This window comes from Abrus precatorius, unplaced genomic scaffold (assembly GCF_003935025.1).
Source record: "Abrus precatorius isolate BTA unplaced genomic scaffold, Abrus_2018 Scaffold9, whole genome shotgun sequence".
Taxonomy (NCBI): Eukaryota; Viridiplantae; Streptophyta; class Magnoliopsida; order Fabales; family Fabaceae; genus Abrus; species Abrus precatorius.
The window spans coordinates 23013547-23140977 of record NW_020874439.1 but is presented as its reverse complement, the minus strand read 5'-3'; the positions used below and the strand labels follow the sequence as shown (position 1 = coordinate 23140977).

Below are 127431 nucleotides of genomic sequence, written 5' to 3'. Positions count from 1 at the left end.
TTGTATTTTTAATATTAATCAATTACTCGAACTCACACCATAATCGAATGAAAATTTATGTATCATGTTAAAGAGTATAACAAAAATGGTGGTTAATACATTCATAAATTTAAATGTCTTCAAATTTTTATAAAAACATATTAATATTGTTGAATATTATATTTTCATAAAAAAAAATTATTTTCCTTTTTTAACCAATACTTATGACCACTAGTTGACATTCTTTAATTTTTTTTTTTTATTCTTAGACAAGTTTAAAACTTTGTTTGACTACTTTTAAATATTTTTAAATAGTTACTTTTTTGTTTGAAATATATTATTGAATGAAGAATGTAAAATTATAAATAAATATTTTGTATGATAGCAAAAATCACTGTTTAAAGATATTTAAATTTAGTCTAATTTTTTTGAATAAAATACTTAATATGTTAAAAAAATCCAAAAAGTTTGCAATGCGTACCTTTTAAACAATTTAAAACATTTAATAATTAATATTTAATATTTTCAAATCACACGTTCACGATAATATAAAAGATATTTTTTTAAAAAACTAGTTATAACTCTTTCGGTGTCATATAATTTCTCTTTTAAAATAATATACATATTTAGAAAAAATGTCATGAAAAATAATTAATCTCAAAAGTTAATATTTTCTGTTGTGATTTTTATTCGTCTAATCACTTTTATTTTTTTAATTTAAATATTAAGGTTTGATGAAACATTAAAATGCGGCGGGGGTGTTGAAAATCTTAAATGCACAGTTGATGTTCCCGATACAACCAAGGGGACCCTTTATTTCCATTTCAACTCTCTTTCTTTTATTTTTCTCACTTAATTATCTTTCTTTAATTTTAATCTTTTAATTTTTAATTATGCAATTTTAGTCTTTTTATCTTCTTAATAAACTAACAAAATTAGTCATTTTTAAAATTACTATTCAATTTTAAAACTAAAACTATGTTGTCTTCTTTCTCTTCTCTTCCTTAGTTGCTTCCATTGCCCCTCCTTCTCCTGCTACTCCTCAAAGACTCAAAAGTCTAAACCAACCATGAAAGATGAATATGAAGCCATAAGAGACACAGAGGTGAAAGCAAGTCACTTCTCGACAGACTTAAAATAGTCTGCACCTTTAAGAATTATGATATATAGGATTTGAGCTAAAAGAAGGTCATAAATTATAAACTATTAGAGAAAATATTTATTTTTAATAAAAAATATTATATATTACACCTAAACTTCATCCTAAAAAATATATATTCTTTTAAAAAATTTAATTCAATACTTAGTTTATTGTCATTCTCTCCATCCTATATATTTATATATTCTTCTTTTTATTTTAAATTTTTTTAACAAAACTTTGAATTAAAATTTATTAAATTTTATGAATTAATATACTTAACAGTTTGAAATATTTTAATGTATTTACTTTTTCGATTATTCCTTTTTTAACAAAATATTAAGAAGACGATGTAATAAGAGATATCACAATACTATTTCCCTAATTATAGCCTCGTAGACTCGTTTCTAGGAACTAAGCTTTTTATAAATTATGCCTTTTTTTTTCCCTATTAACAATATTTAAATACGTGACATTATTTAAAGAAAATTAAATTCTTTACTGCCTGAATTCTTTAATCTATATAATGCATTATGTTAACGTCTAATTATAATAATAAAATTTTTATTAAAAGGATAAGTATTTATTATATTTTTACAAATTTCATATAATAAATGTGTATTTTTTATATAAAAATATTATATTTATTTATGAATGCTAAATTCTTATTAACAAATCTTTATTATTATTACTATTATACGGGTAGAAAATATTATTATTATTATTGGTCCGGAAAGCATTATTTAAATTCTTAAAATGTGAAGAACTAAGAAATGGTTGGGGTTGCCCACTTAGGATAAGGGGAAAAAATGAAGCCCATTATCAATTTTTTTTTTTATTTCAATCAATTATCTAACAGTTAGCACCATTCATTTCAATTGTAGCATTTTACTGGACCCAATGACCCACTTTGTGGGCCCAAAACTCGAAAGTGATACTTTATTAGCATATTGAAATTGAAAGCCATTGGGCCAAAAAAATTAATTTGGAAGCCTCATCCGTTAGACCCAAAAAGAAAAGAAAAACAAACGAAACTTCAAGTTGACAATAAAAAAAAAACGTTAATTAGGAAATTTGATAATGTTCTGTTAATTTTAAATCTTAAAATTTAGTTGAAGCATGTATTTATTTTTATTAAAAATGAAGATATTTATTATATTAAAATATAATTTCTTAAATTTAATTTTAAAAATTAATGTAAACATTTTCTTTTATTATATTTCTGTCAAGCGAAAACTAAGAAACAACAGAAGTAGAAGATAAATAGTTTGCATTATATAATTGATTGAGAATCTAAGATATAAATTTACAAATATCAAATTACAGAAAAATTAATAATCGTCATATACTGTACACAACATAAGTTTTTTTAGGGTGTTGATAAGAGAGTTTTGTTTTATTTATTTTATTTTTTATCTGTCAAAATCTCTACATCTTCACTTAATACAATCTTAGATTGTAAATTATGAGAAATTAACTAATAATACATGTCCAGGGAAATTGAGACTAAAAACATGGCGTTATCTTTTACCTTTTGTATACAACTTATCACCCTAATTAACATTTAAATTATTTTATTAAAAAAAAGTAAAAACAAGTGCACATCGTTTCCAAATCTGAAAGTTTTTTTTTTCCTTGAAATTAATGCTATTTCAGAAATTGATTTAGGCGCAAGCAGATTTCATAATAATTTTTATATGGTGAGTAGCAAAATAAATAAATAAATAATAAAGAACATGTGATACTTTGAGAATGCAATCATAAGAATAAGTGTTAGCTGTTGGTCATATGAAATGCATTCTCAAAGTTTTAATCAGTCTTTTTTGAGTGACGACACCCATGAATGATGGATCTCATTTTTCGATTCAAAAGATCTGATATAGTCTTTTTAAATGTTTTATTAGACCTAAAACTTATTCAAAAGCCTGTTACGCAGTGAATACGTTTTAAAATAACTATTTGGTTTAAACTTGTTTATAATTTTTTAAAAAGAATAATTATTAACCTGCCTTATTAAATAAATGTTTTTAACTTCACTAAAATAAATTATACCAAAATAATATTTATATACCTACTTAGTACTTTTATTTATTTATTTATATTACATCACTTATTATATTTTTACTTTTTTCACTAAATATATGTCGAGTAAGTTATAACTTATAAACAAGGGATGAGAACCCATTTCTACCTCTCAAGCACAACAGTCATACAATAAAATATAGACATTATTAACTAACATAACATAACTATGTTATACATAACATTTATTAAATAAAATTTTACCATAAATAATTATAAAAACCCATCAATTAAATTATATATACGATTGCTTCTTTTTTTATAACATAAGAAAATGAAAATTGGTACACATATTCCCTCATCCCCCATTATACTATTCATCATGTATTTTTTAATGGTCATGTAAGACATGTGCATAAAATCGTTAGTGGCCACTTCTAATTGTCATCATTACTATTTTGCCAATGGCTATGGCCACATATAATTTTGGAAAGAAATAGTTTTTAACTATAAATTCAATAATATTTATTGTAAGACATATACAAACGTGCACATATATATAAAGATTAATTTTTTACTAATTGAGGTTCGTGGTAAATGGTTCAATATTATTTAAGTAAAATTTTAAGTTTGAATTTTTGTGTATAAAAAAATCTCCTATAGTAAACTCATTCACTACATCCAGTTGTGCGACTTAGATCGAAATCCAATTAAACTAAATAGAAAAAAAATATATTAATTTTTTAGTACACAATTTTCACGCATTAGAAAATGAACTTGTAACTTGGAAACATTTTTATTTATGCCTGAAAGACTTGGAACATGGAAATGACAATGACCTCATAGATGCTTCTTCTGGCCGTGACTCACATTTTCTTGGGTGAAAAATGTTTTGCATCTTTGGAATATAACATACCCTTAATAATTGAATTTGATATATACTCGTAGGTTATATTTTCGTCTTCGTTTCGTCCCTTTTCCTTGTTACTTTCAATCTTGTAATCAACATCCTGTTAGTGCTTTTTCCCCCCCTTAAAAGAGAGATAGAGAGGAAAAACAATTGTTTAATTGTACATTAAAGGAAATAATGAGAAATCTGAGTATACATTATACAACACTGTCGAATATCGATGTAATTATTGAAGCCAAAATTATGGGAAAAGAAATTTCAGAAAATAAACCAAACACCTCAGTTTAATTTAACTTCTTTAATGTTTTATTGTAAATTTTACTATTTTGTTGCTTTCATTTATATTATAAATAAGCATTAATCGTTTATGAAACTTTTAGTAATTAATTAAGGTCAATATATTAATCATAGAAATATATTTTAATTATATTTGTTATATTACTTGTCCTCTCAAAGAAAAGGCTACCTCTCTCTACCCGTCTCTATAGACTATGGGGATCTAATTATATGCATGGCAAAAAAAAGGTACAATCCTTCAACCCCCCAATTTCGTTGTACAATTCATAAATAGTCATTTCACATGAAAATTTTACAAAATTGGATGAAGTTACTGAAACAAAAATGTGGGGCAATCTTCAATGTCCATATTAGGCAGGTTCAATTTTTATTTTTTATTTTTTATTTCATATTTAATATATTACATGGGAACCACTGAAGCAAATTTTAAACAGTAAGTAGATAAATAAACACTTTTGGAGATCTCTCAGATAGTACATTAGACAGTCCACTTTATAAAAAATTGTAAGGGCATTAATTTTATAATAAATATATTTCATTATTTTTAATAAGAAAAATACAATGAGTGCAAATTATATGAAGATATCCAAATATTTATAAATACATCAACGCTAGCCTATTTGTTAATTTTAAATTTACCAAATATAAATAAAAATGGACAAATTTTTAAAATCTCGTTTAGTGTTATCGAAGTTAAAATATGCAACCTGCCAAAATAAATAGTAGGTAAGTTTAATAGAAAATTAACTTATTAAGACTATAAGTTGATATAATTTACCTTATGTAGCCTACGAATTATTTGAATTTGAACTAATTTTTTAAAAAATAAATCCAAGTTTATGAATAGAAAATTTTAGGACCTCCCTATCATGTTTTTTTTTTTTTTAATTTATCCAAAAATCATTTTAAAAATAGAGTTAAAAAACAAACATTTTTAGATACCATAATATTTTTTTCTCTCCCCTCAAATGATATGCCACTTTATTTATTGTTATTTGTCTCCCTTAAAAGAATTCTCTTACTTTTTTCCTTTGGAGACTGAGGTGATTGATGGGATTATAGAGAAAATTGAAGTATAAGACAGCATTCTAAATTGAAAGGCTTTTGATATTATGTAGAAATTTCATGTATTCTATTTCTCATTCACTCGATTGTAAAAAATAAAATAAAATATACGTATTTAAAAGTAACACCTGTCTTGATTGTTAGGCTTTTTAAGTGCTTTGTTTTTGTTAGTGGATTGGGAAAGAGAACACTAACCAATACTAGTGATTTGAATTTATTTATTTTTATATTGTATTGTTTTAAATAAAAAGTTTAGATATAAAGCGGTAGGGTATACCAAACCTATCAATATGATGTGATTTCCATCTCATGAGGAAAATGTGAAAAGGGGAGGGATTAAATTGATTTTTATTGAATGTTCAACTTTTAGTTTTTAATAATATACGAGGAAAAACAGTGTTTTAATTTATATAATATTTTTTGAAGTAGATATATATTGTAGACATATTGAGAAACTAGGCTTAGGAGCCAAAAGAATGGTCCCCACTACTTTACAATTAATTCTCCACATGAAATGCAATTGTTTTGTACCAAAGTGACCCATCGATGATGCTAACAGATAGAGGAATCAGCCACGGGAATTAAAAGGTCTTGTGTGCATTTTACACTTGTGGAAAGGCTTCATGGGACTTTTCTGGTTATCAATCCCTCAATGTGGCTTATAACTAAGTCACATAATGTAATTTAACAATTACTTTAATTGCATCTTTAAAAATTTTATTAAAATATTTTTAAATATAATTTTGTGTTTTCAGTCCTTTAAAATATTTTTCTTAATTTTAGTTATTATCAATTTCACTTTTTTAAATATCTAACATTATTCAGTGACAACATCACATGAAAATAGTTACACCGTATAAGTCATCATTGATTCATTGTGAAGTAACATGAATAGCTGCATGTTATATCACACTTAACGGCATCAAGAATTACTTTTATAAATTTAAAATTTCACGAGACAAAGTTAATCATTTTTCAAAAATTAAATAAAGTAAATTGATATTTATGTTAAATTAATTAATTAATTATATAAAATGGAATTTGTTTTTTCGTGATAGAATCACCAACCAATGAATAATGAATAACATGTGGTTTAATAGCGAGGGGGCTAGGGCGGTGGCACAACCAAGGGACTGTAGTAAGGGAGACAATTTACTAAATTGAGCCCTTTATTTAAAGTTTGGTGAACCACAAATAATATTTCTACTTTTTTATTTTATTAAATTATTACATCAGTATTGATATAAAATACATATTTCAATATTTATTATTTATTTTGGATTTTAAAAAAAAGTATAAAATCATGGAACGCATGGATCAACGTTGAGTTTGGGTATCCCTGTGCTCTTAAAAAATGGTAAAGAAAAATATGAAAACAATGCACAAACATTATTTTCTTGTAATCTGTAAAGAAAAAAAATAAAACGTCATTATTCATTAGATTGATTATAGATTTTGGGTATCCGTACGCTCGTCACGCTGCTATCTCGTGGCCGGTGACTGTTAACGCCTTTTATCAAGATTTTGTCTTTGACTTGAAAGTTTAGGTGATGTTTATTCAGAATTTGTTAAATGTCTGTGTACTGTAATCAATTATAATGTTTTACAAATATATTTTTATATTAATTATTATAAAAGTAATCATTTTTATTAATTTGACAATTTATGACTACATAACAGTGTAAAATATTTATACTAGTATATTTAAATTAATTTTTAATTTTAATTAACTAAGAATTATATATCTAAATATTAATATAAAAGGCTTAATTATATTTTTTTTCTAATAAATATTATATATTTTGTAATAAGTTCTTATAAATTTTTTTTAGAACTTAGTCTTTATAAAATTGAAAAATTAAAATTTAGTATTTATTGTCAATTTTCTCAACTCTTTTTATTCTATCAGTAAAGTAATAAGCTAGCTAACAAATATTAGATCCTCTTACATGTTATATAATTTAATTTAATAATATTTTATTATTTAAAATTAATATTTATAAATAAATTACTATTTATTTATTTTTTTCAGATAAGTCTACTTCTTATTTCTCTTTTTTACTCTCTCACCTCTCCTTTTTTTCTTTTTCTTTATACTAACACACCATTTCAACTTTTTCCCTTCCTCCTCCCCACACCCTCTCCTTCCCCTCTTCTCATCTTCACCCTCATTCAAAAATCTCACATTCTTCTCCACCTTATTCCCAATCTCACACCTTCTTTCATTTGTAGATTTTAAGCTTTTTCTCCTTCCACATAAAATTTATATAATAAAATAATTATACATTATTGCTAATAAGCAATAATACATTATTGAGTAAATTCTTTCATTTTCTTTTTTAATGTAAATAAATATTTAATTAGATGTAAAAAAAGAAAAAGTAATAAAGTAAATTTTATTTTTCTTCTCTATTGTTTATTGTTGTTAAACCCTTTTTTTTTTGTGACATCCAAGAAGAAAAAACTAAATCATATAAAGGAGTAATGAAAAAGAAAAGAAGATAAAGTGTGCACTGAGCAGTGAAAAAGGGTAAGGTGAGTAATAAAAAAAGGAAAATGGTAAAAAAATAAATTTTATGTAAATATAGAAAATATAAATATAAATTTATTTATAATTATTAAATTTAAATAATAAAATATTATTAAACTATATGATAGTAGGATTAAGTTTATTTTCTATTAATCAATTTAGCACTTAAGAGAAGAGAGTTGATGATAGGATTAAATCATAACTTTTTAAAATTTTAAGAATTTAATTATAATAAAAATTTTTAAAAATACTTATAGTAAAATGCTTAATATTTATTGAAAATAAAAATATAATTAAACTATTTTTTATTATTTAATACAATTACATTTTTTAATTTAAAATCATAAATTAAGATAAAATAATTTTTTTTACCGGTGAATCTAAATATTTAATGATATTTATAAACATTTTATTCATAAATATTTTATATTTAAAGTCATAAATATATTTTACTAACACACACTAAAACGAGATGATTAAAAATCAGTTTAATCTTTCCTCGTTATAATTAATTACAAAAAAATTTATTGGTTATGTTATTAGCACAAGTGTACTATCTACCTTATTTTCAAATTAATTTTTAGTTTTCAAGTTAGCTTGCATATATCATATTGTTTTTGCTTGTATATACTTGGATTGTAAAATGAGATAACCACCACAAAAAGAAATCTTTAAGCAATTTCGAAGTCAGAAAAATATAATGTTTGGCTATAAGTTCAATGTATCAGTTACATATATAACACGGCATTGCATTGTCATTCACATAAATTATATTATACTAAAATAATTCACTCGTGTTTAGGTATGGAATATAAAAATGTTATATTAATATAATCGTTCAACTATTTTTAAAATACATACTAAATTAAATATTTATTTTCTTAAAAATATTAAAAGAATAAAAAGTATAAATATAAAAATAAGAGCAATTAAAATTATTTAACTATAAAAGAATAAACGTTATGATATAAATCCAACCGTCCAAGAAGAGACTGGCAAAGGTGGCGAATATTCTAGAAGCGGGGTCTTTAGGTTGTCGCTGCGGATGCAGACTACACGCGCCGATTGGACTTGGACCCATCAGAATTGGAGTCTCGATCATGCTTTTTTCTTTTTTAATAAATATAAATTTTAACAATTTATCCATCATTGGTTAATAAATATATTTTTAGAAATTAAAGTACTTACATATTTTTTAAAATAGTTATTAGACATAAGATTGAGTAAATATAAGAAATCAAATAAAAAACCAACAAGAAGAATAACTTCTTTCTAGTCACAAGGATTTATTCATTCTTAACGGATGAAATGATGTACTGTCCTTTAAAAAAAAAAAAACTTAGAGATAACTTTTCTGATGTAGAATTTGCAGCTTCGTGTATATTTTCTTTTAAAAGAGTTTTTTTTTGTCTCACTTTGAATTATTGGCACAACAAAAGGTTTGTCATTTATTAATAAATAAAAATTATTAAGTGTTATAATACCTTTTATTTGTATTATTTTTGTTTAACAAAAATTGAATCAATAATGAATATTTGAAGGTTTATATTAAAAAACAATACAAATGTTTAACAAAAGGTTTGTCATGAATATTTTTGTTTATATTAATATTTTCGCATTGATAATATATGTATTGATATTTTATATGAATAGAATTATTTATTAGTATAATATATTATATCATCAGAATAGACTTAAAATTAGCCAAAAAATTAATTAAATTAAAAGTGTTTAACAAAATTAACTAATCATCTCCTTAATATAAATAGCATAACATAATACTAATGTAATTGTGTATGTATACATATAACAATTTTAAATCAAATAAATTTATACATTGTTATTATTATTAGGTAAAGGATACTTCATATACAATTGAAAGGTAAAATGAGTAAGTATTCACATATAATTTATTAAGAATATAGATATTAATTAGGAGAGTAAAAGATTATAATTTTTATAATTTAGCAAGGGCAAAATCGAAGAAAATAACATAAGTGTTTTTTTTTCAAATGATACATTACTTCTGTAAATTTATTTAATCTAGCAGTGTTTGTTTTCATAGCATCCTAACTAAACACCTCTTACAATTTTATTTTATTTTTGTCAAATAACTAGTTTGCTTGATCAAGTGTCTTTGCCTACGCACACATAGCCTTGGTTGGTGTGGTTACTTTACGGCTCTTCATCTCAAAGACCCACGAGGAAAATATTTTCTCTTGTGTTACGAGGGTAACAGTACGTACACATGCTTACTGTTAATATGATATTTTAAGAAAATGTTTACTATTAACTTGTTTATATTTCACGTAGGCTAAAGTTTTGCATGTTAACAAATTCCTCAGCCAGATTTTACTTTCTTTCGCTGACTTTGATTTATTCGTTTCAGTGGAGCTAGAAATTTATATCCCAACATGCAATGTGAAACAAACCAATTTCACTTTCTCAATTCCCGTACTCTCAAGACTCTCTTGCGTTGAAATTTCAAACTAAGTTAGCGATAGCCATCTTCATCACTATATAGAAAGTAATAGTCAAGATCAAGCTAATTATAAAAAAGTATATGGAACATGGTTTCGTATTTTGTTAGCATTCAATGGTCATAATAAACAAATGGACCTTGACCAAAAAAATAAAATAAAAAATTGCACCAGGCATTTTGACATTCCTCTGTTGTCTGTTCTTTATTCTAGTATTTTCTTCCCAAATAATGCTCTTCTTGCACAAACTTGCATACTAAAATGTTGAATTTCTTTTTATTACGGTTGGGTTTTATGCCAATATTATATTCTGTCAGAAAATTCTCTATTATATATTAACCCAATTGATCATCCATATTAGATTAATAGAAAGATAAATGACAAACCTTATTATTAGATATTCATTAGAGTACAAAGTACATACCCGGATCCATTACGCTTTTGCTGCGGTTAAATGACAGCAAAAGCTTTAGTCTAGGTAATGGACTCCACTATGAGTGATTACCGTTCCTATTACAAGTTGATTCAAAAATAGTGGTGTTATGGTCTTCTTCAACCAAATCGCCGTAATCCCAATTACAGGGACTTGAGAGCCAAACTCCTGATGGGAAGAAGTATAGAGGCAATATTTTTTTTTGATTTGGTTTATTGGGGACCAGCACCGCTAGACGGGTTTATTTTTATATTCACCTATTAGAGTTCCCACTATACCGAAATAGGCCAAGCCCGGTATCCACTCATATGGACTCACATTACTTCCTACGGTAATCCAAATGGGTTCACCCGATACAGATCACTTGCAATTAGTCCAATTAGTGTAAATAGCTTAATATAAATGTATTATTATATTTAATATGTAGCCCACACATTATTTATTGGAATAAAATAAATCCAACATATTCAACTTAATATTATTGATAATATTTTCAAGGTACGTAGCACTGCCGTATTAGGTCCAACATCATATGTTCAAAGATATATATAAACGATAGTTTGATCCTGCTTAGTTCCTGATCATTAATTTGTGGCTAGAATAGTGCGGGACAATTGACTTCAATTATAATTAATTTAGTATTAAAGTTATGTGTTTTTTTTATTCACTTTGTTGGTGTTTGAATCCTACTTCTGTTCAAGAGCTTTAACCATCGTGTCTCCTGTGATCTTCAAAAGCTCACTGAAGATTGACCCAAGCTAACTATAGTTCAACCTCGATCGAAATCAAGTTAATAATTAGCAGCTAGGTGCTAATCAGGCATAAAAACATGGAGAATGATAAATCAAATCATGTCAATGATTAACTATTGAACCGGATCCTACAAGGAAAGAGACTTGTACTAACCATTAATGTATATTTGTCTATGAATGTGTTTGATCAAATTATGTTTGGAAGTTTATGACAACTTACGAATTTTTTTTTTGCTAATAAATATTATTATTATTATTATTATTTTATATATTTTAATAACCTTTTTTTTAAAGTTATTTTAATAATTTTAATAAATTGTAATTAAATTAGGACATAAATTGTTATGTAATAAGAGTTCATTGAATAAATGTTCCATCAAAGTATATATCCAAATGTACTAGCATGATAGCTTCTGACTTAAATTAAAATATAGAACTAATTAGAATAAATTAAAAAAAACCTATAAAAAATGTAAATTATCTACATTAACTTTTTATAAACTCTTTTAAACATTCTTCAAATAATTCTAAATAAAAATAAACAAATAAATAAGAGGAGAGAGAGAGCTTAGTTTGTGTCTTCTTAAAGAGGTGTATCTAGTTCGATCAACTTAAATCAATAGGAAACTAAAGTATTTTTCACATATATGAGGATCTATATGAGTATTTTGCGCACCTAAGTTATATAGATTATATCAATTATATAATAATAAATGTTAAATTCAACTTTTTAGGATTGAATTTAAACAACTAATAAAAAGAATGTCATCATTATATATACTTTAATAATTTTAATAAAGTAATTATATATATTTTTTAATAAAACCTTTCTAATTTTAATACTCAATCTTAACAAAAATTTTGAATAATACATCATCATTTAAATATAAAACATTTTTTCATAACAGGGATGTAATTAATCATAATACATATTCATATAATGATGTATAGCTAACTAGTGGATCAATTATTTAGTATGAATAAGATACAAGAGTTTGAATCTTCTTGTTTTCATTCTTCTATTGAAAAATTAAATTTCAATGAATGTTAAGCGTCCTGTTAAATACAAAATCATTATCGATGGATCTTTTCTTTATAGTTATCCACTAAACAGCTAAGAATTCAACAAAGCACTTGCGTGTTTAAGATTCCATGCAATGCAAATGCTAAAAGAGCACTTTAATTTCCAATGGACCAATGCACGGAAAGTATAACAAAATAAAGAACTCCTCTATATTCCTTTTAATTATCAATGGCTTGGGGGTGTTTTGTTTGCATCAAATAAAAAGACTATCTTAACTCCATACGTGCTTAACTGATTAAAAATGTAAAGCAATATTAATGGTTCAATAATGGAAATATCCTCCATGGTTGCCATGAGCACAAAGAATCAAGAAAGAAAAAGATGGGATCTCTGGAAGCTTGTTAAACTCCTGATACCCATATTTGAATGGAAGCTGAAAAAGAATGGAATATATTACGAGAAAATTGGTTTAAAATTGAGTAAAATTATTTTTGAGTTATTGAATAGAATAATAATAATATTTAATACAAAAACTTTTACACAAAAAGCTGACGAAGACGTTTATAATCAATGGTGTAATGGAAATTATCTGTATATTTTTTCACTGTGATTAATTATGCAGCACTTTGATGGGTTGATTTTAAATTCATTAAATTTTCGTACTAAATAGCAATGGGTTGAAACATGTATTTTTTTTGTTAGAAATTAAGTACAAAAATTATCTTTTTTAGCTCTAAAACAAACATGCCTTGTAGCATTATCTTAACTCTTCAATTTTTATTTCTTAATATCACAAAATATTATTTATTTTATTTTATTATTGTAAAAAAGGTACAGATTAATTAAAGTGATTAATTTAAAAATTAAAATAAAAGATATTTCTAATCTCAAAAATTAATTTAAGAGTTTACTACGTATGCTAATCTATGAACTGAGTCTAAGAGCAGTATCTCAGCCATCAGATTTAACCTTATCAAATAACCAAATATATTAAACAATTCCGCTTACTGCATGTACCTAACAAGGTTGAAAAAGTACCTTAGTATTCGGAACAATTCACGTTACAAATTCAGTATCATTCCAAAAAGCTGACCCAAATGGGTTTCTTAAAAACTAGAGTTTGGAAAATTTTAGTCTTTAAGCGTGATTCTTTGGCTGCTGTTGACTGCTCAAAAGATATTGTTCTCATTATCCACGCAAGTTCTTATTTCATGGAAGAGTACCTTAGGAGATAAAAGAAGGCCAATAAAGAGAAAAGTAGGAAATTTCATATAGGGAAAAAACTTCGTTTAGCTGCTCATAAACATCAACTATATTAGAGTTATATTGAAAGGAAAAAAAAAGTGCTTTCATTCAATTAGATTTGGAATTCATGCTATCGAATAAACCCTCAATTCTTCATATTTATTGAGATGATATTATGATTTGAAATTTCCATGTTTTATCGCTTATCTTGCCTTAGTTCTTACCTACTTTTTCTTATTTTATAGCATAATTGATAAGATTAAGAGCTTGCATTTGGAATAAAATGGAAACAAACATTTTTGGAGTATTTCTGACTCTTTAAGCTTTATTTTCAACTCTTAGATCTTTAATTTGTAGGACCATGCTACCATCAACATAACCAAACATGATAGTTGGCGTGCTCAACAAAAATTTTAGCATGATCATACCCATATAGACATAGTTTTTGGTCAGGCATCCCACATAAAGTTTGAAATGCACAAATTTTCGACTTGTATTGAACCATCTTTTAAGCCCACTTGTAACTTAAGGAAACACTTTCTTACGCTAAGAAACACTAGACGTGAATTCCATTTTCATCTCTCCCATTCTTCCACTTATCTTCTACCTATATTCTTTGAAGTTCTGGGAGTATCTCACTCTCTCTTGGACATTTTCAAAAATTTTCTTCAGGTGTATGCCATTTGAAAAACATGAAAATTGGGAATTAGCTTTGGAATACACGACCAATATTAATTTTTAATATAATCAGTATAGATGATTGTGCTAAGAATTTATTTAATTTTATGAAAATTGAAATAATTAATAGCAAATGAAGCCTAAGCCCTATATTCAATCATAATCGATTTCTTACTCACTCGAGCCTGCTATTTGTTTTGTATTCATCGCCCTTACCAATTTGTGATTTTCTTTTATTCTTATATCCAAATCTTGCTTTTGTTCTCATTTGAATGCATTGATTTGTAATAAAATATAAGCCAAAAACTTTATTCCATTCTATACCCCGTATTTTAAAAAGAAACAAAAAATTATTAAATAGAGATTTTTAAACACTTCCTCTTCTCTTATTTATATGTTTGAAATGGTGATGTGATTGCAGTGGGAGGCAGGGAGCATCCGATCACATACAAGGTAGTGCGTTAAGGACTCTACTAAAGTAATAAGCACCATAATGTACCCATAATCATTTTCAAAGAGTGATGACGCCACCAAACCCAAAAAATTCAATTATTTAGCATGTGTATTAACTGATAACAATTACTTTAGCTTAATATATAATTTTAATAAATGCAATTTTATTAAATATATTTTAAAAAATTATAACTTATAATAGAATTTTATCTGCTATGAGCTCTTTGCATTGGGATTTCTGATTAATTATTCAGTAGGAAGAACGTTTCATTTGGGTCCATATATTTTAGTTTTTGTTACAATAAAATTGAAATTGACTGAATGCAAATTATTTTCATTAGCTAAAAAGTCCTAATGAAAATAGTTAAGAATGATGGATGGATGAGATCCCTATTCCTAGCTGCTACATATGTACTGATGAAACAGTTGAATATGCTAAGGTTCCCACAATCCCTATATTATGTATAATTAAGAAGAAATGATCGTCATGCTCCAAAAATGTTATCTTTTATCAATAATCAAATGTGATAACTACTAAACCAGAAAATAATATTATAAAATTGTTATCAAGTATTAATTAAATAATAATATACAAATATATTTACACTGTAATTACATTTCAATTAAATTCTATAAAATATGCCCCAATGGAAAAGGCTTTCAATTTTAGCAAAAGAGATGTTTGAACTATTTTATTATATATTAACTATAATTTTATTTATGTTATTCTAATGTTTAATGTTTTAAATTTCCTGTTGTTCAGTCAATTGTGACAATTTAATTAAGAATGAAAAATTATTTGTATTTATAGATATTAGCTTTCTAATATATATTAAAAAACATATAATAAATATTTTATTGAAATATAAAATCAAATATATTGATAACATTAAATATTATTGTGTATATACACATATTAAATAAACCATAAATATAATTCAACTTGAAAAATATTTAAAGCCGAGCATCTATTTTTCCAACGAGTCAAAGACGGGGTTTTCTTTCTATCGTTGTTTACTATATAGCTCTTTCAATCAAATAATTAATTCATCAACGACAAAATAGTTATATATAATAAATTTATATCATATTTTAAAAATACCTACAATAAACAAAACTATAAAAATAATCAACATTTAATAATCTAATTTTTTTTTTTTGTGAAATCAAAGATAAATTATTTTAAGAGTTGATCACTTAATAATATTCTACAAATTTTAATTTTTATTAATTAAATTATTAAATTAATTTTTTATAAAATAATTTTAAAAATATAAAAATTAACGGTGGATTATAAAATTATATAATCAAATAAATTTATTTTAATTTTTAAAATATAAATAAATATATATTTTAAATGTCTAATTCATTTAAGATTTGACATATACGATCAACATAAACATATTATCTTATTTAACGGTTATATTAATGTTTTTTAAAAAATTATTAAATATAATAACTTCTGTCAAATTTTTTCTTAAAGTAATTATATGATAATATTAATATTTTTATAAAAAATAAAAATAAAACACGTCGGACAAAAGTTAATACTAAACTGTACATACTTATAAAACCTTAATATGTGGAATTACCGAAAGTATCGTAACTATTCAAATAAAAATTTAGTTTAATCAAACATTTATTATCTGATTTTTTTTTTTTGTTTATTTCGATTCTAAAGTTTTTTTTAATAATTAAATTTATAACTTTGAATTCTCATTAATATTCATAAACACATGTTAAATCTATGGATGCGTCAAAAAGTAAGACTAATTTTTTTTTTTCGTTACAAATAAATAGTCCACTTTATTAGTGAACGAAATTTAGCTTCTTTTATTTTATTTTCTCTAGTAACAAAGAATGAAATTTAGCACCCTTCGCCAAGTTTAAAATGTGAGATCAAACTCCAATTTTTTTTTTTATTAAAAAAATAAGGAAAATTAATAGAAATGAATAGAGTAAAAGAGATCAAAAAATTATACGTAAAATAAAATATAAAGATTAAAAATGGTAAACACATTCAAATTTCTTTACCAAGTAAAATAAAAAATGCCACATCATAAGCTCCACGCTTGGATTAATAAATGAAAGATATCTTGAATTAAATATTCAATTAATCCAAGTAGAATCAAAATAAATAAAAAATTATTAACTTATTAAAATTGAACATGAACATGATATCATATATTAAAATTTTATATTTAATTTTGTGGTGAAGAAAAAGAAAAAATATAAAATGGGTCTTCGTCGTTGAGCGTACCGGCCATGATCACTGCGGTGTTTTGTTCTTCTCTCTCCATTGGTCAGTGAGATCTGCAGAACTGAACTTGGGGGAGTCAACAGAGGAACAGGGATATCATTGTCATTTCACATACAAGAGAAGGAAAAGCACTTCCACAACGTGAAATATAAAGCCCCTTTCCATGTTGCTTCTCCAACACCGCGTTTTTCACTAACTCAGTTTTCAGTTTGACTCATCGGCCCAATTTTTTTGAAGTGAAGAATAATAACGACAACAACGGAATCCATAAAATGTTTCCCCCAACCAAATCAATAGCCCAGTAAACAAACAAACTTCTATTAACGTAGTACCGTAACACATTAGTTAAAAATTTAATACAAAATTTTAAGTTTATATATTTTTACTTTTTTAACCGATGGTTTAAGAGTACTTGTTAGAATTTTTTAATAAATAATAAATTATGTTATTAAGTAGTACTATTTCAAGGATAAAAATTATATTTTAATAATTCAAAATGTTTTTAATTTTCTAATTTTCATACCAACTAAATGAAATTATATACATTTACTTTTCATTTTATGTTTTTTACACCGTTGATCATTTTAAATATGCTGTTGGTATTACTTTTTTATTCATTATTAAAATCTATTATTAAAGAAGGCTTGATAAAAACATAATATTTAAAATATTCAATTTTTTTTTAATTTTTATACTTTAATGAATACTTTGAGAATACTGGACAATATTGTAAAAAGTTAAGACTATCAAAGACAAATTTAAAGGAACAAATGTGGGTTCTTATTCTTTTCTTCATGTTTTTTAAATTTTATTTATTTTATATTTTCAATATTTTTTGAATAATTAATTTTGAGGATGAAATTATATCTTATATTTTTTTACATACGATTTCATCATTTTATTTATATTTATCGATTTAAAACGTAAAATTTACACAACAAATGAATTTTTTATTTAATAATATTAATATTTTATTACTATCACTATCAATATATAAGAGCTTATATTTTTATTAAAAATTCATGTATATAATTTTCTTATTGTATAATTTTTAACAAACGCAGTAAAGAACTGTTTTAAATAAAAAATTATGCAGAAAATGAGACAAGTCAACTGTAAATACGTAATTAGTGAAAAGAAAGAGAAAATATGTGGACGGTGTCACGATGGAGTGAGATTCATGTTTGCCAAATTGCCACCTTTATTTAATCATTTTATTTTTGGTCTCTTCTCTGTATAAAAAGAAATCCGATCCAGCTAATGCCATTTCAACCGACACGCCTCTGCCATAGCCATCTCCACACTCATCTCTTTTCATTCTTGTGAATTTGCAAATACAACAAAATCATTGTTCTAAACACACATATTTTTATACATAGAGAGAGAGAGGAGTTAATTTCCAAAAAGAAACTCATAGAAGGTGAAGATTGAGAACAAGTGATGGCGCTTACAAAACCAATTATGGGTTGTTCTTCATTGGTAGAGAGGTCCTTGTTTGTTCCTTCTTCCCCTCCATCGCTTACACGCCATGCTTTTCAACTCAAACAAACACGGTTCTCTGTTCCTTTTGAGAACACAAGAGTGGGGAGGTTGAGAAGGCCTTCGAAGTTTCCTGTGGCAGCTATAAGTGAAGATTTGATGAAGGGTTCTTCTTCTTCTTCTTCTTCTTCTTCATCATCATCTTCTTCTTCAGTGTCTGTAGAGAAACCGGTGAAATTCAAGGTTAGAGCTGTGATCACAGTAAGGAACAAGATCAAGGAGGATTTGAAAGAGACCATTGTGAAGCATATTGATGCTTTAACTGACAGGATTGGAAGGAATGTTGTGCTTGAACTTGTTAGCACCGAGATTGATCCAAGTAAGATTTTATGGGTGTGTTCCCAAATCATCATTTCAAGCCACCCTTTACTTTTTCTCTTAATGGGTGTGCTATAAATTTTGGCAATTTCTTAAAAAAAGTAACTTTTTCCCTCACCTTCTAAAAAAGGTTCATTTTATCTTCTGTATATTATAAGATCACTTCAATAACTCTTATTCTCTTTTCCAAATAAATAAATAAATTTATTGTCTAATTTTTATATTTTAACTGGAATGAATTTAAAATTACTTGTTGATCGATGAGTATAACTTAACTGATTTTTTCAAAAATTTATAGAAACCAAAGCTGCAAAGAAGAGTAATGAAGCAGTGCTGAAGGATTGGTCAAAGAAGTCCAATGTTAAAGCAGAGAGAGTTAATTACACAGCTGAATTCATAGTTGATTCCAACTTTGGAGAGCCAGGAGCTATTACTGTGACAAACAAACATCAGAAAGAGTTCTTCTTGGAAAGTATAACCATTGAAGGATTTGCCAGTGGACCAGTTCATTTCCCCTGCAACTCATGGGTACAAGCCAGAAAAGATCATCCTGGAAAGAGGATATTCTTTTCTAACAAGGTAATCTTCACAACTAAACCTTTAATTTAGTCTTCAAAATTATGTAAGTCAAGTATTTCAAATTTTTTTTTTTTGTTCGTATTTGATTATTCAAAAGCAAATTATTTTTTTCTATTAGTTTTGTGAAAAAAAAAGAAAGTTCATTTATTACAAATCTTGAAAGTTCATTTAATAATTTTTTTATTAAAAATCACGGGTAAGATGAATTGATTTCAATAAAAATTTCCTTGCCTTGATTACAGTCCTTGTCATGATTTATTTTATGACATATGCTGACCAGTATGCCATGACCCCCTAGCTTATTTACCTGTCTTAATAACAGGCCCCGGAAAAAAAAAAAAAAAAAAAAAAAAACACAACCAGGGTGCAGCCAATAAGGCAACAATATTTTTGTTGTTTTATTATTTATTCTCGAGCTTGGGAAATAAAGTCAAAGCAGCTTTAATTTTTCTTTTGAAGAATCTTGAAAAGGCCAACAAAATCGAAATTTCATTTTACCTTAAAATAAAAAAGAAAGTTCATTTATTATTTCAATGCCAATTAGTGCGTGATATTAAATTTTCCTCAATAAACAACAAAAGCTGCTCCATTAACATCAAAGTGGGAAAACCATCGAGTCATGCCAGGGTTTGGCCCAAGCACCTTTGAATTGACCCATCAATAACTATGCCGCCAACTGAATACACCCACTTAGTATGACTTTTATGATAGTATTATCTTTATGATTTTTTAATATATTTTTTCCTAATAATTTACAGGAAAGAAATTAATATATAAAACTTTTATTAACATTATGGAATTTAATATTAAATAATGTGATATTTTGTAAATTATAATACAAACTTATTACACTAAAGTTCTTATTATACTGTACTGTTATTATTTTTAACAAATTTGCTATAACAATATGATATTTCACACAAAATAAAATTTTAAAATTTGTTTATTTGTTGTGTAATTTATTGGAACAGCCATGTTTACCGGGCGATACACCTGCTGGGCTTAGATTATTGAGGGAGAAAGAGCTGAGAAATCTCAGAGGTGATGGCAAAGGAGTTAGAAATTTATCTGATAGAATATACGACTATGACATATACAACGATTTGGGAAATCCAGATAAAGGAGTTGAACTTGCTAGACCAAATCTTGGGGGATCAGAAATGTATCCATACCCAAGACGGTGTCGTACTGGCCGTGAACCATCCGACACAGGTAATGAATAAAGAAAGGCAAAAAGGTTTTAATTTTAATACTACCAAAGTTTGGACTTTGTTCTAAAATAAGTTATTATCCTTAGAATTATACTATTTATACACTTTAGTTTTGTGTACAAATTATTATTATTATTTTTTTGCATGTGGTCATGCATAATTAGAAAATTAATAAAGGGGTTTATTAATTTGGGTGAAAATTGAACTAAATGTTTAATTGGGTGGTGCAGATATGTACGCAGAGAGTCGTGTGGAGAAGCCACAGCCTATGTATGTGCCTAGAGATGAACGTTTTGAGGAGTCTAAGCAGAACACATTCTCTGTGAAGAGGCTCAAAGCAGTGTTGCATAACTTGATTCCTGGCCTTAAGGCCAGCCTTTCTGCTAACAATCAAGATTTCAATGAATTCTCAGATGTTGATGGCCTTTATAGTGAAGGACTCCTCATAAAATTGGGGTTGCAAGATGAAGTTTTGAAGAAAATTCCATTTGTCAGCAAGATTCAAGAATCCAGCCAGGGTCTTCTTAAGTATGACACACCTAAGATTATTTCCAGTGAGTATATTTTTGCTATTTAATTTCAATTTATTGTCTTTTTCTTTTTATTAAAAATTTGGTTACAAAGTTTGAGTATACTATATACTTTTTTGTTGAGTAAATCTTTTTTATTATTCTCTTTCTAGGAAGATTCCCGAGTTTTAGATTTTAAATTTAAAATACTTTAAAGTATTTGGCATGTCTATTTTAACTTTTACCTATACGGGAAATGTGTCTGAAACTGATGTTAATTAGCAAGTGGACCACAAGAACATGCCGTTTAGCCTTTAATGTTTGTCAGTTCAAAGCCAGATCGGATGTTCATATTAATTTTATATGTGCTCTAACTTGTTATTATATGAAATAAACTATACCCAAATTGTTAATTAATTAAAATGCTTCACATGTGGGTATAGTATTGTATAATTGTTATTATGTTAAGATCAACTTGATATCTTTATATATTATTAAACTAACGATTTCACATGTGCAACAGAGGACAAATTTGCCTGGCTGCGAGATGACGAATTTGCCCGCCAAGCAATAGCAGGAGTTAATCCTGTTAATATTGAAAGCCTTAAAGTTTTCCCACCTGTAAGCCAGCTAGACCCTGAAATTTATGGTCCACAAGAGTCTGCTCTTAAGGAAGAACACATTTTGAGTCAACTCAATGGCATGACTGTTCAACAGGTACATCAAAGCTTTTCATAAATTTAATTACCTTTTGTTCATTTAATACTCTACCCACTTGTATTAAACTCATTTATTTTTTTAATTGTGCAGGCAATCGAGGAAAATAAGCTTTTTATCATAGATTATCATGATATCTACCTTCCTTTCCTTGAAGGGATCAATGCTCTTGATGGTAGAAAATCGTATGCTACACGTACCATCTTTTTCTTGACACCCCTTGGTACTCTCAAGCCTGTGGCCATAGAACTTAGCCTGCCTCCTGCTGGTCCTTGTTCGCGATTGAAACGCGTGGTTACACCTCCAATTGATGCAACTACTAATTGGGTATGGCAACTTGCCAAGGCCCATGTTTGCTCCAATGATGCTGGGGTGCACCAACTTGTTAACCATTGGTAAGCCTAGACCACAATCTTCATTTAATATATAAGTTTAGAATTTTTGTTTAGCTAGTGAACTAACAAATTTTTCATCTTTGCTTAATTGTATAAAGGTTACGCACACATGCTTGCGTGGAACCATTTATATTGGCGGCTCATAGGCAATTGAGTGCTATGCATCCAATTTTCAAGTTATTGGACCCACACATGAGGTACACTTTGGAGATCAATGCCTTAGCTCGCCAAAGCTTGATCCATGCTGATGGAATCATTGAAAGTTGTTTCACTCCTGGTCGCTATGCCATGGAGCTTAGTTCTGCTGCTTACAAAAATTTTTGGCGCTTTGACATGGATAGCCTCCCTGCAGATCTCATCCGCAGGTAATTAAATTTCTTAGATTCTTTGTGACTATTACCAACTTGACTTTTAAAAGAAAGAGACCTGAATTATTAAATATCTTAGATTCTTAGTAACTTTTACCAATTTGGCCTTTACTGAAAAGAGTGCCAACTTTTTTTCTTTACGTGTTATTGATGTTTGCTTTCTTTTGTGTATGCAATTTTCAAACAAATCTAACAAAGATTTTCTCTTTGGACATTGTAGGGGAATGGCAGTACCTGACCCAACACAGCCACATGGTCTAAAGCTAGTATTGGAAGATTACCCTTATGCAGCTGATGGGATACTAATTTGGTCTGCAATAGAAGATTGGGTTCGCACCTATGTGAACCATTACTATCCACATTCAAGCCTTATATGCAATGACAAAGAGCTACAATCTTGGTACTCTGAGTCAATCAATGTGGGTCATGCTGATCTTAGGCATGAAAGTTGGTGGCCCACGTTGAGCAATAGTGAAGATCTTGTCTCCATCCTTTCCATAATAATTTGGAATGCATCTGCACAACATGCTGCTCTTAATTTTGGGCAGTATCCTTATGGTGGCTACGTGCCAAATCGTCCACCGTTGATGCGAAGATTAATACCCGAAGAGAGTGATCCAGAGTATGCAAGTTTCCTTGCTGACCCACAAAAGTATTTTCTTAATGCATTACCTAGCTTGTTGCAAGCTACAAAATTTATGGCTGTGGTTGACACACTCTCCACTCACTCACCTGATGAGGAGTACTTGGGAGAGAGGCAACAACCTTCCATTTGGTCTGGTGATGCTGAGATCATTGAGGCATTCTATGATTTCTCTGCAAAGATTAGGCAGATAGAGAAGGTGATTGATAGCAGGAACCTTGATAGGACTCTAAGGAACCGTTGTGGTGCTGGTGTGTTGCCTTATGAGTTACTTGCTCCTAGCTCTGAACCTGGTGTTACTTGCAGAGGAGTACCCAATAGTGTGTCCACATAAATATCCCAAACTAATAAATAAGGGCGTCACATCTCACATTTTGATAAGCATTAATATGTGATTGCCTTAATAGTTACTACTGTGGACAGTGACTTAGTGGATAATCATTTTGTACTTAGATTTGATAAGATTTAGTATATATATTGGTAACCTAAGGCTGTATAGACTATATCAAAGTGAGTTCGGTGTGATGGAGGTGGTGTGAATGTTTATATCATTATTATTATTATCACATTGACTTATTTTCAGTTGCACTATTATGTTGTTTTTTATTGCAAATATTGCGGGTTTTATTAAGTTTTTCAATTAGAGAAAATCATCCTAAGCAAGGCATTCAGCGATGGATTTTACTAAATTGTATAATTTTATAGTATCACAATTTTTTTTAAACTTGGATTCCGATTGCCTCAAATTAGATATAGCTAAGAGCATATTTACGTTAAAATAGTAAATACAATTAGTGCAGCATGGGAATCAACATTGATCTTGTCGAGAAATCCAACTTGCTTTAGTCGAGCTAAATATTAATGATACTGTTACTGTAAGCTTACTGTGAAGCTTCTTCAAAGGGACGAATGTACCTGGTTTATGTCTCTTCTATTTTTAGAAAAATCATGCCATATAAAGACACAAATAATTGGCATGCATCTGTCAACAAAAATAGTAATGATACTCTCGCATTTACGTCTCCTCAAACTTTCAGAAAACCCATTGAGCTTCACTCTAATTTTCCATTTAATTAATTTTGTGCCCGTATCTCACAAAGTATGCTAAATTATCAATTTCTCTCAACAAAAATATATTTATTAGAAATTAAAATAACCAGTGTTTGCCCATGAAGAAAACGAATCGGTGCATGTAATAAAGGTGATAGTTTGCATGAAATTAAAATAGTAATCGGTGCATGAAATTAAAAATATATTTGGATGATAGTTTGCACCACCTAAACTTTAATGTGGAGAATGAAAATTGAGTTTCACCCACAAAGAACTCGCTGAGCAAAACTATGCATGGTTGAGTTTTTGAGCTTTGTTTAAACATGATTTTATAATCTTAGTATGAGTAGAAGCGATAAAACGTTATTTTTCCATTGAGACAAACCGTAGTTTGCAACTTGTAATCCATATACACCCATAATTTGCTGAACTAACATGATCAGACCAAAACAGAGAAATAAACTGTAATCTTATCCAACCATAAATAAAATGAAAAAAAGTTAACAAACTAGTAATAGATTTTATTGAGGAAAAAAATATTTATCACACTTTTTTAACTTCAACGTAATAATGGTGTTTTGTTAGTAATAAATATACTACTTTTAGACGTTTAAATTTAGTTCTAAGGATGAAATTAACAAAACTAAAAAAAATTATAAGATCTTGAAGCTTGGGCTTTAAAAAATGTTAAGGAAGGGGGACCGAGCCCGTCTTGTTATGGGGTTAATTAAGATCTCAAGAAACATCATCCAATAACAAAAGATCGAGTGACGAGGGTGGATGCGATTCGAAGGATTTTAGGTTCAATCTCTTACAGTCATGTCAACGAGTAATTCTTAGGAGATAACTTCCTACCTTAGGCATGCAAGTCAATAGGTGTAAATTTGTGTAAACCATGTCCAAAAAAATTGAACATCTCTGTTGATTCAATCTTAAGCATGTCAAAGGTTGATTTACATGCTAGGAAATTGCCACCCAAGAATTTCTAATTCTGTATGCCCTTAAATGCAACGGAATCTGACATCTTTGGAAAACAACAAAACTTCTGAATTGTTCAGTATAACCACAGGACAAGTTCTACTAGATCAAAGCCAAATACTTCATTGTCAGCTTTAAATCATCCTACCTAAAGCAACTGAGCTATGTATATATAATAATGGGCTTACGTGTGCAATACTGAAAATCTAGGCAAAAAGATACCCCTAACCAAATTTAGAAATGAAGGGTTTAACAACAATAAGCTGTCAGCATCTATTTAGTGATTCGAAGTTCAAACTTAGAGTGGTATTAAGAAAAGTTTCCATTTTTGTGATAGGATAAATGTTCCCAGTGCTAGGCGCTTTAAATTGTAACTGGGGCAAAAAGTACACGAACATGGAATGAAAAGAAACAAATCTTGGGACGAATATGACAGGACGAGGGAAGTTTTGTTTTGCGGTATTTTGTAGTTAGATTTCCTCAATTCAAAATCATAAACCTCATTTATAGGAATTGTCACTTGATATTGCAAGTTGCAAATATTTATGAATATTTTTGCAAAATCCTTTAGCATTCCAGATACAGTGAAGTTGTATGCATAGCTCATATTCATCCTTCCTTGATTCAATACGGGGCATTCATGTACGTAGTCTTCCACTTTATGAACCAGTCTTTTATGTTTGACTCTCATCATTTATGTAAGGTTGTGTTATAGAAACGGGCCACTTAGAGGAAAAAGGATTAGAGTGAAAGCTACTTTAAGTCCCTTCATTATTTTGTACATGGTAGACCATGGAATTCTGACAAATCACGTTGTGTGTATGGACGTTATAATTTACAAAAAATAAAAAATTTAGCATGTGTCATGGAGTAAATGATTGGGACCATGTGATCTCAGACCATTCAAATTTTTTTCTTGCTTAAACCTTAACAACTTCACTTCAAGTTTAAAAAAGAAGTGAACACCCATAATTAATATAACTTTTACTCTAACAACATGCACAAAATTAGACCCACTTCTTTTAATTGGCAACTTCATTTAATGACAAGCATCAGCACTGAATATATCAACAAAAACAAGTGAGAAATGGCATGACATTTACTACAAAAACAGACCATGCAGTCAATTTTTCAAGCATTGACAATCACGAGAAATCAACTCTCGCGAAACTACAAGGAACTCAGCTAGAAAAACAGTGTGGTAAATATCAGCAACAACCCTTTCCAAATGATACTGAACATTAAACTACCACAAAAACAAACATGACATGGATGTAAGTCAAGTTCAACTGATCTAAATCAAATTGCATAGATTATGGCTCAAGAAAACCAAAAATAAAGTGCATTTCACAGTACCCACTACAATACCAGAGGAAAGAGATTTCACATGCATGAGTTCAGAATGTGACAGGCCAAAACTCAAATGAATCAGCAAAATAATGATGCAGTTCAACACGTTAGAAAAATATATACCATAGTACATACTATGTTTGTGGGGGTAACAAAAGGCTTTATAAGCCCAACAACTATCTCGGTTTCTGTTAAATCATAGATCCAAAGGCCGAAAGATCCAAATAACCACCAAAACCAATAGTCACACGCACTGTTATTTGTGGGATGGACTATTAAAATATAACCAAATGTTAGGAGGAAACTTAGGTAGCAGAAATTACACTCTCCTGGGCAATCAAGTACAAGTAAAGAGTAAAAAAAAACACTCTTATTTAACATCCCAAATAACTAATACCAATAGGATACGTGGATCTTTAAAAAAAAGAACAAATTCTGCATTATACAAATGAAATGGAAACTAGATTACCAAATGGAAGTTCTTGAGTATAGTAGTTAGTCAATCTCAGTGTACCAATATAGCAGCCCAAATCCTCTCAGACAAGGACATACATAAGGGCAGAAAAGATGGGCCTCGTACTGCTTTCCCAATAATTTTTCAAAAAACTATATAATATATATATATATATATATATATATATATATATATATATATGAAGCTTGTTATTATGTTAAATTTTAAGTTTAATTACACTTTTCATCCATTTAATTTAAATTATATATGATATTAATCAATTAAGTTCCTCTATTTGTTAAAATTAAGCAAATTTTGTCTCCTTATCAATTTTCTTGTACATAAATTTTTTAAGTTCTCAGTTTCTACTTAAAGTCTTTATAAATTGAATAAACTAAATTGCTTCTTTTTGTTTAACGAAGTTAAACAAACTACTAAATTTCACTCCAAATAAAAAATGTTATTTTTTCTCTTTCCAAACTCCAATATCACATATTTTAACATTCTTTTAATTTTATCAAGTTTCAACTAAATAAATAATTTTTAGACTTTTTATAATTTTTTTATGTCCCAATTCCATCATAATCTCTCAGATATTCTTATAAAAAAATACAATTTAAGGATTTTAAATTTAAAAAATTAGGAAAACCAAATTTATCAATCTTTATATAAATTTTGTAAATATGATTTCTTAAACGAGAACGTTTTTTATTTTAAAACTTTCTCAAACAAAAGTACTTGTAAGAGTTAGTTCTCTTTTTCATTATATGTTTCTTTACAATAAATATTTTTAATTAAATATTTATGTATATTTTTTTTATATATTTGAAATTATTTTTTGTTTAATATAATATAATATATATTATCAATAATACAATATTTACTCTTTTTTAAATTATTAAAATTTAAAATACTCGTATAATATATTTTTAATTAATTATTTTTAAAAAATATGTATATTTAATGATGCCTATACAATGCAAAGGAGAATTACCAGTTTAATTTTAAATATAGAGAACCATTATTAGCTCAGGAAAAAAGTTGAACGGACTAAAATTACAAATAATCCAAACAGAAAATTAGAAGGATAATAAAGTATAAAATTTATAACTTTTTTAAAAGTTTTTCTATATTTACTTTATAGACCATTGAACTTTGGAAAACACTCTTTGTCTACCCCTTCCTTCATTGTTTTCAACTTTTTATAAGTTGATATCAACATGCCCTTAAAATTAATTTTAAGTAATTAAAAGATAATAAAAATTTATTAAAGAGAAATTAAAAATTAGTGGAAAACTGAAAATTTAGGTAAATTAACTTTTCATACAACAGTTGTAGGTGCAAAGTAAGCTCAATAAATACATTTTATTTACTGTTTATTACTAATTTTTCATAAAAAAATAATATTAAAATAAAATGCGTATTTATCTGTTTTAACTTAAAACTAAAAAAGGGGAAACTTTGCACGAAAGACGACGGAACGGGGTTGGAGCAGCAGGAGACCTTGACCTTGTTAGGAGTCCTTTCAAGTCAATTTACTATGAAATTTCACAGAAACTGTGATCGTCAATTCGTTTGATGTAAGAGAAATAGAAAAAAGTTAACTTGGCAACATTTCTTCCATTAAGAACAAAGTTAGCAAGTACTCGCTCATTAATTAAGGCTACTAATCTTTCTAGTCAATTATGTCCAATTCTTACTTCTTTTAAAAGCCCAATCATTCAATGCCCGTCCTTTGTTTAACAACCATGCCTTTATCGCTTTCCTAAGAACCAACCAGCTTCTAAAACGACAAAACCATTCTACTTTCAGAGCAATAAATTTACCATCTAATAAAATAAAATAAAGATTTTATTGATCAGCATTTCAAAGTGATATTTATCAAACAATATATTATTCATAAATGACATCGTTGCCAAATGTTGACTCCCCAGCAGTCAAACTCCCATGTTGCACCTTCTGCAGACTCATTAAGAAACTGGAGGAGACACAATCGACTTATTAAGTATACCAATAAATTATAATTTAACGAAAAATCAATAATCATTAACAAGTAGAGGTTTATTTAAAAGATTTAAAAATAAGAATTCGTCAATTTTTAAAAAAAGTAAAATCTCATTTAGTTAACATTTAAAATAAATTATAAAAGCTAACCAAATAATTTCATCTATATTAAATCTCATTCAAAGTTGTACTATTTGTGAGCATCCCCTTCGTCCTTAATAATTGGCGATCAAATATTATTATATTTCACTCTTAAATTTAAAATGAAAATGTTGATTCACGCCATTTTTTAATACTGGGTCAGATATTGCGAGCACATGTTTCTCACGAGGTGGGAGAGTTCGAGACCATAAAATATGTAACCAGAATATTTGTTGAAATACTTTAAAATCTTTGTATTTAATATATATATATATATAATTGAAAGAGATTATTTAGTCATCTTAAATAGATTTTAATTCACGATAAATAAAAAAACATTTAAAAGCATATAATAAACATGTCTTGCTAATATTCCTATTTTATCATACAAGGACAGCGGTGCCGAGATAATTGCATAGTTTATAAGTTGTTGATTAATTAATTAATTTGATACAACTAAACAAATCAATTAACATTAAAAGGCATATAATAAACATCCTGTGAGTATACTTCAATAAAAGACTGCTGGCTTGTGAATTTCATGTCATGCTGTGAGTATACTTCAATAATTTATATATGAAAGCAGCACAGCAGAGATTGTTTGTACCTGAAAATGTTATCTGTTGTCTTTTCATTGTATTAATCCTCACTGTTCTCTCTCCTCATCAGAAATAATTTATGGTGATGAATGTGCATAATGGCCCGTTTGTCCACGTTGTTTTGGAATTTATTGAAGAAAAAGGGATTACCATAGTGATTAATTTTAATTTTAATTAATAGAAATAAGTTTAAAATGTAAAATAAGTCGGTGAACCGCAAACCCCTATAAGAAAAAACAAAAGGAATGGCAAATAAAAGATAATTAGTTATAATTAAAATGATAAATAGTGTGATTAAAAAAAGCAGAGTGAGTTTTCACGTGTGAGTACAAAAATTAAGGTTAGGCAGTGGCTTTACACCTAAAATCATCGCCTTGAAGCTGATAATAATCGTTTGGAGAATATTTGAATCTACCCCCTTGACTTGATAGTCAGTTGCCCAATCATTGCTGATAATCAAATCGAAATAAAGTTTTGAAGCTATTCCTTGTGATTTGCATCACCAACAACCGGGTTCATGTAGATTAAAAATAGGGATCAAAATTAAAAAGAAGAAGAAGAAGAAGAAGAAAATTAATGGAGACAGGGAACATGAAAAGGTACGAAAGAGAAAATAATCATGTCAAGTTTAAATAAACGTTTCTTTACATGGAATTAAAAAGCAAGAAACTTAATAAAATGATTAATTTATTTAGTTAACTATCATTATAATAAATTTTTAACATATTTTCAAAGATACATAATAAAAATGTAAATACAATATTTTTTTATTAAAAAAATGAAATTTATTTATTAATTTTTATTTTATATTTTTAAATACACATAAAAAATGGTTGTGTAAAAATATCAATTTTATTATCAAATAAATGGAAGTATTTTGTTTCCTTTTTATTTATCAAAATAATGAAAAAATGTAACATTTTTTTTTATCTTCATTCCAACTTTTTTTTATTTACCTTTCCACGTGAAAAAGTATAAGTAAAAAGAAAAAAAGAAAAAAGAGCCACATGCATGCTTGAGAAATAGTTATATATTTAAAAACCAGGGTTCACGGAAAGTTAGTAGAACCGAGGTAGGGCCTCAACTTTTGCTTTGTCTGCCATTGTAATGCGTGTTGCTTGCTCCGTATGTATATATATATCCCTTAAACCCTCACACACTTCCCTCACAAACAAACATATCCCCTTCAACTCTTTAACTGAAGAAAACTCAAACCCAAAACCCACTATGGCGATAGAGTTGGAAGGTTGGGTTTCAACCGCAGCCGCATGGTTTGCAACCTTCGCCGTGCTCCTCCTCCTCAGCCGCCGCGTCATCCGCCGCCGATACAAACTCCCACCTGGCCCAAAACCATGGCCCATCATAGGAAACCTCAACCTCATTGGATCCCTCCCACACCGGTCCATCCATTCTCTCTGCCAAAAATACGGGCCTATCATGCATGTCTGGTTCGGGTCCCACCCCGTTGTTGTGGGCTCCTCCGTGGAAATGGCCAGAGCCTTTCTCAAAACCCACGACGCCGTCCTCGCCGGCAGGCCCAAATTCTCGGCGGGTAAATACACAACCTACAACTATTCAGACATAACTTGGTCCCAGTACGGGCCATACTGGCGCCAGGCTCGTAGAATGTGCCTAATGGAATTGTTCAGTGCGAAGAGGCTCGAAGAATATGAGTACATTAGAAAGCAAGAGCTACGTGCTCTTCTCAACGAACTCTTCCATTCAACAAACAAAACCATTTTGTTGAAAGACCATCTTTCAACACTAAGTCTCAACGTTATAAGCCGCATGGTGTTGGGGAAAAAGTATTTAGAAGAAACTGAAAACGCGTTTATTTCCCCCGACGAGTTCAAGAAAATGCTTGATGAGTTGTTTTTGCTTAATGGGGTCCTCAACATTGGGGACTTCATTCCTTGGATTCACTTCTTGGACTTGCAAGGTTACGTGAAAAGAATGAAGGCTCTGAGCAAAAAATTTGATAGGTTTATGGAACACGTGTTGGATGAACACATTGAGAGAAAAGAAAGGGTGAAAGATTATGTGGCTAAGGATATGGTTGATGTGCTCTTGCAGCTTGCCGAGGATCCTTCTCTTGAGGTCAAGCTTGAGAGGCATGGAGTCAAAGCGTTCACTCAGGTACGTGTCTAATCATTAATCACTCTATTTTTTAGAAAAATTTTAATCACTGGCTGAGTATTTTTAAGATTTTAACCACCTAATATATACTCTTGGGTATAGTATTTAATTTTAAAGATGAATGATGTGAAATGGTGGAGTATAATAGTAACTTTGACAGTATTAGTTTAAATTATCTTCTTAGCAGATGGTCCAATCGAACAACCATGACATAACGTGCTCGCAATTTCGCGGAAATGGTCTTGTATTGTTTATCCTTTCATAATGAGAATTTAACGTGCATATGTATTTTCGTGGAAATGGTCATAAGAATAAATTTGTAAAATATTTTAAAGAACATAAGCAACGTGTAAGAATTTCGAAATCGTTAATAATTTAAGAATATTAGAAAAAGTAAAAATACAAACATTAATTTTAATTAAAAAAATATAAATAATTTTTGTTAAGTTTTGTATTAAATTAAAATCAACCTCTTTTAGTATTATTGGTTATTTTGCAAATCGTATTGTGGATTTTAATGTTGGTACTTCTTGACTATTACGAACTAACGACTTAGAGATGTGAATTTGGAAGTCTATACAGCGACCTTTTTCTTTTTTTATTTTGAAGTAAGGGAAATTGATTACTCGTCAATGTCAAGAGACAATAGACTATGTAAACAGAGTGGCGGTAGGCCCGGGTGGTATATAATAATAATTTATATTTTATTTTAATAATTTAAATAATAAAATTATTGAAAGAAAAAGCCAGTCTTGCTTGCTAAATCGAAACATGAATTATGATATAAATATCTCCTCTTTTGTGGGGCCAGGCCAACTCTTCTCGGTCTGATTTGTCAGTTTCTTAATTTTTTTGCTAATTAATTTTATCAGTTGGGCCAAATTTTACACAACAACAATAATATTTATATTCTAAATAGCTATAAACTAATAATATTGTCCAATTCCCTTATTACATATTCTAAATAGCTATAAACTATATGGTTTATTTAGAGTTATTTGACCTTTGCAAAATTATTTTCAAATTTCAAACATAAATGTTTGGCTCACATTTTGATCTCTTGTGGCATCTTTCATTATTCATTGGTCAGAAATATTTATATTATTATCCTAGTTTACATTAGTTGATTTTCTAAAGATTATAGCAGATTATGAAAATCTCGGAGATTGATTATGATCCTTATTAATTATTATTAATTTTCTTTTCCACTTGGGTGTTCCTCAGGACCTAATAGCAGGTGGGACAGAGAGCTCAGCTGTAACTGTAGAATGGACAATCACTGAGCTATTGAGAAGGCCAGAGTTATTCAAGAAGGCAACAGAGGAGTTAGACAGGGTAATAGGGAGAGAAAGATGGGTTGAAGAGAAGGACATTGTGAACTTACCTTATATTAATGCAATTGCTAAGGAAGCAATGAGGCTACACCCTGTCGCACCATTGTTAGTGCCAAGGTTGGCTCGTGAGGATTGCCATATTGATGGCTATGATATCCCAAAAGGGACTCAAGTGCTTGTCAATATTTGGACTATTGGTAGAGATCCTTCAATTTGGGACGAACCAAATGAATTTCGACCAGAGAGGTTTATAGGTAAGGAGATAGATGTTAAAGGGCATGACTATGAGCTATTGCCATTTGGTGCTGGTAGAAGGATGTGTCCTGGGTACCCTCTTGGTCTTAAGGTCATTCAGGCAAGTTTGGCTAACCTATTGCATGGCTTTAATTGGAGACTCCCCAATGGCATAAAGAATAAGGACATAAATATGGATGAGATCTTTGGGTTGTCTACACCTAAGAAAATACCTCTAGAAGCAGTTGTTGAGCCTAGACTTCCACACCATCTTTATTCCCTTTGAACAGTGCCTCTATCCAAAGGGTTTCTCTCTCTCAAGTTATGGGAATGGCTTAATTTTAAGCCTAAGAAATAAGAAAGTTTCCTTTTTCTTTTGTAACAATAATGAAAAGAGTTATGAAGTTGGAGTCATGTAATAAATGGTAGCATATCATTTGTGAAGCGTAAGCGTTTGCCAAATTGGACTGTGTACTTCTTTAGATGTTTTTCTTTCTCTATATATGGATGCAATAAAATTCTCAACTTGAATGTGAATTGAAGAAAGTTAAATTATAACAAATTGGACTAAAATACATTTACGATTATTGATATAAAGCAAAAAGTAATAAAGTAGAAATGCCCCGTACTTGAGACAAAACAAAAGAAAGAAACTATTTCAAGAAGACAGGCGTTTGGTCTTATCCTATCAGACAAAAAGAGGTTTGGTAAACATGTCTTCTATGCCCCATGAGACTGGTGGGATGGGTGTCACAGGCCTAGCTTTTCAGACAGAGCACTCATTAGGAAATACGAAAATTTTCAATACTCAGATTCGAACCTAGTCTCATGATGTTCTTATCACTATAGCCCATATTTATTCCCCACCAGGCCCAAAATTATGGCCCATCATTGGATCCAAATTCAATGAAATTTTTATATTGGTTGAAATATATTTATATATATAATTTTTTTTAATGAGGTGTAAAGAGCTAAAAAAGGGTGCAAAAGTAAAACCCCAAAACCAATGATGGTATTACATCGTCCTCTTATGGCCCACACTGGCTACAGGGCCGTAGAATGTGCAAAGTGAAACTCTTGTTCACTTTTTTTTTTTTTTTCCCAGTGCTAAACGCTTTGAATAATTATGTTATGTTGCCAAAGATGTACGTGATCCTACCAATATGTTGCATGCCTTTAATTGGAGACTACCTGATAACATCAAGAATGAGGACTTGAATGTGGATGAAATTTGGGGCCTATATACACCTAAGAAAATACCTCTGCAAGCAATTGCTATGATGATTATTTAAAGAATTCTCAATGATGCATTATTTTTCATAATAGCATTCTAGAAATATGCACCTATCTACAGCTCTGGTCCGTTTTCTTCTGGATCGTTGTGTGGTTTTACTTTCGTACAGATAGGCCCATCTAGAGCCTGGCCCGCTCTAGACTTTTATAATGGGCTTAGCGGCCTCAATGAAATCCTATAGACTTTGTATATCAGATTCATAATAGCAATCAGACAAAGAAAAAACATTCATAATAGCAGAGAAGTAGTAAATTTTAAAGATTATAAAATACAATACGATTATAATATAAAACCTAAAATTCATATTAAATTTGGGATGTAGCTCCTCCATTGGACCAAAAGAAAAAACTTTTGAATATATATATATATATATATACATATATATACACAACAGATTTTATGTTTTAAAAGGTAATGAGACCTTGTTATGGACGTAATAAAACAATATCATTTATTTATCATAGTTTTCTTGTCAATATTAATATAAAAGTTTAAAAATAAAATAAATAAATTGTGAAATACAATTAGATAGATATAATAAAGAATTTGTGAAGTGACTGTTACAAAATAAAGTTGCACATCAGTGACATAGTAAAACATTAAAATTTCTATAAGCAGGAAATCTACGAGCTTAAATTGCCAAAATTTTTTAGATAAGCAATTTATGTATTCAACCTCATTACCTCAAGCCCACTCTCCTGTGCTTTTAGATCAAGTTTGTACTCAAATTTTAATATGTCCAACAAAAATATGTATAATGAATAATTTTATTATTTGAATAACTAAAAGATAATATATATATATATATACACACACGTAAGTGTTTTAAAAATGTAATTCAAATATAAAGAAAATACTTAAATAGAATGATACAAAATTCATTGGCTATGTAATGAATAGCACATGGATAGAGATGTTATTTAAGTACATGTAAGATACGTCATGGTCTGCTGGTTATAGACTTGTAGTCGTGCAATTGAATATTGACAAAACCATAACCTATTGTTGCTCTTGTTGATCCTACGCTTCTACTTCAAATTTGGAAGCTATAAATTCTTACACTAAAATTTTAAGCTTTTTAAATATAAGTATTTTATTATTTTTTATGACATGTGATTTTACCATTATTTATAATTTTAAGTTTTCTTTGATCTTTTATTTAAATAAAAAGAATCATATGATGCATAAAATATTATTGGCTTTTAGTATTACACTTTGTACTAAATTTAAGATGCTAAACAAAAATTTAAAATCAAAACTCGATCATTTCACGTTTGTCTGCTGTGAGGAGTACTTTGGTGCTTTGATTTGAAAAAATATGATGATGTCGTGTTAGAGCATGAGATGGTGTGCGAACGCAATTTGAAATTGTTTAGTGTATCGCTGTCCTGTTTTATTTTAACATTAAAATGTGTTAAAATTAGCATTAGTTTCTAATGTTGAAAACTAACACGAAGAATATTAATTATACATAATTTGCAGACGACATTGACGTGTTAACTACTTAATTATGTAAGATAATTGAAAATGTTGTGAGCAATTAATGCAGTATATAATATATTTTCTTATTATAATACGGGGTATAGTTTTCTAGGTGTGAAAAATGTAAAACTTGTTATTCAACACATGAAAATGATTTCGCAGTGAGATAATCATGAACAAGTTCCAAATTCAGATTCAGTAATACATTCTGTCACGCTAACGTAAAATATGATTTTATCTATTGACAAAATGCACAATCTTCATAAAGTTTCAAGTATTTTTTGTTACACATACTATACTATTAGAATTACTTTTGACCAAGAGTGAGTTGGTATTTATGTTCCTTCATTTTAACAGTCACATTTAAAACTTCAACCTCTCAGGAATGGTCGTTCAGCACTTGATTAGTTCTCATCATTCATTTATTTTTTAGTCGAAATTATTTTGTACTAAAGAGCGTTACTCGATTATTAAAAAATGTGAACGTTTCTTAGGGTAATTAGAGTCGCATATGATAAACGAGTATTACATGCCGACATGGATCAGAATCATTAGTGGGATGAAGAAATGTAAACCTGATTTTTAAAGAGGTAAAGCAGCTTAATAGTAAAACTGCTAGTTTTTTTAATTTTTTTATTAAATTTTGAATTTGTTTTAATAGATTTTATAATTAAATTTATGATATAAACTATCGTATAATAAGAATTTATTGAATTAGCACTTATTTAAACTATCTATCTAAATGCACAGTAAATTATAATGAATTGAGAAACCAGTCTTCCCCAAATGTTTCACGGGCTATGCCATATGAATGGATTATGTATATAATTGTGGGCTCTACCTAACACATACACTATCCTTCTGACAAAATACCCAATTAATGTGAATTGTACTTCAAATGGAAGAAAAGCTTTGTGTTGCAATCATAACACGCCATGCACTGCTGGGTTTGTTCCCGATGTGAATGTGCTCAGCATTCAGCTACCACCATAGAGAAAGACGAAAATATGGAAAAATGAAGGAAAAAAATTGATTAGTATTTAGAACACACAAGTTTAGTGGATTCGTGAATTGAACTCATTCCAGTCCAACTTTTAGGCAACAAATATTCAAGTCACAGTATCATTTTCTATCCATTAGCTATGGGTACCAGTTAGACGAAATCTTTCATTCCCATGTTGAATCCTATATATGTGGCCTTCCTTTGCAAATTTTCAATAGAATACACGCAGTCTAGACTAGATCATTAAATATGAAGAATTTTGAATGTTCCAAGTGGCATGATGCCTAACTTTGTTATGATTCGTTGAACAATGTAGCTTCAAGATATTGATATTATAGCACACCCCATTTCCCTGTACTAATTTCCACACAAATTTGGCTCACAAACAAACTAAGACGAAAAAGATTGTGTCATTCCACATGACTCCAGATTTTTGTATATTATGTGATCAATATTTGCTTTTAGGAAAGTTAGGGTTTGAAAAAGACTTATTTCATGATCTCATTGATGTTAGTGGAGATTGATTTTTATAAATAATCCAAAAATGTGTTTAATTTTCAAACTTGCTTTATTTTTAGCTAGACATGTGTGACCGCTGGACCACAAAGTTAGTGTCCGCTTGTAGATCCTTGTGTCCTACAGTTTCGTTCTACAATGTGTTTTATCAGCAATTATTTTGAGCAAATAAATAATTTCTTATATTTTAAACGGTGTCATTAGGAAATTGTAAATGACATCATTCCAAATTTATGCCATGAATTTGTTGAATATGTGAGCCAATTCTTTCTCTAGTGGCGATCGATTGATTAGTATAGTCTTCATTTTGATTGTTGACATGTCACCAGAAGACAGTTGGAGATTCTTAATTTGTGATTTTAGCCTTACCGCAAGTGATTTTCATTAACCCCACTAATGGCTGGTTGGGGTTGGTAAAGGAGGTTGATATGAAATTAGCCCAAATGAAAGAGTAAGTCTGATTGATTGGTGTGAAATTGTTGTCATGTTTTCTTGCAATTTTATAACTTTGAATTGGGTAAGAAAATTACCCAATTGAAATTATTAAAGCTAACAATTGACACCTTAATTCTTATATCAAATAAGAGGGAAAGAAAAAGATAAATTGGAGGAATTTGTTGTGCTAAAGACAACTTGATCCTTTTCTTGTTTGTAATTTTTTTTCTTTATTTATTTAACTTTTTTGAGAATTGATCTTGAATGACCAAGTAGTTTCAAGCACCTAAACTTGAAATCTATTCGCCCTCATAGTTTAAAGTGAAAAGAAAAACTCTTAATCATGCCCTTTTGGCTATTATTTTCTTTACTTTATTCTCCACATGCAAGGTGGGAGTGGTTTAAAAAATTGCAAGAAATACAAAACCATATACAAAATCAAATGAATCTATATCTGCTAGAACATGGCTGCCACAGTTTTGGAAAATCTAATCCACAAAATCTCAAAAACAACCATTTGTCAACACGCTGCAGAAGTCAACGGCACCAGTCTATGAATCATTTGGCCCATTTCACTTCGCTTTCAAAATAATAATTTTTCAAATTAACGTTTATGACTTTGTAGGGTGAGAAGAAGGAAAGAAATGCCAAGAACAGAGAATAGAGGGTTCGATTACGCTCTTTAATCTTCTTTTGCTTCCTACATAAGGCACCATGAGAACGGCAACATTTGTCAAAAACAAAGTGGAAAAATCCGAACATACAATTGAAAATTAACTTGCTTAAGACACAGAGCTTAACGTGAAAGACCACTTTGTTACGATAAGGTAGAAAATTTTGATAAATCTTAACTTCACAATGTTAAACTATACTCACATTTTGTGAATGTGAAATATGTGTTAAATTAAAAAACCATTAAGCTTTTAGGTTATGTGCGTGTAATTAGGATTAATTTAAAGAAGGACATTGTATAATGAAAAAAAAAAAAAAACATGTTGAAAATTCTGAAAAGAAAATATCAAAATCAAAGTAGACAAAAACAAAAAAACCTTTAGTTGCATGACGTACAATACATTTCCCTTTCTTCCCGAGTTATTGTTGTTACTATAACAAAACTTCCCTCAAGTTCCTTGTATTCTTATCATCAAGTTCTCAAATTAAACAATGTCACAAGAATTATTTTAAAATTCCATAACATATTTTCAATGGAACTATATAATATTGAAAAAAATATTTACGAGTCATTGTTTGATCTGAGAACTCAATGGTAAAATACAAGGAATTTGACCTATATATATTTTTTCTCCTATCTTTAGCTATGATTACGTCATGAAGAATTGAAGATCAATCTAGTGCATCTCCTTGTGGTGCTTGTTTGGGAGAATAGAGACTGGTACCAAGAGTCTTATACAGAGCAGTGTCAGAGTAAACAGCACGAGACCTTAATGGCTTAACCCTACGTCTATTGCTACGACTTTTGCGTTGCCTGTGGTGACCCTTCTCCTTTTTCTTTTCCTCTTCTTTAGTTTTTACATCAACTTCATTGATCTCAATCTCATCATGGCCATTTTCTGTTCCTTTTGCATTATTCACTTTGAGTGAATCTTCATTGGGTACAACATAAACAAAATGGCCAATTGGGATATCTTTCAATTCCATGAGAGGCTCTAAGGTCTTAACCACGGTTCGCATAGTGGGTCTACTCTTTGCATGATAGCTTAGACATTGATAAGCCAAGGCTGCAAATTTTTTAGCCCCTTCAATTGAGTATTGATCATCAAGTCTTGGGTCAATTATTCTTTCAAGTTTGTGGGAGTCCTTCAATTGAGGCCTTGCCCATTCTACCAAATCTTGCTCTCTAGTGGGTCTTTTCTTGTCCACTGATTTCTTTCCTGTGAGAAGCTCTAAGAGAACAACTCCAAAGCTATATACATCGCTCATTGTTGTCAAATGGCCTAAGGAAGAAATAAAAGGCATGATGAGTTAATAAAATGAAATTTTGGTGAATGAAATTAAAGGGGTTGGTTTAAATTTGGTTTTGAATGGAATACCTGTCATTATATACTCAGGAGCAGCATAACCACGGGTACCCATCACACGAGTTGTAACATGTGTTTGGTCTTTTTCTGGTCCATCTATTGCTAAACCAAAATCTGAGAGCTTGGCATTGTAATCCTGAAAAATAAAATGGCTTGTACATGTCAGTTTGTGTTGCTTCTAATGAACTAAAACATAGTGATCACTTGAATAGTATTGATAGATTGAATGCAAAAAAGGCTAATGAGAACTTACAGCATCCAATAGAATGTTTGAGGCCTTAACATCTCTATATATGACTGGTTTTTCTTCTTCATGAAGAAAAGCAAGTCCCTTTGCAGCTCCAATTGCGATTTTGATTCTTGTTAGCCAAGGCAAGGTTGCTAAATAACCTGCATTTTAGAAGGATAACTGTTTTGTAAGAAATCATTGAAAAACCGCAATTGTATAGTTGAAAGTTATTTTAACTGTTCCAAACCATCTTTTGTTTCACTTTTTTTTTTCCCTTTTTCTTTCATAATGAGAGCCAATTATAGAAAGACATGCATGTACCTTTGAAAAGCTTCTCCTCTAGATTGCCCCGCTCCATGTATTCATACACAAGAAGCCTGTGCTCATCTTCACAGCAATATCCAATTAAGTTAACCAGATGGCGATGCTTCAACTGCCCCAGAAAGATTACTTCAGCCTATATAGTACAAAAAAAATTGGTCAATTTCACCACTTGAAACGAAGAAGAATATCGATAGTAAAATTGAGATGTTAAGCCAATTCTTACCAACCACTCCCTGTGGCCTTGTTTTCCATCCAAGTTCAAGGCCTTAACTGCAACAGCCTGTGCTTCCAATCTAGGCCTAAGATTGTCATCTATAAACCCTTTATATACCTTCCCAAACCCCCCTTCCCCTAGAAAGTTTGATTTGCTGAAGTTGTGTGTGATCTCTTTGAGCTCTTGACAAGTGAAAATATGAAGATTTGATCCCACAAGAGAATTGGACAAATCACTCATGATAGAGAGTGATGAGTAATTGCTTAAATCAGAGAGGGAGATTCTACTTGAAGATGTTTTTTTGGAAACTATATTTGGAGCTTCCAAAGAAGGGTTCTTAGCTTGAAAACAGCCAAGTACTAAGGATTTCCATTGAAGCCTCTTTGAAGGCATTTTCTGTTAAGCTCTATGTGCCGGCTCAAGTGTGTTTGATAGCTTTATCAACAACTGCTAAATTAAGTTTAGATGGCTCACCTTTTATAGGTTATAATACCAAGGCTTTGAGGTTTCGGGGTAATTTTTAAAAAGACTTTGATAAAGAAGCCGAAAACTTTATTTTATTTCATTTTATCCTTGTTTTTTTTCCTCCCGTGTAGGCCAGTGTGATCGATGAAATCTACCTAAATTATGTCACTTGATCCATGACTTTGCCTATATTATAAAATTCTAAATGCCCACCATTTTAAAGTAATGTAAACGGTATTAACTTGGTTTTGGTTTCTGTTTCGGTTTCAATCCTATTATTTTTATCCTTGTGCTAAAATGTATTTATTAAGTGAATTCATTTGACGGAAATTAGAAATAATTAATTGACTTAATTCCATGGATGAAAATAACATCATCAAAGAAGCTTCTTTGATTAGAATCATGTGGCCAGTTTCTTCATCCAATAAAATTCCAGATACAGTGGAAACAAGTGGTTCCAAAGATGCCAAGCTCGTCAACCTTGATTCCTCGCCGGTTGCATTATACTGCTCCCTGTCGCAGGCTCATAGGTTCCCTGTTTTTCAATGTCTTACTATACTACTCGACTATTATTAACATGTACTGGTATAAGGTATCACAAATGTACCCTTAACATTCAGGAAATTTGTATTAATTAAGATGTCTCACGTTATGTAAAAATATAAACAAAATATTTTTTATAAAATTTGGATAATTTTCTTTACTTTTTTAAGTCTGTTTTTGGGGTTGGGTTGAGTTTTATCTAATTTATAAAAAAAAAAATACTAGTGTCTTATGAAAAACATATTGTGATTTTTTTAAATTAAGATGAGAGATCTTAACAGTACACACTTCTAGCTAGCATGAGTGGAGAATGATGTTTAAAAATAAGCATGAGTAATAATAAATATACTAAAATGTTATAATTTATCTAATTATATGAATTTTTTTTGTTGTGTTGGCATAAAAATTAGAAGATAAAAGTAAAAATTGTAAAATACAGTTATTCAAATTGTTAATAAATGGTCCAACATGTATATTTGTCCAATAGGGTATGACATGACATATGCAAAGATGACGGAAATATTTGCACCCGTAAACTACTATACGAATTATCCACAACGGGAAGAAAGATGGATACCATTGAGTAATGCTGGCATTATTATATACTAATATAAGCCTCTTAACATTTATTTAAAAAATGTTTATAATATTTAATAAAAAATTAAAAAAATTAAATAAAATGAAAATTTTGATAATAAATTCCCTGTTAAAAATATTTATTAACTAAATTTTTTATTTATAATAAATAAAAATAGATAAAAATATAAATATTAAACATTTAAATTCATGATAAATTTGTCTAAATTCAAATAAATAAACACATAAAATAATAATATATCACATTCATACTTGTAGATAATAATTTGTTTATATTTTTAAATATATTGTATGTGTTATATACTTTTTATCATTTTATAATGAGATAAAAAAATTTAAATGATTTTGTAGTAAATAAACATGTAAAGATACATACACACTCTAATTTGAATTTAGCTCACTCTTAAAATTAATTTTTAAGAAGAGAATTAGCTCAGTCTTATAAGTATTATTCTGACCCTATTCTTAGTTTATGCGAATATTTTAACAATTTAAATAAAATAAATAAATTATTTTTAATTTATAAAAAAATTATTCGTTTATTATATTCGTTTTTTTAACTCAAAATGTATCCAAACTTATCTGTATTTATTTAAGTATTACCCGAACTAGGTGATTGGAATGGAAATAAACAACTCAGCGGAGCGATCTTAAAGTATTGAGAAACCATGGTTACTACTCGGATGGCGGAACATGGTATTTCAAAGAAGGTATATCCAAATATATACATAGGCCACTTGGTACGAGATAAATTGGACATATTTAGTTTAGAAAAAAAAAAAGTTGACCATATATAAAATAATAAAAATTAATTTGAGTGTTAATCGATTTAGTACCACTTAAGTAAAATTTTAAATTTAAATTTTTATATATATAAAAAAAATTAATAATAAATTTATTTATCTCATTCGGATGTATAACTCGAATTAAGTTTAAATTAAATTCAAAGAGAAAAAAAAATTGGACATATTTAGACAACAATTTGGGAAGCAGGCAACAGCAAGCTGGAAGCAGCAAGATTCGATAACAAAAATAATGGAAATCACGTAGCACTTGTTCTAGGTATGAAGTGCGTTAGTGTCTTCTGATTAAAAGTTAAAAGATAATTTCAATTGGTCGTATGGAAAAATGGGGTCCCACCCTAATTGACTTTGAATATTGACACCACAAATTCCTTTGGACGTTCAGACCATTGAATGGAGTTGTTGGAAGCTATGTCACTCGCTTGTCTTGTTGCTATTTATCACATTCTAATAAGCTATTTCTTTGCAATTTCATCCTCTCCTGCTCTTTTCGGGATAAAGCGATTCCCTCGTGTTTCGCTTCTTCCCAATTTCCCAGGTTATATCCTACGTGTGCTCGTTTTCTGCGGCACATACATATGAACGTAGGGAATATGCAGTGTCTAAGAAGAACCTTTTCTTTTTGGGTCAGATGAAGAGAGGTTCATGAAATATGAACAACGTGAAACTTTTATAAAGTAGTATCCACCGAATAGGTTATCTATTTAGCTTTAATGATTAGGGGACATGTCTCAGAATTTGTTATCATTGTAAGTTATCTATAATATTAATTAAGAAAACTATACATACACTACTAATTATGTTTAGTTATAATCTTTATACTGAAATTTTTCTCTTAAAGCCGGTAACATTATATAGATCGATAGATAGATACCAGTTATGTGTCTTAAAGCTCATTAATTTTGAGTGATGGTTAGTATAATACTCCCTGAATTTAAGTGAAATTACACTTAATATCTTTCTTGTTTTTCACTATTCAAATTTCCCTCAATTAATAAATTAAAAAAAATAAAATAAGCTTTTCTATTTAATAGTTATTAGTTGAAATATTTAATAGTTTGTCTTTTCGCATAAAATAAATATAAATTTATACTTTTTGAATATGATGACTTTTTGTATTCCTTGGAATTACTTGTAAAGATATCATACAAAAGTATTACAACAGTAGTAAATTAAAATGGTTTATTTTTATTAAAAATGTAAAATTTATACGATTTCATATAAGTACATAATTTTCTTAGAAAAGTATTTAGTTTGATAAATGTTTTAAGTGAAAATATAATACGAAGAAGAAAAAGAAACTCCAAATATTAATGATGGGATTAAATTCCAAACACAGATCCTATATTTCTGTAAGCTGCCATGAACCGGCAACGTTTTATTTTGCTGAGGCTTCGCTTTGGATGATGATCATTATAACGTCAAAGAAGAAAAAGAAAATTCGTGATGCACCAGAGTGTAGATCGATTACACTGTCACTATGCATCTGCTGCTAGGGCTGTATTGAATTATTATTTGTTTGAATGAATACATATAAGTCGGCTTAGTGGAAACCGATCACACATTCGATTCATTTTAATGTGTATTTTCAATGTTATACAAATTTTAAAAATAAGAAATTTAAAGAAAAATATATACATCAATCACCTAAATTTACTTTTCTTTTATAAGAAATGAAATCTTTAAAAGATTTCTCTTTTCGTCAATTTTGAGAACCCATGACAAAAAGTAAAGAGAGTATTTTAAACTTATTCTAATCCTTTTACTAACATGGTTAGATATCAAATGTGAATGCATCTCTTAATAAAAACCAAACTATATAATTCAACATTTTGTAGTGGACTATGGCTTGTTATTTGACTGAAATTGACTTTTAGGTCGCCTACTTAAATAGTGGTTAGTAATAATCGCTTTGTATAAAATACTAAGAGAGCGGTTTCGCCTCAATTGCTCTCTAATATTTACTTCTGAGAGCGGTTCAAATGAAACCGCTCTCTTATATGGACTTCTGATCAAATGGAATCGCTCTCTTATATGGACTTCTGAGAGCAGTTGTTAAATAACCGCTCTAAGAAGTATATATTAGAGAGCGGTTCCAAATGAACTGCTCTCATAAGTCCATATTATAGAGCGGTTATGAATCATAACCGCTCTCAGATGTATTTTTAAAACTCTAATCTAGTTATCCCTGTCGCCCTGCCAAGTCTGTATACTTCAAAATTCTCTTTGTTCGGTGTTTTTTGAGAAATTTTTGCAGAGGAACAAGCACACCTGACATTGCAATCGAAAATTGAAAGTATATTCATAATCGTTTCTTTGTTTTGTGGCCATGTTTGGACATTCGCATTCTCTCATTCTCTCTGTTCACTGATACGTACATATGTTTTTGACGTTGAACAATGACAACGTCTTCTCCATTTTTGGTCCTAGCTGAACTGCGACAAATTTGCACTTCTTTCTTAATTCCAGGTTAGTGCATGCTGTTGTGTTTATAATTTGTATGAATTGAATATTGTTAACATGTTGACCATTGCTGCCGCGTGAACAAAGAGTATGAAATTACTTCTAATTTTGTAAAAGTTGATATGGGCAGGTTCAATCTTAGTATGTTAACCTCTGAAATGTTGTTGGAATGGTTTTTTAGGATTTGTTGAACATGATATTAGGACAGTGGTTAGTTATAATGCAAGAGCATATTGTTGTGTTTGTTAACCTATGATATTAGGATTTTTAAAATTTTTATATTCTTATTTATTTTGCCCCCGAAATGTATATTTCCTCTGTGTATGAATGAATTTGATGTTGTATTGTAGAATGTGATGAATGCATGATTATTGTTAGTTATTAAACTTGGTAGGATATGACTTCAAATGTAAAATTGAGTAAAACCATAGTCTCCCATTTGAGATTGAAAATAATGATTTATTAAACATTATTTTCAATCTCAAATTGTCCAAGTTGGACAGTTTGTGAACAAACTTATTCATTATCTTGTTAGCATTTGCTTCTCATAATGTTGTATTTAATATTTAACAAAATTTGAGTTTGAAGCATTTCTCATTGTCTCTTAGTGCATGCTTGATTGAGGTAAATCATCTCATATATTTCAAGTTGTGTACTATGAGACTAATGCGAAATGCTGCCCAAATTTTATCAAGTAAAAAAATACAACATTTAAGTAGCATTTGTTAATTAAGGTTGAAAAAAAGTTAGTTCTCAAATGGGATAGGGCCCTACCATGGGAGAGTTAATAAGATATTCACATTTATAATTATCGTAATCGTAGTTGGAGTAAATATGGATCGAAGTTTGATGGTAGCTGATAGTTTAAGTGAAGAATACGAAGACGGAGTCAAATAGTTTATTAGATTTGTGATTAAGAATGCAACTGATGTCAACCTTATTCCCTGTCCTTGTTGGTGTTGTTTGAATATGTTACAAGTAAATGCGGAAGAATTAAAAAGAACATCTAATGTGCAATGGGATAGATGAAAAATATGCTTGTTGGACAAAGCATGATGAGATACAAGGTGAAAGTACATCAACTAACATGGAATCAAGTGTCAATTACTCAGAGACATTTAGAACGAATGAGAATGATTATGCTGAACAAATTCTAAATGTTGTTAAAGAAGATCTTAGAGATTGTCCAAAGATGTTTGAGAGGCTGAAAGATGATGCAGAAACACCATTGTATAATGGATGTACAAACTTCTCAAGATTGAGTTCTGTTTTAAAGCTTTATAACTTAAAAGCCTCGAATGGATGGACTGATAAGAGCTTCACAGAGCTGCTAAGTTTATTACATGAGATGCTGCCAGAGGATAATGTGCTACCGAAGAGAACATATGAGGCTAAACAAGTACTTGCTTCCATTGGATTGACCCATGAAAAGATACATGCTTGTTCTAATGACTGCATTTTGTTCTGAAATGAGTATGCATCACTAAGGAAATGTCCAAAGTGTAATGTATCACAATACCTAAAGAAAGGCACAACACTTGCGAAGGTCGTGTGGTATTTTTCACTAATACTGAGGTTAAGACGTCTTTTTCGCAGTGCAGAAAATGCAAAGCAGATGACTTGACATGCTGAAGGCCGAATTAGAGATGAAAAGCTTAGGCATCCAGCAGATTCTCCGCATTGAAAAAAATTTGACCCCATGAAGAGTTTGCAACTGAAACAAGGAATATACGTTTTGCATTAGCAACCGATGGAATGAATCCACATGGCATGCAAAGTAGCACCCATAGTACATGGCCCGTGATCTTAATAATGTATAACCTACCTCCATGGCTTTGCATGAAGCAAAAATATATGATGTTTTCTTTGTTAATCTCTGGTCCTAAACAACCTGGAAATGACATTGATGTGTACTTGTCTCCTTTAATTGAAGATTTGAAGTTGTTGTAAGATAATGACATAGAAGTATATAACGGATATAGAGATGAAAATTTCACGGTGAAGGCAATGTTGTATGGAACAATTAATGACTTTTCTGCATATGGAAATCTTTCTGGTTACAGCATCAAAGGTCAATGTGCATGTCCAATATGTCAGGGAAAAACAGATTATGTAAGACTAGACCATTGTCACAAAAATATTTTCATGGGACATCGTAAGTGGTTGTCAAAAAAGCATCCTTTCAGAAAAATAAAAAAAGCTTTTAATGGAAGTTGTGAAGATCGACGATGTCCTTATTTGAAGAGTGGAGAAGAAATATTTGATGAGGTTAAACATATAAAAACAACATTTGAAAAACCTTTTGCCAAACAAATTCCAACCGCAGGTTGGAAGAAGATGTCAATTTTCTTTCAGTTACCATACTAGAAATAGACACTTTGTTGATGTTATGCATGTTGAAAAAAATATTTGTGAAAGTGTGATTGGTACATTATTAAACATTGTGAGAAAAAAGAAATATGGCGTCAATGCAAGACTTGACTTGGTAAAGTTGGGAATACGATCCGATTTGGCTCCAATGAAAAAGGGAAATTGGACCTTTTTACCGCCAACAACATGTACCCTGTCTAGATATGAGAAATGTGCTTTATGTGAGACTCTTTATTCAGTTAAGGTTTCAGAGGGGTATTCATCAAACATTAAAAGTCTTGTATCACTTAAAGACCTAAAGTTAAAAGGATTGAAGTCTCATGATTGTCATATATTAATAGAGAATTTAATTCCTGTTATTATATGGTCTATTCTACCCAAGAAGGTTCGCATGAAAATCACGAAGTTGTGTTTCTTTTTTAAGGCAATATGTAGCAAAGTGATTGATCCTGTGAGACTACCATGTTTGCAAAACCAAATAGCTGAAACTTTATGTGAGCTGGAAATGTATTTTTTACCGTCATTCTTTGATATCATGGTTCATTTGACTATTCACTTGGTGGAAGAGACAAAATTGTGTGGCCCTGCATATATGCGATGGATGTATTCCGTTGAAAGATATATGAAGGATTTAAAAGGGTATGTTAAGAATAGAAGCAGACCAGATGGTTATATTGCTGAATGATATTTAGTGGAAGAAGCAGTGGAATTTTGCAATGAATACCTGTTAAATGTTGAATCTGTGGCATTCCAAAATCACGTCACACAGGAAGGACTTTAGGGGAAGGTAGCAGTGGTTGTCAACAAATAGAGGTTCTTAGACTGCAATGGGAACAAACACACTTGTATGTATTACAAAACACTCTTGAAATTGAACCATATATAAGCTTGCACAAAGAAACACTGAAGCGTAAAAATCCTTCCAGAGATGAGAATTGGATAACAAAAGAACATAACCAACGATTCATTGGATGGCTATAAGAACATGTTGGTGAATAGTTGAAATAGAATAACAATTCGGTGTCAGAAATGATTCAATGGTTGTCAAAAGGTCCTTGTATTGATGCCTTTTTATACAGTTCGTACTTAGTCAATGGTTTCACATTTTACACAAAACAGCATGACGACCAAAGCACAATGCAGAATAGTGGGGTCACTCTGGTAGCTGAATCATTGCATATCTCCAGTGCAAAGGATAAAAATCCAATATATGCAAATATGTCATACTTTGGAGTCATTGAATATATATGGGAGTTGGATTACACTAACTTTCGTGTAGCAATCTTTGGATGCAAGTGGGTAGAGCGGTTCAGTCTTAACTGCTCTCCAAAGTACTTTATTTTGTAGAGTGATTACACGTTTAATCGCTCTCTTAGTGAACTTCTGAGAGCGGTTAACTGCGTAACCGCTCTCCAAAATATACATTTGAGAGCAATTAAAATGAAGATATTGGATAACACGTGATTTTAAAGCGCCACTAACTGCTCTCTTAATTCAAACAGAACCGCTCTTACATCTCGTTTTTTACGTAGTGTTATTCTAATTATTTAAAGAAAAAAAACACAAATCCTTTTAAAATTTTCAAATATTAAATATCTGTATATGAACAAAACCTTTTTTTTAATAGTCATTTAATATTTTATACAAAATTTTTAAAATTAAATTAGTCAGTAGCTACTGGGTAGTAAAAATATTAGTTCGTATAATTTCACTAAATCGAACTACGATTCAACTACACTTTAAAAAAATATATAATGTACATATTTATAAGTTTATACAATACATTAAATAGTAATGTAACGCACTAATAAAATGATTTGCATTTATAATCAAATAATAATACAACATATTCAAGTTTAATAATAAACATCACAGTTATACGTTCACAATAATAAATAGCAGCTTAAGTTGAAACAAAACATAACATAGTGGTAAAAAGCACGTAATCTAACCTTTAGAAAAGTCTTAAAACGACATCATTTGAGTTTTAGCTTTTTCCTCAATTAAAATTTTAATAATTTTCATTTCATTATTTATTGTTAAGTTTTTCCAGAGACGAGTCCTTCTCAATTGTTTTTTAAGTACTAAAACAGTCCCTTCATTTATAAGAGACTCATTAAAAAAAAATATAGACCTTATGTTAAAGAATTCTACCATAAGGAATTGTTAGATTCACCAGAAGAGAAAATCTAGGCATCTGTATGTTATAAAAAGGAAACAACAGATAATTATAACCAGAAAGTCGTATTAAGAGCTAATTATCCTATATATATAACAAAGAGGGTCAATTTAATCGTTCATAATTTTTCATCTTTTATATATGGCAAGTCATTAAATTTTCATCAAATTTATTTTGTGAGTCCTACAATTACTTACAATAAGTCTTTATTTAATAAAAATTAAGCATTATTCTTTTCAATATAATGAATTGTAACATTAACAAAAAATCCAAATTATATACGGTGAGAAATCAATTTTTACTATATAATTATATAAAAAAAATTAAAATCAGTTTAATTGTAATTATAATCTTACAACCACATTTAATTAAATAATTAAATTATATTTCTTCCACTGCCTTTTTCTTCAAAAGAAGTGTTATATATATCACTTGAAATGGTAAACAAGGATAATAATAAATGAATAGAGAAGAATTTCAAACAAAAATCTAGTAAAAAATTCTCAAAACTATTCAAAACAAAATTTATTTATATTTAAATAAAATTAAAAAAAAATATTATGCAAAGATTTTATATTTATACATAAAAAGTTTTGTTAATTTTAACTATTAGAACTAAAGATAAGCAATTAATAATAATAAAATTTTATTAAAAAAATAAATATCTTAATATAATAATTTTTTTTTTATCAAAATTTTCTATTTATAAATATTTAAATTTAATTTTTATGGTTGATGTTAACAAAATTTTAATATAAATTACATTATAATTATCATTTTCTTGAAAATATGGAAAGTGTGGCACCCACGAGGAGTACATAAAATTTCGGCGACGAAGGGTCAACCCGTTTTTCTGTCATTCGATAATTCATTTTAACTTTTGGTCAATAATTGTTGTTTGAAGTCTTTGAGGGAGCTAAAGGCCTACAGCCACGAACGGAACATTAGTAGGATGACCAAGTCTTCTCTATTCCTTAAAATATTTTTCAGTTTTTAAATGACCAAAAAGAAGATTAATAAATTATTACATTACTCATAAACTTGAGTATTATATATTATATCAACTGTTGTAATTTTTTTTATATTAAATAGTATTAATTTTTTTAATTAAACTATTAATTCTACTATATCTTAATATAAAATTAATAATAACGACTATTTTATGTGCGAAAGAGGATACTAAATTTTTTTATTATGAAAAGTACTGTAAATTTTATCATTAAAAATTAGTTATTAATAGTTTAGATTAAAAATTAGAGCTTTAAATAAACGGAAAAAATCATTGAGTGTCTAAAATTTGAGTTAGAATCTTTTGCAGCAATTGTAGTATGCGGTTGGTGTATTTTTATATTTTTGTTTAAGAAAAAAATTATTTAAATAAAAATATAAAAAATCATTAACGACAAATTGCATTTTGGTGAAATCAACTTAGATGAATTAATATTTCGTATAGAACTCATTTTTATAATTTATACACAATTTTTAAAGGGTACATAAAGTGACCTTGAAAGTTAATTAGTCTTTCAAGAACTTGACTTACCTCAACAGAATTAATCGGTTCCATTATACTTTTTTCTTGGTATGCTTACTTTTATGTTCTTTAGTCTTAAAAAATACTATTAATATATTATTTTAAATTTGTTTTTAACACCTTTTTTGAATGGTCCATTTTTTTAAAATATTAAAGTACTTCAAATTTTGTTTTTAAATATCATTTTGATTTTCTTTTAAAATAAAACAACCGTAAGTCATAAAGTATGTTTAAAAGAATACATCACAAGTATTTTTCTTCATTTTTTCAACCTTTTCTTTTTACACTATTCTTTAACGTTTTTCTCATTCTTTACCAAGTCAATATATTTTTTTTTCAAAGTCATCATTGTTCTTATAATATCTAGGTTACGATCTTACATCCAAGTTACGTCACATACAACCGCAATACGTTTGGTCATGCAATTAAATTATTGCATATATTATCATAATTTTATTATATTTTCTAATTACTTTATAATATTTTCTAAGTCGTCTAACTTGTCACTTGGTAAGTTACCAAGCATGAGCTGAACTGTGGATGATGGCTGCTTTTTGAAAATGGAGTAGGTGGTGTCCTTCATCAGAGCCATATCCATTCCAAGGTTCCAACGGCGTCGTTTTTTGGACAATAATTAGTAATCAATTATTAGTCAATATTATGAAAGATCCCACACTTTTTTAGAGTTATCAATGAGAGGGAATTGAATTACGTATTATAATATATTCTCTGTTTTTATGTACATTAGCATTTTGCAAAATATATTCATATACATAAAAGTGGTTATATTATTTACTTTAAAGTAAAATTAATTTTTGCATTTTTTAATTAAAATAAACGTTCTAACATAAATATGTGACTTAAATTAATTGACACGTACATGTCAATCCATTATATATATATATTTATATACTTGTATTTATACCTGCATTTTTACTAAATGAAATATATTTACTTTTAATATACATTTTGTTATAAACAACAAAATAAACATAATTTATGAGATCACGAATGGTAATTATATATATATATATATATATATATATATATATATATATATTATATATATATATATATATTAAAAAAAATACACTCTTCAGTATATTTTATATGAATGATGATTTTTAAATTAAGATAATTTAATGAATAACTTCGGCACCTAAGACACTCATTAATGAATAATAATTTATTAATAATGTGTTTTAAAAAATGTATAAACTAATATTTTTTAATAAAATTTAGAGTTGACTTTTTTTTTTTATAGACAAAACAAATCTTATTAAAAAGAGTTCAAGGGGAACTCAAAACTCATATATACAAAAAAATTACTTACTCAGAGAAATAAAAAGTAAAAATATACTTATGCAAAATTAAGACAGATGTAATTTTGTGGGTTCAAATACCAATTAGTTAACATAATAGTTTCTCCCTTACTAACAAGTGATAATCATTTCCAGGATCTCAGAATAATAGAATCTAGGACTTCCCTCTCATCCAAAACACCATTGGAAAATATAATTCTATTTCTATGCAACCACAAAGACCACATTGTACTTACTCAAATAATTAATAAGCATATTCCTTCTCTTTTACTACAGCCAACACCAACCCAAGAAAGCAAGTGAGTCGATAAATCTGAAGGCAAAACCAGTGAGAATCCAAGCCAACGCGCAGCAAAGTACCAGATTTTAGATGAAACTGAGCACGTTAAAAATAAATGAGTTGGAAGTTCCTCAAAACCATGACAGAAACAACAAGTTATATCATCAATTTGAACACCACGATCAATCAGTAAACCTTTACAAGGAAGTGCATTCATCAACAATTGCCAAGAAAAAACCAGACACTTAAGAGGGACTTTCCCTCTCCATAGCCTTTGCAAGACATCTATCGTACATTGATCTACACTATTAGGACCACCAAAAAGTTCAAATAGTCATGAATACGCAGATTGCACTGAATAACAACCTGAAGAATCTGCCTTCCATACCCATTTATCTTCTTGTAGTAACTTAATAGAAAATCCATCCACAAGCTCCAACAAAAGATTAAAGCTCAAGATCTCATGTTGAAAGAGTCCTCTTCGCCAACTAACATTCCAAACTCATCTAGTGCCATCATAAAAACCATTCTCCAATACACGTGATTCAGCATTTCTCGCCACTGCAAATAATCGCAGAAATGCTTCACACAATCACACCCCTCCTACCCACTTATCTCTCCAAAAAAGAGTGTGTAAATCTGCACCCACACTTCTATCAAACTTCTCATCCAGCCATGAAACTCCAACAAATCACGCCACCACAAAGAACATCTGTTGTGAACTGATGAACGCTGAAGAGAAGAAGCTAATCTTCCATATCTAGATTTCAACACCCGCACCCACAATGAACTAGAATAGTTAACACCTCGCCACAACCATTTACCAAGAAGCGCCCAATTAAACCACTGCACATTCCTAATGCCCAAGCCACCATTCTTCCGCGGTCTACATACAGTTTTCCATTTCACCCAGGGGATTTTAGATCCATCCTTAACACCCTTCCATAAAAAATTCCGTTGGATAGTGACAATTTCCTTTATTACCGACTTCGGCACCTTAAAAAAGGATAACGAGTGCAATGACATAGAATTAAGAACGACATTAATCAAAGTCACCCTACCTCCAATCGATAAATACCTATGCTTCCATGACGCTAACCACTTTTTAAGAGCCTCTAACATACCCTTCCATGCACTAGGCTTTCTCGGGTTAACACCTAACTGTAACCCGAGATACTTTAATGGGAAACTACCAATCTTACAATGTAGGAACTCCGCAGCCAAATTTTCAAAGTCATCACCAGTGTTAATCCCCAATACAAAAGATTTATGGAAGTTAATTTTCATACCTGACATTAATTCAAAGCTACGCAATACTGCTTTCAAAGTCCACAAATTCTACACCGAAGTCTCTCTCATAATCAATGTGTCATCCGCAAACTGCAGCAAAGAAATATCTGGTCCCCCTTCCCTAATCGTCACACTAGAGAACAACCCACAAGTCACTGCCTTCCGCATAAGAACTCCTAACCCTTCCGCTGCCACAAGAAAAAGAAAAGGGGCAAGAGGATCCCCCTGTTTTAGGCCCCGCTCAATATAAACCTCCAATGTAGGACAACTATTAATCAAAGTTGATAGGCTTCCCCCCCCCCACACACACAAGCTTCCATCCAACTAACCCATTTGTCTGAAAATCCAAAGCTACGTAACATAAACAAAAGATATCTCCACTCTATCGAATCATACGCCTTCTCATAATCAAGCTTTAACACAAAACACCTCTTATTATACCTCTGCACATAATCAACTGCTTCATTAGCCACAAGTACACTATCTAACATGTTCCTTCCCGGGATAAAGGCTGATTGTTCTTCTGAAATTATTGAATCCAAAACTCCTTTCAACCTATTTGCCAAGAGCTTGGAAACAATCTTATAAAGACAACTTAATAATGAGATAGGCCGAAAATTAGATATCTGTTGTGGGTAAGACACTTTTGGCACAAGTGCTACAAAATAAGATAATAAAGACCTAGATAGCTTCCCATTTCTACAAAATTCAGTAAGCATACCTATCACTTCTTCCTTGATCACTCCCCAAAACCTCTTAAGGAACACAAAATTGAAACCATCAGGCCCCGGACTTTTATCACCCTCACACTCCAAAATCATCTTTCCCACTTCCTCCTCCGAAAAAGCATTAACAAGCTCCTCATTCTGTAGAACAGAGTCTCTTAGTAAATTATTAATATCAATAGTAGGTCGAAGCAACTTCTACTACTAAAATGAGCCGCAAAATAGGACACCACACCTGTTTTAATCTCATTAACCTCTTCGACACATCTCTCTCCAATTTGGAGCGCATGTATATTATTTCGTCGCCGCCTCCCATTAATACATAAATGAAAGAACTTTATATTTAAATCACCCTCTTTCCCCCATCTCACCCGAGCTTTTTGGGCTATGAGACTCTCTCTATTCTTCCTAGCCTTCCAAATATCACCCACCAACATTTGTTGATGCTTCTTCTTCACATCGAAAAGTTCTATCATAGAATTTTTATCATCAATCAAGCTCAACTCAGTTGTCAAATCAAAGATCACCTTATCAACATTTCCAAATACCTCAATATTCCATTTTTTTTAATGCAATCTTAACATTCCTTAACCTCTGGCTAGCTCTCTGGGCAGCCCATGGGAGGGTAATATCTCTTTTCCACGATTTCTCCCCCACCTCCACAACTTCTTTATGAGTCAGCCAACAATTATTAAATTGAAACGGCTTCGGACCCCAGTTAACCACTTTGTGCTTAAGAATAATGGGATAATGATCAGACACATCTCTGCTCAGAACCTGAATAAAACCATCTCCCCAGTAATCAAGCCAGGAACTAGAAATAAGGACTCTATCTAGTCTGCTCATCATAGAAGCATCCCCTTTTATCCATGTAAATTTTTTACCCACAAGTGGAAGATCCACAAGTTCTATTTCCTGAATGAAAGAATTGAAGCCTTCTATTTCAGAGATATTATAGTCTGCCTGACAACCCTTCCTCTCTGTCACTTGTCTCACAGCATTGAAGTCACCCAATATACACCACATAAATTTGCCAAGACCCCTTCTTGATATGAGCAAATCATCCCATAAATTTAGAGTTGACTTCTCTGTATCTTTACAATTGAATCAAAAAATTATGAATACTTTAATTACAATATATAAAGCATGTCTGTTAGACAATTTAAAAGATTGCTAATAAAATTTAAAAAAAACATTATTATCTCTTAGTTTAGAGGGGATGAGATAATATAATATTTCAAGTATTATATGATTAATGCTGGATCCTAGGAATCCTAGACTCATATATTAAAACTATTAATTGTTTCATATGGTTGCGACCGAGGGGTTTAGATTATTTTTGGACCCAACTTGTTAAATTAATTAGCAGTGTATTAATTGTGAAAAAAAGGTAGAAAAAAAACGAAGATTCTTAATCAAAATGGCACATAAGTGAGTTGGGTGGAGCTGAATCTCCAAGCATGATTAATATTTTTTTTATAAGAGAAACTTGATGCACGTTGTAATACCAGTAACACATATTTTTTATTATTAATTAAAATTTATAAAAATTATAAAAGTAAAAAAACATTAATTCATAATTTTAAAAAAAACTCACACGATTTTTATATAATATATATTTTTTCTAATAAACATTAACTTTGAAAAGTAACATATAAAGTCATCTCAGTTTAAAGCAACATCGGTCTGTTCCTGTAGCTTGACTTCAATCCAGTTGCCAGTAGTGGGCGGTGAAGAAGAGGACCAGGTGAATAAACGTAGTCTAGGTTGCAAGGAAAATTGTTAATATAAGGGATGAAATAAAATTTAAAAAAAAAAAATCTCTCAGAAGATATCAAAATCATATATTTTGTAAAATGTAAAAATTAAAATTAAATAATTTTTTTAGGACTAACATAATAATAATGATAATTTTAGAATTTAATTATTTTATTAAGTATAAAGAAAGGAGTTTTAAAAATAAGGAAAGTCATACATAGACTTAACATTTATCAATCATTTTATGATATGTGTTAAATAAAAATATAATTATGATATATTGATCGAGAATATAAATATAAATATAAATCTAGCAATGTTATCACTTAGCAAGTTACTATACCCAAAACACCCTCACGACAACAATAATTCATATGAATTTAGCCCCAAACATTCTAACGTCAAATCGCCTTCTTATAATGTCTACGGTCTACCCACCGAATAATTTCGATTATTAGTGAATCCATTATTTCTCATTCATGCCTCTTACATGTAAAATAATTGTTTTGTAAACTAATGGATTTGGGGCTTATCTCCAAAGAACGAGGTGTTCAATTTTAATTTCAATTCTCACTAAATTCCAAACACCAATGTTTGATTGCTATATGTTCATGAGAATATGATAATAGAATTATCATTCAATTAGCAATAGAGTGCGAATGATTGCTACATAGATATCAATAGTTTCATTCCATTGTTTATATTCACGTGGTCTTTCTTTAGTTAGGGATAAGAGAATATAATCAAATATTTTTTTAATCACACTTCAATTGTTTTTCTTCTTGCATGCATGTAGATTTATATTTTTTCTGTTCTTCAATATTATTTCAGGTTACTTTTTTTTTTTTTATCTATACTCTTAATCTTATGATTGTTATCGTGTTTACAAAATTTAAAAAACTTAAATATATTTATTATATGATTTAATAAAAATTAAATATGTATATTACATTCTTTACATGTTGTTGATGATATGCTTTTTAAAAGAGTTACTGAAATACCTTTTCATTTTTGTAATTAAGGAAACAATCTCATGAAAATCATTTCTATATTTTTTAAAATATTTAAAATTTAATTTAATATTAGCACTTTAATCTTTTCCATTTTTAAATTTTTTCTATTTTCTCATGATTTTATTTGTTAAAAAATATGAATAGTGAAAAAAAGTTAAATTTCATAAAATTCCTTTTTGTGTTCTCAAAATGAGTGGTGTGACTTTCAAAATTCGTAATTAAAATTTTTCAATGAAAAGTCTTTATTTATTTAAGTATTTAATAAAAATATTTGTAGATGAAAATATCCTTTATTTTAATTGAAATGTGTTATTATTGCCAATAATTTGAGTGAAGCAGTTAAAAGTTACTTTTGTCGTCATTATTTTTCAAACACACGTGTCTTGTATTCATTTTTCTTTTAATATCAAATAAATATTTTACTCATTTATAAAAAAAATACATTTTATCTAACATAACACATTTAGCAAGTTTTCATTAAGTTTTATCAAAATTTATTATCGTGTTATGTATTACTATATTAAACGATCTTAATTTGTTTTCTTTATATGAGATAAATAATAATAATAATAATAATAATAATAATAATAATAATAATAATAATAATAATTAAGAGTGCTGCATTGGTGAAAATTATTTTACAAATAAGAAAATTTTCAAATAACTTGTTGCTTTGATTCATTGTAGAACACAATACCATCAACTATTATTTTATCAACTTTTGACATAATTAATTTTTTAAAATAGGACTATGTGATATTATTTTTAAAAAGACTTAAGTTTCAATTTATTAATTTTATAAAATTTCTTTGAATTATTATATAATTTTAAATTGTTAAAGTAATGTTTTATAAATAAAAAATGCATGTAATAATGTAAAATATAGATGTATAAACGTTTTAATTTTTTATTAATTAATTTATTAAATGTATCTAAACTCATCAATTTTAAGAGATTCCACGAAATATTTCATGTTTACGTGCTCTTAACTTTATAAGACATTTTTTTCATTTCATTCTTTTAAGGTTTTTATTTACGTGCGTCATTGTCTTTCCTCCTTTATGTTTGTGATTATTTGATGTCTATTTATTTTGTTGAACTCTTAAGATATTGTTTTCAAGAAATTTACAATGTCAATTACTTCTATCAGTTTCATTTTCTTCACTACCTATAAATTTCTTTAATTGAATTTCTCCTAAATTAGTCTTAAATCCAATGTGTGCTCATGCATTTGTTAATCTATATTTTGACGATAATATACTTGTGTTTCGTTGACAGTTAAGTCTTAAATTTATTAATTGTACACATAGACAAATTAATAAAATAATTTTAATAGTAAAATTAACTATAAAAATTCAATTAAACAAAGAGCTTATAAAATTTAAAATATTATTATTTAATTAAAAAATATTTAAAATTCGTTCATATTTTAACTGTAAAATTTGATAAATAAAATGTAAATTTATAAAATTTAACTTCAGCATAATAAAGTAAAATTTGTTATAAACTTATTTATATTGTTATATATATATAGACAGAATTTTGTTATATCTAATTTGAGTATTTCATTTAATTTAAATTTGATCGTTAAATTTAAGTTAAATAAAAAATTTAAATTAAGTATAAGAGTTTTTATATTTATTTTAGTATAAAATTTTATATATATATTAACATAGTAAATTATATATGCAGACACGGGAGTGAGTGAGTATTGAAGCGTTCAAAGTCATTAATAATAAATAAATATTCACATTTATATTTTAACCTATTTAATAGATAAGCATATAATATTTTACATGTACCTACTAATCGGAACCAAATGCCAATTCTCTCCGCACACCAGCGGCACAACCGGTCCAATCTTTGACCTTCGATGGCATATGACTAAGAATTAAGATACTAGGAAGATACTTTTTAATATATTTTATTTATTATTTTAATTTTTTTTAAAAATATTATACAAGTATGAAAAAAATATTAAATTATAAATAAAAAAGTGAAATTCACGTTAATTTATATTTTTTAATAAATTTTAACTTTTTTTTTTTCCGGTTAATCAACTACTATAATATAAATTAGAGTTATCTATTATTATCTTTCACAGGTCGTTCGTGCATGAATTTTGAGATTAAAATCGTTTTGTGTGTGGATTACACACTTACAAGAATTTCATTTTTTACCTATTTTCTTTCAAGTTTTGAATGTTAATACTATTATGCTAAAATTATATTTGATTAGTTTTATAATTACGTAAAATTTTCAACACTTATTTGTGCAGCGGACCTCACAGAAAAAGCGGGTAGACCTTGGGCCCAAGTCTTTGGAGCCCGTAGCATTGTAAGAGGAAATTGGGTTATATTAAGCAGTCATCATAACCTTGGACTGCACCAACCCAACAAAATTGGGCTACAAGCAAGCACACTTCCACACAATAGTTTATCAGGTTATAGGGGATTGCTACTTGCACTGTTTTTTTTTTAAATTATTTATATTATTATTTTTAGTTTAACTGTATTTGTAGTATTTTTTTACTTAAATTATATGTAATTTTATTCCTTCAAAATTTTGAAAAAAAACTAAAAGAAATCGTAAGATATGATATTATGGTTTGGCTAAAGGGAGTTTTAGTTTTATTTTTGGGTTAAGTTTGATATTTTGATTGATCAGCTTTGAGTAGAAGATTATTTAATTAAATCATTTTATGAATATTTTAAGTAAAAAAAATAAAAGTTTTAGATAAAAAACAACAAGAGATCAAATTTGCCAAAATTTTAAAACTAGAAGAATTTAATTAGCTAAAAAATTCAGAAAAATCAAACTTCACAAACCTAAAAATACTTTTCTTTTATTTTTGAAAGTATGCTTGTTACATTCCAAAAGACATCTATAAATGTATTATGAAATTTAATTTTAGTAAGGTATAAAACGATTTCTGGAAATTAAAGTTTAGAAGGTATAAAATTATTTAAAAAAACTTTAAAAAAATTTGTAAATTCCCTTTGAAATATAATTTAAAAAAAATACAAATCAAGAAAAGCAACCAACTTTAATTACTTTTACAGTTTTATCCAATTCAATCACCAGTGTGCAATAAAAAGTTTGAAGAGAGCAAGATTCAATAATAAATAATTTTTTTTACTTATTTATTTACAAATAAACTTATATATATATAAATATACATTGTTTGGTAAAACAGCAAGACAAATTTTGCACATAACGTTGAATTAAAGTTCTTAGAAAATGCTAAGAATGTCAAAAGGGAACAAGCAGAACCCGTTGGACTGAAGAAGCAATACTGTGGAGAAATCAAATAGGAACATGAATTTGTCAAAGCATCAGATCTGGCTGTCCATTGATTTGTCTTTTTATAAGAGTTTTTCTTTGCAGAGACACTCACAATAGTCACTGTCTTAAGTTGTATAATAATAAAAGCATGCGTAACGTGAATGCTAACTTCAAGCTCCACCGTCACATATTCATTGAGTCTGGCTTGCACGTTTTGGCGAATGCTTTTACCAAGCAAAACACATGCATCTCCACCACTTTCCATTCATACACCATTTCTCAAGTATAAATAAGAAAATATTTATATAAATATTCTAATTTTAAAGTATAAAATTAATAATTTGAGAAGAGGTGGAGAAATATAAACCTTGAAATGGGAAATTAGGGTTTGGAATTGGGAAGAGAGAGGGTGGACACCGCATGTGCACGTGGAGCGAGTGTGACACACTCGAGCGTGACCGTGTCCAACTAACAGTGTAGAACATTCAAATCAACCAGAGCCAGTGCACCTATGGCCGTCAATGAAGACCACGTGTCCACCAACCTCGCTTACCACGAACTCAGTCCAACGCTAAAATACACAAATAGCCACCTATGTTTGGTTCTAATTTTTTGGTTTGGGTTTGGGTTTGGGCTAAACAACAACAAACAGACCCACTGCAAGTGGTCCTCAGTCTCAATCTTCTTCTCCCCTTGTTCTCCACGCAACACCTTCTAGATCAACCTCAGCAACCCACCCATTTCCAATTTTTCACTAATGCCTCTCCTCTTCATGTTCTTTATTATATACCTACAAAACTGGTTTGTTTTTAAATAAAATTTCCCTTTTTTAAGTTTCAGTTTTCTTTATAAGCCTGGAGAATTTTTTATTTTTAAATATTTAAAGGCATTTTTTAATTTTATAAAGAATAGTTTTTAATTTTATAAAGAATAGTTATGTAATAACTGAAAGCTTGTAACGTGTTTCTTATTTTTAAAAAACACCGCTAAAATACATTTTAAAAAATTGTGAACAGAAGGTAAATCATCTAGACCAATCGTATACTTTCAAGAACTACACCTTTGATCGTATAGCCATTAGCCATATGTATGAGTACCCATTTCATTGTCATAATGTCCAACCAAATACACCGTACAAGTTATGTTTTCCCACGTGATAAACAAGCACAGCTAATACTTTAGTCTTTTAATTACATAAATGTCCATGAGATTATTAACAAGTGAAAATCAAAAAGAAAAATGTTGAATTCTCTGAATAAATGAACAAATAAATATTGAAAAATCAAATGCAATATTTATGGATCCCAAAAGCGGAGTTGCATTGATAAGAGCACGCAAGCGATGAAAAAACTAACTTTATTCCTTTTTATATTATTATATCAGATCTAATATTCGTAAAGTATTTTAACACATCCTTTTTACGATTAAGATTTGATATCTAGTGTATACAATTTATAAAATTAAATATATGCAGGTCATTTAATATTCAAACTGAATAATCCATGATATTATGTTAAAAAAAAGGTATAATTTTTCTAAAAAAATAAATAAGAGATAATTTAGAAAGTTATGTTTTCTATTTCAAATCAGAATCAAATAAACTATGGACGCATGTGAGAACTTCAAAAGGATAAAAAACAATGGTGTAGTTGAGTAAGTTGAAAACATGCAAACGCATAAAATTATCCTATATGTAATAATTTATGGGCAGATTAGAAGAGGATAAGTACGAAGATATATAATAATAAATAAGAAAGTATGGTGGCAAAGGATAAGAAAGTGGGAATTGATTGGACGTACGCATCAATTGCGTAATGCATTGTATTGACCAGTAATTGTCCCTACACGCACTTCGCCATTGATGACTCTCTCATCCTTCTTCTGATCTTTTTTTATGGCCATGCCAACACAATATTTATTCCCTTCATCGCAACGTAAATGTTTTTACTATTCTAATACACTACTTAGAGCCATTACTTAATCTGTTATTCAAAGTTAGAGCATCCATTTATACCACACTTTTATACATAGATATATTCAACTGTGTTTGAATTTCGCAAGTACAAATTCGAATTATATATGTATTTTTAAGAACTCGTGTCCAACACTGAAATAATATATGATTTTGTTTAAATAAAAATTTCAAACGAATACTTATAAAAGATAGAAATAAAAAATAAATTTATTTTATATATTTTTAAATCACTCAATTTAACTTAAATCTCTAACTTAAGTAAGCTTTTAAGATTATTGCAAGTCTTACATCATTGGAAACTCCGCTTCTTCACACCAAATATGTGTTTGAGTTAGTTGTTAAAAAGTTATATTAATAATTAATTTTATTTTTAATTTATTAAAAATTATCGAAATATTAAGTACAAAATAAATTTAGAATATCTTATTTTATTTCAATTGAATAAAAGAACTGCTTTTATTGAAAAATTAATAAAAAGTTAACATTTATAGTAACTAATTTATATTTAAATAAATAATTGTTAAAATGAAATGAAAATAAAAATTGAACAAAACATCAGCAGCTGACATTTAAGTATGAGATTCGAAATTTCCTTTTCATTTTAAAGTTTTTTTCCATGTAAACACACTCGTTTAGAAAAATCTGATTTATGTAATTCATGTTACAAAAAGATTATTTTTAATAATATTAAATTCATACAAATGTGTAACAAATAATAAAATTTTAGTATTTTTTATTATTTATCTTTACATACGACACTATCAATCTGATAAAAATCATTTTGTTATTCAAAATGTAACGAGTTATTGTTATTGGTTAAAAAAGTGTTAAATATATTTTAAAACAATGATAAAAATATATTAATAAATTTAAAAAATATCTTAATTAATACTCTGAAACACTTACTATTACTTATTATAAAATACAGTTTTAAAGAACAGAGATATTAGTTTTAATTAGTAGTCGTGCAACTTATTTGGTTTTATACCCTATTTGTGGCTTTAATTGCACTGAAACACAGAAACGTCCAGATTCAATGGGGGCAGCAACAACGCTAAATTGGGGAGAAAAATAAATATCTGTGCTGTGCAACAAAACAACACCACCATACCCTATCTCTCCCTACTTTGGGCACCTTAATCAACCAAATCCATGACAACATTAAACATAAACAAACTTATCTTAAATCATCATTAACCACCCATGCCATTCCCATAATATCCCAAGGACACAACCGTCATTGCACCCTCCCCATTTCCTAGCCATTCCACACACCTCTTCACATGCACAACACAGAAGACAGATTCTGCGGAAATCTACCACGAACGAAACCCTCTCTCTCTCCTGTTTCCATTTCCAAGCGTATTTGACTCTCTTACCTTCAATTCCAGGGTCCCCCATTTGTAAATTCTTCTCTATTTAGGGTTTTTTCTTCACCCCCAAATCCTTTTCATCTCTATATATTATAAAAAAACTGTACATACGCTGCACCCATTTCAATATTTCAATTTGTTTTAATTATTCAAACAATTTCCATTTATTTTTCTCTGTATAGACATAGGGAAATACTTTTCCTCTGTTTGACTCGCTTTCTCTTCTGAAATTGGGAGCCACCATAACAGTAGTTTGCTCACTCATAATCATTGGGGGGTTTGCATAGGTTTCTTCTGCAGAAGAATCAAATCTAATTGTTGGGTATTTTTTTTCCTTAAATTTTTAAAAGGGTGTAAAAAAAAAATTGTTACTTCCAGTTTGGGGTTGAAAACCCTAATTGTAACCTTTGAAAGAGAAGGAGGAGGAGGAGGAAGAAACACTGAACCTTTGTTTCATGGCGGTTTCTACTATAGCTTTATACGCGAGTCCACCGAGCAGTGTGTGTTCCACGCCGTACCCTTGCCAGATAAATGCTCACGCTTCCTACGACTTCGAATTGGGGTCCCGATCTTCGTCGTCGGCGACCGCAACGACAACGTCGACGTCGCAGAAGCCGGTGATGGGTGGTCTTTCGTGCCTATTTTCCTCTCCGGCGCCGGCGGTGAAGCACGCTCCGTTGTCGTCGAGTTTTTCCGGCGCCGGCGAGGAAGACGAGTTGAAGGAACTGAGTAGTTCCTTTTCGTACTCGCCGAGCAAGTTCGGTGGGTCTTCATGGAAGAGGGATCAGAGTCCCGTGTCGGTGTTTCATGGTCCTGTTTCGTGTAGCAGCACGAGGAGTTCAACACCTGTGAGGATCAGGTGTGAAAGGGGCGGCACGTGTGGGTTGTTTGACGGGTTTGTGAGGAATGCGTTGGGGTCTTCTTGTTTGGATTATGATTCTCCAAGTTTCAGTGTTCGTGGGGGTGATTTAGACGCTGGTGATTCTTCTGCTTTGGTTGATGAGTTGACTTTCAATTTGGAGGATGCTTTTGTGGAGGGTGGATTTGAGCCCTATGCTAAGAAGTTGCTTTTGGGGGCTCAGTTGAGGCACAAGATCTTCTGTGAAGAGTTTGTTATTAAGGCCTTTTGTGAAGCTGAGAAAGCACATAGAGGGCAGGTAAATAGAATTCTATTATGTGTTTGTGTTTTTGGGATTGAAATGTTTGATTTGTGTTTTTGATGTTTGATGATTTTTGTCGTTGAAGATGCGAGCTAGTGGGGATCCCTATTTGCAGCATTGTCTGGAAACTGCTGTGTTACTGGCTTTGATAGGTGCCAATTCCACTGTTGTGGCTGCGGGGCTTTTGCATGACACGCTTGATGATGCTTTTCTGACTTATGATTATATATTTGGGATGTTTGGCGCTGGAGTTGCTGACTTGGTTGAAGGGGTGAGGAACATGTCTGTTGTTGTGAATTAATAAATGCACGTGTATTAAGATGGTGGAATTGATGGTTGTAATCTACATTTCATTATTAGCATTTGAATTAACCCTCAATATTGAAGTTATAACTGATTTTGGACTTCAGATCTAGCGTTAGTGGCAATGGCTGTTTGTATTTTGAGTGCTGGAACTTTATTAAAATTTAACAGACATTGACCTTATAGTTGTGTGTGCATGTGTGTGGTGTTGAATGATGTACTAAATAGTTTGGATTGAGGCTAGTTGTGTTCAACTCACCATAGTGGTCTCAGACCATGAATGATTTATTGTGATTTTGTGAGAACTAGCTTTCTGGAGCTGTAGGCTGTGCATCTATTGTCAGCTTTCTTTCCGTCTTCCTTGCGGTCATTGAGGGGTTTCTGGAAATTGTTGTCTTGTCTGTAAATTGAGTACAGTTTTTCTGTATTGAGGCCTACAAACTTGATGTTTGTATTTATTAACATATAGAAGTAATAACAATTCAAATCCTATAAGTTTGTGCAGTGGTTTTTTATTTACATAGCTTTTTATAATTGCTTTAACGCTTTATTGTCTGTTGTGCTTTGGTTTCTGAAATTTGATTTTTATTTAATTTTTAATACTTTTTGGGATTTGCATTTTTATAGTAATTGGTGTCTTCGTAGAGGCATTTCTGAATTTTCTTCATAGTTTTGGCCTTCAAGATTCTAATTAGTTGTTATGGCATTTTAGGTTTCTAAGCTGAGTCACTTAAGCAAGCTGGCCCGAGAAAACAATACAGCTAGCAAGTCAGTTGAAGCAGACCGCTTGCATACCATGTTCCTTGCCATGACAGATGCAAGAGCCGTCCTCATTAAACTTGCGGATCGGCTACATAATATGATGACACTAGAAGCATTGCCAGTGGCCAAGCAACAGAGGTTTGCAAAGGAGACTCTGGAGATATTTGCACCTTTGGCCAATCGCTTAGGAATTTCTAGTTGGAAGGAACAATTAGAGAATTTGTGTTTTAAGCATCTCAACCCAGGCCAGCATGAGGAGCTTTCATCAAAGCTTGTGGAATCGTATGATGATGCAATGATTACTTCTGCAATAGAGAGATTGGAGCAAGCACTTAAAGATGAAGGCATATCTTATCATGTCATTTCTGGTCGGCATAAAAGCTTGTATAGCATATATTGCAAGATGTTAAAGTATGCCATACCTTTCCTCCTTTTTTTTAAATCTAGTTGCTGTATTTTCAAACTGCTGTTTGTTATCTTCCATTTATTTATTTTTAAATGAAAATATAGTACTAGAAATGTCCTTTGTATGAAGGGATGGATCAGTTGTTTGAAGAGTATTATTACACAAAATTGGGTGTCTGATTAAAGAAAGTTGCTGTTACTGCTTAAACATGTGTAAACATCAGAATTTATGTTTGAGGTGTTTAGATGAGAGTAGTATGGGACAATTTCGTGGCTATATATATGGTGATACCGAAACTAATAATGAAACAAACTGGATTAAAACTACTAATGAAAAAGCATAGCATCATTTTTATCTGACATGCTGAACTGTACTGAACTGTTTGTATGCTTCAGTTTCTCAATTGTTCATTTCTGTGCTTTTTTGTAGGAAGAAACTAACCATAGATGATATCCATGACATTTATGGGCTGCGCTTGATTGTTGATGACGAAGAAGACTGTTATAAAGCCTTAACAGTTGTTCATCGGTTGTGGTCTGAGGTACCTGGAAAGCTGAAAGATTACATATGTCGACCCAAGTTCAATGGGTATGTTGTGGCTCGGTAGCAATTGTTTACCCTTTTTAAGTTACCGTCTCTATATCATCTGAATTTGATTTTGTAATTAACAGTTATCAATCTCTGCATACTGTGGTGATGGGTGAAGGCAAGGTTCCCCTTGAAGTACAAATTCGAACAAAGGATATGCATTTACAAGCAGAATTTGGATTTGCTGCTCATTGGAGATACAAGGAAGATGATTGTCAGCATTCATCATTTGTGCTTCAGATGGTTGAGTGGGCTCGATGGGTTGTCACCTGGCAGTGTGAAACAATGAGTAGAGATTGTTCATCTGTTGGATATGCTGATTCAGTCAAGCCCCCATGCAAGTTCCCTTCCCATGCCGATGATTGCCCATATTCTTATAAGCCTGATTGTGGTCACGATGGGCCCGTCTTTGTCATCATGATTGAGAATGATAAGGTTTGTGCTAGTAATTCATGTATCATTTAATTGCACATTTTCAGGTCGTCAATCCATGGTTTAAGTCTTAAAACTTCAGCAAGTACTATATTCAAGTGGTGTTATTTAACATACTTTAAAATGATTGTGGCATGTAATGATCTAGTAGTGTCATTAGCATCATATCACACATTCCAATGCCTGTATTAACCGAGCTTGTATTTGAATGTATGTGCAGATGTCTGTCCAAGAATTTAGTGCAAACTCAACAGTCATGGATTTGATGGAAAGGGCTGGAAGAGCAAGCTGTAGGTTGACAACATATAGGTTCCCTCTGAAGGAAGAGTTGAGGCCAAGGCTGAATCATAAGCCTGTAAGTGATCCTAATTGCAAGTTGAAGATGGGTGATGTGGTTGAACTCACACCAGCCATACCTGACAAGTCTCTCACAGAATATAGGGAAGAAATCCAGCGTATGTATGATCGAGGGCTAACCGTGTCAAGCACAGGAAATGCTGCAAGCACCATGGTTGGCTCAAGAAGTTGACCCTTGCTTGGCTTTCACACATATATTCCAACTTAGTATTATTTAGTGATAGTAATGTATATACATATATTTGTACAGAACAACTATATATTACTACTGTGAACTTGCTAACTCGATTCAATTATGTGCTCAATGATTTGATTTATGTAGCTCGTCCAATGCTCCTCATAAATTAATTACATACAATTTGGATTCTCGAGTTCAACTTTTATTCTGTAAATCTTGCATTCATTAAATAGTTTTATGTTATTTGTGGGATCATTCCAGAGGGGTTAAAGAGCCTTATTTGCATGGAGTTGAGAATGTCTTTCTAAAATTAGGAGTGCAATTTAATGTATAGAGTTAATATTATTAATTGAAAAGTTAAGTTTGTCATGCATACAGTTTTAGCGTAATTTCATTTATCGAATTTTGAATACAACTATTAAGTGTAGTTCTTCATCTAGAAGAGCTAAATCTCATATAGATGCGTACCCAATTCCTCACACGTGGTAATCCAGAAGGCGTCAATCCCCGAATTTTATATCATTATTCCATCCTTTCTACTTCGTAACGAACAAGTGAAATTATACTACTAAGCACGTCGTAGGTAGCGTACATAGAGCGGCAGCTACAGTTGTGGTTGTTCTTGCGTAATGGAATGTTAAGACAAGTTGCAATCGCATAAGTAAAACAGTCTTACTACTTTAATAAAATTCTTTCGTATTAAATGCAAATTTGACCAGTTACAATTGCAATTATACACCCCTACAAATTTTCTTTACACACATTGAACTGAATCCTTTAACGAAGAAACGGTGTTGTAAAAATTCATCTCCGTAGAACTACTCAAACTTGAATTCAGAACTTGCGAGGCATCTAGCTGAGGTGACACTTGTGTTAGGAATTTAAAACGTACACATATTCTGAGTCTCACTATTTCTAACATGAGTCGTTTCAGAATTATTGCTCGCAATTCGCACGTGTTATGACCATACATGCTCTTACTGAATCATCCAATTCTAAATGATAACAAAATTCATAGATTATTATTAGGAGATCAATTGAGCATATACAAATAATATACCAAGAAAATTAAAGAACCTCCTACTATTCACAAAAAATAGAAATAAAAATCAAATTGATTCGTGATCAAAATAAATCTTTTCTTTTTTTAGCACACATTTTTGTCAATAAGAAAAACATATTCGTGTGGTGCTTTCTGAAATGTATCAATCAACTGAACTCATGCTTTGGTCATAAGTAAACTAAACACTTAAGAAATCCGTCAAATCGTTATAAATTTATGGTCACAGGCATGATTTGATTTATCTACAATTCAAATGAGTTATGATTCTTGGGTTTACTGTTCTTAAACATTTTTTATTTTTTAAAATAATTTTATTGCTACTGGACTAAGGGTTCAACTCCATTAAGCACACAAGTATATTTCAATAACTGAATCTGAAGTATTTAAACTTCTATTTGAAACATTTGTATAATTGCATGATTTAGATTTTTTGTGTATTGTATGACTTACTAGAAAATGAAATTTATAATTTATAGAAATGAATTTTGAATATTTATGAACCTTTCTTTTATATTTCTTTTAGTGTTTGCATTGTTTGGGTCATTGGAGAGGGGATGTGAGAATTCACCAAATGTAAAATTTGAACTTTGTTCATAATATATATACTCTGTTAGCTTTCATTTCTAAGTTATTAGTGTGAAGTGATAGTGTTTGCATTCTAAAAGGTAAAAAAATCCGCAAATAACTTGTGGGTGGCCAATCTGCAAGCTTACCCATTTATGCATTACGGTCCGAGCCAGCTTGCATATATCTACCTTATTAAGAACCAATTGAACACACGATTAAGTACTGTAATCTAAATAATATATACACAAGTTTATAGATTCTTGTCACCAGTATACAATCCCAACAGCGTTTGGTGTTTGGTTGCAAATGCTGTATGTTTTTTTTCTTTTTTCTTTTACATTTTATTCAGAAAAAACAACCGACAACAAATATTCAACAATGATGGACTACAATTACAAAATTTTCTTGTTTTGCCATGAAGCATAATTCAACATTACTGACAAGAACAAAATTATTAATAAATAATGGTAAACACTTCTCAAGGGGGTGGTTAGGAGAAGCTGCAATTAACCTTGCATTGAATAAAACGCTTAATATAGTGACCGTTATTGTACACTTGCCCTTATGCTTTGAATACACAACGAATTCTTAAACACATAATTAGATAGCGATTCCAAAACTCTAGAAACTTTGTCTATATCGCGAGGTTCATTGTCCTCCACACAAACGTGCATTTATTTTCACTTGCAATGAGTTGGCCCAGATTATTCAATTTCTAAGATATGGGCCATGGATTTAAAAGCTGTGTGATGTGAATAAACAATGTCAATGATTGAGACCAAGTTGCTTCTTAATTGCGTGGATTGCCGTGTTAAGTGTAAGTAGTAGAATTGAGCTTAAATTTGAGAGACTTGCCAAAAAGCTTGAGGTATCAAAATTGAAAATTGTCAAGCACAACTCTCATTTTCTCTTATATTATTACATTAAAATAAATACTATATAGTACATAAATGCAACAAATAGAAACCAAAAGAAGAGTCCTCATCTCCAAAAGAAATCTTGAACCGAGGCTTGCCAATAAAGAACAAGCATGAGCATAACCAAAACTCCCGCTAGTCCCCAAGAAGAGCTTCCAATTCTGAGTACCCACGAAGGCTCAGGAGATGGTAGCAATGAAGCTCTAGGAGATGACGTGGACGAAGAAGAGGTGGTTCTTATGGCAATTACAAGTCCAACAAGAACCATAGGTAGAACAAAACCAGAACTCCATTTTGATTCATAGTACCACCTCCTATCACTCTTTGAATTAACATACAAGGGAGATAACACCACTGCTGAGGCTAGAGCCAACACCATGGCCAGTGATCTTTGTGAAGAGGAGCTATGACATGAGGAAGCATATGGGGGGGTGGCCATGATTGGCTTGGAGGTGAAGTAAAATCCCAACTTGATGATCAAAATTTGAACTTTCGACAATGATTTATAGTGGGATGGAAAAGACGGGTAATGGGTATTGGGCTAAGGAATCTACATGGGATTGGATGACAATAAACCGACCAAAAAGTGAAGAGGATTAAAGAAAGGAGTGAAATGATGTAAAGGGTGGTAGAGAAAGGAGATTCAGTGGCATGGAAGCAAGGTATATTTCCTTGCTTTTTGGTGTGTTCATACTGTGATTGCATTCAGCAACTATAGCTGTAAGCAATGATTTTTTGCTTGGCGAGTAGCTGTAATCCTTTGATTAACAGCAATAATTTCCGTTACTTTTTGAGAGTGTTGTCAGAAAGAGAAACACCAGTTATTTATTTATGAGAAATTGTGTTCATACAAAAATTTTGAAGAAAAAGAAACAGAAATAAAAAGAGTCCGAGTCCAATTAGTTAGTGCGTTGAAAAAGTATATGAAAAAATATTATATAAAGTTATTATATGAATAAGATAACTCTATTTATCATTGAATCAAGCTTAATCAAACCGCTCCCATTATTAATCTAAGGAAAAAAAAAAAGAACAGCTAAAGGACAAAATGCTCGTCACACCCGGGAAAAACGGTAAGTTGAGCAAATTTTCCTGCATGACCTTTTTTCGTGTGTTTTCTTTTCATTAATTGCTCCAAATTGAATGGGAAACTTTAAATATCAAATTGAATTCTTAAAATGATACAAATTGCATAATTTTGTATTTTAAGATAAAATGAAATAAAGAATTTGAGAAACAAAACTTGTTACTAGTATATATATATAAACTTTTTATAATTTTATTTATAACTTTTAAGATAAAAAATAATTAACATTTTCTTTTGAGTCAAAATACTACCATGTTTGAATTAGAATAGACAATTATGAACACAAACTTTTCTGTCGATCTCGAATTAAATTGGAATAATTTTTTACTAATTAATTCACATTTTGAGTATAATTAATATTTATTTTTTAAAAAGTAAATACAATTACTTCAGATATTAAATAAAACAAATACTAATCATTGCTCTTAAAACATGCCTAGGAAAGTTTTGTAAAAAAAAAAAACAACAAAAATTATTGAATTTTTGAGTTTTACAAACTGAAAATCTCATTACTTCACCAATTTTCTGGTTGACCAATGATCTAATTTTGTTTGGACATAATATATAACTAACTCAAATGAACTGAGTTATATTTATTTTCACTAAATTTAAACTAAAATTTCATTATCATGTTATTCAAATTGAATTTGAAATTAAATAAAAGTAAATTTTACGATGTTCTTAAAAATAAAAATAAAAATATTTTATACTCTTATATACGTAAAATAATTATAATTATTAATTTTAATAATAAAATTAGTGATATATTTAAAAAAAATATTTTTTAATATTTTAATATAAATTTAGAATTACCGTATGGAATGACTTTAAACAAATTCACCTGTTATGATTTACACTTCTTAGAAGACACTAAACGACGACCTACACGTCGTCGAAGTTGTGGAAATGCAAAGATAGTGATGATGGTTGTGAATGAATGAACGATCAATGTCCTCTCAGGACCAAGCCCTAGTTTCCCTTCTCTCCCAACTCGCACTTTCCTGCGACGGTGCCGTTTTGGGCTTCGCCTTGGCCTACGTCGCCGTTCGCTCTCTTCTCAAATTCACCGCCTCCTCCGCCGCCCTCCGCAAGCTCCGCCACGCTCCTTCCCTCTCCGTCTCCGACCTCCGATCCCTTCTCACCGAGACAACCTCCGACGCCGACGGAAACTCCGACGATGGCAAAATCGTTATTATCCGCGGCACCGTCGACGCTAAATCCGCCGTCGACGGCAGCTGGAAAACCTTGAGGCCTGGCGTGTTGGTTTCTCGCGAGTCCGGTGACAAAGGCGTCGTCCTTCAACGAACTCAAACGGTGATTCCTCTTTTCTTTTCTTTCTTTTGTTTTAAATGATTTTTTATTGTTTTCCTTCATATTGTTGAATTTATTGAGATTAATGTGCGGTTAAACGGGAGGCTTTTGCTTGCTTGTTTAGAATCCACCATTTTTAGGGTTTTATTCGAAATTTTGGGATGTATTTAAGTTATTGGGAACATTAATCAATGTGTAATATGAACTTAGGGTCTGTATGGCTTTAACGTGGGAGTTGAAAAGGTGGAGATTTCGCAATGAAAATCCCTTCAAAACGAAAATATGCGAAGGTGGAAAATGAAATGGAACTCATTTTCACCTTGCTCCATAACTTTGGTTGAAAATCATTTTCACTTAAGTGTGTTTTTGGTTTTTTGCATAGAAGGAGCCTAGTATAAGTTTACCAGACTATTGCTTTTCCATTTGTATACTTGAGAATTTGTGCCAATAGAAAACCAAATACACTGTTGATCTATAATTATTTGACTACCTGCCATGTTTATAGATATGGGTTTTCACTGGGGATAATGCAATGAACCTTTGCAGTTTTGAGCTGGTTTATTTTATCCTGACACTAATCTCTTGGGATTTGGCTCCTTTAAAGTGAGTGGGGTGTATTTTAGAGGATAAAGTTTAGTTTTAACTGTTGATCAGAAAATCCACATTTAAAATTGTGATAAGATACATGCATGTGTCTAAAAGGTGTAACCTTTTTTCATTATCTTAGAGAATTTAAATTTAATTCCAACTTAAATTTCATGCAACTTAGTTGTGAATTAGAAGACTAAATTATTTAATTCTGTTTTTGTGTTGATTGTAATGAAGTGTATATACAATGAATGGAAGGGCTTATTTGGATGGACTTCTGATCTTCGAGCCATATTTGCAAGATCTTGGAGACAACAAGAGTCTACATCCTTTAGAAAGGTGATGAATACATGTTACATATTGCGATTCATAAATCAAAATGTATAAAAAATTTCTTATATTGTTCTGTCAGTTTTTTTTTTTTGCATTCCATGCAACTAAATTTGAGACTGCTTTATATGATTGAATAGTATAAAGAATCACCATATTTAACAGCAGAGAAGATGTCTCTGTCCTAGCAGATGCAGTGTATATGGGGCATTCTCAGATATCCTAGTAGATTGTTTTATATCCATACTTAGTGGTTTTCATAATAAATAATTTGCAATCTCTTGCTGCTTAAAATTGTGCACCATGGATATGGTTCAGCTTATTACAACCTAGGTTAGTAAAAACAGCCAGCATGTTGAACAGGATTTGCTTTCAGTTGCAATTGCTAGAAGATGAGATAATTAATAATTTAGAGGGACTTGATATCTTTTTTGTAGATAGTTGCCTGTTTAAGCTTGTACTTAGTGTTTTTTACTTGATCACTAAGAGATATCTTGCTTTGTTATGGTTATTTGAGAGCATAGTAGTAGTTCCTGGTTAGTGGCATAGCCTGGAAACTACAAAAATACCATAGCAGATTGCAGAGTGGCTGCTAAACTGACGACAGTTAACACAATGCAAACAATTCGGCTGCTATTCAGCTGTATTTTTGCCGGTATTCATTTGACACAAAATACAACTGAGTTTCCTGTAGCTGCTAGCAGCTATGACACTGTGATAATGGCACTATTTGCTGCTATTGGCTACTAAGGATTGTGGAGTGTCTCCTGTTTTCTCTTCTCTTTATACTAGTACTGGATTCCTAACCTTAATAAGATAAGGAAACTAATCATGAAATATGAAAACCATTCCTAAAGGATCGTCTAAGATACTGAAAAATATTTTAAGATGCAGTAATAATAGTAAATATTTTCTAGATATTCTAATAATATTTTTGTTGTAGGTGCCTTTTGTTCTTGTTGATGTTGGACGGCGGCCAAATACTGAATATGTTGTTGTCAACTTGGATGGCTCAAGGCATCCATTACCTCTGACAACAGTCTATCATAAATTGCAACCAATAAGTGCTTCTCCTTATACTTTCTTGCAAGCACTTTTTGGTCATGAATATCCGGTGAGTTAATATTCCTGATGCTTATATGTTCAAGTTCAATTGTTGATCAAAGTATATCACATTTGGTGAAATGTTAACTTACAATGTTTTGTTTCTGCAGGTTGGACTACTAGATGAAGAGAAAATTCTTCCACTGGGGAAGGATATTACTGCTGTTGGCTTTTGCAGTTTAAAAAACGGTATTACTGAAATTAAGTCATGCAAAGATCTACCATATTTTTTGTAAGTTTCTTTTCATTGAAATTTACTATTATATCGTAGATCTTGAAAATGCTATTTGGTATTCTCATTCATTTGGCATAATGGCAGGAATCATTTCCTTATAAGGTAGCATAACACTGGTCCAGTAGGATAAATTCTTGGGGAAATGACAATTTACCAGTAGAGTGATTAGGGCTATTTTGTTATTTTAAATAATTAATTTACACTGGCAACCATGAATGATGAATCGATATCCATGAATGTGTGGTTTTGATCAAACTTACTTTAATTTTCTTGTCAACAAAGAGATGTGCCATTTGTCAAGTATAAATTGCTTTTGATAAGAAAGATACTATCACAAGTCTAAAATGTTGTTTTCAATGTTGCACTAATAAGAATAATCGGTAATTACTGAAATTTTTTTCCATCCTAGTTGTATATTTGAGTGCATATATCTTAATAAATATTAATAAGTAATTCAGCCAGTGGAAGTGTGCTTATGGCAACTGTCATCTCTTTTGTAGGTCTGACTTGAATAAAGATCAGATGATAATAGATCTTTCCTTCAAAACAAAAATAATGTTTTGGGGTGGTCTTGTTCTTGGTTCAATGTCAGTTGGGATCCTTGGCTATGCAGTTGTGAGGTATGTTGGTTTGACTTACCTGTCCATTTATTCATATTGCTTATGGAATGTTTTTGGACTTTGTTAATTGTAACTAAATGGCTTCAGATTTTGTTGTGAATGTGATTGAAGTGGATTTTCTTGGTTCGGTAAACTTTGTCGCGATGATAATGTGGAATGGAGAAGTTGTATAATATAGTTGGCATACCCTCTACTTTGATAAGAATCAGAATTGTAGGAATGATTTGTATTATTATTATTGATGATTTTGGGTTATTAGAGTTGCATTGAAGGCAATTAGATTTTGCCCGATTTCAGGAACTGGAATAAGTGGAGGCGGTGGAAGCAACAGAGGCAGCTCCAGCAACAAAGGCAAGCGGTCAGTGACGTTGATCCTCAGATGGATGATGAAATTGAAGATGTTCCAGATGGACAACTGTGTGTTATATGCTTGATGAGGAGAAGGCGCTCTGTTTTCATCCCCTGTGGGCATCTTGTGTGTTGCCAAGGTTGTGCCATTTCAGTTGAACGTGAAGTGGCACCCAAGTGTCCTGTTTGTCGTCAGGAGATTCGAGATTCAGTGCGGATATTTGAATCTTGAACAGGCACAGGCTAGTTGTTCTGTTCACTTTGGCAGTTAACTTTTATGCATGCTGATGAGTTAGATGATTGCTTTTTCTTGAATAGATCTGGATTTTTAGAGAAAAGTTGCCTCTCTTATTTCCTGTGAACACGACTTTATCTGGGGAAAATATGTGAATATGGCTTAAATAGGTTGGTCGAGGTTAATTTGTAACCTCACTTCTCACTGTAACAGATCTTTTTTGGAGAACATTTTAGGATTTTCAACTTTCCCAAATGCAGTGTACATACATATTTTATTTCGTCTAACACCTATTGAACGAACTCTGAAATGATTGTGTATGTAATGATGCTTCTAGACTTTAAATCTTGTATTACTCCCGGCTTAAAGATACGTGTTATCTCACGAGTTCACCTGTAAATCCTACTGTAAAAACACATGCTTTACGGGGATCCCCAGGCATGCAACCAGCCTGTGGTTTGTTTGGCGAGATTCAGCTTTTTTATTAACGAATAATAGGACATGTCTGGTTCAAAAACATGTATTTTTTAACTATTGTAAAAATGACATTTTATTTTTGCTTCATTTTTTAATTTTACATCATTGTATAATAAAGTGTAAAAAAGTTTTATTTACCGTTTGTTATACAAACTCTGAAAATCAGAAAACAAATAAAAATAAGATGATATGTTTGAAGTTAAACATAAAAGATACAAAATGAAAATAAAAAATATTTAAGCAGGTTTTCTGAAGCAATAGTCTTATTTGGATAAACTGTAAGAGAAATACTTATAAAAGAAACAATTAATATAAAAAATAATAAAATTTCTCATATAAATTAAAAATAACTTGTACTTTTATTTTTTTTAAAAGTTTTGAAATACTGCATTTAATTATTTTATAATTTGAAATGATAAATTAATTTTTAAGTTATTTTAGAAATTTTATTCATTATTTATATTAATTGTTTTCTTTATGATGCTTAAGTACTTCTACCGTATGGAAACACTCAGGTTCAAGATCTTATTTTTGACAAAATGTTTAATTCAAAGCTGGTACATGAACAGCGGAGGATTATGATGTGTAGCTTCTATGTGGATTGCAAATGGAGCAGTGTACTGGGCATTTTTATTTTTAGTGCTGGGTTTATAGGCTTATGATCTGAGAAGGATCTAACTTCAGACTTGCAACAGAAATACAACAGGTGCTGAACTTTGAAACAGCGCTATCTTCTTAACAGTTACCAATCATTACAAAACACACACACAAAATAATTTGTAGCCTCCTTTATTTTACAGAAGTTGTATATTTAAGAATTTGACATAGAGAAGTAAAACATGGAGGAGAAATTTTGCAGTGCAGTGCAAGAACTTTACGAGCTCAGAAAACGTGTGCTACATTTTACCTCACTAGAACTAGTTGGATATCAACTTGCACTGACTACCAAGTTATGGTACATCATGGTGGCACCTGTAACTTGTGTATAGAACTCCCACAGCAATCTACTTCGCCATAGCCAATAAGCATATTCACCTACAGCCTAGCCGTCAATGGCCTACCATGCTCATTCTCATCCAGCTTCCACAAAGAACAGAAAGAAACAGGTTGCCCCTTCCACCATAGTCCCACACTAGTATTGTTATCTTCTACTTTCATCTCCCAACTACTATCATACTTCCTCAGCAATGCTCTAGCTCCATCCGTCACATCCTCTCCAAATACTTCCCCTACAAACCCTGCTTCTTTCATTCTCTCACACCATTTTTCTTTCCCTTCATTCATCTCACGCTGGTATGTCAATGCTTTTGCAGCCTCACCTTCCATCACCCTCCTTTCATCATTCTCACGACCCTTGAATGCAGAGCTGGTTGAATCCAAAAACCTCCACAAGTACTCCACTCTTTTAGAGAACCCAGTGGCAAAATTTCCACAGCTACTGCAGCAACAATCCATGTTGTTGTCACTTAATATCACCCCTTTGGGCTCCATGTTCTTTAACATCTTTAGAAACTCAATTCTTTCATCAGGACTGTTATGATTCAAGTGGTGCAGCCTAAACTGTGCACAAACAACAAAGATTTCATCAGGGTAGGTGTCAATAATTTGAGCATTCAATGTCTGTAATGGATGATTATCAAGCCTCTTTATCTGCAAATTAACGTTCATGGACTGAGCAAAACCAAGGAGTCTAGAAGAGAAGTTATCACCAGGTGGACCAACTGAAAATGGAGTCTCCATATTTGGGTCATTTTCAGTGGAGGAAGCAGTAACCACGGTGAGGCGAACCAGCGGAGGAGGTCCACCCGGTCGACGGCTCAAGGCCTCTAGAAAAGTTGGCCATTGCACACCATGAGAGACACCAATGTCAAGGATGTGAAGGGTACGTGAACTATTTGCCTCTTCACCAAGAACTTGAAGAATGGAAGCATTTGCTATGTTGTTGGGAAAGGAAAACCAAGGACTAACCTCATAGAACTTGAGTAGTGACTTTTGGAAGAACCTTGGTTCAGTTGATGCAAAAGTTAAAGCCCCTGAAGATGAAGATTTAGATGAAGTAGAAGAAGATAGATGATGTGTCAGTGCTCTAAGACCATGTTCAGCAAGCCTGTGGTTGGCATCACCAGTAGGTGATGCTAGCTCATGGAGAACATATAAGAGGTGTTGCACACGGTTCAAGTTTCCACCAGTTATGGCAACAGCACAAGGGTTGAGCAATTGTTCTGCCCACCTACCTTCCTTGTTGTTTCCATTGTTACTATTATTTCCATTGGCCTTAGCTGCACCCTTCTTGTTCCCACCAGATTTTTTAACTGTTGTACTTGCCCCTTGAACAGCTGCATCTCCATTGTTTGCTTCATTCATTGGATGACTCTTGATTTTCTTGTGCCTATGGTTTTGTGATGGTTTGAGGCTTGATTCATCGGTGGCATTTCTTTTCTTGGGCAAGTCAGAAAGTGGTTGGTGGTTATTAGAATCATAAGGCTCAAGGGGTGTTATGCTAGTTGTAGTACTAGCAGCAGTAGTAATGTTGGTGGCATTAGGGGAACCAATATTGGTATCAATTTGGTAGTGGTTGCTAATGTCTTGGTCCTGATCCCATAACTGATACACTTGGATGTCACTAGTGTTATATGGATCATCCAAGAATGGTGGAAAGAAAGGGACAGAGCCTTCGAACCAGTCCAGAATGTGATCTGATGATGGGTTTGGTTCCATGGTCATTGTGATGGAATGAAAGTGTGAGGTATTGAACATATGTTGAAAAGGGGTTTGAAGGGCTTAGTAGTGTAATAGTGTTAGATCATTGACCAAACATGAGGAAGATAGAACCAAAGACTTTCATTAATTTTTCCCATGTAATTTTAAAATAAAGCATGGTGTAGTGATGTTTCCTAGTGGAGACAATTGAGGGAATTTTCTAATTGTTTTGTGTGCTGTTCGTTTGGAGGATGTGATGTTTTATTGAAGTTTAATATAGTTTGCATAGGCAACTAGGAGACGATTATGTCTCTTCTTTATGTTGGGTGGTTAACTTGTTCTTTTGTATTATATTAGCCATTGAAATTTACTTACTGTTTAGGATTTTGAATAGAAGAATTCCCATGTTGGTTGAGAATTCAGATAGGTTCTTTCAAAACTCTGGCCGGCACACTATATTTCACTAATTTAAAATTCTTGAAAAGTTTGTATCTGGCAAGGCTTCTGCAACTTTTTGTGCTGTATTTTGTTGTTAATGGGTTTGTTTTCCTTAATCATTTTTTCCTAAGTAATGAGACGGGTATATAACTTGAAACTAAATAAAATATGAAGCTAATAAAAACTTTTATTTTTCGTCATGATTTATTTGGAGACCAACTCCCAAAAATTCTTGTTCTGGTTGTTTAAATTGAACATGATAATTTTGCGATTGTTAATAATAGTGTTATTACAGTATATAATAGAATGATTGTTGAAAGAATAGTTATATTTGCGCATATTTTGTATTTATAAATTTAATTTAGATTTATTTTTACTACTAAAAAGTCACAATAAGATAAAGAAGTTATTCAATGATTTATAGAAAAATCAATGAAAGTTTTGTGAGTATAATGTAAAAGGATTCTCTTAATATCTTTTCATTTTATAAGGATATCAAAAGATTATTATTCTACAAATTGTATAAGAATAATAATAGATTGATTTTAATACACTTTTATCTGTAATTATTTTTATATTATTGACTGATCTTGAATTGAAATATTGTTTAATAAATTTAATTATTTTAATAACTGTATGAAATGTTGAACTTAGCAAGTATAATTTTTTATTTTAATAATAATATTAAATTTAAATTCATCATACGCGCAGCTATCTCTGAATATTTTGGGAGCTGAAAAATAATGATTATTATCCCAAAAAAATATTAATTATTTCCCTAAAAAGACGATTTGGCGTAAATAACAAGAACCTGATGCCGTGTTATAAATAACATTCTAAATTAAAATAAAGGATCCATTCAAAAAACATTACAATAAGACAAATAACCTTAGATGAGTTGGAATAATTTAATAATTAAATTAAAAGTTTATAATTATCATCATACCTAGAGAAAAATGTGTAACCGACAATCGTGTAAAATTTTAATATATATAATTAAAATTTGAAAGTGAGGGAGTTCAAAATCATAAAAACGAAGGTTAAAAAATTATATTACTTATAAGTTGTTCAAAGTGGGAGGGGGTATTTGTTCACCCTAAAATATGTGTACCTCAAAGGAAAAAAAGAAGAAGAGAGAATTTCAAAAGTAATGATAAAAATCAACAAAATAAAGTAATCATAAAAAAAATATTAACAATAGATATATTATACATAACCTATTTTATATTTTTAAGCAAATTTCATATGAACTTCATCTCAAAAATTAAAAGCTTTTTAAATACAATTCATTTTTTAATATAGTTAATATAAATATTTTTACATGATTAATTAATTAAAATTATACCTGGTTGATATAGTTTTTAATGTTCAGTTAATATATTGTTAACTTATTTTCAAATTAATTATCATAAAAAATTTATGATTTGATCATATTATAAAAGAAATTATCCTATCAATATATTTTGATTAAATTCTTAAAAATATGTTTAAAAATTATAATGCTGAACTTACGAAAAAAAAAAGAGTTCTGTAATCAACAGTGTGACATTTTATATATAAGTTTAATTTTGACATACTGTAATGTGTATTATTTTTTAATTATAAAAACTAATAATATATTAGATTTTATTGTGTTTTTATTTTCTTAAATAAAATAAGTACAATCACTTATCACGTATTTAGTAAAATATATAAATCGAAGGTACTGTTAAATGGATAGTTTCTTATTTTTTTGATTTATTTGACCAAATAAAACATTTAACAGGAAAGCTCAATAGTTTAGTAATAGCTAAGTTCATTTATTTTTACAAAAAAGTTGATAAGAAAAATTGACATTAGGGTTCAAACGTAACAATAACGTAACCAATAGGTTTAGGGGTTTTTTAGGGAATGATCGAAGGGAAACATTCTTTCCCTTGTGAGAAGATAACAATTGAATTGGCATTAGAGTTCGAATTTTGATTTTGATTTTGAAGGTACTACGAAATCAAAAGGGATCAGAATTCAGGAATAAGAAATCCGAATTCAGAATGGGTCAAGCTGAAAGCGCAGAAGCTGCGGCGGAGACCCAAACCACCATCACCACGCCCACAACCAACAATTCCTCTAATCCCATTTCCTTGGAATCCGCGCTCGCAGGTTGTTTTTTCATGTTTGATTTCTCACGCTCTTCACTTGTTTGTACTGATTTGAAATCTCAGCTTGTGTTGTAAATTGTTACTTGTCTTCGTTCATTACAGAAGCTGCAGAATATGGAAACCAAAACACTGAGGTTTGCATTGCTTTGCTTAGATCCCTTGCTTTCAACTTGGCAAGTTGAGTGAATGAATGAAAACAATTGAAAATTGTGGAATTTTCAGTCTGTTGAGGCAATGTCTCAGAAAGCCCTTGAGTGCCCTTGCATTGCTGATTTGCGAACCGGTCCCTGTGGGTCTCAGTTCTCAGAGGCATTCCTGTGCTTTCTCAAGAGTACTGCTGAAGAAAAGGTATATCTTGATACTTAAGCTTTTTGATTTCTTACACTTAGTTCTCTCATTACATTGGAATTTGAGTCTAAGAACGTGGCTTTGTTTCCTGACACAAAAGGTAGCTACAATACAAATGTGATGTGAGTTGGTTACTTGATTTATCTGTTAATTGGTAGCTACTCTAGCCCATATATATCAGCCTCTTCACATGACTAATTTGATGTGAGATTCATGAACTGCAATGTGCATTTCTTTTTAAAGCTATTTGTTGCAACTTGCTTGCACCCTTGAAAGCCTGGCAACATAGACTATTTTAACGTTGATATGATCAATAGAGTGCATTGGTAACATGCAACTGATGCAAGTCTCTATTACTTAGTCACTGATAATGCCATGTTATACAACTGGCAGCCAAAATGGGCAAATTGAAATATTTTATTTTCAAGTTTTGGATTTCTATATTCTCGTCAAGGGTTGAAATATGCAAATTGCTCCAATTTTGTAGGGTTCAGACTGTGTACATCCATTTGTTGCTCTGCAGAGCTGCATCAAGGCCAACCCAGATGCATTCTCTAAGGACATTCTTGGTGAAGATGAAAGCAAGGAGTTGGAGCCAATCCAAGAATACAAAATAATTCCTCCCAAATGGTCTAAGGAATCTCAAAGTCCAAAATCGAAGCTATAAAGGAAGAGTTGGACTCTCATTTGGGCAACTACTTGGATAGCAGTGGTTAAATTCATTTTGTATTTGTGTTAGCTTTGCCTGATTAGAAAAGTGACAGGATGTATAACCTCTTCAAAATTCCTTCAGTAAGGATGTTTCCTATGATGTGTCCCTGGTTAATTTTTCTCACAGGTGTCAAAGAACATAAATGATACAGGATTTCCTATGTTTCTTAAGACATTTTCCAAATTTGCATTAACACTGAGAATTTGACCAGGAATGGCATCTTGGTGTTCAAGAGGATAAGTGAAATGCTTCTGTAAATATGTACTTAAAAAACTGATTACTTTTTTGCCAAATGAGTCCTCTCAGCACACTGGGCAGGTAACATGCCTTGATCTTTCCTTTGGACTTTAGTTCCACTGCTTGAATCATGTTGAGGTCTCTCAATTCCTCCAGATACTTCTCTGCGACCTCAAGTGTTTCCACCCATCCTTGTGCAATCCACAGAGTGAGTATTCTCCTTGCTGGGATTTCAAGATCTTGATGGAAGAGTGAGAAGTGAAATAGAAATCTCTAAAGGGTTTTACTCTGCTCTTCATAATTTCTATCCCAAGAGTACGACCATGGTTTTTGGTTCCCAGCCTGATTGATTTTTTCAAGTGCATTTAGCATTCACTCAACCCAAAGCATTTGTGGACGATACACAATGCAGTGATAAGATTGCAAGTGGCAAACCCCCACATCTGCCTACAACTTGAAAGTTTTTCCACAGATGTATCTAATTTAGGCTGTCATAAAACCATGTGGAACAACTTCAAACTCTCTCCTTTGTTTCTTAGTCTAAGATGATAAGGTCGGTTGCTAGCATAGGAAGCCACATTCTCAAAGCATGTTGTCACCAATGTTCTGCTACCTTCTGCCATTCCAGACAAAGCTGATGATCTCAGTTCACCCCATTCTTCTGTCCTTGTAACATTTTCTAAAACCACAAGGCTAGGTTTCTCCTTCAAGGAATCAAGAACACTATGTCCATCATTCTTGAAGGGCATCGTGAATCAAGCACGCACAGAAATCTTCTGAAGTTGTCAATGCTTCCGTCAGCTTCTGAAATCAACTCATTTGCTTGTTTCACACTTTCACCCAAATCTTCTGTCTCTGTTTCCAACTCAAATCAGAAACACATCCATCAGAAAAAAAATGTAGTAGAAGCATAGTATAGATTGGCCATATTACCCCATCTGTCCCACCAAGTAAATCTTTGCTCCTCCTGATCAGGCCTATTATGCTTGTAGAAGGCACAGGTTCTAGAGCTGGGATAGAGTTGTCCTTTCGAAATCTGTGTAATACATGCAACACGCTTTTGTTCTTAGATCTAGACCTTTCCATGGACTCATAATATGCATGAACATGATGTTATTGTGATTAAATTTGCCAACTATTGCTCTTCTGATCGTCCTTATTTGGAGAAGAAAGTCAATGATGTACACTACTCTGAAGCAAGCTGTGAGATACAATTGTTGGCTTAACTGCTTGAAGATGGTAACACACTTGTTTGCATCAGCAACACCCTTTTTTATGGACTCCATCCATTGCGTCATCGTTACATGGCTGCAAATTCGTTCTACCTAAGTTGACTTCTGAACCCCATAAGCTTTGGGCTTCGGTTTCTATTTCAGTCACTTCCTCATGAAGTTGATCCTTGTCCTTTAACAGAGCATTCAGAGACTCTGATTCCTTTTCAACCCACTTAACCTCCTTTTCGTAGTAACGGAGAAGAGCAATTAATACAAAAGAAACAACTATCATCATTAGTTATGCATCAAAGAGAAGTGCAACAAAAGCCATGAGATGTTGCAGGCCAATTTTCTCTCTTTGGACGATGGAAAAGAACAATGAAATTGACTACTCCAAGTGCTTAGTCTCTCACAAACCAAAATGGCTATTTAAGTTAGGTTTAAAGAAACGTTTTCTATTTTCATCTTCTGTTTTTATTTTAATTACAAAATTGTTATCTTGTTTACATTGTGTTTTCTGTTTTCTAAAATCTGTACATAAAATAGTAAAACAAATTTTTTTAATGTTTTCTTTACAAATCTTTAAAAATAAAAATAGAAAGACTGTCCTAAAACCAAATAGCTCCCTATTTTGCAGTTCAGGTTTGGCAGTAATTAGGCTTAATTAATTTGCTTTAGAAAATTCTTTTCTTTGATAATTGTTTTTTGATTTGAGAAGCTGTAACCATGTCATGCTACTGCATTCTGACCATGGAGACAATTCCAATTTTATGGTGCACATGAAGAAAAGATGGTTAGCTATTTATTTTCTATTTTTAATTGCTGTTCCTCGCGCTCTCTCTCTCTTTTTGTATTTTCTTTTTAACATGTTGACGAAAATATTGAATGTTACATGACACCATTCGTATCCTCCATCGTGCAAACCGTTGACTAAAATATGTTTGATATATGATGACATCATAATCAAGTGATGAACTATTTTTTCCTCTCTCTATGTTTCACTTTCTGCTTAGATTTGATATCTTCATTTAATCATGATATTATTAGAAGTTGAAACAAGTCTTGATGAACAGCAACAAGACACGATGTCATTTTAGCTGTTTCTGTTGTTTTGCACATAATGGCTTTTACACTCAAAACTCATAAGTACTTATCAGGTCTTTTACACAATAAACCCATGCTTTAGTTAATGCAAAATGATTTATAATTAACATGATTAAAAAAGAGTCTTCTTTTTAAAAAAAATGGCTTAAGCAAATCGAAACAATATATCCTCAAGGTTTAGTCTGTGGCGGAATTTTCAATTTAACCTTAGTTCAAATGTTGTTGAGATACTTGCATTTATTTTATTTTATTTTTGTTCGTGATATTTGCATTTAATTTTAATTTGTTTTGGTCCTGTTCCACAGTGGCATATCTCTTCTAAGAAAAACCCGCTCATGGACTAAAGTTTAGTAACCAAAGCCCATATTTATTTGGCAAAAAGGCAATACTATTTTTTGGTCGTGGTGAAAATGTAAAACTTTAAAAACTAAAATTGCTCACCACAAACTGCACGTGAACAAAAGAATTTGAGGGTAATGAAATATAAATGTGAAATATTTAAATTTTATTGCATATAAAAATCACACACTTTATCCTTTAATTGATAGTTTAATAGTAAAGTTAGAAGGACATAAAATATTAACAAGCAATATTAATCTCACAGCCTATCTCCTTCCTTAATCCCTACCTATCCCCGGACCAAAATCCACTGCTATGACATTTTGTAAAAAAACCACCAACCCCTTTTCTCAAAGACTTAAAAAATTAATAAACATGTATTATTTACATGAAACAATTATGTTTGAGCCAAGTAGGATAACTATAATTGACAAAAAAAATTATCTGAATATTTAATTTAACTACATCTACTAGAAGTTGAACTCAAAATCACAGGTTAATTTAGAAGAGCTGCAAAAACTTAGTTTTATATTTGAAAATAAATTAAATTTTTTTGTAAATATAAATTTAATTTAAATGTTATAATTAACAGTATTAAAATAAAAATAAATGTAGATACATGATTTCAATCAAATGTTCTTAAAATAGGATTTTCAATTCTGGCAAGCCCAGCTCATATGACTGACTCCTTGCAGATGAATAAATTTTCAGGTTGATCGAATTGCGTAGAGCGAATCTAATTACAAGATAATTTTTAAAAAAATATTTTATTAAATTAAAATTGTATTCCTCCACCTCCAGATGCAAAAGTTGTATTATTATTAAGAAAATTACTATCTGTATAGCAAAATCAGGTTTAATAGATCACTTCATATAATGTTCTAAAATTATTTTTAATAATTATTAACTTTATGTTTCACCCACACGTGATTCCTGAAAGAGATTATTTCAACGTTATGAAGGGGCTGCAGCGGATAAAAATTTGGGAAACCTATTTTGGTCGCTTCCTGATTCATTACAAAACAGAAAATGCTTCTAACACCTAAGCTTATTTATTAAAAAGCCATAAAGCATTCATTTTAAAAAGCCCCAGGATTTTAATTTTAATAAAATATGACAAGCATTTATAGTGACTACTGAGAGCATTTGTCTATGATTTTCCTAAAAATATATTCTTTTCAAAGTACCCTTTTTAAGATATGTTAATATATTTGAGTAAAGTTTTAAAAAATATTTTTAAAATTATTATTTATTAAAGAATGTAAAAGTATAAGAAAGAAAAACGTTAATTTAAGATGTATTGCTAGGATTGATATACTTGATATTCAATGAATGTTGTATCATTTTGTTTTAACCATTGAGATGGTTATTGGAATTTAAGAGAGAATGAGATGATTATAGGCTAAGCTAGCATGGTAAAAAGTCAAATTCTCCCAATCCCCAATACAGTCTCTTGATTTTATCGATACAGCCATCTCAGTTAAGACTTATCCGTATCTGATATATATATTATTGTTCTTGTAATATATATGAATTAATTAAAATATTATTTCATTTTTTTAATTTGATATATTAGGCACAATAGTATATTACCAATAAAGAAATATTAAATATAAAAAGAGTGTCAAACCTTATGAACTTTTTTTTTTAATGAAGATACATTTTCATTTTTATTCATACTCCTGACTCTCCATTAACAGTGACTAGTTAATTAATTAACAAATCATTTATAACACTTGTAGAATAGATCACTTTGTTTTATGTAACATTCTTTAGTCAACATTATGTACAGTACATTGAGTTAGACATACGTTGAAGAATCTCTTCAGCCATGTTACTAGTAAATATCAACTGAAAAAATTATGCAATAAATATTTAAATGAGAACATATTCTTGTTCACAAGAAACAATGGTAGAGGATAATGTTTCAGCAGTACCCAGTTTGGTTGTGTCCCCTAAGAGATGCTATTATATGTGTTCCTCTCGCACCTTAGAAAATCATATACTTTATGTTCCTCGAGGCATGCAATTCAACCACTTCTCTCAATTTGACTGTAATCCTCCACCGCTACAAGACGCTTTTACCACCCTAATATGAATCCTCCAATATCACTACAAGACACTACTACGCCTTCTGAATTCGTCACCGTATATACAGAGCCTGGCACTGCTACAACTATTGGCGTATATATTCAGTGTGCTGTTGATAGAAGATATATACAGCATGATTTAATTTTATTTGGATTGATCACTTCATCACTGCAACTTCATCTACGCAAGCCTGGTCTTCTTGACAGGCCATTCTCCTTCTACATCAGCCACGTTGCGATTTCATATATACATTATGGCCAGCATGTCTTCCAAGATTTGTTGAAGGAGTTCACTCCAAGAAATTTGAGCAAGTCGCTCTCAAATTTATCTATCTATTTTATATTACTTTTTATTATAGATTATAGACTCTGGTGTTCAAGAATCAATTTAAACAATTTAAATTAATCTTTAATAAATGGGTTTGAGTGTTATATGTGTATTAAGCATTCAACATTTTAATTTAATAAGTGTTTATATTAATTTAAGACTCCATCTTTACTCTAATTATTTAAATTTCACTTATTTGTAAACACATAAAAGTAAAGTATCATTTATTTAAAAAAAAAAATTGCCCATCAATTTAATTTTTGTACTAATGTTTATTTTAAATATTATTGGCGGATCAGTTTAATATTAAAAAGGAACAGACATTTAATGCTAGCTAGGGCTTTCCCCCAAAGGCATGGAGGAAGCTTTGGGACTTTTGGGCTGTGTTTTTTAATTTATTATTTATCATACATATTTAATATAAAATTAACAATAATAATTATTTTACGTATAAAAAAGTATAGATTCTCCTCTTAATTACACAGTACAATAAAAATTACATTATCAACATAGGGCAACACGTAGCTTTCGTTCGCAATTGAAAACAATAAAAGATGTTTAAAATAAATATAAAGTAATTATCAGAGTTTTACAAAAATAAATCAAATTAAATTACATATTATATATATGTCTTGATTTAAATAAATTTATGTAAATATTTTAGTTTAGATTATATAGAAGTCGATTTAAATAATTAGAGTAAAAGTAAATTTTGGGTTGAAGTAAAACGGGAGCTAGAGGAGAAAGTCTCTCCATTTTGATTTCAATTTATTGGTGTAATTTATGAACATTTCACATGTATTGATTGTGAAATCTAGATAATTTACTTCTCTTATATCAGCGTCTTAATACTGTTGTTGTCATGAAATTTTTGATTGGAATATCAATCCTCATTAATAATGTAGTATGTAATATGATATAAATTCTCCTTCTCCCCAAAATCAAAGAAACCTAGTTTGCAGAACATTCATGTCAGCAGATGCATCTTCATCCAAATAATGTCGGATCACCTTAAAATGTTACTTTTTCTTATAGAGTACACATGTAAAGTAATTGGAAGCGAATAACGGCATAAAAATATTTAAATCGACTTCTTTATATTAATTTAAATCAACTTCTATGATTGATATAATCATGCATCACTAAGTTAAATAAAAGTTAATTAAAATTAATTTTTTATATAACTTAAATTAGGATATTTACATAAATTTATTTAATTCAGATATATATATGTAATATGTAATTTATTTTATTTTATTTCTGTAAAACCCTCTCCAAATTTATTTAAATTAAAAATAGCATAAAAATAATTTTTTATTTTAAAAATAAAAAATATTTTGAAAAAAATAATTTTTAGGTTTTTTGCTCAAGGAATAGTATAATTTTAATTTTATAATATTTATAATATATTCCGTGTAAGACAGTTATAATAATCCATTAAGTAAATTTATGATAAATTCATTATTTAAAATTTTAAGAAAAATAATATTTCAAATTAAAATAAGGCCTATTTTAGATAATTTTTTACAAAAGTATTTATAGAAAAAGAAAATAAAAAGTAAAATAATTAATATTTTTTATAAGTTAAAGTTAACTTGCGCGCCTTATATTTTGAAGTAGTTGATAAAAATTTTAAAAAATTAAAAATTATATAAATTAATTATAATTTACAAAAAAAATTAGTTTTTGATTTTTATCTTCTATAAGAATTTATTAATCAATTAATTCAAACTAGACCTAAATAAAAGAAGAGGATATTTTTATAATAAAAAGTAGTAAAATTTGACTAGTATTTATGAATACTCTTAATTAAAATATGTTTCAACATTTAATTTTAACTTTTTGAGTAATCCATATAAAACACAGGTATTATTATATATGTGTCTGTGTGTGTTGAAAGTTAGAAGCTGAATAATGACAGTTCATATATCAGCTGAGGGTATTACTATTACTTATATATATGATTGGCAATGGTTAGATTCTTTGAATTCTAAATAGGGGAAGACCACTGGAAACAAAAATCCCTACTCCAAGCAAGTTTTTACGGACATCACAAAGGTCTGCAACTTTTTCATTGCAGTTACAAAGATATCATCATTCTCTCATTTTGGTATTCTAAAGAGCATGAAACGATACAGTATGCTCCTCCTTTCATATTACTTTCAGGGACTAAATGAGATATGTGGAGACTTACATATAAGACCCTAATGAAATATTCGGATTACTGTCCGTCTATTATGAGTAATGAAGTTTTGTGACAATTGAAAATTTGTTTCTTTGAAAAAACTGTCCTTGAAACAGAAGTTTTTATCTTGGTGACTGCGTAGACTCAGTTTAATTATCGTATTAACCGAACAGGTACTTGATATAATTTTAGGATTTTGAATTTTGTCATGGTGCTTATTTTTGCCTCCTTAGTTTTGCTGTACCCATATTATATTTGTTAATTCAAATGGAAAATGAATACTAATTATTTCATTATTTCATACCGCGCGAATTTTTGAAAAGTAGTGCAGTTAACTAAATATAATTATGTTTTGATCGAATCCATGTGAAACAAAATTATAATTATTTATTAAATTTAGTCCTAATAAGTTCGTAATACACAGATCAAAATAAATAATTAATATTTTTGACCCAACTGTGCTTGTTGAAATATGCAAGCAAAAAAAATGTCTAAAATCTGTCGAAGTACATTTAATAAAAGAATATCAACTCTGTCTAAAATTCATTTCAACAAATGTAAATAAAAGAATTGAAATTTATTTGAAATCCATCTATCAAATTGATATAATACAAAAATTATTACTTATACGTTTCTCTAAATTTTGTGAGAAGTTTTCCAGAAAATATTAGAATAAAACTGAAGAGAGATTGAGAATCGTCTGTTTGAAATTTATCCGAAATTAGAATTCCGCCATCTAAACTTAATGGGAAACTCATCCAAAAATATTAACTTTCTAGTAGTGAAGTAACATATTTACTCTTTTGAGGAATTAATCATACGATCCTCATGCATTATCTATTGCATGATCAAACTCTCAAATAACAAAGCTTAAGATTGGGTGTTGGACACTCCATTATAAACCGAGACAAACCCAAATTTATTTTAAGTAGAAGATGATTATAAGAACAAACACAAAGATGAGTAAATTCATTAGCAACACAACATCCTAGCCGCTACCTCCAAAAATAGCCTTCATTCTCTTGATTTCGGGAATATCAATGTCGGTGGTTTGCTTAATTGTTTGAGAAGGTAAATTGTTGCCAAATAACAGAAAATCAGTTAATTGCACGCCAGGGTTTGGGCTACTATAAACCGCAATAGCAGAGGCTCTTCCTTTGTCAACATTTACAAAATAATGCAATTGTCCTTGTGGGAAAATAAAAAGATCTCCTTCTTTCAGATTATTCTCATAAAGTGTCGTAGATGTAATGAATCCAACATTGACTTGACCGGACTACATTAATACTATTTCATTGGCACCCGAATGAAAGTGAATTGGAAATGACCCATCTTCTTCTATGTCTATCCGTGCTAATGAGATGCCGAGCCCATTGATCCCAGGACAATCACCAACAAATGCACTCTTAAATCCAACTTTGAAAATGTTAGAACTGTTTCCTGACATCAAGCCATTGAACACAAAGTCCCTTGCTGTTACTGTATTAAGGGGTTTGCATGGATACCCTGAAGGGCTTTCTGGACCCTTCAGGTCTGCTACACAAAAGTCATTGACATTAGAAGCATGGGACGAGAATGAGAGAAGAAGAGCGAAAGTAACAAAATGTGAAGCATCTTCGTTTCTCTTGAATTGGTAAATGGATTTGGTTCGAGGGAATTATGAAGCATCCACCACTACCTGTTTATGGGAGCTTTCTTACAAGTTGAAAATAGAGATATAAACGGTGTTGCTTAGTGTCCTACAATCTGGTTAAAGAAATAAGGAACAGTAAATATTTATTAAAAACTATGTTCAAATGCATTAAAATATATGAGAGTGAAAATTATTTTTATTTTTAAAATAAAATTTTTATTTTTTTATTTCTTAATCAGTATATGAAATATTGTTTAGTATTTTTTTAATATAAATTATTTTAGATGTTACTAGAGCACTTTTTATTTGAACCAAATTATTTAATATTTTAAAATAGTATTATTAGAGAGATTTAATTATTTTTTCACCAATACCTTATAAAATAATAAAAGTTAGATAATATTTTTTTATAAAATTTGGAATACCAATTTTTTAATTATTATAAAACCCTAAATGTTTAAGAAAAAATAAAAATTAATTAACTATAGATTATAATGGTTTTATCACTTTTAAAAATAAATATTTTAGTAAAATTTTATTTTATGATATTAGTTAATAAAATTAATCATATTCTTAAAATACATACGTTACTACCAAATGACATTTAAAACAAGAAAAAAAAATATATGTTGTAATGCTTACCTTGACACTTAAAAAAGCCTATCCTAGACTATCATTTCCCTGAAGTTTTTCTTGATTTTATGTAAAAAATGTTAGTAGAGTTTATATTTATTACTTTTAGTTAGGGGCATGAGAGATGGAAAAAGGTTAGAATGGTTACCTCGACACTTAAAGAACCCTAGCCTAGACTGCCATTTTCTTCCAAGTTTTACTTGGCTTTATTTAAGAAATGTTAATAAATTTTATATTTATTGCTTTTAGCTAGGGGTAGTACTGGAGAAAGGTAAGAAGGCAAGGAGGTTAGTTTGATTTTTTTTTCTTCAATAATAAAAGCATGAAGAAATTGATTAATTCAGTTTGGCAAGCCATTATTTTAAGGCTTTAGTTTTAAATTATTAATTAAAATTATAGTATTAAATATTTTAATTGCATAGAAAAAATATATTAAATAACTTTAGTAGTATTATGATATATATTTTTAATATTTTTCGATTTTTAGATCTTTAAATCCTTAAAATAATAGTTAGTAAAATCGTTGCAAACTTATATTAAAAGTGAAAAATTATTTTATTTTATTATCATTTTGGGTTTCTCGCAATAGCATGTAATAGTGAGGAGACGTTATTAACAGTCGGTTGAATACTAGATAACATTGGTCCTTTGAATACACAGAGACATTAAGTTTTGAATACCAAATTAATCATTTTATACCTTTAGACATTTAATCATTATATTTTATACGAAGTTGATGTTTTAAATTTTCTTAAAAAAAAATTCGATATCTAAAAAACGTTAGAAAAAATGTTTCATTCACATTTTTTTTTCCCACTCTTTCACACTCCACACATAGAATGTTACATCGCTCCACAAAAAGAGGAAGTGAGTAAAAGATGCTATATTATAAGAGTTTTGTTAACCTTAGTTTGAGTTTAAGTATTTATAAATAAATAAAATTTATAAAAAATATACATTTATTGTATTAAAGTTATAAAAATATAATAAATATAATAAAATTTTACTATTATTAACTTTTTTATCTACAGCTCTAAGATTTAGATTTGAGGTTAACAAAATTCATAATATAATTATATAAAACGTATGTTAAATCAATTAAAATCAACTTATGAATGTTTTACTATTTATTATGGGAACGTAATTCTCTGTTACAGTTTTACTTTGGCTATATTTTATCAATTTTTTTAATTTGAGCAACGTTACACAACAACAAAAAAAGATATATAATAATTCTTTATTAAAAATTATAATATAACAAATTTTTATTAAAAAGTATAACATTTAATAATATGAATATATTTAATTACATTGAAATATATATTTTTTAATATAAAATTATTATATATAACTTCCTATCACATTTAATGTATTCACTTATAAAAATTGAGATGATATTTTATAGAGCTCCATTAAATGTATAATTCACAGTTGATGACCAAAGCTTAATAGGAGAAAGTTTTTCATCACTGGTTAATGACAAGGTGAGAGGCATTTAATTAGATGAGCGGCGCCTAATTCACACTGCATGACAACAACTTGAATGCAACTAAAACACCTACTAGGGCCACATATAAATATATAATTAATGAGTTTTTTAGTGTAAGTATTTTAATTTAATTGAAATTAATTTATAAATATACAATAAAAATATTGTATGTCATTATCAAATAATTGAGAAACTGTATTCGAGGAAAAATAAAATATAATAGGAGATTTCTTCACTGTCAAAAATAAATAGTTTATTTTATTTAAGTAAAAATAAATTTACAAGACAAGACTTATAAAATTGAAAAAATTATAAAATTTTTTTTTTGAATCAAGACACGTAATCTTTATGCCTGTTAATTTTATCAGTGTGTCAAAACCTAAAATTTAAAATTAAATAATAATTGAAATTGAATAAATTTAAATGATAATATTTAAGAATAATTAATCAAAATATAAAAATAAAAGCATTTCGTGTAAGAGAAATAATGTGATTTATTTTAAAAAAAAGAAGCATAAACCCTAAAAGTTTTCATTCTCACATTATTCAAACTTAATATATTTGAGTTGATTAATAATATATATTAACCAGCATAATTCTTTTAACTTGTTGTCTTGTCACAATTAAATTAAAAAAATATTTAATCTTTTTTTTAAAGTGTTCTTAAAAAATGGTATCATATTTGAGAATCTAACTATGCTTAAATTACTCGATCAATTTCCACGATTATTTTATGTCATTTATTTAAATTTATAATTTTTTTTTAAAATATTCTATTCACGTTTAAAATGTCAAAAAACAAGATAATTTATTAAATAAATTAAATTTATAATGAAATAATAATAATTTTAAAATTTTAACTTTTTCTTAAAGAAATAACAATTTTACATATAAGAATTTGAAGTTACATATTTTTTATTTTATGATTTAGTTATATACAATGCTAAAATTTATATATTATATTTATAAAATGAGTTTATTGAGTCGCATCCTATACATTATTAAGTTTTAGTTCAGTCAAATTCAAAATCAAATAAATAATTTTATTGAAATTTCAGTTAAGTTAACATGTCTTAAAATATATTTTTTTAAAATGGAAAAGAAAGTGACCAAGAAACTAAACAAAGATTTGAGAATTAGGTTACATATGAAAAAAAAAATATAGTGTAGAACAAAATATTATTTTAAATGGTTTTATTATTTGTATTATAAAATATTAATAGAATAAAGTTATATTTAATGAAACAATTTATTTTTTCATTTAAAACTTTCACTTTTGTTTTCCTCAGTGTAGGAAGTACGTGATAAAATTTTAATTAATTTTATTTTTATAATTATTAAATTATCAATACATTCTTAGTTTATGTTTATAAAGTTTAAATCTCACTTTATTTATACTTATTTGTATTATAGGATAAAATTAAAATAAAAATATTATAATTTGTTGTATTTCGTTTATTATTCAAATAATATAATAAAAATGTTATTCTATTTTATCATAATAGATTAAACAATGAAGCAGAATATTTATTCCAATATATTTTATTTCATTCTTTTATTTTAATATATTTCATTATACTCCATGTTTTAATTCAAACATAGCCCTTAAAAAATCCGTTTTTTGTGTCAAACAATACATGACCACAGAATTTGACTGCAACTGCGGCTTTCCTAGTAATCTTTCTGTCAATATTAATGCAATAATCAATTAATTCCCAAAAGTTCTAATTTTACAAGGACAACATTAAATTTGGCCTTACCTCCGTCTACTGCACACCAAGGAGGGTCTAACACAAAGACAAGATTTTTTTTATTTTTTATCATCACAAATAGATCTTTAAAGGCATTTTTTATTTTTGTAACATTTTTAAAATAAACGTGTGTGTATGTATATATATATAAGAAATAAAAATTATAATATACAACGTCAGATATAATATTATTATTGAATAATTTAAATAATAGAATTGTAAACGAAATTCCCCCTTAATTTTGTCTTTTGGCGTGTCGATATGTTAACGCAAAGGAAATTATCAGTGAGCAGTTAAGTCTAAAGTATTGTGAATTTTTGTTCATTGGATTTTTCATGCATCAAACGTAGACAATCTTTCAGAGCTCAAAGTGCTTCCTTCTTCCACATCATTCTCCTACTGCAAATAATAACGTGTGTATGCAAGAATTTCTTAAAGTTAAATTGCATCCAACTGATATCTGAATATAAGCTAATTAAGTTGGTAAAAAAGAAAACGATAGAGATTATTAGATAATAATATATATAAGAATCGCACAATCCTCTTGCAGTATTTAATTAGTCATGACCAAAGCCTCAAAGAACAAGTCTTTAAGGTTGGAGACTCGACTTAAAAAGAAAAATAGTGGAACACACAAACAAGTTTATTGCTTATGATGATTATTATGGGAACAAACACATTGATAAGCTAGCTAGCGATTCTAGCCGCTGCCACCGAATTGAGCCTTAAGCTTCTGCACTTCGGGAGGACTAATTTTGGTGATTGCTGCAATTATGTCGGCGGGTAAGTTGGCAAATAGTAGATTAAGAACTATATTGATGCGTGGCCTTGGGCTACTATAAGCGCTAATAACAACGGCTTTCGTCGTACCATTATTTATTTGAAAATGCAATTGTCCTTGTGGGAAAACCATAACATCACCGGGTCCGAGAATGTTCATATAAACATTGGTAGATGTTATGAATCCAGCTATAATTTTACCTTGCAATACGAGTATCATTTCATTGCCACCTGGATGCGTGTGCACGGGAACAACTCCTCCAACACCCATGTCTACACGTGCCATAGAGATATAAAGACCGTTCACAGCTGGAAATTGATCAACAAATGCAGTGGTTAATGCAATATTGTAGGTTGAGGAGGGGTTTCCAGGGGTAAGGCCACTGTACTTAAAGTCACTTGATGTTACTGTGTTTGTTGATTTGCATAGATACCCTGAAGGGGTTTCTGGGCCCGTCAGATTTGCCACACAAAAATCGTTGGCATTAGAAGCACGGGAAGTTGTGGATGAAATAAGAGCGAAAAGGAAGATAATGAGCACCATGTTCTTCATTTTGGATGAATGCGTGAATGGTTTGGTACGACAGAATGTGGGATTTTGGGTAGCTATTTATAGGGCCATAGATCTCACACGTTCGAGACAAAAATCTACACAAGCTATAAATGTAAGTCATTTTTATGCCAACATTTTAAATTACTAGCCAAAAAATTCCCAATGCAACCAAGAGGGTCGGCATAGTTCATAAATAGTTGTATTTCAAATATGTAAATCAAGGTGGCTTAGACGGTAAATTTTAATGGTGGACCATAATTTAATACTGATAAATTAAACTTAAGATTAATAAATAGTCAAAATATTTAAGTATAAAATGATAATTACTTATTATATTAGGTTTATATATAATAATTTATTTGTAAAATAAGGACAACGATGTAAAAAAGTTAGATTTCTTAATTAATAAAATAATATTTAAATAATCTAAAATATAACCATAAATAAATTAAAAAATCATGATAAAAATATAATATGTAAATAAACAATACAATAATTAAATAATACTGTAAAAATTAAAAAAATAATATAATAAAAATCTAAAATAACAATAAACGGATATCATTATACTTAAAGATAAGAGTAATAATAACACTTTAATATCTCACTTTAAAACGTTTAAAAATAAAATAAAAAATCGTTATTTTAAAATAAATTTTTATATTATTTTCATTATATATTGTTTTAAATAATAAGTATTAGAAGGATTAAATTAATATTAAATAAATATTGTAAGAATAGGATTTTTTTTATATAATTAGCAGTAAACGTTTACGTATATATTATGAATATAATGTAATTTATGAAATCGATCTTATTTAATGAAATAAAGTTTAATTATTGTTATATAATATAAAAAATTTCTATTGTATTATAATTAAATTCTAAATAAATTTCTAAATCGATTAGAAACGCCTTCTCCAAAGATCAAATACAAACAAAGGAACAACATATTCTCTCGTTTTTCCTTGAGCCTTTTGTATACGCGCGTCACGATCGGAATCGCGGCCGAGAACAGAAGACTTGAAAAGAAAATTAAAGTACGTACTATCATCAAAATTCATTCGAATAAAAAATATTTGTACGAAGACTATTGCTATTATGTAACAGTTATAAATCCTCAATCTCACTCTTAACAGGAAGTATTGGATCATTCATCTTTACCATTCAATTATTTGTTAGTATATTTAACGAATAATATTTTTCTAGATCATACGAGGAGGAAGTTTAATTAAACAACTAATGATTAATTATCCTTTCCGGAATCTTGAAACCATAAATCTTAACATTTGGGATTGGAACATAGAAACAGAAAAGGCAAGCAAGCGCATCAACAAATTTATTATTGACATTAATTGATCAATGTGACAACAAACTATGCACCTCTTCCCCCAAATCGAGCCTTGAGCTTATTCACTTGTGCAACATCAAGGTGCGTAGTTTGTGCAACTAATTCAGACGGTAAAGAGTTACCAAACAACAAAAGATCAAGTAACTGTGCTCCAGGGTTTGCACTACTGAAAGCAAGAAAAGCAGTGGCTTTTCCCACACCAGAATTCACCTGAAAGTGTAACTGTCCTTGTGGGAAAACCATGATATCACCAGGTTTCAGTGTCTTCTGATAAAGTGCAGTTGGAGTCATGAACCCTGCAGTGATTTGACCTTTCACCATTACTAAGAGTTCAGTGGCACCAGGGTGAGTGTGCATTGGGATTGATCCACCTTTGGCTATGTCTAATCTTGCTGCAGATATGCCAAGTCCATTCACACCTGGAAAATCAGTGACAAATGCTGAGGTTAATGCAGCATTGAATGAGTTATTGGTGTCTCCAGCTACAAAGCCAGAGAACACAAAGTCATTCACTGTTACTGTATTTGGTGGCTTGCATTGATACCCTGAAGGGCTATCTGGACCCTTCAGGTCTGCTACACAGAAATCATTCACAGAAGCTTGGGAAGTGAATGAAAGAAGAGCATAGAGGAAGAGAATGAAAATCATCTTCATCTTGGAACTTGGATGAATATGGATTTGGCGTGAAGGAAATATGTTGGATTGGATAGGTATTTATAGTTGGAGACCAAAGACAGCCTTGCAGTAGCTAATTACTCAACCCCTACAAGGCAACACCTTGAGTAAGAGCAAGTTTAATTTAATAGCTAGGTAAATATATATTGAGGTTTGCTATCCTTTTACATATTTTCATTATTTGATAAAATTATTTTAAATATACCAAATTAGTAAATTTTTATTTTAGAACTAATGTTATTATTTTTAATTAACTGTTGTTTTTAAGAGTCAATTTCTCTTACATATTCCATCTTTTCGATTTTTTTCATATTTGTTTTTATAATCATTAACATTTATCACATCTGTTTTTCCTTTTTTCCAACACGCATTTAATACCCAAAATAGATCGTCAAAGAATCATTTTGGTTATCCAAAAGGGTATGTTGGATCATGGAATTGGACAGACCTCAATTGATCCATCATTATACGACGCTGCCACCACATATATGAATATAGCAAACACCCCTCTCTGCATTATTGCATCTTCGTGATCACCTACACAACCTGGCACCACCTCATCGCTCTAAACTTATTCCCAGTTTGCTCCGATTTTCAATACCAAAAATTATTCTGAAATCATGATTGAGGTAAAACCTTATCTTCCATAATATTGCTAAAATAATATGTAGTTTCCTTGTTTGCAATTTTTCTTAATATCTCTCATAGTCGAAGATACTGCAACGTTCCTGCAAGCAAAAGATTTGGAAGCACCATAACAAGCAATAATTGGGCTTTTTTCCCCCCTCGATCATGCAGTGCTTCACGTGTTGTGCTGCAGTTCTCATTATGGTGGCCCGTGTACCAAAGTTGTGATTAAGTGCATGTTTGAAATAGTTTTTCTAGAAATAATTTTTTTTGTTTTTTTATTAAACTGATAAACATAAAAAATATTTTTTAAAATAAGTTGAAATAGACATGTACTAAATATGTGTAAAAAAAAAAACTGATGGTTGTCATGTATTGAAACAATAAATGTTTTAAAGCATAACATTTTGGAGAAAGAAAAGTTACTTTCACAATTCTTTTTTATCATTATCTCATAATAATTAGTACCGGAATAGAAAAGAAAAAAGCGAAAAGTGGAATGAGAGAGATAATGTGATAAAAATAATAAAAAGATATTATAAAAAGTATACATAGAAAAATATCCAAAAAATAATCTCGATGAAAAAGTATCGGCTTTGGCTTGAGGATTGATTTTGGTTAAGATTCCAACAAGATCAAACTTTTTATAAAGAGAGGGATCGTATTGTCAGTAAATGACGCTTCTTGTACCATTTTGTAAATCTCTGATTTAAAACTTTCACACTTTTTTTTCTCATATCCTTTATCATAAGAGGTCTTGATGAGGTGTTATAAATGGGTTGGGTGTTGTAAGGTTCTATCCGCGGAGGCAAAGGTGCAATGCAGCAGTGGTGGATCATTTATTAGAAAGAAAGCAAAGTAGGCATGTGGGTCTATTTGGTTTGCTCTGATATGCGTTGTGGATTGTTAGAAATGATGGGTTAGATCCCCTTAGCATCATAGCATGTTTTGGACATGGTTGTTTGAGATTTATGACTTAAAACTGTTGAGAAAAGTATATAATGAAAAGTAATTTATGATTTTTATAAGTTATTTTTTAATTTATTTTAGTAAATTTATTGGTATAATTTATTAAAAATTTGGGAGACTTGCAAGGATAGCCTGAAGGGGTTTCTGTAGCGTTGAAGTCTGCAAAGATCGAAGCATGAGAATTGGATAAGAGAAAAGACAATAGCAAAAGAATGCGAATCATCTTGGATGAATGGGACATGAGATTGCCAGTGTTATATAATGCATCAATGTGAAGTATAACAGTGATTGATATATGAAGTTATAAACGCTCTTTTTTGCATATATATTTTTTTCATCTATTCTTTGTAATTGGTTTATTTTAAAAAAATTAAAATAATTTTTAAAAAATAGATTAATTATAAAAAAATATATATTGTTGCATGCTTGAGGCTAAAGATACGGTTATACAGCATTTGTAGCTGCATATGGAACTCCGTCAAGGCAACGTTAACTTGAGTCAAACTGTTTACTTTTTCTTACTGTATAATTTAGTCAAGCTTGATATATCACATGGAAAATTGCTCTAATAATAACAATCTGAATTTATTGTAGAGAAAATGAAACCCATGCATGTATCATTCATTTTTTATTTTATTTTATATTTAAAGATAAAATTAATTCTTTATTTAATTTTTTATTTTAAAATAAGAAAAAAAATTGTCATAAGCACACCTTGATTTCATTTCTGTTTTTGAGAGATTTTATTTTGATATTTACTTTGTTTTTGTCGTCTGTCTTTTTCACTTTATGATTTATGTGCTTTGATTTTTCAGATTCAATTAATTTTTAATTAACTATTCAATTTCTAAAATTAATAAAGAATATTTTTTATTAAAAATTACGCAAGTGAATGTATTATTTTATTTTTAATAAAAATTATACTTTTAATTTCTTGACTAATATTATAAACACTAATTAATGTTTTTTATTATTTATTTTACCGATAACACTTGCAGTATTTATTTCTTGAGGTATAATATGCGGTAGATCCGAAGCCCCTTAGAAATCGGATTGAGTAAATCTCTCAGGATCCGAAGCATATTTGACTTCAACTATAATTATCAATACGAATTAAAGATAATTAAGTGCACGTACTGCTTAGGAAAAATAAATTCAATATCATTTTCATTTTTTTCCTTTATATATTTTTAAATAATTTTTTTATTTATTTGTTCAATAGAAATTATAAATTTTAATATATTATTTTAAAATAAATCGTATTTAAAAATTGTTGTAATTTTATTAAATTTTTATCATTTTGATACATAGGTTATAGAATTAATTTAAAATAAATTTTAAATAAATTTGATGTTTCAACTATTATATTTTTATAAAATAAAAAATAATTAATAATAATTTTTATTTAAAAATAATCATATATAAGTTCTTTTTTAGCTCAAAAAGGAAAATAGTTTTGGATTGCGTCGCAAACTAACCAGTCTGAAGCCCAAACTTTCTTCACAATATGAAGTCCGTTGAGTGCCATTCAGATCCCACTTCAAAAAGCCCACTTTGTTCGAGTAACATGTTTTAGAATTTGGCTATTTTTTGTTTATGCAACCACCTTCATCATTTATGCATTTTCACTAATTGAACAAAACAAAATTCCGCATCTGAAAAACATAAATGCATAGATATATTTCTGATATATAATTTCTGTAAAAAAAATATGAAATATATATATATATATATATATATAAAGAGTTAAAGCAAATTAAAACAAAAACAATTATGCAAATAAAGAGTTTAGTGTGTGTATAATTGATCATGAATTCGCACTGAGCATTCTAAAGCTTGATTTCCGTTGTGTTTTCTTTCGTTGTTAAAGAGTTCACATGTTTGGTCTATTTTTTATTTTGGAAAATTCAACGCACGAAATATCAAACCTTTGGAAGGAAAAACTATGATGGGGCCAAAAGATAAAGAGCAAATTAGAGCAGTGCTATCTATAAACTCTCTCCTTATAGAGTACTTCGAAGTTTTTTATAGCTTACAAATATAAACTGTTCTTTTTTACGTCTGTTATATCAATTCTGTTCCTTTAATACCTGTAATTTGACTCTTATCTCTATTATTAATAAAATGATATATTCACTTATAAATAGTATAAAACCCAATTTATAGCTGTTTCAACAAGTGACAAGCTTGTGGCCTAGCTTTTGGATAGAACACCAATTGCATGTGATGCTTTTTCAGTTCCAAGATAATGGTCCAATGATTTAACATTTCTTACTTGTTAAAGGGAGATGAATTATGACAATTTAAGAGTAAGTCGGAATAAATGAGATTTTATTCAGCCAAAACTGTACTTTTCTCTAAACGTTATTTCAAGTTTTACACAACTATATGTTATTTCATTTGTCATTTCTTGACTTGGAAATTTGGCTTCTTTGATAAGGGTTAAAAATATATTAAATGATAATTGTGCCATTAAAACCATATGAACTGTCATGTTAATTTTCATGACATGCATCATATAGAAGAATTGTGCACTCTATTAATATTTTGATATCTTATAACTATTACTCTTATATTAATTAATAATTAATATGATAAATTATTAATAAATATTGTACAAATATTTGAAAGAGATAATAAAAAAATTACTTTTGGTTCTTAATTAGTCTTATAGGATCATGTAAAAAGTGACTTGTTAAAGAATTAATAAATAGTAAATCTTATATAAAATTTACTTTAACATATATTAAAAATTATAAAAGTGGGTATTTTTTTTACTAAAAAACCACTTTTGTTCCTTAATTAGTACTCTTAGCATTTTTCAAAGGAATATATATTAGCAATATACTATTTATCACACTTTTTATTATTATAAAAGTATCACAATCATATTTTATAACTTAATAAAAATTTTAACCAATAAATAAAACTATATTAAAAGAATGTGTTAGAGGAGTATATGTTGCTAACCTTCCTTCTTATATGAAAGATTAAAATTAAATTTTAAAACAATTCACCTTTCCCCCCTGATAATTTGCAGAGAAATTACAAATAAGCTACTAATCAAACTAAGTCATATTGTCATGGGTTTTAACTTAATGAAGTGCCATAAAAAAGGCATAATTATGAGACGTGTGGAAAACTGTAATTAAAACATGCATGATAAACGACAACTTGCATCTTTTAAAAAGAAAGGGCACAATGTGTATCAATCAGTGAGATTTGGATAAGATTCTCCAACATCATCGGCAAACCCTTTAAAGCATGGCTACACTCAAACCTTGACATTTAATTTTGGAACAAAGAAATGGAAAACAAAGTGAAACAATTTAGTACTCCACATTATTGATACAAGCAATTCAATGACCTAGAGACCTGAGCAAGTAACAAATTGAAACAACACAAGGAATTAATTGAGCTAAATAATAACAACAATTCACAAACATATTTAAGGCTAGCCACTGCCCCCAAGAGCACCCTTAAGCTTCTTTACTATAGCAGGATCAAGGAAAGTTGTCTTAGTCACTAAAGGAGTAGAGAAGTTGCTGGCAAACAGTGCAAAATCAAGGATTTGAAGGCCAGGGTTTGCACTACTGAAAATAGCAAAAGCAAGGGCCTTTCTCTTACCAGCAGCTATTTGGAAATGCAACAAGCCTTGTGGGAATACCATAATATCTCCCTTCTTCAGTGTCTTCTGATAAACTGTGTTAGCTGATGATATAAACCCAGCAGTGATATGGCCTTGAGTCACTAGAAGTAGTTCACTGGCACCAGGATGTGTATGCAGTGGGATGACACCATCAAGACCAAGGTCTAACCTTGCTGCTGAGAGGTCAAGACCATTAACACCTGGGAATTGAGCAACAAATGCTGGTGTTACAGCAGCATTGATTATGTTTGAGATGTTTCCAGATTCAGATAAGTCAAACACAAAGTCATCCGAAGTTACATTGATAGGTGCCTTGCAAGGAAAGCCTGCAGGGCCTTCTGCACCCTTGAGATCTGCTACACAGAAGTCTTGGACAGCAGCATGGGAAGTGGATAAGAGAAGAAAAAAGAGGAAAACAGTGTGAAGAAGCATCTTGGTGGAGTGAATTTGGTTTGAATCGATAATGTGAGAATGGCAAGTTACATGATGTTATTATATATAAGAGCTTTCTTGCAAGTTGAAGTCTTAGGTTATGCCCATGCAGCAAATAATGACAAATGCAAAATGAGAGCCTTACTAGCAATTTATGATTCGGTATAACATTCCAGCTGAGAAGGTCCCCCACTGTGGCACCAGACAGAGAAAAATGAAAAGCTATTTTCATAATTAAATCATTTGGTGAAAAAAGAAAGCACCTATTAATTATTGACAACATTTTGAAAGGTCAATCAGATAGGAAATATATTGAGGTTGAATAAAGTGCTAATTAATCAAATTTTGTTATTGTCAAACTGAAAACAATTGATGTTGAAGTTGGAAAGTCATTGCTAGCAATTATTGTAACACATATCAATCAATCTACATCGGGTGAAGATAACAGCCACAAATGTGTCATGTCAAGCAATTAACTATTAAATTAATAAGTTCTTAGACAAAGCAATTATTTTCTTTAATTGCAGAGAATTCTGAGATATTTTCACAGTGCTAAAACAAACTATAACAGAATGAGCGAAAACGGAAACTAATAATAAGGATGTGGTCCAAAATCACGTGGGGAGAAGAAGAGGAAGCTCATGAACAGACAGTTTTTGACAGCTAAAAGCTTTGCTGTTCTTTCAATAGGAACCATGTAAATGAGTGGAAAAGAGGAAAGCCCTTCATGCTAAGATATCTTATCACTATCATCCGGTATAGAAGACCTTATTGCATAACCAAATGGTAAAAAGGAATATTGCATTCCCGGTTTGTCCTTCATGGTGTTAGCTTTTGGCGAGGACTTCGCAACTAAAGATTTTACATTCCAATTAGTTTCTAAAGAAGCAATGGAGAATATTGGTATAACACTAATGAGAGAACCAGTGATCTCAAGTATAATGGAGGTTTTATAGGTTTGGTATCATATCAATTATCAAAGAATTAGTCTGTTAAGTTATTACCTTCAACTTTTAATTGAAAGCCCATAATTTGTTATTAATTTTATATAAATGCACTATGCAGGGTTCCTTGAAGACAAGGTATAAAATAACAAAGTTCTGCAAAATTAAGATCTCTTTCTGATAGTTTGTACAATGAAAGAAGCTTCTCAGAAGTTTACTGAGATTTCTTGTTCACTATACACTACAACTCTGGCCGTGAAAAAGATTTTTCCCTGGTTTCCTTTGTATTTTACGCTTTAAACTTTTATTGGACAATGACTAGGCCAAAGATCTAACGATGCAAAATGAATAATGATGATTCTGCCTCATATCATATCCTATAGATTCTGCTGTTTCACTGTTTCTAATAGTTTGTAATGTGTCAATTTCCTTGCTGTCCCTTAAAATTCTTTTCTAAAGGAAAACGAAAGAGGAAAGAATAGTGATATTTTAGTGGAACACAAAAATGGACATAAAGTACAAAAGCTCTGATGAGAATTGAAAGACAGTGAAACTGCAAACAAGTTACCATAGCATATATCCTTACTTAAATAAATAGGGACAAAAGGTTGGCTTCCTACGGAAACCAATACTACATGCACACAAAAGTTTTACTAAATAAATGACAATATAATCATTAGTGTTTTTGTCATTCTAGGCTTACTAGATATGCATGGAATATCCATTAATGTTGCAAGAAGCAAACACTGTGGATTTGGTTAATTTGAGTTCCGACTTAAGAAGATCATCCCACAAAGATGGTTGATACAGGAAGGTCCCCTATGATCAAGACAGTAATTAAATGCACTAGGACCAAGCTTTCTTCCACTGCTTTCAGAGCCAACTGTGGCATTACAGAACATAAATTTAATCAAATTTAGAATGCAAAAATTATGATAGTGCACCCATTTGAAGAAAGTTGGAAAACAAAACAAGAGGAAGTCATTGGTATGAGTAATTTGATGAAAAAAGGGATAAAGGGATATAAGTGTGTGAAAGAATCATAGTATGAAAAAAAAAATTACTTTTTTTAATATTAATAACAAATTGTGTTAGTCAGACAAATAAAGTTAATGTAAGAATCCATTTAATTTAAGATTTTTTTCATGTTTATTTTAAGATTTATCTGATGCAACTGGTCTATCTTTTTAAAGTGAGTTGTTACCCTTTTTTAAACAAAAAAAGAAAAAAGAGCTATACCATCAATTATATTTGTTCATGCTCTGAAGCGGAAACACTAATTGTTCATTCTCATTTGTTCTGCATTTTTTATTCTTGTTGACTTCTTATTGTCCAAGCCGTGCTTTTTAATCATTATTTTAATAAACAGTCTCAAGCACAGATTAAAAAAAGATGAATTGGCATTATGTTAAGTTAGTTGAATTTCACAACATGAATCAATGATTCTACATGAAAAAGACTAGCCGAATTTTGTTCATTTGCTGTTTGTGGAGGGATTTTCGCTGTAACTCACAATGGACAATTATCTAGGGATTTAGAAGATATTTATGATTTTAAATAAACTAATAAGGTTTGTACAGCACATCTCTCGTTAAAATGGTGATGTAGTTGAGATTAACTGATGTAGATGCTGAGGATTTATCACTGGCACTTATTGATTTGAGTCACTTAAGAATAATTAAGTTGTATAGAGTTACTTATTCATTTGTAACTAAAGTATTATTATGGAGTAAATTAACCTGATAAACAGCATGTTAAAAAGAAATTAAATGGATGAGCAATGGAACCAAAATGTTAATGAAAGACCATATGCTGACGTGGTAAGATGTTGATAAATTAATTTAATAAATTAATCTAAATTATAAATCGATGTCCTCTCTTTATATTAAAAAGTAGAAATGATATGGTAACTCATTTTGAAACAAGCATCTAATAATTTATTTAGAATCGATTATTTTTCTCACACAAGATCATTACCACAGAGACTATAAAACAAAAGAAAGTGGGCCTCAGATGAAGACAAATGAAAAAAAAATATATATTAAAATAATGTAAAATCTACGACTGCAATGTTTCTGTAAAGCTAAAGTTACTGTTTTAGAATAGGTTCTGTCAACAATAAAATTATAATGTCCTGTGTACACCACTGACTCAGCTTAGGGAAAAGTCGGAATTGGATCAGATATGCAGTTTATCACCTTCTGTTTAGTTCTCTGCTCTGCACCCATCAAATTATAATACCAAAAAGCATCTTTTTAATATTAAACTATTATATTTTAATAAATTAAGTGCTACCATTTATTTCACAAAAAATGAAACTCATTATTTAGTTTTATACACATTTATTTGGCATTAATTTTATTCTTTAAAAATTCACGATATTAAATACATATTTTAAAAATTAAATAACTTATTATCATGCTCGTGTGATGCAGGGGTATATATAAATGTTTATTTCATATCATAAAACTATTTATATACGCGAGATTGATATTTTTTTATTTTCTAATATGTTATCCCAAAATTTAAAGACTAAAAAAGTCACCGTTTCCACCACATGCAGCTAACTTTTCTCTCACATTATGTGTGCCAAAATAAGAAATTTCGGCTTACATTTGACTAAAATAGAATTTATCAATTATCAAATTGTGCTTTCATAACTTTATGAAATATTCCAAAAGATTAAGTAGTGTCAATTGTCGTAGTTACATGAAAAAATTGTGAGAACAGACAAGTGTACGAGTGAAGTGTTTTGAATAAATATCAACATTTTTCTATTACCCATACAATCGTAAGTAGGCGTTGAAGGGGTTAAAAGCTTAACCATCTCTACCAAAGAAAAAGAAAATATATTCGTTTTTTAATTTTATTTTGACTAATAAAACATTTGTTTGACGAAAAATAGTCTAATAATACAAACATTAATATGTTAGCCCATTTGTGTAAACTAAAAGATTCTCTTGGTGCTTTTTCTCAATTTTTCTGCAAGCTTTCTCTTTTTCTTCAGAGAGATGTTATTATAAATAAATATCATAAATTATTTTCATAAAATGTCTATCAATTATTGTCAAAGTTCATTAGCCAAACAAAAATTGTATGAATAAAGATATATGCAAGTATAAATAATTTTTTATTTAGATATTACTTTTTGGTTTTTTTAATATTTGTCTAAAAATAATATTTTGTGTATAATATATACTAATAAAAATTATATATTTTTCTTAGATTTTTGAGGAGAAACATGAGTTCATAACTATAACCCAATTTAAACTGAGTTGCTGTAAAAAAAATTTTGGAGAAAAAAATATTTTTTTATAAATTAAAATCAACTTATTTATCTCATATTTTTAAAAAAAAAGAAATTTTAATTTATAAAAATATTTTTAATCAAACTGAGCATATATCTCAAACTTACTACCACTCTCCCCTTATTTATTTTCACATTGTATATTATTCTCGATTCCCCGAATTGTAAAATAGAAGAACGATAACGAATACAACTTGAATAACCCTTTTGTTTGACACCCGATCTCACAGCAAAATTGAAGATCATCCCTCACGAGATGAAGTCACAGAAGGGAAAAGGTATCCCTTTCCCCAAATACGGGTCGAAAAGGATCTCACCATTAAATCAAGTGAACTGCTAAAGGAAATTAAGTTTTTGGTTGATAAAAATGAATTCATGGCAGAAGAGCAGAAGGGTGTTTAGTTTTGAGTTAAAACACATACAAATTCGCATTCATGGAATATTTAATGTGTTTTCAAATATACATACAAAGAAAAAGCACTTGTATGAGGGAAAATGATAGAAGTGGGAGCGTAGTGTGATTCGCATTCCCAGTCAAAGGAAAGAAAAACCTCTTATAAATCGCAGGTGATCTTTTGAATTTTAAGGCTGCAGCGAGTCAGGGAGGAAATACTTCACAAATAACAAAAATGGAAAGAGATAAGCTGAAGGGAAATGTAATTCAGGAAATTTTTGGGTTAATGAGTGAAAGGATCAGTTAGGTGTGTCAAAATAAAGGAGGAGAGCATGTGTTTTGGGGCAGAGCAACAGAGTGTGAACAGTTTTAACCTCAGAGTGCACTTTCCTGACACCCCCTCTTCAGAGAAAGACAAGTGCTTTCAATTGCAAGCAAACAACTCCGAACCTCCCTCTATCCGATAGTCTTTTACTTCCACTGTCCCAACCAGCTTCAATATCTTTTTTCTTTTCAAAGTTACTAGTAAAAAATAATCATTTATATTTAATTATTGTCACCTATGTCATACTTTAATGGTTAGTTGCCACATAGTTGGGCTTGGGATTATCATGTTTAAATAGAATAATAATAACATTAACAAAAAATGAAACTAAAGGGTTATGACATATTGACATGACGGTAGCCAATGAGAGGTTAGAGGCCAAATTGATTGTAACCCGAATTCCACTTAAGAAAGTGAGATGCTTATGGGGAGAAAATGTGAAAAAGGAGAAAGCATAAATCCGTACCCAAAAAAAGCATGATGCAGCTCTAGGCTTGGCCTCCAAATCTATCAATGAGATAACGCCACGCATGCTTAAGCCAAAAAAGATTAAAAATGACACGTACGAGACTTTCTCATATGCAAAAGTTACCATACCCTCGGATTGCAAAAGAGATTGATATTGCTGAGCAGCTTATAATCGGATGGATGGCATGGCACTATTTTCCATGACTGATGTGGAGACAGCAAAACCAAAGGTGCATGGACTAACATGCATTTGAATTTAATTTTTCTTCTTTCCTTTGTACATTTGTTTATGGATTTCTGTAAAGATGTCAGAGACAAGGGCAGCAACAAAGGCAGCTGCAGAGAAAAAAACAGAAGCAACAGAGGTGCAGTCATTATAAGAGCAGACTCACTCACTCACCCATCCACCACATTAGAGAAATAGAGAGAAGAAGAGGTGGCAGAAAGCCAGAAGCATCATCAGACTCTCACACCCCATGCACAGGAGAAGAAGAAGAAGAATCTGCAACCCATTCAATTGAAACACCCCCTCTTAGTCCCTTACCATACCCACCAAAAAAAAAATTGCAAATTTTTGTTTTTGTTTTTGTTCTTGTTCTTTCTTCATCAATATTTAGGGAAACATACACATATTCTGTCTATCTACGTTGTTGTCTCAAAATGATGAGTGCGAGTGCAAGTGCGAGTGCAAGTGCAAGAAATAGGTCTCCTTTCACACCAACTCAGTGGCAAGAGCTTGAACAACAAGCTCTTGTTTTTAAGTACATGGTTACAGGAACACCTATTCCACCAGATCTCATATTCTCTATTAAAAGAAGTTTAGACTCTTCAATTTCTTCAAGGCTTTTCCCACATCATCCCAGTAAGTGTTTTGCTAGCGTACTATATATTCTATACTATTATTGGTTTTTTTTTTTAAGTACACTATTGGATATTATTATATGGCTACTTTTTATGCGGGACAAATAAAATTTAGAGCCTGGTTTGTCATAACTCTGGCTGCAGTTGGGTGGGGATGTTTTGAAATGGGATTTGGCAGAAAAGTAGACCCAGAACCAGGAAGGTGCAGAAGAACAGATGGCAAGAAATGGAGATGCTCAAAGGAAGCATATCCAGACTCAAAGTACTGTGAAAGACACATGCACAGAGGCAGAAACCGTTCAAGAAAGCCTGTGGAAGTTTCTTCAACTACAACCACCGCCACAAATCCCTCCTCTCAATCTTACAACAGAAACCTTTCCTTGACCAATCCCAACATCACTTCACCCTCTTCTTTCCCTTTCTCTCCATTGCCTTCTTCTATACCTTGTGAGTCTCAACCCTTTTCTCAATCTTACCAAAATCCCTTCTTTTACTCCCAATCAACCTCTTCTAGACCCCCGGATTCTGATTTTCCACCTCAAGATGCCACTACCCATCACCTTTTTATGGACTCCGGGTCTTATTCTCAGGATGAAAAGGATTATAGGTGTGTACAAAAATACTACTTGTGTTCTAAAAGCTTTGTTCTTTTTATTGATTTTGTGTTGTGTTCAACTTGATTCTTGCTACTAGGCATGTTCATGGAATAAGGGAGAGTGTGGATGAAAGAGCTTTCTTCCCAGAAGCTTCAGGGTCTGCTAGGAGCTATCCTGATTCATATCAAAACCTATCAATGAGCTCATACAAGTCCTATTCAAACTCCAGCTTCCAGAACATGAATGATAACCCAAGACAACAAGAGCAACAACAACAACACTGCTTTGTTTTGGGAACTGACTTCAAATCAACAAGACCAAGCAAAGAGAAAGAAACCGAGACAAGCCAAAGACCCCTTCATCACTTCTTTGGGGAGTGGCCCCCAAAGAATACAGATTCATGGCTAGATCTTGCTTCCAACTCCAGAATCCAAACCGGTGATGATCCTGCTTCCCTCTCATTATCATACCCTTTTTAATATATTCTATTATACTTCATGTTTTACCTATAAAATTATTTGTACTTATTGAGTCTCCTTTATCCTTGGCAGATTGAATGACGTTTTTTATTTTTATTGTTATTATGATGAGCTGGTGGATACGGCCAAGGAGACTTATAGATAAAGATCAATGTTTTGTGGCTGGGGTGAATTTTCTTTTGCAAAAGGTGTGATGTTATTGTGTTATGTAGGGGACCACAGTTAGATTTGTGTCTTTGCTTTGCATGATATTTATATATTATATATATGCTTCTTTCTTTCTTCCCCTTGAAGAAAAGTGAAAAAAAAAAAAAACATGTCTCAGATTTGCTCACTATGTTGTTTGACTGGAAAGCATATTAAGTTGCTCTGCAGTCTGCTTTTAATGGGTGGTAGCAAGGACAATTCAAATTAGCTCTGATGTTTGTGCTTCTTCTGAACCTGTGTTATGTGCATGGACCCAGCCAGGGAACATGTGCAATGAATATTTGCATATATTACTGCTACTGTTAGGACTAGTAGGATGCGACACTTTCCAACAACAACAAATTTATCTAACTCATCCAATGGACTAGGTTTATCATAATTGTTGGTTTCGTTGAATATTTACATTTGATTACTTGTGTAAATAAAAAATATTGAATATATTTTATATTTTAAGATAATAAATACGAGTTTAATTTTAGTGTGTTGTAATCCTTTACATTCTCTACTAATTATAATATGTTATAAATATAATTTTTATATCAATTATTACAAAAATGAACTATTTTTATTTATGTTACAATTTATTATTGAGAGATAATGTAAAAAGTGCATTTAAATTAAATTCAATAAATATATGATTTTTATAAAATAGTAAAAGGGGTTATTAAGAAAAATATGGACATGGCAATGTTTAGATTTTGCATTGTGCAATCAACTTAGGGTGTCTGGGTAAGCGATAATAGAACATCATTCTTCATAACCCAAATACTTTAATGAATAAGATCTAGGTTAATGCAATCTGTGGAGTAAAAGCGTTTGCAATCTTGGAGTTGTTCAAAGATCTTTAACAAAGATAAAAGTGAAGAAGTTGCAGCAGAAGAGGTACAATGTGCCAATTGTACTAGTTATTCTCTACCCCCGGGGGTATTTATTTATTTGCAAATTACAGTGCCCTCATGAACCACCTTTTGTGAAAAATGTAAATATTACTAGCATGCCAGAAATCAGGTAGGTCATCTAATTTTTAGGTGAATCCATTGTTGAAAGATATTAATGGATGCATAGCTCAAAACCAGAAGTTGAAACGTGTCAGAAAAGGGGTGATGATAAACTTATTTAATACAATAATATATAATGTTTGACTAGAATTTAAGAATTTAAAGAAGATGATTTTTAACTTTTTAAATAAAATTAATTTTAATAGTTGATTAAATTTAACCTGAAAATTTGAGGTTAATATTTTTTAAAAATCAAATTATACTTAAAAGTTTAAAATATGAATTTAATTAACTATTTTTATACGTGTTATAAAGGAAAAATAGAGTAATTAACTGTTGATTTTCCCATGCTAATGTGATTAACAGCTACTTGTACTACTATGAAGATATTTTCAAGACAGTTCCTAAAGTTGTGGAAAGAAATCATTGCTAATTACTAGTTCTTTAAGCTTTCTCTTACTTCTATTTTTATCACCAACTTTTTAAAACTTTTATCTCAACAATTTTCTGTCCAAAAAACCGCATGTTTATAATACAAAAAAAGAGAAAGAGAGAGAGAGAGAGAAAAAAGGTAGAAGAAAAGAAATCACTCTAAATTGAGGATATAATATACTTCTAGCAAATGTGCGAGAAACTATCAATTTAACCTAGTACCAAAATTTGCAAAAGGGCATGTTTGTTTTCTAATCAGTGAATATACGAAAATGTATTGCAAAATAAGTGATTCATAATCACAACATTCTAGTGAAAACAAGAAAAGGGCCAAATTATGCAGTTAGTAGAATATTTTTATTTTCAATCACTATTTTTATTGTTCGACCAAAATAATCTAATTTGAAGTAGTTTAAATTATATTAATTTTTTAGTCTTGTTTTTTTAATGCAATAAATAAACTCTAAAAGATAATATAAATTAAAAAATTAATTCAAAATGTCAAATATCTTGCCCAGTAATTGTTACCCGTATAAAATTAATATATTGAAATATTTGTATGTAGCAATTTTCTGCTAAATAAATTGATTCCACTGAATAAACACAATAAGACCTCATACGTTGTGTTAACTCTAAGTTTCTTATAATTTATTTTAATTTAAAATAAAAAAATATGAATAACAAATTAACAAAAAAGTAAAAATTATTTTAAAAAATTTAATTTTTGCCCTTTAACTTTTCCTTCTCCCACCTTTTCAACACGTGTCAAATAAGAAAAGTAATTTAAATTCCTCTTTCCCTTTATTTTTTTAATCAAACAAAAAAAATTGATATAAATATCTCTCCTTTTCTTCCCCTTCTTCCACCAATCAAATATACAGTTAAAGTTGAGCCAACACAATTCATTGGTTACTCCAAATTTCAGCCATATTGGACAGTAAGTTCAAGGTTTTCAAGGTTTTAAAATGGTAGCTGATTGTTGCAGTTGAATAAACCTAGCTATTTTCACATGAAATTTGAAAATTAACAATAATATCTGCGGGTAATGTTACCTTAATATGATTAAAAAATTATCTGGTGATCTGAGACCATATAATTCAACTCACTCATATTATGTCATATATTAAAATTTTACTGTCATATCGAAATGTAAATAACTAGAATCAAGTAAATTTAGATCACATTGAAATTTCTCAACCTGATTAATCTCCGAAGAAGCCACACAGACATTGACATGCAGGGATGAAACAATCACAAATATTGTTTATACATTATGCACAAAAATATCACCCATGTATGTGTATATATATATATATGAGAAAAACAAACTATGTGGGCCAAAGAAACCCCTGATATGCCACGTGTAAAATTCTAAGCTATATATCAACATCAATCTGCTAGCATACATAATTGTGAAGTCTGGGAATCAAATAGACATAATAGCAGCATTACTCTTTCAAATATCGATTAAACACGTGATCTGAGCTCAATTAAAATTTAAAAGTTTAAAACATATTTAAATCTAAAGCAAATATGGTAAGTGATTTACAGTAGATGAGTTTGGTAAAAATAGTATGATTAATTGGAGAGAAATAAAAGGAAAAAGATGATGGAAAGTTGAGGAGGGAATTTGAAGTAAAGGGGGGTGGGAGAAAGAAAGAAACAAAGAAATGACATGCAAAAATGGATAAAGAAGGGCACATAAATGAAAAGAGAGGTTATAACTCTTTGAAGCACTTTGTAAAGTCCCCTAAAAAATGACCTGTAACTTGTACGTCTTTTATTTAAAGCATTAAGAGCAAGTGCTTTTAAAATCAATCACTTTTGTAATCCTGTTTCTGCTTTTTGTCCACCTAAGAACGTGTTTGTTTTGGTCGTAATTTGACGCGGGAAAATAATTCATTTTATTGAAAAATGACATATTGTGATAAACGTAGTCAAACATGACCTGTTAAATAAAAATTGAGCCTACGCTCTTATATTTGTAAAACAAAATTTATACCGTAACAAGAATCTCTTCACATTCATTCATTGAACGAGCTTGATGCCGTATTACCAAAGGTTGGTTTGTTTTATATTTTAATTAATAAAATTGATGTAAAATCAATGTGTTTGGAAATGATATTTTCAAAATGATTAGAGGAAAACGGATCTTGTTTGAATGATAAAGTAAAATTACCTTTGAAGTGTAAATATAGATATATTTCTGGGGTTCACACCCAAAATCATTTTATTAAAAATTTTTAAAAAAATGCCTCTATTAATTTTAAAAATATTAAAAAAATTTCAAATGATGTCAATTAATGTGAGAGTTTGTTATTTATTTTTTAATAAACACTATAGATGTTGGTTTGTTTTAAGTTTTAACACTCTTTGATGCCCCAATATTCATGTGGACTCAAACGTACTGAAGACCAAGGTGCATTGAAGCCCTTTTTTGGGTGGATTCTCTTTCTTCCTTTCTTTCTTAGGTATAGGCATATTGAGCTTTGTCACTTTTTTTGGTCAACCTCGACCTTTGTTACTAATATTTTTGCCTTTAATTTTTGTGTGTATGACGATTACCTATGTTTAAGCCCAACAAAATGGTGGACCTTAAAAGGGGTATACAAAATTGGGCTGTGTTTTATGTTCATACAAATGTGAATCGGATCTGAGATCAAGTAACAGAGTGTTATTGACAAGAAAAATGTCAGGGTGTTCAAACAAAAGTAAATTAGACATAACTCACATGCATGTTAAACAAGCATAAAAACAAATTTAGTAGGTAAATAGATGTTGCAAATGAAAAATAATTGTCGTATACTTTTGGAAGAAATAATTGCTGTTTGTCATGTGACTCTCAGTTGTTGGTAGATAATTCACGTAATACAGTATATTGTACAGTGGAATTTCATTTAGCATAGTCAGCATATGCAAGCATAGCATTGAGTGAAACCTAGTACAGATCACATTCAATTAAAGTGTGCATTATGTTTCATAATAACGCTGAGAAGAATTTGAAATTAAATTGTTCTAACTGGAATAGTTTACATTCTAAATTTCCATTCATTTTCATCTTCAAATTCTCAGCTGTTTACTTGTTTATTTTAAATCAACCGCATCTCATTTTTATCTAGTGTAACTAAATCTCACTCTTTCCATACGGGTGATAAGAGTGATTTTGTTTGGTAACATTCTTTTGACTTCAAAATCAATTATGAACTTGATAGAATTGAATTGATTTGGATAAAAGTCGAAAAAATTAGTTTTTTGTTGAAAAAGTTTGATTTTAAGTATGATATTCACAAAATACATCAGTATGCTTTGAAAATAATTATAGTTTATAACTGAAGTAAAATTAATTCTCCCCAACACATCATTTTTAAATATTATTTCTAAGTATAAATCAATTTTGAAACTCTAATTCTTTCCATTTTTATTTTATCATAATTAATTCTACTAAAATTTATAATGAACAGACTCTTGTTCTTTTGTTCTATGTGCAAAGACTAACATAGCTAGACGAGCACACATGCAATAAAAAATTGGGGGTGTGGCAGATTATTGTTGCATAAGAAATAAAAATCAAATACAAGCAACTCTTGCATGTTGGACCTATTACTCACCATCAATTAATAGTTCATCAAGTCAAAAGTCTACAGTTCTTAGATATCTTTTCACAAAGAAAAACTTGCATTAGTAGGAAGCTTCCATCTATGTATATTAGCACTAGAAATGAGGACAAATTACTATTAAACGAATATCTTTACAATTAAAATTATTCGTACAATTCATACAAAATTTCCTACTTTAGAAAATATAACTTGTATGCATTATCAGTATAAAAAATTTTACACTTTCAAACAATTAAAACACATTGTTCATAAAATTTTCATATTAATTATTACAAAAAGTAATAACTTTTATTAGTATAATAATTCATAATTAGATAACAAAAAAAATCTTTACACTAATAAATTAAATTCTAAAGAATATCCATTGTCTAGATAAAAATGTCCAAGTCTTTAACATGTGTGTCCTGTAAAACTTTTTAACACGCTGCATCCCACATGACTGGCTAGAACAAACTCAACAAGAAATTTATAACCTTGGCAGTTCGAGGACATCAAACGTGAAAAAGGAAATTACTTTGAGCGTTCAATGAGACTGAAATCACATTTAGGTATAGCATCATAAAAAGGGGTCACTTTTTAAGTAAGCATGAAAATCAATTTTTTTGCAAGACATACATGCCTTCAAAAAATTACACTTTTTAAGTGTAACATGGTCCCAACTACTACCGAAATAATATTTATACTTGCTATTGTTATTGTTCAAGACCTTTCAACTTTTTTCTAACTTTGTATATGCATTTATACCATAAATATGGTTGGCAAGTTGAACAAGAAAAGTTATCAAATGAATACCATACCCGACTTAACAGCAATGAACCTACTCAATTTAAGTTCCATGAACGACAAACTCAGATCCCAACAATCAAAACATCAGGCATGACAAATATATTGAATTAGCTTTCTTCATTAGCATCATAATATTCGGTTCAGATAATAAAATTTTATAAACTAGGAAATATCTATACGGAAGTGTCAGGGTATTAAAAAAAAAAAATTCAACTTCTTTTCCATGTATTGCACTTGCTGCTTTAATATAAAGTACAATTGAGTACCAAACATATAATCGGTAATTCCTACCAAAGTGATACCATAAACTAGGTTTCTGCAACTATACACCGACCATCTAAAGAGAAAAAGAAACTCCAGTAAATGAAAAAATGCATGTGCAATGAAAGTTTAAAATGCCTTCTTTATAAAAGTTCAACAAGTTTGTAAAGCCTTGTATCCTAGTTATCAAAATTTGGTGAATCTAATCATGCATGACACATCATGATCCAACACAACAACAAATTAGACTCTAAAATAACAAGCCACTAAGTGCACAAAGTTATCCAAACACAAATAGAAATCCAGTTGATTTTTTAGTGCAAATTAATGTTAATAATAGAGATAGTAATTACACAAACACACTGCATTCTTCAACATTCACCATCCAAATACCTAACATCTAGTGGCTTAAACAGAGATGACTGTCTAGATAAATACAGAACGTAATAATCAAATGCTACAGTGCAAACAAGTTTAAATATGCAATTTAAGCATAAATCCAAACATGCACTCAGTATGTCTGGATTCACATTGAAATGTCAATAGATCCACGTTTATTTCAACGTTACTAATTATAACTTCTGCATTTAATCCACTTTTTCAGGATTTTCAAGGTGGTGGGCTAAATGAATCAAACAATGACCATAATGTTTCATAAACAACCTACTTACAATCATATAAATAGTATTCTCAAAAGGCAAGCTTCAAAAATCAAATTGTGAACAACCTCGAGACATACACAATACTCCATGTGGAGGTATACACCTAATTAAGGTTGAGTTTAACTTTAAGCCCCTTTGAAGCCAGTTAGCGGTTCATTTTCTTATCAGGTAGCAAAGCTGAAAATCATCTCTAGCTATCACCCAAAGACAAGAAAAGGTGATGTCTTTAGAGTGCGCTAAACAGTAGACAACAGATTCCGTTTGAAACAACCGAATAATTAATCACAAAAGTCGTGATTTAAACTAGACACAAGGACAAATGCTGATATTGAACAATCAGACATCAATTGGGGGTGAAAAAACAAAGAATATAAGAGTTTGTCATTGTTAATCCTTCAAAGATTCCTAACATCATTGTACACTGAACAAGTTAGAGAAAAATGAATTAAAAAATAAAAGTACAGGGAGCATCTTTTCTGTCATTATAGGCCAATGTAAAGAAACTAAGGAAAAGGGGGGTAACACGAAGCGTGAAGGAAACGTCAACTAACAATACCAATATACAGAGTAATGTCGAAGGCCTAAATGATGGCATCAAAATGCACACAATTCGTGTTCCAATGATTCCACAAATCCAATTCTTCCCAATGTCGCTTTTTCATGTTCTTCACAGATTCTGCAGAATCTCAGCCAACATCCCCCTTCCCCAACTATAACGTATTCAGCAAAGAATTTCAACCCATTAAATTAAAAAAAGAATTGATGATAAAAAAAATATAAAATTTTCAAGGACAAGTCTCATATCTGTCACTTGTCTTCAAAAGTTGCCTTCTCTTGATTACCAAGAACACAACCATACCAACCTGCATGATTGCCGCAATGCCCACAAACAAAAGCCCAACCTTTTTCCCCGCATTCATCCCCTGTGGGGGCGGTGGTGGCGGCGGCGGCAAGTGGACGCGGCGATGGTGATGGTGTGGCGGCGATCTTCTCAGTTTGGGCTTATCGTTCATGGAAGAATACTGCGGCGCCGATCCGGGCGAAGGTGCAGGACCAGGCGTCGGAGGAGGTGTTGATGGAGGCGGCGGAGGTGGCGGAGGAGGAGGAGGAGGCGGCGGAGGTGGCGGTGTTGACACCATTAACGCAGGTGAAGTTGATTTAGCACCGTTGTTCTCATCTTGCATCCGGGATTGGACCACAGACGCATAAAAGCTAATAACAAAACCGAAAATCAGAAAACCCAAGGGTGAAAACGATGAATCCATCGATTTAGAAGAACGATTCGTATATCAATTAGGGCTTCCGGTTCCAAAGGGGGGTTTCTCCGCATCTACCCCCTTCTCGTCGAGGTATTACCCGATTAAAATTAAACGATCCCGTTGAATCTGGACCCTTCCAATCGAATTGGGTCGAGCCCAAAATCCTCTCTTTCTTCTTCTTCGGCAGAAAACAAACGCACCCTCTAATCTGCGATATCTAGGGTTTTTCCAGAAATAAAAAAAAAAAATGCGGTGCCGTGGATGAATGTGTAGAGATGGATGAGATAAAACCCCTAGAGAGATGTGAGTCGAATTTCTCTGGGGTCTCTCTCCCACCTTCTCAGAAATTGGAAGGGGGGAATACAGTTGCAGAGAGAGAGAGAGAGAGTAAACGCGGGGTTCAACGGTTGGGCTAATTTAGGCGAGTGATGAGGTTGTAACATGGAATCTTAGGACCTGTCATGACTCACGAAGACACAGGGGGAGATAATGACGTGTCATAAATTGTGGGCCATTGTATTGCAATGCACTGTTTGATTGTGTGGGACCCCTTTTGGTATAATGGTCATGGGTGGGTGTGATGTGGAGAGGAGAAAAGAGGTTCCCTGTGGCTGGGTCCATCATCATTTCCTTCATTATTTGCCCCTCCAATTTTCATTTTATCATCCATTTGTAGGACCCCAATACCCCAAACTAGGATTGCAATTTGGAGATTGCAAACCATTGATCCCCACCTTCACTAAACCAAAATCCTACCTTCCATTTCTGTCCTTTCTTTCTTTCTATTTCTATCCTACATTTATCAATTCTATTATCTTGTCATGTTTAGTTAAAGAATGTTATGTAAGTGTTTCTTCTGTTTAAATAGTAATTTGTTCACCTCAGATTCTAAAATTTATTTTTGTAAATAAATATATTCAAATCATCAATTGAACTCACAAATTTAAGAGGAACAAAGTTCTTATAAATTTTCTTTATTTGTATTGACTACAACAGTCATGGCAAAAATTTAAGACTTGGTTGTCATTGTTCTAGTTGCTCCTTTTTTTATTTGTTGATTTAGTTATTTGGATTTCTCTTTATGTCTCCAAAGTATATACTAAGTGTTTGGTCACTGAACGGGAAAAAAAATAACTATTTTTGTTATTTTTTTGTTGCTTAATTCAATATCTTGTTCTATTTTATTTAAAATATTATTCTATAATTTTCAATCTGTGTGGTCACAGCATATTTTGATTTTTAAACATTATTTGTAAACAATAAATTATTATTCAATAATTTATAAAATAATATGTTTGGAATACTCGTTAACAAGACTATTTAATATAATATATTATTTTAAAAGACATTCATCTTAAAAAAAACCTTAAACACTATTTCGTTTAATAAATTATTTAAAACACTGAATTTGACAAATCTAATTACTAGCTTCTAAATTATATCAATCTTTGTAAATTTATTTTACTCAGAATCAACACTTAATAAAAAATATTGAATAAAATGTGTCATTTAAGACTCGTTGATTAAAAAAAAAAAGATCTCTTAATTTTTGCTTTTGCTTTTCCTTCTCTATTTGTGTTACTATCCGGACATGTTTTAATTATTTAATTATGATTTAATAATTTTTTTACTACCCTTCTCTTTTAGACATATATTTTCAGAATTTACATAAAAATCAATTATCATTTTCTATTTTTCGTAATAAATGATCTCTGACATAGTTGTCGGCTTGTATAGCATATTTAATTGTGAGTGTGAATATCCTATTGTTTTTTTATTGATGTTTCTTAAATTATATTTTGTCACTGAACCAAAAGACTAATTTATAATTCATTGGTAATTTTGTAATACTGAATATATAATTGATATTATACAATAAACAAAAATTTGAGAATTATAATAAAAATTAAATGGTAACAAATTATATTAAAAATTCGTATACAGGCCATTTTTTATTTAAAACGCGTGAAATTACCTTACCATCTCTTCGTTTAATAGCTCTAAATATATATTTCTCAGTTAATCATGCATTTTGTATATTTTGTGCCGCATTTTCTTATGAATTCATATATGATCTAAATAATATAATTTTTCTGTAATCAATTATTTATTTCAAATAATTTTAAAATTTTAAAAACTTATAATAAACGTTTTACGTTTCAATTTTTTAATCAAAATTATTTATATAAACTTTACAATCAATATTAACTTCTCCATATTTCAATGTAACAGAATTTTCTTGTCGTGGCTCAATACAGCTGTTTAACATACCTTTAGTCATATATATGAGTGAATTCAGAATTGACATGACAAAGAAAAGCCTTCCTAATAATTGATTCAAATAAAAATATATATATTTTGGAATTTTCAATTACTATCCTGAGATATTTATAAATATTTATTTATTAAAAAAAAACTCTGTCTGTCTCTTTTTTATTTATTAGTTCTTTTTTTTTTTTAAAGGGAGGTCTCAAGTCTTTTGACTGTTCCATGATGTGTGCATATGGGACTAAGGAATTTTTGAGCCCAAATTTGTGTACTAAACTCTAATAGTGTTTGGGCCGAAACAGTTGTAATGGAGCTAATGGGTTCATCTTTCATTTCTGAAATTGTTAAAAAAAAAAGGATCGAACAAATCTTGAACCTGTCGCACCATTCACCAATATATCAAATATTAGTAGTAGAAAATTTAAGTTGCATCAGATGTTAGATATGAAAATAGAAATATAGGTAATTTATACAGCGATTTGTAAAATAAAAGCGTATTTTATGTACTTTCGCAAAATAATTATAATCATTAATTTTATATTAATACACAGTGAGATTAATAATTTATTTAAAAAATATAAATACTTTTTAATCTTTAAAATATTAAAAAATAATCATCATCAATTTAAAAATATATATAATATTCTTTTAAGTTTGTAAATACCATAACAATCACCTATAATATATTAAGAAGTGTATTAAGAAAAAAAAAATGTATAGACAACACAATATTTACGTCAATTGACAACAAAAAAATAAAAAATGTATACGTTGCTTGACATGGGAGCTAATGCAACTTCGATGATTTTAAAGAATAAAGGTTTTACTCTTAGCGTTTTCTTTTCAAATAATGATCCTTTAAGTTTTGAGCTAAAGGTAATTTTTTTAAAGTTTAATTTATAGAGTTTTGGAGAAAAACAGTTATAACTTGAGAGTTTTAAAATGAAAATTTGATATAATGATTTGATTATAATAATTAAAAATTTGAGGAATTAAATTTCAATTAAAGTTGTTAGAGAACTAAAATAAAAAATCGTATGTTAATCATAAAAGATAGATAAAAAAATAATTATATACAAAAGATAAAGTTGCAAATTAAGTATATGAAAATCTAAAGTTTCATGTTAAATTAATTGATAAAAACTGAAAATCTTCATTTTAAAAATGTTTCAATCAGTTACTGTTCCTGAAATTATTACAATTTCTTGTTTTAGTTTTATTCAATTATAATTCCTATATTTAATAAAAACGATATTCCCTCGCGGAAGCATAAAATCACATGATTTATATATTTTTTAAAGAATAAAATTAAATCAATTTCCTATAAAAATTGGAACAAGATATTCTAAATTTTTATATTTAAGAAAAAAAAATTAACGGTTTGAGATATGATATAATACACAATTTATTAAATATTTTTAATTAGCAATCTTATTAAGAAATGTTAAAATTTTTGTTGGAATTCAAATTTAATACCTTATAAATCTAAATATTATATATTATCAATTACTTAAAAACTTTTAAAATAATCATTAAAATAGTCAAGCCTTTTAATTTTAACAATTTATAATTAAACGATGTATAATATTTTTTTATCAATATATTTTAGTTAAATATTAACCAAATTGTCTCATTAAAATATGTGATATATATTTAGAATCATATAATTTTCTTTCATTCCTTTTTTTTTTCTTGCATTTCTAATAAAGAGCTAATTAATATCTCAAAAAATATTTATAGATGAACAATGATTTCTCTTCTAATATTTATTAAAGAGTTAGATTGTACATTGGGGGAAAAATATTGTGAGAGATCTGCCGATCTTATTCGTTTCAAATACAATTACTTTTAAATATTTGTAATTTGAAGAATAATAATAATAATAATAATAATAATAATAATTTAATTAAGATTTTTTTCCTTGTTAGTTTTAGTTATATTATTATAAAAAATTATCAGTAATTTTTTCAATTAGTTTTAAAATTGGACGAGTTAAATACTTTAGTTCTTAAAATCATACTTTTTTTTTATGAAATATTGAATATACAAAATAAGATTCAATTTAATTTTTAATAAAAAATAAAAATATTTTTTATATAAAACCAGAAATTAGTTGTTAAAAAACCTACATAATTAATAATTATAATAAAATATAATAATTTGTTTAAGTTTATAAATTTGAGTTGATGCTTTTCTTTCTCACAATATGTTACGTGTTAACAGAAGAGAATTAAAAAAAGAGTGTAGAAGATAAGAGGGAAATAAAGAGCAAGAAGCATGTTGGGGGAATCCATGTCCCCAGCCGCAGAAACGCAGTCTCTTTTTACAGTATCATCCCAAAGGTGTCAGCTAACACTTGTCCTATTGCATTATGCATTGTGCACCTTTCTCTGTCTCAACAATAAATGGCATTATCGTAATTTCAACCCTCATGCAGGGACACTAGGTGGTATGTTGGAATTGTTGAGACAAAGTGAGTGAGGCTTTGAAATCAATGAATAAAATGAAGGGAAAGGGCACTGAGAGAGAGAGTGGTAAATGCATGGGCCAAAATAAAAGAAAAAGCCACACTCACCCCATTTTGGATTAAAAAGCAACTTCATTGTTTATTGCACCCTGGTCCCATCGTTTTTCCCTTACTTCACTTTCATTTTCTTTTTTTTCTAATAATAATGATAAGATTATTAGAAAGTGCAAAAGTTTTGAGTTTGAGGACACTGAACTGAAGAAGGGGTGTGTGTCTAAGTGCATTACGTGCCAAAACCTTGGAAATTGGGGCTACATTTCTTAC

At 30.0% G+C, this 127431-nt stretch overlaps 13 protein-coding genes and 1 pseudogene across 17 annotated transcripts; 6 read left to right on the top strand and 8 right to left on the bottom strand.

Annotated features, from left to right (window-relative positions):
- Positions 1-18473: 18473 nt before the first annotated feature.
- Positions 18474-24272, top strand: LOC113851622 (linoleate 13S-lipoxygenase 3-1, chloroplastic-like). The gene is made up of 8 exons (XM_027482157.1): positions 18474-19124; positions 19422-19702; positions 20674-20914; positions 21144-21467; positions 21946-22139; positions 22233-22534; positions 22633-22899; positions 23123-24272. The coding sequence occupies exons 1-8, from the start codon at positions 18707-18709 to the stop codon at positions 23877-23879; spliced, it is 2784 nt and encodes a 927-aa protein (XP_027337958.1). The 5' UTR covers positions 18474-18706; the 3' UTR covers positions 23880-24272.
- A 7029-nt stretch (positions 24273-31301) lies between these two features.
- Positions 31302-34154, top strand: LOC113849936 (cytochrome P450 71A1-like). The gene is made up of 2 exons (XM_027480194.1): positions 31302-32257; positions 33482-34154. The coding sequence occupies exons 1-2, from the start codon at positions 31349-31351 to the stop codon at positions 34109-34111; spliced, it is 1539 nt and encodes a 512-aa protein (XP_027335995.1). The 5' UTR covers positions 31302-31348; the 3' UTR covers positions 34112-34154.
- Positions 34155-39588: 5434 nt separating this feature from the next.
- LOC113849575 (putative receptor-like protein kinase At1g72540) lies at positions 39589-41846 on the bottom strand. The gene is made up of 5 exons (XM_027479576.1): positions 41371-41846; positions 41145-41280; positions 40848-40984; positions 40607-40730; positions 39589-40510 (listed from the first exon to the last, which is right to left on the bottom strand). The coding sequence occupies exons 1-5, from the start codon at positions 41752-41754 to the stop codon at positions 39900-39902; spliced, it is 1392 nt and encodes a 463-aa protein (XP_027335377.1). The 5' UTR covers positions 41755-41846; the 3' UTR covers positions 39589-39899.
- Positions 41847-65046: 23200 nt separating this feature from the next.
- Positions 65047-70532, top strand: LOC113848871 (probable GTP diphosphokinase RSH2, chloroplastic). Of its 2 annotated transcripts, XM_027478245.1 has the most exons (6): positions 65047-66490; positions 66579-66764; positions 67509-67969; positions 68394-68552; positions 68636-68987; positions 69205-70532. In XM_027478245.1, exons 1-6 carry the CDS (start codon positions 65789-65791, stop codon positions 69511-69513), a joined length of 2169 nt encoding a protein of 722 aa, XP_027334046.1. In that variant the 5' UTR covers positions 65047-65788; the 3' UTR covers positions 69514-70532. The 2 variants fall into 2 exon arrangements, with proteins under 2 accessions (XP_027334046.1, XP_027334047.1); XM_027478246.1 differs by lacking the exon at positions 66579-66764 and having other exon boundaries at positions 65092-66490; positions 69205-69723.
- A 1475-nt stretch (positions 70533-72007) lies between these two features.
- LOC113851397 lies at positions 72008-72812 on the bottom strand. Its single transcript, XM_027481863.1, has one exon. It carries the CDS (start codon positions 72503-72505, stop codon positions 72131-72133), a length of 375 nt encoding a protein of 124 aa, XP_027337664.1. The 5' UTR covers positions 72506-72812; the 3' UTR covers positions 72008-72130.
- Positions 72813-73494: 682 nt separating this feature from the next.
- Positions 73495-84896, top strand: LOC113849310 (mitochondrial intermembrane space import and assembly protein 40 homolog). 3 transcript variants are annotated; one of them, XM_027479130.1, is made up of 5 exons: positions 73495-73500; positions 83490-83678; positions 83780-83811; positions 83900-84025; positions 84513-84896. In XM_027479130.1, exons 2-5 carry the CDS (start codon positions 83570-83572, stop codon positions 84690-84692), a joined length of 447 nt encoding a protein of 148 aa, XP_027334931.1. In that variant the 5' UTR covers positions 73495-73500; positions 83490-83569; the 3' UTR covers positions 84693-84896. The 3 variants fall into 3 exon arrangements, with proteins under 3 accessions (XP_027334931.1, XP_027334933.1, XP_027334932.1); XM_027479132.1 differs by lacking the exon at positions 73495-73500 and adding an exon at positions 83303-83321 and having other exon boundaries at positions 83516-83678; XM_027479131.1 differs by lacking the exon at positions 73495-73500 and adding an exon at positions 83314-83354 and having other exon boundaries at positions 83516-83678.
- On the top strand, positions 74019-78339 carry LOC113849309 (E3 ubiquitin-protein ligase SPL2). 2 transcript variants are annotated; one of them, XM_027479128.1, is made up of 6 exons: positions 74023-74467; positions 75290-75391; positions 76326-76496; positions 76597-76718; positions 77222-77341; positions 77639-78334. In XM_027479128.1, exons 1-6 carry the CDS (start codon positions 74087-74089, stop codon positions 77919-77921), a joined length of 1179 nt encoding a protein of 392 aa, XP_027334929.1. In that variant the 5' UTR covers positions 74023-74086; the 3' UTR covers positions 77922-78334. The 2 variants fall into 2 exon arrangements, with proteins under 2 accessions (XP_027334930.1, XP_027334929.1); XM_027479129.1 differs by lacking the exon at positions 77222-77341 and having other exon boundaries at positions 74019-74467; positions 77639-78339.
- On the bottom strand, positions 79437-81125 carry LOC113851044 (nodulation-signaling pathway 1 protein). Its single transcript, XM_027481533.1, has one exon. It carries the CDS (start codon positions 81123-81125, stop codon positions 79437-79439), a length of 1689 nt encoding a protein of 562 aa, XP_027337334.1.
- An 8326-nt stretch (positions 84897-93222) lies between the features above and the next one.
- LOC113851043 lies at positions 93223-94471 on the bottom strand (annotated as a pseudogene).
- Positions 94472-98440: 3969 nt separating this feature from the next.
- On the bottom strand, positions 98441-99064 carry LOC113851042 (auxin-binding protein ABP19b-like). Its single transcript, XM_027481531.1, has one exon. It carries the CDS (start codon positions 99062-99064, stop codon positions 98441-98443), a length of 624 nt encoding a protein of 207 aa, XP_027337332.1.
- Positions 99065-100448: 1384 nt separating this feature from the next.
- Positions 100449-101078, bottom strand: LOC113850203 (auxin-binding protein ABP19a-like). The gene has a single exon (XM_027480623.1). The coding sequence runs from the start codon at positions 101076-101078 to the stop codon at positions 100449-100451; it is 630 nt and encodes a 209-aa protein (XP_027336424.1).
- Positions 101079-105913: 4835 nt separating this feature from the next.
- LOC113849660 (auxin-binding protein ABP20-like) lies at positions 105914-106903 on the bottom strand. The gene has a single exon (XM_027479717.1). It carries the CDS (start codon positions 106774-106776, stop codon positions 106150-106152), a length of 627 nt encoding a protein of 208 aa, XP_027335518.1. The 5' UTR covers positions 106777-106903; the 3' UTR covers positions 105914-106149.
- A 5906-nt stretch (positions 106904-112809) lies between these two features.
- Positions 112810-114343, top strand: LOC113851425 (growth-regulating factor 5). The gene is made up of 4 exons (XM_027481892.1): positions 112810-113076; positions 113220-113682; positions 113769-114109; positions 114223-114343. Exons 1-4 carry the CDS (start codon positions 112875-112877, stop codon positions 114225-114227), a joined length of 1011 nt encoding a protein of 336 aa, XP_027337693.1. The 5' UTR covers positions 112810-112874; the 3' UTR covers positions 114228-114343.
- Positions 114344-121469: 7126 nt separating this feature from the next.
- On the bottom strand, positions 121470-122796 carry LOC113850074 (formin-like protein 14). Its single transcript, XM_027480410.1, has one exon. The coding sequence runs from the start codon at positions 122376-122378 to the stop codon at positions 121899-121901; it is 480 nt and encodes a 159-aa protein (XP_027336211.1). The 5' UTR covers positions 122379-122796; the 3' UTR covers positions 121470-121898.
- Between the last annotated feature and the right edge of the window lie 4635 nt (positions 122797-127431).

Coding starts and splice junctions, on each gene's coding strand:
- LOC113849309 (XM_027479128.1), top strand. CDS start 74,087: ATGAATGAACGATCAATGTCCTCTCAGGACCAAGCCCTAGTTTCCCTT. Junction 74,468..75,289: donor TCCTTCAACGAACTCAAACG/GTGATTCCTCTT, acceptor ATTGTAATGAAG/TGTATATACAATGAATGGAA. Junction 76,719..77,221: donor AAAGATCTACCATATTTTTT/GTAAGTTTCTTT, acceptor TCTCTTTTGTAG/GTCTGACTTGAATAAAGATC.
- LOC113848871 (XM_027478245.1), top strand. CDS start 65,789: ATGGCGGTTTCTACTATAGCTTTATACGCGAGTCCACCGAGCAGTGTG. Junction 66,765..67,508: donor TTGCTGACTTGGTTGAAGGG/GTGAGGAACATG, acceptor ATGGCATTTTAG/GTTTCTAAGCTGAGTCACTT. Junction 68,553..68,635: donor TGTCGACCCAAGTTCAATGG/GTATGTTGTGGC, acceptor TGTAATTAACAG/TTATCAATCTCTGCATACTG.
- LOC113851044 (XM_027481533.1), bottom strand. CDS start 81,125: ATGACCATGGAACCAAACCCATCATCAGATCACATTCTGGACTGGTTC.
- LOC113849575 (XM_027479576.1), bottom strand. CDS start 41,754: ATGCCTTCAAAGAGGCTTCAATGGAAATCCTTAGTACTTGGCTGTTTT. Junction 40,985..41,144: donor AGAGGAGAAGCTTTTCAAAG/GTACATGCATGT, acceptor TCTAAAATGCAG/GTTATTTAGCAACCTTGCCT. Junction 40,731..40,847: donor CAAACATTCTATTGGATGCT/GTAAGTTCTCAT, acceptor TTTATTTTTCAG/GATTACAATGCCAAGCTCTC.
- LOC113850074 (XM_027480410.1), bottom strand. CDS start 122,378: ATGGATTCATCGTTTTCACCCTTGGGTTTTCTGATTTTCGGTTTTGTT.
- LOC113849936 (XM_027480194.1), top strand. CDS start 31,349: ATGGCGATAGAGTTGGAAGGTTGGGTTTCAACCGCAGCCGCATGGTTT. Junction 32,258..33,481: donor GAGTCAAAGCGTTCACTCAG/GTACGTGTCTAA, acceptor GGTGTTCCTCAG/GACCTAATAGCAGGTGGGAC.
- LOC113849310 (XM_027479130.1), top strand. CDS start 83,570: ATGGGTCAAGCTGAAAGCGCAGAAGCTGCGGCGGAGACCCAAACCACC. Junction 83,679..83,779: donor CTTGGAATCCGCGCTCGCAG/GTTGTTTTTTCA, acceptor CGTTCATTACAG/AAGCTGCAGAATATGGAAAC. Junction 84,026..84,512: donor AGAGTACTGCTGAAGAAAAG/GTATATCTTGAT, acceptor CCAATTTTGTAG/GGTTCAGACTGTGTACATCC.
- LOC113851397 (XM_027481863.1), bottom strand. CDS start 72,505: ATGGCCACCCCCCCATATGCTTCCTCATGTCATAGCTCCTCTTCACAA.
- LOC113851042 (XM_027481531.1), bottom strand. CDS start 99,064: ATGGTGCTCATTATCTTCCTTTTCGCTCTTATTTCATCCACAACTTCC.
- LOC113849660 (XM_027479717.1), bottom strand. CDS start 106,776: ATGCTTCTTCACACTGTTTTCCTCTTTTTTCTTCTCTTATCCACTTCC.
- LOC113851425 (XM_027481892.1), top strand. CDS start 112,875: ATGATGAGTGCGAGTGCAAGTGCGAGTGCAAGTGCAAGAAATAGGTCT. Junction 113,077..113,219: donor GCTTTTCCCACATCATCCCA/GTAAGTGTTTTG, acceptor CTCTGGCTGCAG/TTGGGTGGGGATGTTTTGAA. Junction 113,683..113,768: donor CAGGATGAAAAGGATTATAG/GTGTGTACAAAA, acceptor TCTTGCTACTAG/GCATGTTCATGGAATAAGGG.
- LOC113851622 (XM_027482157.1), top strand. CDS start 18,707: ATGGCGCTTACAAAACCAATTATGGGTTGTTCTTCATTGGTAGAGAGG. Junction 19,125..19,421: donor TAGCACCGAGATTGATCCAA/GTAAGATTTTAT, acceptor AAAAATTTATAG/AAACCAAAGCTGCAAAGAAG. Junction 22,535..22,632: donor CACCAACTTGTTAACCATTG/GTAAGCCTAGAC, acceptor AATTGTATAAAG/GTTACGCACACATGCTTGCG.
- LOC113850203 (XM_027480623.1), bottom strand. CDS start 101,078: ATGAAGATGATTTTCATTCTCTTCCTCTATGCTCTTCTTTCATTCACT.